Source organism: Haliotis cracherodii, unplaced genomic scaffold, assembly GCF_022045235.1.
Source record: "Haliotis cracherodii isolate W230 unplaced genomic scaffold, xgHalCrac1.p SCAF_6, whole genome shotgun sequence".
Lineage (NCBI taxonomy): Eukaryota > Metazoa > Mollusca > Gastropoda > Lepetellida > Haliotidae > Haliotis > Haliotis cracherodii.
Genome location: NW_027266319.1, coordinates 41530031 through 41656125, shown reverse-complemented (window position 1 = coordinate 41656125; position 126095 = coordinate 41530031). Strand labels below are relative to the sequence as shown.

Below are 126095 nucleotides of genomic sequence, written 5' to 3'. Positions count from 1 at the left end.
ATACATATACTATATTGTTTAGAAACGCCAAGAGAAAAACTATTGTGATCAAGTAGACCAACATGCCGCGTGCGAGACGCCTGATGCGACTTCATTTTGTGTCACGTGACTATCACTGGGTAGTATCACTGGACGCCGATCTCCTCGCCGATCTACGAATCAAGTACAGACATATAACATATCTCCATCTAATTATTCTTGCAATGTATTTAATTGAAACGATGGAATTCAAGGCTTTTTAATACAGTTGATATTTTTGTTTTATGTAAACAGACTCCTCCATCCGGCTTGGCGCCATCTAAAAAGAGCCCAATACTCATGCATGTCGTTAGAAGCTACACACAGTATATATTTGTATTATCGAACTCTATCGTCTATATTTTTTATATTTCTCGACCAGGTTGGATGTTCTTAAAGATTCGTTATCGCGGCGTATTCCCGTCTGTAATTATGTGATCTGTGCCTGTGAGTGTGAACTGATAATACACATAGCATGCAGGTTCATGATAAAATTATACCTGTCAAGCCGTCGCTGTTATGTCTGGCGTCATTTCATCATTTTGAGAAAAGAAACTGTGTGTCTGTGTGTGGCTGCTTGTACTAGTCCGGACTGAGTGCTCGCTCGCTGAGATACCATGCCGCAGTTAAACATGAGTGAGTGAGTGAGTGAATTTGGTTTTAAACCGCTGTCAGAAATATTCCATCAATATCACAGCGGGGGGTGGGGGGGGGTGGGGGGGGGGGGGGGGGGGGGGCACCAGAAATGGGCTTCACACATTGTACCCATGTCGGGAATCGAACCCGGGTCCTCGGCTTGACGAGCGAACGCCTTACCCCCCAGGCTACCCGACCGCCCCAGTTTAACATGAATATCCCACCACACAGTGTACCTATTCCGAACCGACCAGTCCTTGTTTTAGTCCCTTAATGCCGAGCGCCAGGCAGGGTAACAAGTACCATGTTTTAACGTCTTTTGGAATGACGCGGCCGGGAATCGAACCCCGGACCATCCACTCTCCGGCAGACCACGGAGGCGTTCGATAATGCATGGAGAGAATATAAGGGTGTTTAGTGGCCAGTCACTCATATTATAAAGTGAACTATTAAAACATTCGGTATGCGTTCAGCATGCAGCTGCCATAGCGAAGATGTTTGTGACACTATACAAGGTGAATCCGCGTGAACGTCCAAAATAAGGTAATGAGTCATCCATCCTATGTTATGGATCAGCTGAAATCGGCTAATTTGTTTAGAGTTGATCATCTATTTCTACACTTTTCACAGAAGGATGACCACGGTTGAATATATTTGGAGGGGTGTTCGGTGCCATGCAGCTGACGGTAGGTTACAAGCATGACGAGCATGACAGGCATGTGGTAGCATAATACAACAGGTCAATATGGCAGACGTCGTGTAATCACTTTCTTTTGTAGAGAACACGTACATTAGAAGTTTTGCAACATTTATCATTGTATCATTGTTGGATAATTGACAGAGTCTGTGACAAGTAATTGCGGCTACCTGTCTTTGGGATGACCATTATGTAATGTTTTCTAGGAGTCATGCTACTCGATCAGTCACCTTTCGTGCCAAGAGTACCCGACCCTTGTTTTAAATACAAATTGATAATAAACATTGGCCCGGTATCTCCACGCCAGTGACTTCCACCCATAAGCACACGCTGTATAACAACACGACTGTTTAAATTGTTGAATTTTAAAAAATACAGGCTTTGTCATGCACTTTGACTAAAAGGATTTTCCACTTAAACGTACTCCAAAACCATGGATTAAGTTATCGCTAGCGAGATTTTAATCAATTGGGTAGAAACGCTTGAAAAATACCAGCTCAGTCCATGAAGAGATACGTATACAGAAATTGTGATATCCATAGTAACCACGTTATGCGACAGGCAAAAAAATAGTCCAAACCACTCTTATCTGCATTAAAAGAATAGTAATGCAACGTCGCTTTATGTCGTTTTGTACACTTTTATTTAGGTACAAAAACATACATATTTGTACATTTGTAATCAACACAAAAGGACATTGCCTCGACACAGTAAAACAAATAACGATACGTCAGTCGTAAGTCAAAGAAACATAATATTGTCTTAATACTAAAATACTAATAACAACTACAAACAACTGGATTCAACGCGGATCCGTAAGATCCTGATGGAAACTTAACGTCAAATAGAAAGTATTATATGATTGAATTTATTGATTAGTATTCCCCTCTATGATAACACAGGACCACACACATTCATTGGTTAAGCCATTAAGATACAACAGTTAACAATTGATCAAGATATTCTTAAATAGTTCTCTACTTTATCAAAAATCGATATTTTTCTTCAGTTTAACCATGCTTATGTGTTAACACTTACTGAACGTCGGCTGTAGACATGCTACTCATTGGTCGCTACCAATACACGCACAACAAGTCAAAGCGAGTTCTACATCGACTGGAATATTGATAGAAGTCATAACACGAAAGGAAGTTTCGTCATTATTCTACTCTTAGAAGGGCTGCTAAAAACTATAATCTTTTCTGACAAAAACGTAATGCATTTTTACTTAACATATTGCTTACAATTATTTCGACAATAACTGAATAATATAATGTAATAATATAATGCACAGCTCGTCATGCATGCACAGTAAAGACATCTTTTGAGGTATGTTTACAGTGTACTTCATTCATCCTTTGGCCCAGTCTGACAAAATAAACTGGTGATTGTTCTTCAGGATCACCAGGAGGTTCAGGTTCCTCTGTATCACGCCCCAAGTCGGTTCTACGTACAATGTATCTTGTGCTTCAGACAGTATACAGGTTTGTTCCGTATTATGAGCCATATTGCCTAAAGTACAACTGATACTAAAACAATATATTGTCAAGTAAATATGCAGAAGTTACATCTTCTGGAATCTGATATTGAAATATGTTTTAGATATGTAGCCACTGAAAGAATAACATGTACATTTTGTTAGATGATAACATTATTATTTCAAGAGGAAAGATATGTAGGGCTTAATCTGGAATATTTGTTCCACTTAAATAAGACGTGGTCTTCATACATACTTTTTCTCTTAACAACATCTATATCTTTGGATTTGCAACACAAAATTACTTTCAAATTATTATGCAATGATAAATTATAGCGACCAAAAACATTCCAGAATCTTATGAATTATTTGGTCTGGTAAGACAGAAAAATACACGTCACGTTGAAGTTGTGACTTTAGTTTACTATAATTGCTAAGATATTATGAAGATGAAACAGTGTCAGTCCAGGTTTGTACAGACATATCTTTCACAAACTTCACAAACACTTGACTGTTACCAATACTCTGTGTAATCTACACAAAAGAAAACCACATGTAAATTATAGATTCCTTACTTCAGATACACAGTAGTGCTTATACTATCATCTAACTACCACACACATTTATAGAATTGAAGAGGATATCTATTTTCCTATTCTTAGCAACTTTCTTCAGTATTTACTACACTCACACGGTTATGTACAAACATATTGCGGCGTCCACTTTGATCAATAATTGCTTTATTTGAGGCATATTTACCAATGCCCCAATAACGTTTGAAATATGAGGTGTGTACTTTTTTCAGTGGCAGCATAATATTTTGATCTCCATATTTCCGAACGTTATGGTAATATATAGGTGCAATTGTACAGCGAAAAATGTTCACAAGCTTGAATGCTGTGCTTCGTCGATCACAGCAGCGTCATCTCTTTGACTGTTGCATGTATCTTTTACATCAGTTGTGTCACAGTAATTCATCTCTCAGTCTGTTGTAGTCGTTTTACGCCTGGTCAACTTTCTCCAGAACAAAGTACTCTGCTGAAAGGTGTGACATGCTGTCCTCAGGCACTTCAATTCCAGGACTTGAATACCTCCCAGGACCCGCATTTGTGTCAGCTATTACATCTATACTGTCCATATAGTCGCCCTGGTCACTTGGCTCAAGAACCATTTTCTTTAACCGGTTATCATCTCCCTGTTCTTGGATGATAGCTTACTCTGACGAAACTCGGTGTGCATCGGATGCTCCTGATGTCTTGATAATGTTGGGAACAGAGGATAATTTATCATCTTTTGTTGTTGAACTGTTGCCTCGTGAGTCGTTGGCATGAACCTAGGGAAAGAATGTTGCTATTGCACTGGTGTTCTGGTATTTCGGAACTTATTATTTCTTTACTTGAAAACAACGCACCTATAAGCCAACCCGTGGCATAGGCGTTATATAAACAGCAATCAATGTTCTAATAAAATTTGTGTGATTCAGCAGCATTTTTGATAGTATAACCGTTACATAACGCCAAATCAATTTGAAGTCATAATCTCCAAATAAGTGATTTCATATTTCGGAACTAGAATGACTGGTTAGGACCAATGAAGATGGCTTTTATGGTGTTGATTTTGTTTTTTCTATAACACAAATGCAATCATGTTGAATATTGTTATGTTGAAGGAAACTTATCGGTGCTAAAGAAGCAACCAAAGGGTATTTACGCACGCGCAATAGTTTATTATTTCAGGTAAAACAGCTATGATTGTTACTGCTATCAACTTAATTCCACTGTAGTGAGGAACACAACCAACCCTGAAGATACATTTTAATACATTCACCATTATATTGCTGAAATAGATCAAGTCATTTCAAGTGAGCTGGTGTGTAAAGGATCAAATTGATTAGCAAGTGAGAATATCAGAACATACAACATGAGAGAATGAACGATATGCATAAAATTTCAATTCTTCACTAACCCTTGACGCTATCAAACCAGGAAGTAAATTCATTGCCTTGGGTGTATAACTCAAGCCTCTAATAAGGTTATAGGCATACGGATATACGTTTCACCTTCTGAAGTGTGTGTGTGTGTTCAAAAGATCGAGGATTCTACATACAAGGTACAACAATTGTGTATTTACACAAGTAAAATAATATGGTTACTCAACTTACTGGTCCAAGGTGGGTATGAAAGACTCTCTTCACTTCTCTTTCCATTGCCTCTCCATTCAGGCGTTGTTGGAGGCTACAATGAGCGAATTACAGGTATAACATGAAGTCAACATAAACATATTTTGAAAACCATTCAACTTTACCTATGTGGGATAGATAGCTGACCTGATGAGCCACAACGCCGAAATCCTACCATACCAATATTCAAATCCGCAAGATGTTCAATAACAAACAACACAAAGTTTATTTTGAAAACTTCTTGGCTGCATTTCTTATCAATATCGTGATGCAATATATACATTGTTGAAAAGACGTTATCCTTTGTTCAGAACATTCCGTCATTAGATCGCTACATTTTACTTTTAGGTTTTACATAAAATTCCTTTTTTTGGCATATAATATCAGACCACTTAAAACACTAAATCTCAGATGCCGTCACCGGTTCGGGACATATATACTCTATTATAAGAAGAGCATACAAGCCAATGTTAAAAACAAAGATTCTTAAAACTGTTCATGTCTTTATATTGTAAGTATACTGGTTAACATTACCTCAAGGCTAGGTCTAGTGTAGGTTTTCAGAGAAATCATTTGGGGAAACACTTCCGAAGTCAAACCATACATTGAATATTGATGGACGACACTTGAGATCACTCCATACCTGTTTTGGGAACGACATATGCACCATAAAAGTACAACGACAGCAGTGATGACTCCGCCGCCGATGAGGCCCCCAACCACTCCTCCGACCAACGTGTGAGTCTGAGACGTGGCTTCAAGCTCGTTGTCACCTTAAAGAACACATGAAATGTACAATTGATTGAGTAATTAGTAAATAATTGTTTTCAGTATGTCATCATGCAGTTGTACTCTAAGATATTTATAACTAATTCTACTGCAGTGCTGCTGTACATGTTGGGTGTTCTGACTCACTATCTGGAGATGAATGAATGAATGAATGAATGAATGAATGCGTTTTCGCCCAGCATACATGTTAAATCACATTTTACCTAAGCCGGCGATAGCTGAATCATTTTGCATTAATATAATCATTTTTTTACATCTTGTCTATTATTGGCAAAAGCAGGATGATAAAATATGCTGGGTAATTCGTTGAGGCGAATATCATTATAGAATGGACATTGCAGAAGAAAATGCTTTTCGTCTTCGACACAATGAGTACAGAATTTACAAAATCTTTCTGTTGGAGGAGTAGTGGATTTTCTGTATCTGCCCGTTTCTATTTCTAGTTTAAGAAAACCAGAACGAAGAATACTACGTTCGTAACGTGGGAGTTGTAAATAAACTTCTGTTGATAAAACTGATTTAAAAACTGATTCTACTGCACTGACTCACTATCTGTAGACGATGCTGGGCTGGTGTCCGGAGTGGTTGTACTTGTATTTGTTGTCGTACCTAGCATGATGTTCAAGTAAAGATTTCAGTTTCAACACATGGAATACAACCAAACACGTAGATCCATATCCGATGTCACTGTCATTTGTACTATTTTAATTAATGCAATGTTAGTTTTGTTAGGTTTTCTTTTACATTCGTAGTTTCTCCTACTAAATCATGCTATAAAGACTACGCATGGCTAAACCTATGTTCTAAACAGAGGACAAGTGTATACGTGTCAAATTACATTTGGTGATTAATACCTGTAATTACTCTCCAGATATATAGTCCCCCACTCAACATGCTTCCTGGTGCAATCACTGACTGAAGCCGTTGGTTTGACAGTCATCCAATGTGACACTTTTATCATAAGGACCGCCTCCTTTATCTATTGGTAGAGCGTCTCCCCGAAGAACGGAAGGTCGGGGGTTCAATCCCCAGCCGCGTCATACCAAATGACATTACAAGATGGTACTTGTTGTTACCCTGGTCGGAGTCAGTATACTGTGTTTGAGTGGGGTATTCATGTTAAACTGCGGCATGGTATGTCAGTGGGCTAGAACTATAAAACAGCATCAGTTCGGACTAGTACAAGCAGCCACATACACGCACACAAACGTGGATGCACGTCACAAGTGCAATAATTTTGGACGCGACGTTAAACCCCATTTCGCTTCACCTTTCATCATGACGCAAAACGTGTTAACATATTAATTAAATAGGTCAATGTGTGACCTGATCATATAATATATTCATATCCATTTCTTACAATGAATATAATATAATATAATTTTTCAAATCGCGGTACCATGTTTGCTTATAACTTATGTTCCTTGAAATTGACGAAAAGCGTTCTCTGTGAATACATGAGATCACTTCTAGGTATGTGGAAGGATGATTTAATCTAACATATTTAAGACTGTGGACTGTATCTTGTTGATATGTACCATTATCATCTAATGATCCTCAGTGCACAGTTTCACTTCATTTATTTCAGAAACCATACATTAAGGACATGTTTCATAACTTCAATTAATATTATTTCTCTCAATTGGCTATCGACACCTGTACAGTAGTATTGAGTGACCAGAAATGATTCATTGTGTAAAATTAGTGAACATGTGACAATGACATGCATGTATTTAAATAAAGAATAACTGCCATATATATCCCATTGTAGCAATAGAAAAGGTTTAATTATAAAGCAAGTTATAAACATATGACACATCACTCACAATATACACACTGCATGCCCAGGATACAGCATTTGGAGGGACACCTGCAAGGTATTGGGAGATTGTATTGAATGATTCACACAACGATTGGCAGAGTGACAACCACCCTTCATGTAAACTTCCTATTTGGTTCTGAAAGTAAACGTGTTTATCGGAAACCTTGCAAACCCTGAGGAACCCGTGTAACCATAAACATGGTACGTGGCATTTGTCTCGGACACCAGCATAAGTTGACCCATTACGCATCATCACAGAGAGGTATTTTGTAAGTTGGCACACTTGTCATACCCCCGCCAACTCACCCCACCCCACCCTACAGACCCATGTCACCGTTAACAACTGCGTTCATCCCGAATAATACAAATATGTTAAGCCCCTCAACATATACAAGAGATTCTATGGTAGTATTAAGAGTATTTCAGTAAGTCATGTGGTGAACTTAGAAGTATTAATGGAAGAATGATGGAAATGAAACTCCAACCTCATTGGGTACTGCAATGGATGTTTTGTAATAGAAGGCAGAAGAGCGTGGCATTCGATCACGTAAAAATAACACACAACTTGATATTATTAGTAACATATGACGTGTGCGGGAAAACAAAGCAAGCCGTTCGTTTGAATCCATATTCGCAATTCAACTTACTGTAAGCCCCGACCTGAGTGTGAAATCTTGACTGCAACTAGCAAAATATATATGATCAATGTAATAACGGAATATGACATCAGAACATATAGGCTTCATACATTTGCTGTAAGTTTCTATATTTGGGAATCAAATCCGTGGATAAATTATTGCTAACACTTTTGATGTTTGTTCCCATCTCGGCAGCATGAGTTTGCCATGAATAGTTAGGTACATTTTCTTCTTCAAACGTAGAATAATATTGATTTTCCTGTTATTTGAACACACTTAGGATAGAAACCATTTACTAGAATATTGTTGTTTTCATTTATCACAAAGTTAAAATGTGAACCTTTGAAGTGACACCGGCGGCATGCAGTGGAGCTGCACCTACAACAACGACATGACACCGGTAAGACAGCTACACAGTAAACTTTGCCTGCAGCTTGTGTAACCAGTGCAACTCAGTATGCTATGGATATGTGATCATAACCACACTTTCCGTGTCCAATTTACATACATCATCTACAATGCTGGTGACGCATGTGACAGGATGAGCAGGAAGTAATGATATATTTTCGTGTTCCGTGTTAACGACAGACTGCACCACTACTGTCACCACGGACCAAACAAGAGTCGAGTGGTCCACGTGTTGAAGGTGAATCCTTATCATGAAGACGTTTTGACAGAACATTTACATCCTGAATCAGTATCGATTGGAGGCAGATTCTAACTTAACACTGACAAAATCCGACTTTCGGGCATGGTTTAAAAGGATCCTTCACATGCAACATTACAGTCGCTAAGGTTGTCACAGACTATTATATATATGTTACACAATATAATAGATGTGTAACACAATGTTATAGGTGTGTCACACAATGTTATAGCATGTATAACACAACTTTATAGATGTATCACACAATGCTATAGATGTATCACATGAAGTTATAGCATGTGTCACACAATGTAATTGCATGTATCTCACAATGCCATAGATGTATCACACAATGTTATAGCTTATATCACACAAAGTTATAGGTGTGTCACACAATGTTATAGCATGTATCACACAATGCTATACATGTGTCACACAATGTTATAGCATGTATCACACAATGTTATAGATGTGTCACACAATGTTATAGCATGTAAAACACAACTTTATAGATGTATCACACAATGCTATAGATGTATCACATGAAGTTATAGCATGTGTCACACAATGTAATAGCATGTATCACATAATGCTATAGATGTGTCACACAATGTAATAGCATGTATCTCACAATGCCATAGATGTATCACACAATGTTATAGCTTATATCACACAAAGTTATAGATGTGTCACACAATGTTATAGCATGTATCACACAATGCTATACATGTGTCACACAATGTTATAGCATGTATCACACAATGTTATAGATGTGTCACACAATGTTATAGCATGTATCACACAATGCTGTAGATGTATCACACAATGTTATAGATGTGTTACAGAATGTTCTAGGTGTCTCACACAATGTTATTACATGTATCACACAATTTTATAGCATGTATCACACAACGTTATAGCATGTATCACACAATGCTATAGATGTGTCAGACAATGTTACAGCATGTATCACACAATGCTATAGATGTATCAAACAATTTTATAGCATGTATCACACAAGGTTTAGATGTATGACACAATGCTTTAGATGTATCACACAATGCTATAGATGTGTCACACAGTGTTATAGCAAGTATCACACAATGCTATAGATGTATAACACAATGCTATAGGTGTGCCACCCAATGTTATAGCATGTATCACACAATGTTATAGATGTGTCACACAATGTGATAGCATGTATCACACAAAGTTATATATGTGTCACAAAATGTGATAGCATGTATCACACAAAGTTATATATGTATCACACAATGCTATAGATGTGTCACACAATGTTATAGCATGTATCACACAATGCTATAGATGTATCACACAATGCTAAAGATGTATCACACAACGTTATAGATGTATCACACAATGCTATAGATGTATCACACAATATTATAGATGTGTCACACAATGTTATAGCATGTATCACACAATTTAATAGGTGTGTCAGACAATGCTTAAGGCGTGACATACAATTCTATAGGTGTGTCACACAATGTTATAGGCGTTACTCCTGACACTGCAGTATAATGCGGAACATACAAAATATGTACCCACTTGTGTATGATGGTAGAAGCGTTACATATCTGCAGTCTACCGAGAGTACAAGTCCTCTGCTCTGAAATATAGGTAAAAATATAATGATAGGGTTAAAAAACTAACTAAACAATATCGGTACTGAATTTATCGAAAATAGGAAATCCACTTGTCAGGTTATCAATAGACCTAGATGTACAGGAATGTATCGCCGTCAAAGCAAATTGATCGTTCCTCTGTGCAGTGCAGCACAACAATACTTTGAAAAACTAAACTAAACACGGTATAAAGTCATCTTTGTTCGGCCATCCATAAAAATCACGTATAACATGTTATCTCTTAGAACTGTTACCATAGTGTTTGTAACGGTTCTTGTATACGATTTAACCCGCGACGTGAGCACCCCGTGAAAACATAAACAGTGTGTCTTGTTCAGCCCTTTTACAATGATATAAATGGCAAAACATCTTACCTGTTGTCTCTACTCTTACCTGTTACTTACTTACTTACTTACTTACTTACTTTGGAGATTTAACGTGCGCTTTCCGACTGATACGTATTTCGCACACGGGCCCGGCCAGGCCATTTAATGTGTTTCCGAAAGGGGCGAAGGTGGTCTGTGCAACCCTAAGAGGGGGCTTTAGGGGTTGCTTATATATAATTTGGGAATTTTGAGATTTGGAATAGATGCCGATGGGGTTGGGGAGGAGAACTAAGGGAGCTGGGTATGGTGGATGTTTGTTTGTTTATTTGATTTTGATTTGGTAGATTATTATTTTTTTAGATGCGTTTTATTAGTTCCGTTTTGATTAAGAATACGCCTAAGGCCTTGACGTTTTCTAGTTTATTTTGTGGGTTTAGTATTGCTTCTAGAGTGAGAGCCTTGTTTAGATTGAGGGTGGTTTGTAATGCGGTCTGATGTATGAGGTAGTGTGTGCAGTGGATGAGTGCGTGTTCTGGGGTTTCTAGTTGTTTGCAATGTGGGCAGTTACCTGTAGTGTTTTTTTTAAATTTTTTTAGGTGGTTATTTAGGTTGGTGTGTCCTGTTTGGAGTTTAGTGATTACACTGTCGATTTTTTTTGATGGATGGAGAATTTTTGGTTTGGTTAGTGGTTTGCTGAACACTTTTTTGATTTGGCTATTTGAGTTTAGATAAAGGTTATGCCATTTTTTTGTGATTTTTTGCTTGTTTACACTTTTAATTTCTGATTTTGAGATGGGTAAGTTTAAGCTTATTTCTGGGATTTTGAGGGATAGTTTAGCTGCTTTATCGGCGTTTTCATTACCGTATATTCCTACGTGGGCGGGGATCCACAAGAAGGTTATTTGTTTGCCTGCCTTAGTTAGGTCGTTGGAGCTTTTAAGTATTTGATTTATTAATTTAGGTCGGTTTTGGGTATTTTTGTTTTGGAGGGCTTGCAGTCCACTTAGGGAGTCGGTAAGTATTAGGATTTTTTTGTGGTTTTTGGATTCTTGATTATGAAGGGCTGAGGCCATGCCCATTAGTTCTGCCGTGAATATTGATTGGTTATTTGGGAGTCGGAAGGATTGTGTGGTTTTAGTTGGTTGTGTGGTATGGACTCCGAAACCTGTGTGTTTGGAGGTCGGATCTGAGGATCCGTCCGTGTAAATGTGACACCAATTTGGCCAATTTTCGTGTATGTATGCAAGTGGGGTAGTTTTAGCTATGTTTGGGTCGGTTTGTTTATTTATTTGGCTAGCTAGCGTTGTGTCTATTTTGGGTATTTTAAGTTTAGGGGTGAAGATATTTGATTGTTTGCAGTTTTGTTTAAGATTTTTAATTTGGTGTTCATTTAGGTAGTTTGTTATTCTTTTGGATATTGGGGTAAGTAAGGGGTGTCTACGAGCTAGAGCTTGGTTTTTAGGGCTGATATTTTGGTTTATTAAGTTTTGGATGAGAGGGTTTGATTGGGACGCGGCCCAGAAATTTAAGCTTAGCTGTTCCCTGCGTAGACTTAGTGGCATCTCTCCTGTTAAGGCCTGAAGTGAGGTGTAGGGATGCCTCTTACCTGTAGTCTCTACTCTTACGTGTAGTGTCTACTCTTACTTGTAGTCTCTACTCTTACCTGTAGTCTCTACTCTTACCTGTAGTCTCTACTCTTACCTGTAGTCTCTACTCTTACTTGTAGTCTCTACTCTTACCTGTAGTCTCTACTCTTACCTGTAGTCTCTACTCTTACTTGTAGTCTCTACTCTTACTTGTAGTCTCTACTCTTACCTGTAGTCTCTACTCTTACCTGTAGTCTCTACTCTTACTTGTAGTCTCTACTCTTACTTGTAGTCTCTACTCATACTTGTAGTCTCTACTCATACCTGTAGTCTCTACTCTTACCTGTAGTCTCTACTCTGATATCCATAACAATAGACGCCTTGTATTCCGTGGTTTGGAGGCCACAGTTTGTTTCAGTTAGATCTCTGTAAATAGCAAGCATATTAAACACTTTTGCCGCGCTAGGTTCACATAAGTAATCGTTATACATATACATATTACAATTAAATCCAACTAAGCACATACCCTAAAAATATCCAGTTTAACATTTGTAATATGTGGACCTCAAGGTCGTTATCATATAACACCCTCAAAGGGTGACACGTCGATATTCCAAACGATAGCTCCTAAATATGTAAGTATGTTCTTGAATAAAACAGGCTTGCAAATACCAACAAAGGAGGGGCTTTGAAGCGTTTGTAAAGAAAACAGCACATTTCCCGACGATGTGAAAAGTACCTGGTGAACGATAGAGAAGCTGCAATACACGAGCAGACATTTTCATTACAACTATCTATCTATTTTGTAGTTATCATTGTTCCCACAATACAAACAATTATTGTCAAAAGTCAGTGAAAAATGATTTCCGACATAATACTACTTATACGATCTCTGTTCACACACATACGAGTCTACAGAATTTGCCCCTTGACTGAGTTTCTCTAATGCTGGATACCATTTTCACACCTTCCTACTTAGGTGTATTGAATCTGGTTAGATTTTTACTTAGCTCTAGAATCTATAGCTAGAACAAACCAATTCAGGTAATCATTCTCTCTGCCGTTATCACTATATCTTCTCAAAGGATCTTCTCTGAGGATCACCACTGTAAAAGTTAATAATTAAATTGTGTGCATATGTTGCCTCTGTCCGTTCATCATGAAGCTGGGGTCCTACAGGGGTTACCTAACCATTGTGTACCGGATGTTTCAATCTTTATATGCTGGATGAATTTTTGACGTCATCAGTACTTGCTCCTTTGCAAAGTTTGAGTCCTATGTTAGAAATATGGCCTGGGCATCTTTTTCGTAATGAAGGATTTTTGTTGATTGCTAGAGAGTCTCCAGGAGAAAGGTATTTTGCACAATCTATGTTAGTATAATATGAAATGTGAATGCCCAACGGACATCTGGACCACTGATGTGAGAAGAAAGGAACACACCTGATCTTGACGTCTGTGTCAGGTGGGCCTCCAGAACATGCACTTGTTTCCCCGCCACAGCACTGGGACTGTCCAGTGTGACCACATCGGAAGTCTAGTCAAGCAATGAGGATGCATTTACTTGTAGTAAATTATATTTCGCTGACAACAATCATTTTACCAGTAGTATCTGATCCCGAAGATGCTATCACTGTACTGTCCCCCTACAGTTGTTTCTTCATTGAAATGCCCTCACAAAGCTCTGTACAATACAAACCACACCATCGCAATACCACACCCACGTATGTATTTACGGTGTGTCACCCATTCTGTTTTAAGTTTGGACTTGGCATATAACGGTCTTGGTACAGAGGAAAATATTTCAAGTTGTAGAAGTGTATATACCACTGACATGTACTAAAACTGATACACAGATTCAACGTAAACATTCAGTAAAACAAAACAATACGGAAAGCTAGAGGTGAACATATGTATGTAGATATAACTGGAACCAGAGAACAAGTGCACGCAATGTCCAAGAAGTTTTGTTTCCAAGGAGATAATATTGTAAAATGGAAGAATGAAGTTACCTTCTGCTGAAATATTCAATGAAGATTTGTAACAGACATTTTGACAAATTCCGCATCTCATTGTACGTTCAGACCTAGAGAAGAAAGGTAAATTACAAGCAATGTTACAAACTACACTAGTCATAATTACCTCTGATACATACACGTATGCAAACACGTCGCTTTAAAAGTTCAAAAATAAACGCAAGTTAAACCTCATTTCACCTGACCTCATAAGCTATACTTACACTCGGGCATCTCCGTGTATACGTTCTATGACCGTAAACCAGTTAATGGTAGCTGCAAATGCTGTTTAATGTAAAAACGCAATCAGTGATCATAATAATGTCATTGATAAAGATATTTGTTTTGAATTATTGCAAAAAGAATAATTAAAACATATTGATATTAAGTGTTTTAGCTTTGAGACAATAATTAAATAGCATTGTTCTTCATACACTAAACCAACCCTATTACATTAGTAGATTATTAAAGTATGGAGGTTTGCTACCTTAATCGACTTGTGTTGATATATTTAACACTCTGTTGAGTTTCTCTTTATGCCCTTCAAACAAAACGTTTTTTGATTATTGTTCGAAAGAGAAAAACAAGTCATGAAAAAGAAATTAACTCGTAATGAAAAATATCTGATGATACAACATACTTCGAATAAGTGCATTTAAACCACTATATTATTGAATTGCCTAAGAATTGCCTTCCACTTACTACAAAGACCCTATCAAACTAAAAAGATGTAGACATTTACCATACCCAGATATATGTAGAGACGATCCATTTGTTGTTCAGGAGGCTGAAATGAATAAACATATGATACAAGACATGAGATACTATAGCTTATTTGACATAGCTCGTGGTACGAGTTTAACGGTTTTCTCTCTCATTTGGGGATTTTATCGAAAAAAATATATTGTTCAAGAAAAATAACTTATGCTTAAGACTAGAAAAAAACATGTCTGCCACAAAAAATACATTCTTGCATGGTGTTTTTCTTAAAATATATTCAGGCACAAAGTTTTAACTTCAAAAGATATTTGGTTTTGCAGCTGTAATTGAAAAAGAATAAATCTTCAGACAAAATCCCAACCCCAGTCCCACCCGAATATCACATGGTCGGTCCCTTACACGATGTGTGTGACTATCGACGTTAGACAGTCCAGATGGTACATATGAGAGAGCTCTGGGAACGTCTGAAGATTTCAGAAAGAAACTCACCTGGGATTGGAACTAACCAGCTTCACTGCACACGCCATATAAAGCCTACTGCCTTCATCGAGCACGAGAGACCGGTTAAGGGACGTCCTCGGCGCTCATAATACTGATCGGTTTGCCACTTCGTGTTGACTGAAACGCTCTGATGACACAGAATGTAGACGGTGACATGCAATCTCTTCTGATGAATTGTGCAAAGGCATACCGAGGAAGATCGTGACTGGTAGATACCCCAGCCAAATGTATTTCCATTAGGCTGCCATAAAGCGCTAGAATTGATGGCTACCTTTTCCTTAAACGACACGATAAATATCCATAATTCTCTATGTCTGTAGACGACTTTGATATTCAATGTGTAGATTTGAACTGATAAAATACGATTCGATATGTTAAGATCAATAAATATTACGCCGTTTCAATGTTCCAATACTATCACGGTTAAGGGCACCAAAACATGATCTTACACATTGTAGCAATTGTGTTCGGGGTGAAAAACGACAGATTTATTTAACTAATTGGGTACCAAACTTGATGTATGTTGCATATAGACGTATTAACCTTTTCCTAAAAGGCAAATCTGTTAATAATGTGTAATTAATATTAATGGTTATTTTCCGTCCCTTGTTTGTAACGCTGAAAAAGTGCGCATATAGTAACAGTAGTTGTTCGTGAAGCTGTAATGGATTGTGTTGTCTGAGGCTGTAGTACCTGTGGTTATGTAGAAGACTGTAGTAACCGTGGATATGTCAAAGGATGTCGTAGCAGTGGTTGTGCGTAAGGCTTTAGTGGCGGTGGATAATGTAGTACCAGTGGTTTGACAAGAGACTGGCACCAGTGGCTGTGTGTGAGGCTGTAGTACCAGCAGCTGTGTGTGAGGCTGTAGTACCAGTGGCTGTGTGTGATGATGTAGTACCATTGGTTGTGCGTAAGGCTGTAGTACCAGTGGCTGTGTGTGAGGCTGTAGTACCAGTGGCTGTGCGTAAGGCTGTAGTACCAGCAGCTGTGTGTGAGGCTGTAGTACCAGTGGCTGTGTGTGAGGCTGTAGTATAAGTGGCTGTGCGTGAGGCTGTAGTACCAGTGGCTGTGTGTGAGGCTGTAGTACCAGTGGCTGTGCGTAAGGCTGTAGTACAAGTGGATATGTGTGAGGCTGTAGTACCAGTGGCTGTGTGTGAGGCTGTAGTACCAGTGGCTGTGCGTAAAGCTGTAGTACAAGTGGATATGTATGAGGCTGTAGTACCAGTGGCTGTGTGTGAGGCTGTAGTACCAGCGGCTGTGTGCGAGGCTGTAGTACCAGTGGCTGTGTGTGAGGCTGTAGTATAAGTGGATATGTGTGATGCTGTAGTACCAGTGGCTGTGTGTGAGGCTGTAGTACCAGTGGCTGTGCGTAAGGCTGTAGTACCAGCGGCTGTGTGTGAGGCTGTAGTACCAGTGGCTGTGTGTGAGGCTGTAGTATAAGTGGCTGTGTGTGAGGCTGTAGTACCAGTGGCTGTGTGTGAGGCTGTAGTACCAGTGGCTGTGCGTAGGCTGTAGTACCAGTGGCTGTGCGTAGGCTGTAGTACCAGTAGATATGTGTGATGCTGTAGTACCAGTGGCTGTGTGTGAGGCTGTAGTACCAGTGGCTGTGCGTAAGGCTGTAGTACAAGTGGATATGTGTGAGGCTGTAGTACCAGTGGCTGTGTGTGAGGCTGTAGTACCAGCGGCTGTGTGCGAGGCTGTAGTACCAGTGGCTGTGTGTGAGGCTGTAGTATAAGTGGATATGTGTGATGCTGTAGTACTAGTGGCTGTGTGTGAGGCTGTAGTACCAGTGGCTGTGCGTAAGGATGTAGTACCAGCGGCTGTGTGTGAGGCTGTAGTACCAGTGGCTGTGTGTGAGGCTGTAGTACCAGTGGCTGTGCGTAGGCTGTAGTACCAGTGGCTGTGCGTAGGCTGTAGTACCAGTAGATATGTGTGATGCTGTAGTACCAGTGGCTGTGCGTGAGGCTGTAGTACCAGTGGCTGTGCGTAGGTTGTAGTCCCAGTGGCTGTGCGTAGGCTGTAGTACAAGTGGCTGTGTGTGAGGCTGTAGTACCAGTGGCTGTGTGTGAGGCTGTAGTACCAGTGGCTGCGCGTGAGGCTGTAGTACCAGTGGCTGTGCGTAGGCTGTAGTACCAGTGGCTGTGTGTGAGGCTGTAGTGTCAGTGGCTGTGTGTGAGGCTGTAGTACCAGTGGATATGTGTGATGCTGTAGTACCAGTGGATATGTGTGATGCTGTAGTACCAGTGGTTGTGCGTGAGGCTGTAGTACCAGTGGCTGTGTGTGAGGTTGTAGTACCAGTGGCTGTGTGTGAGGCTGTAGTACAAGTGGTTGTGTGTGAGGCTGTAATACCAGTGGCTGTGTGTGAGGCTGTAATACCAGCAGCTGTGTGTGAGGCTGTAGTACCAGCGGCTGTGTGAGGCTGTAGTACCAGTGGCTGTGTGTGAGGTTGTAGTACCAGTGGCTGTGTGTGAGGCTGTAGTACCAGTGGCTGTGTGTGAGGCTGTAGTACCAGTGGCTGTGCGTAGGCTGTAGTACCAGTGGCTGTGTGTGAGGCTGTAGTACCAGTGGCTGTGTGTGAGGCTGTAGTACCAGTGGCTGTGTGTGAGGCTGTAGTACCAGTGGCTGTGCGTAGGCTGTAGTACCAGTGGCTGTGTGTGAGGCTGTAGTACCAGCGGCTGTGTGTGAGGCTGTAGTACCAGTGGCTGTGTTTGAGGCCGTAGTACAAGTGGTTGTGCGTGAGGCTGTAGTACCAGTGGATATGTGTGATGCTGTAGTACCAGTGGATATGTGTGATGCTGTAGTACCAGTGGTTGTGCGTGAGGCTGTAGTACCAGTGGCTGTGTGTGAGGTTGTAGTACCAGTGGCTGTGTGTGAGGCTGTAGTACAAGTGGTTGTGTGTGAGGCTGTAATACCAGTGGCTGTGTGTGAGGCTGTAATACCAGCAGCTGTGTGTGAGGCTGTAGTACCAGCGGCTGTGTGAGGCTGTAGTACCAGTGGCTGTGTGTGAGGTTGTAGTACCAGTGGCTGTGTGTGAGGCTGTAGTACCAGTGGCTGTGTGTGAGGCTGTAGTACCAGTGGCTGTGCGTAGGCTGTAGTACCAGTGGCTCTGTGTGAGGCTGTAGTACCAGTGGCTGTGTGTGAGGCTGTAGTACCAGTGGCTGTGTGTGAGGCTGTAGTACCAGTGGCTGTGCGTAGGCTGTAGTACCAGTGGTTCTGTGTGAGGCTGTAGTACCAGCGGCTGTGTGTGAGGCTGTAGTACCAGTGGCTGTGTTTGAGGCCGTAGTACAAGTGGTTGTGCGTGAGGCTGTAGTACCAGTGGCTGTGCGTAGGCTGTAGTACCAGTGGCTGTGTGTGAGGCTGTAGTATCAGTGGCTGTGCGTTAGGCTGTAGTACCAATGGTTGTGCAAAATTGTTGATGTTTTGAAAATACATTGATAGGGTTTAAAAAAGTTTGATTTCGGAATAGTTGCTCACGAAAGAAATGCCAATGTTGAAGTAGCAAATCCCCAAGTCAGGATACAACTGATTGCTATACAGCTGGAACTAGTTGAGCACACAAAATGAAAAAGTTGTTATTTTTAGCGTAATGTAATCAGTTGCAATCTGTCAAATACAGTGAAATATGCCATATCAGGCTCAAAAGAACCAAAGACTGAAATATGTTTTATTCACAATTCAGTATTCATTGCACATATGCCCGCAGAACAGAAGCAGTGGGTGTATATATTGCACGGTCAGGTTAGAAGTGAACAGACATAAAAATGACAAAGTAAAACATCATCCATTACCCAGTTGTAAAGATCATCTGAATGAACTGTAACAATCAAACAGAAAAGTAGTCTAAAAAGGCAGGCTATCTTGGTGGGTATGTTTCGTGTAGTCTCGTATATAGTGTCTTGTATGTTATATTATTGTGTATACCATTTCGCCAACACGTTGCCGGGCATGTGATTTTATCATCCTTTCGGAAACCAATGACTGACACACGATGCATAACAATGTATATGTTCAGGTGACAAAAGGACGCTTTCCATGGCTTGAGGTTTACCGCGCACTTTAAACGAGTTTCAATAGAATTACGATGCTTACATCATTGAGAGGGGACAGCAAACATAACGTCAACACCTTCGAAGAAACCCACATACACCGATATGGTGTTAACAAACCAAGAACGATAATCCAGAAATTGAACCAAAGCACGATGGGTCCTCACGGCATTTTCTCTGCATATCGACTTTGACAACTGAGCCTTTGTTGGCTTGTGATAACGGGGCCTTCGCGGGACCCCAAACCTATCACATTTGGTGATTCAAATTCTGAAGTGTTCAAACATTGAACGAACAATTGGGCACATTATTTACTACATGTACACGGAGTTCGAAAAACAGAAAAGCGTGTATGGTGTATGGCGGGATTCCTGTGTAACTACAATATCAAAGGGGCGTTAAAACGAAAGGTAAGTGAGTGCAAGTCGTCTTTCCAAATGTATTTTTTCCAAAAGATTCGGTAAGCCTTTCCCACAAACATTGAAGACTCTGTTGACAATTCCTGCCTAGGGCTTAGCATTCAATAACGTTGTGTCAATGGTGCTTCAAAGAGTCTTTACATCTTGTCGATCGCCTTTCCCGAGAACTCCATCGGTTCCAGGGTGAAGTACACCCTCTTCTTTATAGAGCTAGTGGAAGGTTGTTTCTTCATGATGGTTTTCTGGGGACCATCACAGTTGTTGTGCTTCTTGGCGCCACAGTCATACTCCTCCGCCGCAGGTTGGTACTCCTCATAGGGGGGGAACTGTGCTCGGTGGTACACGTGCTCGCTGGCGGTGCTCTTCCCATCTTCTCTAAGCTTGTTGTAGACGCTGCTTCGAGACGACCGCTTGGACAACGTGTCTTGGTCCGTTATGGTCGAGTATTGTTGACTGTCTACCGAAAGGGGGCGCCCCAGGTAGCCTCGTGCCCCCGGGGAGATGTTGATGTTATTAAGGGTATTGTAGGAGGCGTCGTCGGCTGCGGACTTGTTGCCAACAACGCTGATGATATCAGGCGCATGGCGAGCAAGATAGCCAGCATTGCAGAGGCCGGTGTCCGAACCCTTGAAATCAAGAATATGTCAGTGTAATAAGCCTTAAATCTTGAAATCAAACATTCATCGCAATTATATAAAAACGTATACTTTCCTTCTACAGGAGTCAATAAAACTTTTCCACTAAGATGTATAAAATTCACTCAGGTGCTGCGTTTGCTACAGTTTGTGCCATAGCACCATTTTATTCTTTATTCTTATGTTGGCGGGTTAAGGGGGTTTAGTCTTTTGGATAGAGCTTTTTAGGCCGGAATAGATTCCCAACCGCACCGTATACTGTATTTCATTTCTAGACAGGGCCCCAATCTCAACTCAATCTCAGGTCTCCGACACACTACGCTACATACATTATCATCCACTTCAGCATAAATGGCAGACTCTTGTTTACGGACTGACATCCTGGGCCGAGGTGAAGAGGATGGAGAATTTGCTCTGAAATGCAGAATGTATGTTTTATTACAAGAGTATGACTATTGTTGTCACCGTAACTAGTGTTACATGTAACAATTTAACATTGCTCCCTGAGATATTTGAGATGTATTTGAGATATCCAACAGATGAACGTTGGTTCGAAACTGTGCTGAACTGGTTGTGTACTACATTTGGTCATTCACGCTTACACATAACATATCTCTCAAGTCATCCTCGATGTAACAGGTTAAATGTCTTAACGTCGTTTATGATATTCTTCACTGTCGAATACGAGATAAGTCGTCTTTCCAAATGTATTTTTTCCAAATGATTCGGTAAGCCTTTTCCACAATCATTGTTGACAATTCCTGCCTAGGGCTTGGCATTCAACGAGAATACGAGATATTTGAGAAAGAAAATTACCTCCTCCGTTTCGAAAACCAGCAGACGATGAAGATGACAGCGGTGATGAATATGCCGGTCATGACGCCGCCAAACACGCCGCCAACAATCCGAATAATGTCTGAGGAAGACAGAAGAAATCAAGATCAACCATTATGTAAATAAAGGGGATGGGGTGGGTGGGCGAGGGTGCCCCAGTCGTCACAGGTGCCAGAATTGGCTGTGCAGAGTACTGTCCATGGGCACGATACCCGTGCTCGTGGGTTTCCTCAAAGTGGTGAACGCCTGAAACCTGCATCACTGCGGGCCCTCCTCCCACATTAAGCTGACACGTCGTGATATAGCTGTGGAATACTGCTAAAAACAGGGTTAAATGAAACTGACTCACTCACCAATAGAGTGGTGAATTAGAACTTCCTAAAGAGATGATAATGGGAAATGAGGAATTGCAGATGACATGTTTTCATGTTTCTTTTCTTGAAAATGATATCCGTGACCCTGTGGGTAATGACGTACTCACCAGGTAAGGTGGGCTCTATGACAACGTTGGCAACGTTGTATGAAACAAAGGGACATAATTCTAATAGTTCCTTTCAATAGTATTATACACGGGCTACATATTTGTTCTGGTTTTCATTGTAATTCTCTGTTTACTGTTGACCAATATTCCAAATAATCGAGTATGGGCCAGGCAAGCATGCTGTTTGTATTATGAGAAACACCCCATGACGCCATGGTTGGATGACGCAGTCAACCAAGTATGTACAAGCTGAAGGCCCATTCTAACCACTTGGTGCTTCAAATGAACTAGGTATCTGAATTGTGCGTCATAGAGCAGCATTGCATCTTTCAGCCCCGAGTATTAGTGTATCCGGGTAATCGTAGCGTTCGAATTCTAATAGGATCCACGGACAAATTCGGGTCCATTTTCGAAGTACGTTCTGCAGGATATGTGATCTTTGGCCACAAGCAGAAACTTTTGATCTTTTATCAATGGATTTTCAGGTAATTATATTAATGAATGTTTTTTAATAGTCATGCCTCGCAAATCTATTTTTTTTGCCTGTGTTTATGTATTGGTATTTAACTATCTTCAGATATGGGACTGAGACATCCTTAACGAGTCCTACCATACTTGTAGTGCTCATCGCCCAGTGATCCGTGTTCATCGTGGTCGTAATCAACGTCGTTGGCGTGGTCGGAGTCATCATGACGTAATGATGACGTCACAGCAGGTTCTTCTGTGGTGGTTGTGTGTCGTTGGGTGATGATGATAGGTGGGTGGGGTGTTCGGGGTGGTGGCCATGAGTTGACTGGGGTGTTGTTGATTGGTACGGCTATCCTCCGTGCACCTGCACAAAAGAATAATTAACACCCGTTTGAAAATCACATTCCCTTTCAGTCCAAGGATTTCTTTCCTCATTTGTACCGACGTGAATGTCAAACAGTGTTATCTAGTAGGTCTAATGGGAAATAAGTACAATAGTGTCCAAAGAGAATGTCAAACAGTGTTATATAGTAGGACTTATTGATAATATGTAACCAATACAGTGTAATAATAAAGAGAATGTCAAACAGTGTCATCTAGTAGGACTAATTGGTAATATGTAGGCAATACAGTGTTCAAAGAGAATGTCAAACATTGTTATCTAGTAGGACTAATTGGTAATATGTAAGCAGTACGGTGTTCAAAGTGAATGTCAAACAGTGTCATCTAGCATGACTAATTGGCAATATGTAACCAATACAGTGTTCAATGTGAATGTCAAACAGTGTCATCTAGTAGGACTAATTGGTAATATGTAACCAATACAGTGTTCAAAGAGAATGTCAAACAGTGTCATCTAGTAGGACTAATTGGTAATATGTAACCAATACAGTGTTCAAAGAGAATGTCAAACAGTGTCATCTAGCATGACTAATTGGTAATATGTAACCAATACAGTGTTCAATGTGAATGTCAAACAGTGTCATCTAGTAGGACTAATTGGTAATATGTAACCAATACAGTGTTCAATGTGAATGTCAAACAGTGTCATCTAGCATGACTAATTGGTAATATGTAACCAATACAGTGTTCAATGTGAATGTCAAACAGTGTCATCTAGTAGGACTAATTGGTAATATGTAACCAATACAGTGTTCAATGTGAATGTCAAACAGTGTCATCTAGTAGGACTAATAGGCAATACGTAACCATTACAGTGTACAATGTGAATGTCAAGGACTGATGCTCACAGTTGAGGAAGTCTTGCGGGGCACTCCTTGTGTCGCCGAGGACGGTGTCGATGCAAATCAGCAACTCACAGAAATAACGGGACCTGCTGAAACTACACAAAGAGAACAAGTCCTTAATGACAGACCTGTCACAAAATCTGGTAAGAATATTTCTTACACTATTCTAAAAGGGTCGATAAGTAGATTGTTAGATTATTTTACCCGAAAAGGAAACAGTCAAAATAGATTTCCAAATAAAGATTATTGTCTGACATTGTAAATTTATTAAAAACATGCCCTTATGCGCAATCGCCCTTATTAAGTTCAACACATATCCATATTCACGAAAAATTGACACTGAGTAATCTCCCTTTACAGAGAGGGCCCAGAATAATATTGTTCCGGTCCGCACTTACGAAGTATTTATATTGAAACGTATTCTATCCTCCCTGACAGATATGAACATACTTGTTTTTAAAGATTTAAAAAAGATCATGTCTAGTAAAATCTAAGTTGTTGTAAAGCAATCCTTTCCACGCTTCGTGGCAACGCATGTTGCTACCCAGGCCATCCAGCGAACGCTCACCGACAGTCTCTGGAGAAAGGGGAATTCCCGACGTCATGGTAACACGCAATGCTCAAACCACCCATCCCCATGAAGGGATTGCACTGAAAGCCTGGAATATATAGAAAAAGCCTTAATAGCATTAAATAGCCAAGCCCTGAGAGACTGTACTTTTGTAACATCATTAATATGGTTTGTTTGTTGTTTCAACTACAGTCAGCACTACTCCAGCTATAACAGAGCTAGTATTATATGACTGAGTCGGGACTGTCTGGTGTAAATCCAGTGATTGATTTACTGAGCAGCTTCTCAAGTCGTCCGGGATCGATGATTTGCAATCAACCAAGTCACAGAGCCTGACCACCCGATTAATTAATATGTCACTTACTGTCAGAAGGAATTATTAAAACATTTTATAAGCTTTTGTGAATGTTAAAAATACTCATTTCTTGCAGCTGTATATAATCAAACATTATAGTTAACATATGACCAGTAATTGACTTGAAATAGTTTTGCTGGTTTTTGTTAGAAGTTTGGATTCAGGCCAGAGTTATAATCTTTTTGTTGGTGAGGAAACTTGGATGTCATGCTGGCTTACCCTCAAATGTCCAGAGATAGAGGAAGCCGACATCAGTGCCGGTCAGTCGAGGAAGAATGGCCGGTATGACCATTCCGGAAAAGGCTCCCAGGACGTTGCTGAGTCTGAGGATACATGGCTGATGGTCCGCGCCTCCCACCTCACACAGACACTCCAGGAAGCTGGCGGAGGGAGACAACGTTAGAGGGCGAAGGACAAACCACAGACGTAACCTTAGCTCAGGGCGAGGTCATGGCGTTACCGTATCGAATGGAAACCATTTTGGGTTCAGTGTCTGGTAAAGAGTGAGTGAGTTGGGTTTAACGACGCTTTGAATAATATTCCAGTTTTATCAGGGCGTGTCAGCTTTATGTGTAAGGAAAGCCCAAAGTGATGCAGGTCTGAGACGTTAACCACTTTGGTTAATCCCACGTGCACGGGTATGGTGCTGACAAACCTAGAAATGTAATCGGGGAGAACCGGGAATGGAACTCACTATCATAGGTTTCTGACGTTCCCAAGGGACGTAACTCGAATTTCTCAAACAGCGAATTGCGGCGCCTTAAACGACTGGGCTACCCGTGACCCTCTGATAACGATCATTACTTAGAGCGTATAATACATACATGTATGTTGGTGGTTTGTTGAGTGTCTGGATGGGGAAGCTGAAACCTTACCTGGCTGTCCTGGGTCTGTTCCATCTCTCACCCGGTGGACATTGTCTAGCTGTCGTCGTTGTTGTTGGTGTCAAAGAAGTTGTAGATGCTGTTTGAATTCCAGCGGTTTGAGAAGCGGGAAGGCCAAAACTGTTTAGAAGAAACAAAATATAGTGTCGAAACGTCGTGTTCAAGATTATTTCTGAATCATTTACATTGCATACAGGTGTGTGTGTGTGTGTGTGTGTGTGTGTGTGTGTGTGTGTGTGTGTGTGTGTGTGTGTGTGTGTGTGTGTGTGTGTGTGTGTGTGTGTGTGTGTGTGTGTGTGTGTGTGTGTGTGTGTGTGTGTGTGTGTGTGTGTGTGTGTGTGTGTGTGTGTGTGTGTGGCTGTATTGGGTTGTCCAACTGATCGGATACCATGCCGCAGTGTAACACGGACACAGACACAGTATACTGACTCGGCCTAACGTATTTAGTACGACGGGCCAGTGGGTGAAAAACAACAACCTGCAAATGTTATTAATTCATCCTGCATTTACGACTGTAGTAAGTTATTAAAATAAATTGTGTGAGGAAAAAAAAGGTGAAGGCTAAGTTTTCCACCGCCACACGTTCAACTAGAAACAGCTAATTTTATTGAAAAAAAAAAAATTGTCCCGGTTAATTCTTGAAAAATATAATTATGCTCAGACTGTTGAAAAAAAGAAATTGTCTTCAATAAAATTACATTGTTGCAAATTGTTTCTGTTTAAAAAAAGAAGTCAGGATGATATTTCTTTTAGAAAAAGGCCTGTCCCTCAGTTACTGTAAACAGTCAAAATTACATACAAAAGCATTGTACGGGGCGATAGTTGATGGCAGCCATGTGTGACATAACTTCAGTTGATAGACACAGTCAACTCGTAGAATGAATCCCTCTCTTTAAAGTCGTATACACGATGAATACTTATACATACAGTATAGAATTAATGTGTTTGCTGTTGATAGATATATAACCCGTAGTAATTGTAGCTGCACGCCTCGTATAACATTACGACAAAGAGGAAGTTTGCAGTATATGGCATGATAAGTTGCGTCGGCAACAGGAAGAGAGACGGAGGTAGACTAAAACCCCCGCTGATCCTTCCTCCAGGGTATACGGATTAAGAGCAGTGCGTAATACATGCCCTCGGCTATACATTGGCTTATGCAAAGATTCAGCCGTCTTCAATTCTTTGTCTAAGAAGTGTGTATCAAAAGTCTTTGTCGCTATCTTATATTTTCCTCTGACACCAACACATCCGCATTCCTATCATCGCTCATGACGTAGACGTGGATTTTATTCATGGTTGATTGAATTGATTGCTCATCTCATAAGTATTAGTAATACTTCTTATGTTAATGAACTATATTGCACAACAGTATCTCGACACGACGTTGTGTTAGAAAACTCTTCAAGCTAATTTTTCATGTGCAGACATGTTTTCACTTTCATATTTCCGTTGCTCTTTTACTCTTTTAGTGACATCAGTGATTGTCTATACTTGGTAACTTACAATAAACGAATACGTCAAAGATTATGCTCAGATTCGATGCAGTGATGTAGTATTTTCTGCATTATGTATCATACTCGTATAGTTTGGAGAAATATACAAATACATTTCCCCAGGTAAATATAGGCATTGTTATAATGCATAAGAGATTATCAAGATTGTACCGAATGATTTTGCAGTTTTTTTAATCACGCCAGCTGTTAAAAAGGGGGTATCATATGTCACTAATGTTAATGTTATTTATAACCCAAAATAAAACGATAAATTACTTACGACACTGGGCGAACTTCTCTATGTATCGATACAGTTGACACCGTCTCTGTCCCCTCTGTGGTGACATTTTGTGCAGAGATGTCCCTGTAGGTGGTCACGACGACTGACAGGACTGTGAGGAAAAAATTACGTAATAAATCACAACCAGATAGACGCATGGCAACAGTTTCTTAACTTTTGATGCATGTACTTCTTAGAACGCATTAGGTACATTTTAATGTTTGAAATGTATATATTATAAGATTCATATATACTATAAGATGTATGATACTAGTGTAATACTGGTTTTGAATTTTTATAATGGTTGATGCTGTAGTCAGCAAAATTGTAAATAGTGGCCTGTAAATAGTATAGTTTGGTTCAGACAAGCCAGTGATTGATAACAGAGCAACAATCCACGCCAATCTGGCTACACATTGAAACCTCTGATCTTATATTTAATCGGCTCAATTATCAAACGTCGTTAGGCGTCATAAAAGGTTCTTTGTTGGTCTTGTCAGCCTTTTAACGAACAGTTTTGCTTTTCTATAGATGACCAGCGAACTTTGTGTGTAAACTGATTAGATGTTTGTATTACAACACAAGGTACTAGAGTGAAAGTAAATAGCATAAATGATGAATTGATTTACTTGTACTTCAAAATGAGCAGATTAATTTTTTAAAGAAAAAAAAACAATTCTTTCATATAAATATAAATATAAACAAGCATCACCATGCAATGATAATTTTCTACTTACATAAAAGTTGTGTCCAGTACTTCATCTTGACCCACGGTCAAGTATACCATTCCTCAAGGATACGACTGGGGAAGGCCGTGGTCACATATGACTGATGTCCACTGTTGAATTTTCTGATGCACATTTCCTTAATCAACACGTTCATCAATGACTATTTGTCTATGTCGGACACGCTCGGGTGACTACTCATGACGTCACGTTAATTTAACGCATACTTATTCAGCTTAAATAATGCAATGTAAAATTGACCATTTGTAAAACCAACCATTAGTTAAAGGGAGATAACCATTGTCGGTGTGAATGCAAAACTATTTCTCAAAACATGCTACTCCTGTTTGGTGTCAGCCTCGCTATAGCCCCAGGTAATGGGCTATTACGGATGTTTTGATTCATCAGGTAGTCACTCATAATTATATTCCGTATTAATTTAGACGTCACCTTAAAATATACCGCTCGAGAAATGACTTGGGGATGCAGAGTAGTTGAAATAAATGAAGCGTTCATAGCAGAAAGTGGGCTTTTTATACCCCTGTTATTCACTATCATTTAAAATTTAATTTTAGGCATATCACACGATATGACAATGACATGACAACGCGAATACTTACTCCCCAGCGTCACCTATCATGCCACGCTACAACCACACCAAATCACATCACAAACTACACAATCACACCGCACCGCACCGCACCGCACCGCACCGCACCGCACCGCACCGCACCGCACCGCACCGCACCGCACCGCACCGCACCGCACCGCACCGCACCGCACCGCACCGCACCGCACAGTATCGCATCGCATCGCATCGCATCGCATCGCATCGCATCGCATCGAACTACACAACCAGACATCATACCGGATGAGATCCGTGAAGATCCGGGGTAGAATAGGTCTTCAGCAACCCATGCTTGCCGTAAAAGGCGACTATGTTTGTCGTAAGAAGCGACTAACGGGATCGGGTGGTCAGGCTCGCTGACATGGTTGATGCATGTTATCCTATCCAAATTGCGTAGAACGATGCACATGATGTCAATAACTGGATTGTCTGATCTAGACCCGTCGTATAGCTGGAATATTTCTGAGTGCGGAGTTTTCATTTGCATGTAGGCGATTGTTTCGTTTCAAACAACGCAGGTCGGCATTTATGTCTTATCTATAAAACGCATTCCGCTGATATCAGCACACTTGCGTGAAACAAGAGTTCAATTGGGTTTCAATAAGTCAAAGTCCTGAAAACACCAAAAATACATTACGATGTAAACCTATTTATTAAAGTAGATATTACGCTCCGTGTGCGTCAAGAGGATAAAGGCGTAGCTCAAACAAAGAGCGTGCACCTGTGCTATTATCCTTCACACATTTAAATATAAATGTTTACAATATTTTGCGACCAATATTTCTATTCTGATGAATACATTTACTAATTGTGCCACAACCTCGGATAAAGAGACAGGGACTGTGTTGTGTGTGTGTGTGTGTGTGTGAGAGAGAGAGAGAGAGAGAGAGAGAGAGAGAGAGAGAGAGAGAGAGAGAGAGAGAGAGAGAGAATGGGGTCAGGGTATGGGTGGAGGGCGTGGTCTGGGAAAATTGAAACGGTTTTGAAAAATAGGTAGGATAATTACTCACTTAATGTCCTAAATAAACTGTGCTGTGAATCCAATACCTATTTAACTATTCACCCCCAAAACCCCACTCCGCCCCATGATTATTAAATACTTGTTCCCCTATGAAGCCACAGGCTTTCATATTTGCATGGCTGTATTTAACTTAATCTCTATACGAAGTAGGAAAATGAAGTCTGTCGATAAGACCTAATAGGATCAAGGCGGTACAGGAATTACACAGTTTATCAATTAGAATAAATTTACTGTGCTGCTATATATTATGGCAGCCGTGTACGAACCCTGTAGACGCAGCCGACGTCTCAATCTTTACAGTCGACATGGACTTGAAAGCGTTCCTGGTTTTCCTGTTGATGGTGGCTTGTGTGGCCGCATACTCTAAGAGGTAAGTGTAGTCCTTTACTGAATATAGCTAGGTTACTGATAAATTCATCTGTGAGAAGATGAGAATTGTATGTCGATTTCTTTGAATTTGACAGTAACTGTTGCAAGACGTATAAATCAATGCAAAAATATGGTTATGTTCTTAGATTGCTGACGTAGTTTGATATGGTCCCATTTGATGGATGTGACAATGAGGTGCCGTCAACCTCAATGGCGAGTACCACACATCTCAGGGTAAAGATGTGACAATCACTGCAATGGAGATAAACTTTTCAATCAGTCAAACAGCATCGAGGCTTCTAAATTTTCGGTACGAGCAAGCAAAGCTTTCAAAGTTGCATGTGTGTTTTTTGTATCTCGAAAACAAACATATACGAGCAGTTCCGAATGTAAAATATTAAATGCCGCGTTGTATAATTTGTGAACATTTGAAACACCCTGACGTTTATGAGCGTCATGGCATCTACTTCGAGACATCTAGTCTCAAGTGAATGCTTGTATTCTGTTATATCTGTAAATATCCAAGTCGAGTTGGAAGAGAAATGAATTCGAAAGTTGACATCTGATTGGCTCAAGAACCCACGCATCTGTTATTTAATTTGGGCGATCAAAGGGTTCAACTTAAGCGACGTCCTGTGAGGGGGAAATGGACTAACGACGTGTTCAAGATTACTGGCACTGAGTCACCATGCCGCAGTTTAACATGAATACCCCACTCAGACACAGTATACTGACTCCAAGCCGACCAATCATTGTTTTTCCCTCTTAATGCCGAGCGCCAGGCAGGGTAACAATAAGTACCATCTTTTAATATCTTTTGGTATTTCGCGGCCGGGGATCGAACCAACGACCTTCCGCTCTCCGGGCAGACGCTCTATCCACTAGACCACAGAGGCGGCCACGTCTTGTCAGATCATCACGCAGATTGGTATATGGTATCAGAGCAGATGATCAAATGTTAATGAGAAGGAAGAATACTTTAACTCACTGATCTCCTTATTTTGGTAGCTGTCTAATACATGCCGACTACTAACGGGATGATCCACATAGGCAAATAATACACCCCTGTCTCGGGACAACGTATGTTGTGTAACATATGCTTGTATGTCGATGCATATGTTGTCTGCATGTGGCCAACTATTTCATATGTGTTGTGTGTGCTTCAGATGCCGCAAGACCTGTTACAGCAGGACGAGGTACACAACCAACTGCAGCAGCAGGTGGAGCTGGAGTAGGAGCAGATGCACCAGATACAGGTGGGTACAGAAGAAGGTGTACAGGTAAAGGTATGTACAGGTACATATCTGTGCAGGTGCAGGTGGTACAGAAGCAGGTACCCAGGTGCAGGTGTGTACAGGTGCAGGTGTGTACAGGTGTAGGTGGTACAGAAGCAGGTACACAGGTACAGGTTGGTACAGAAGCAGTACCCAGGTACAGGTCAGGTGCATGTGCACAGATACAGGTGCACCAGATACAGGTGCCCAGATAGAGGTGTGTACAGGTGGAGGTGCACAAATACAGGTGTGTCAGGTGCATGTGCACAGATACAGGTGCCCAGATACAGGTGTGTACAGGTGCAGGTGCACAGATACAGGTGTGTACAGGTGCAGGTGCCCAGATACAGGTGTATACAGGAGCAGGTGCCCAGATACAGGTGTGTACAGGTGCAGGTGCCCAGATACAGGTGTGTACAGGTGCAGGTGCACAGGTACAGGTGTGTACAGGTGGGTGTGCGGATATACAGGTGGGTTATCACTCTACCCTATGAATGGGTATATAAGATAAACTGTTATATATTGAAATCTGTGTCAAGCCATCTGTATGTCAGAGCTCATATGACGAAACAGGACGACACTGCATTCTTCATGGTTTAATTCGTTTTTTCGTTGTGTTATCCAGGACCTCTTCCTACACATGCTTCGGACCGTGTCCCAAAGGTGAGCTGTGCTACCTTGCAATTTACCTTTGATTGTTAGATATCATGGTTGTACGATCTTTAAATTTCTATGTCAGTCCGTCAGTTGATGCGCTATAAAACATACTAACTACAGTTGACTGTGACTCCATTACACACTGCAGTGAATGGCGGCTGGTCCTCGTGGTCCAACTCCCAGATGATGGGCTCCTGCTCGGCCACGTGCGGCACTGGGCGACAGCACTACAAGAGGACCAGATCCTGCACCAACCCAGCACCAGCTAATGGTGGAGCTCGCTGCTGGGGCACAGGGGAGTACACATATTCCTCCAACTGCAACAGCAATCCATGCCCAGGTAAAACTCTGACGCTTATTTGGGTCGTTTTTGGGTGTTCTGTCCTTGAGTGAGCGGGCGACACATTATTCGTGGTCAATATATTCCATATGTTAGTTTTAAAACTGTAATACATTAGTTTGATCTCAATCAATAATCATTATAATTCAATATCATTTTTATTCAGAATATAGGCCTCTCAGCACATAATTCTCAGTAGGAGCAGTTTATTTGATGAATTAAAATACATTATCGTAATTGCCATTAGAAATGAGTATAAACAAAATACACCATACTGCTAACCTTTCGGCACTTACCTGTTCCGAGTGATTGAAATACATAATGTTAAAAATCCTTTAGAAATTAAAGTGGCTTAAAGTGATAGGCTCTTTTTGAAACAGTATTTATAAATATGAAACAAATTCACCGTCAGTAAATGCATAGAGAGAGGGGGCGGTCGAGTACCCTAGTGGTTACAGCGTTCGCTCGTCACGTCGAAGACCCGGGTTCGATTCCCGACATGGGTACAATGTGTGAAGCCCATTTCTGGTGTCCCCCGCCGTGATATTGCTGGAATATTGCTAAAAGCGGCGTAAAACCATACTCACTCAAATAGAGAGAGAGAGATGGTTTTCTCTATGTAGAGATGGTTCAGCTTGATTTTCAAGAATATTAAATTTGAATTAGATTGATCTACATATACAAGACTCGGACAAGACATGAAGCCATGAATACAATATTTATCAATCGTAAAATATACTGAACAACAAAGGTTCCTGTGACATTGAATAAGTTTTAATGCAAAGTTATGTTTTTTTTGCCAAATCTGAAACAATTTCGGTTTGCAACAGATAAATGGTTCCTGTAAGTGTTCAAATGGTTAAATTTGCCATACTGACTTCAGAAAATGCGCCATTTCATAAAAAAATAACAACATGAAAATGCCAAAATGTCAATTTACAAATCTATAGCGTGTGTGTCTCACGAAATGGACCAGCTGCAGGCGTCGCACAAAGTCCTGTGGGATATCTGTCCATATCTGCTGGAGCATGTTTCGAAGTTCCTGGAGTGTCTGTGGAACACGTGGTTGATGTCGATCCATCTTATCCCACAGGTGCTCGATTGGTTTAGAGATCAGGGGAGCGAGCCGGCCAGGGGATGACATTCACGTTGTTTTGTTGAAGAGAATCCTGAACAAGTCGAGCAATATGAGACCGGGTGTTGTCATGTTGAAAGGTAATGCCTGGGCTATGACGACGCAAAAACGGTAGAACAACAGGGCCGCTGATCTCGTTACGGTAGCGCTGTCCATTGACACATCCTCTACCACTATCAAACGGGTCCTCTGTCTTGCTGTAATTCCATCCCATACCATAACGCTGCCGCCTCTGAACCGATCTTCTTCCATGACACAATGATTGACGTAACGTTCACCTCGACGACGGTACACTCGAATTCGTCCATCGCTGTGGCTGAGGTGAAAACGAGACTCGACAGTGAATAGAACTTGTCCCCACTGCATGGCCGTCCAGCGTAGACGCGGCCTGCACCACTGTAGACGTGCTTGACGGTGGTTTCCTGTCAAAATGGGACGTCTGGCGGGTCTTCTGGCGACAATCCCTGCACATCTGGGCGACGACGTACGGTTTGTGAAGATATTCGTCAAAGGCCAGGGATGCTTCTTGCAGTCACTGTTGCTGGCTGGAATCGATTTCGTAGGTGTATTGTTCGAATCCTGTTGTCTTGTCGATTATTGGTTACACGTGGCCTGTCACTCCGAGGATGGTCTTTAACTGCATTTGTCTGTTGCCAACGTTGCCATAAACACCAAATGGTGTTTCTGTGGACGTTAAATTGTCTTGCAACATCACGTTGACTCGATCTTGCTTCAAGCATACCCATGGTTCACAGACGCTCATTTTCGGACAGGCGTGGCATTTCGTAAAGTTGAATAATGTCGTAATTTTGTTGTTTTTCTGAGTGGGTGTCAGCACGATGCTAAACAATGCATATGGAATCCCGTTAACTCACATGTTTCTATACCCATTCTTGGGTAGTGAAATGCATGTGGCTCAACTTTTGCATGTAATGCATGCTTTTATGTAGCATTTGCTTTTTTGTGACTTGATTCCATACATGTACTGAAATATTGAAAACCAAAAACTTTACTTGTTTGAAAAATACACTAAAATATTGGTGACACAGGAACTTTTGATGTTGTGTATATGTTGATCCAAGTGTGTAGATTATTTCAATCTCAGATTTTGTGATTATTTAGTGACTCGTTAGACTTGGGATATTTGGTTTGATTAACTGACAGAGGAAACGTTGATGTAAATACATGCTACTGTCAGTGAAGGTTTTTTTATAACGATATTTTAGTCGACGGTCAGTGGTCTGGCTGGGAGGACTGGACACCAGTGACCGAGTGCCCCGTCCTGTGCGGTGGAGGCCAGACCGACTTCACCCGCTCTCGCTCCTGCTCCAACCCAATGCACGGGGGCAGGGACTGTGAGGGCGAGGCCACACAGAACAGGGAGATGCACGAATGCAACACGGATCCCTGCGGGGGTAAGGCAGAAATCTCCTAGTGTAATCTGGACACATTCATTACATGTACGACTACCACATAGCACAATGGAGTGAGTGGGTTGGCTTTGGTGCTGCTTTGAACTGTATTTCAATGTCAGCTTGATATAGGAGGGAATTCCGAAGTGATGCAGGTTCTCAGACCGGTTTACCGCTTTTGGTGAAACCCACGAGCACGGTATGGTGCTGACAAACCTAGAAACATGATTAGGGTAAACTGGAAATATTGACAGTGTATGTCGTTAAACGCAACAGTCTGTACGCTGACAGGGCCTGCTGTCAGTGAGCCTGACCACTCAATCCTCACCACCAGCCTCTTACAACACTCTCTGGATTCTGGGTACCTGGGATCCGTTGCACAAAGCGTTCTTAGCACTAAGGTGGTCGTAAAGACCAAACTTTAATAACGGCTTACGATCATCGTAGCGCCAAGATCGCTTTGTGGAACGGTGCCCTGCCCATGCAGTCTGCACGTGCCCTATGGAAATATTGTCATGGATATTTATCAATTGAAGGTCGTTATATGCCTTCATATACTTGGGAATCTATTGCTGAGATTGCAGGTTGAAATTGTTAATAGCATATCTATCACTGTAATACTATTAAATTGCCACCGCCTCCATGGTCTAGTGGTAGAAAGTTCGCCCGGAGAGCCCGCGGAAGGTCCGGAATTCGATCCCAAGCCGCGTCATACCAAAAGACGTTAAAAGACGGTAATTCTTGTTACCCTACCTGACGCTCGGCGTTGAGGGTCTAAAACATGGACTGATCGGCTCTGTATACTGTGTCTGAGTGGGCTGTTCATGTTAAACCGCTGCATGGTATCTCACTGGACTAGCACTATAAAATTGGCATCTGTCCGGACTAGTTAAAGCACACACACACACACACGTGCATGCACGTCGCTACATAAGTGCAATAATCTTGGACGCGACGTTAAACCCAATTTCACCTCACCTATTTAATTGCCAGTTCCCATGGATGAGTAATATATCTGATCAATGTTTAAACTATTTCAATGTATGTGTCATACAGACAGGTGCCGTGAGGATAGCCCAACGTCTATCGCCCACAGTGACCCCCTCAAGTACTACGAGTGCACTGACAGTGTAGCCTACCTCAAGAAATGTCCAGACCATTCCACCTTCTCCTCTTCCGGCGAGGCATGTGTCCCCAACCCATGCATGAATGAGGGCCTTCTCCGCCGCCACCCCAGCGACAGCAGGAAGTACCTGTTGTGTCTGTCAGGTGCAAGGATCATCGACCTGGTCTGTGCACCCGGCAGCTTCTTCAATGAGGAAACCAAGGTGTGCCAGTAAGCCTCGGAATCGAACGCTAGCAGTCAATAAACTTTCCAAATATTTTCAATTTCGTTTTCTTTTGTAAAACATCACATCTATTCGTGGTTTGGTGCGATATCTTACAGTTATACTCATAAATACATTCCCTTGCCACTTATCGATTCGGTGGTTCTTCCACGTTCAACATGTTTTACTTCTGTAGATTAGTGTAGGGTCAATACTGAATAGTGAATGGGCGAGTGAGTGAATGTTGTGTGAAGCCGAAGTCAGCAGAAGGTATCTAATTCCTCGCCAGATAAAACAAGGGTTGCCACATCGACAATGCCTGGATAAATCAGGGGTTGGTAGTTCCACAGTGCCCGGGGACAACAAGTATTGATAGTTCGACAATCCCGGGGTAAAACAGGGTTTGATAGTTCGACAGTGCCGGGCTAAAACAGGGTTTGATAGTTCGACAATGCCTGGGTACAACAGGGGTTGATAATACGAGTGTGCCTCGGGTACAACAGGGTTAGTAGTTTGACAGTGCCGGAGGTAAAACAGGATTTGATAGTTCGACAAAGCCTGGGTACAACAGGGGTTGATAGTTCGACAGTACCGGTGTAAAACATGTGTTGATAGTTCGAAAGTGCCAGAGTACAACAGGGGTTGATAGTTCGACAATGTTTGTGGTATCGGAATTCGCTGTGTGTTAATTGTCCGAGTCCGATGACACGCCCCAGATGGACACATTAGTATTGTGAGCGTCAGGCCTGCGAGCAGCTTGTAACGGCACAGATCTCTCATCTATGACTTGGTATTGGAATACGCCAACACTGACTGCTGTATGACACGAGTCAGTATTCCAACATCCAATGTCAGACTTTTCTACAAAGCTAAACGTAAATCAACACGAAATATGCTTAACTACAGACAGACATCACAAGAATATCAGAACTGATAAGCAATGTGCCTTGTGAACTATTGAAAATAAAGTAGAAGAAAGAATGAATAGTAACAAAAGCCTAAAGTCTCATATACCTGATAAAAGTGAAATGTACGACCCATTTCAGAATATTAATTGTGAACAGTTTCTTGAGATTCTAGATGCGGAAAATGAAAATATATGAATTTCCAGAATGTGAGTAGGTGGGTTTGAATAATGTTAGAAGAAATAAATGAATCTATCAAGACCCCAAACCGTAGCAAGTCATCGGAGCCTGACAAAATGGAAAATGACTAACATTGATTTATTTGATATTTTGGACAGTTGCATGTTCATTGCTGTAGTGGGATATTGTCTACCCTGACACATGGCTATCTGGCCGTTCACATATTGACACGATAAAGGTAACAAATTAGATCCAGACGCTTAGCGACCAATTACGTTACTTAGCTGCTTCGGAAAATGTTCACCTACATACACAATAGATTAAATACATTTATGGACAAAGCAGACACAAGTTATGGATAACAACTTCTTTAATACTGTAAAGGCGACGTTTCGGTATAGATCCTTATACTGTTGTCAAGCAAGACTGAATGACGGACATAGTACAGCACATACGTAGTAGGTAATCCGATGTTGTAACCATCGGCATATGAAAATATAAATTTCCCGGAAAAGAGTCATACATTTCTTAATCTGGTCTGCATCCTAACAAAACTGCTAAATCCAAAAAGAATGATCACATCCACAGAACATTTCTTTCTCTAACAGTAACTGGTCTGTTGTTTGTCATACTGATCAAAGTATGTCCAATGTATACATGTGTTTATTATGAAGTTGGCTTGCTGCACTAGGGCGACTGTCTCACCTCGTGCCTGCACAGTCGTTGTTCCTCTACACTGCCAACACCTGACACACTTCTTCTCGGGCAAAAGTTCATATTTCATGCACCAAAACTACAGACAGTTTATTATTTCTCTGTGTGACATACCCACATGAGGTAGGGCATTTGCTGACGAGAAGTATTCTAACGGCGTTATAGTTTCAAGTAAGTTCTAGGGCATCTTCTCACCCCGGTCGTAAGGACACATAACAGAGCCACCCGTGCCCCGTTTTGCCATTTGCCAGATAGTCAACATCAGGACAAAAATGGATATAAAAAACAGACTTTATTCATGAATCCATAAAAGCAGATCATGCTAGATTGCAGACATAAGCTTTGGTGAAATGCAAAACGCAATTAAACATAAATAATCAAATAAACTGAACATGTGTAGTGGGAAAGCATTCTTTCCGAGACCAAAAACACGATAGCATACAAATAGCATACAAATAGCACACAGGTATCAAAAACATTTTGATTTCCCGCACATCCCTGATCTCATGTATTTGTTATAGCATCCACTGCTGAACGACTGTTTTATATTTACACACGAAAATACAATGATCCTGTACAATTCTATACACATCACAATTTGGTACTCCCCGCACACATCCATCGTCCACAAAATACACACACACAAGTAACTGTCAAGAATGCCTGGATCAAACATATATCTTGAAGTTGGTGTGAAGGTGAGAAGGTGAGATGAGAAGGTGAGAATTAAAGCAACAACAAGGAGGAAACGGACACGTGGGAATTGGGCTATACGCCGCAATAGCCAGTATTATCGCGTCAGGTAACACCAGAAATAGGCTTATGGCTTTGATGTAATGAACGAAGAGTAATCACGAGGCCACCTTGACGCCCAATTGATGCGAGGCATCAGTGTATCAGACATCAACAACATCGTCCTTGTTCTTATCGTGCACACCTTCACTTTTTGGCCCCTTCCTAATAAAGGAAGAGGCAATGTCAAAAGCTGGTGCCTCCTCAGACACCGGTATTTCATATCCGTCTGAATCAGTTTCACTTTCAGGCGATTTTGACGAATCATGAGTTGGTTCCTCTATCAAATTTGACCGTTCCTTCACGTAACCACTGTCATTTGGACTGGTCTCAACACGTCCTTTCTCCTCGATCGTTTGTGGGAATGTTTCCTCATGTGTATCAGGAGTTCCCCCCTCCTTGATTTCGAGAGTTGTGTCCTCCTGATTCTTACTGGCGCTGCGAGTATGTCCGCCGGGAGGCTCCAGGATATAGTACTCTGGTTTTGCTTCCGAGGGTTTATCATCGTGGCCTTCTACGATCTTAGGCGTTGTAACAGATGCATCCCCTGCTTCAGTTTCCATGAATGACTCATCCGGTGTGTCGTAGGGATGAAATCGTTTGACTGGCTCCGTTTCAGGTATTTCTCGACTGTCTCTGTCTGGTAACAAGGGCAGATAATCACCACCGTAACTGTCCTCAGTTTGGAGGGTGGTTTTAGGTGACGTGTGGTCACTATTTTGCGATGTGCTGTGACCTCTTAACAAAGGTTCGTAGAATTCACTATGGTTGGAATTCCTGTTGTAAGCAGCCTTGTCTTTGTCGACCTCAACTTGAGGTCCCAATGGTGGTCTAGGTGTGATGGGCGGGAGAGATGGAACTCGACTCAGCAGGTCAGGTACCGGGTGGGTGGTAGGCGACTCATCCTGCACATAAAAAATAATTAACCTTGTGTTTTGTTTGTTTGTTGATTATTGCCGCACTCAGTAATAGTCCAGCTATATGACGTCAGTCTGTAACAGACGATCCAGTGATTAACGTCATCCGCATCTACGTAATTTTTATACAATGACACGCATCAAGAAAATCACCGAGCCTGACCACCCGATCCCGTTAGTCGCCTCTTACAACAAGCATAGTCACCTTTTACGGCAAGCATGGGTTGGTGAAGACCTATTCTCTACCTGGATCTTCACGAGTCCGCACCATAGAGCGCCTCCGCCTTCGTGGAGTAGTTTATATTTTGCAAGACAGACTGTCAGTCAGTCAGATTTTACTGTAGTAAAGACCTAAGACCAATTGTACATAAAATCTTCAATAGGCTATTGTTGAGATGTATACTAATTTAAATTCCTCACGCAGTTTGAATACATTAATTAATAATTTAGCAAATTTGACACTTTTTCTGGTTGAGATAAAACATAGAGAAGCACTGCTGTACTACTTGTCACTGTTTCGTGTAGGCAATTGGTCCCTTTTGCCAGTTATACAGAATATGATATCTACCCACAAGCACCTTACATCATATACATATATCAAATACATAAGGAACCGACCATTTGATATTAACCGGGCGTAAGCTCGGATTTTGTATTGAGACCAAATATGTTTTGCAGCTACAGATGCAAACCTGATATTTTTTAAATTAAAACTACAACAAGATACATTGCAAATATGTAATGTTCGTCGCTGACAAGTTTTTTCCCGACAATATGAAACATAATGCGGTTTTTTTCAAGAATTTTCGGGGGTAATATTTTTCGATAAAATACCAGCCCTAAATAGTCTAAACAGTTTTAGTATACTGCAGCTTTAGTATCAGTAGTCATAGCAAGGGGCGATGTGGACACTCTGAGCCTGTGGAAGGTCCAAGAGTTGCTTCCCTTTAGCCTACTGAGCGTCATGTGCACTGTGGATCATAACTTTCCGAACGTAATAACATTCAGATCTGAATAATTCATGTCAATATGATCGTTTGGTGGTGACCTTGGCCACGTCGTGTCTCACCACAGCTTTGACGACATCGTATATGTTTTCCTCAGTGTAGTCCTCGTCGTACAGGTTGGGCAGGCTGGAGTGTTCAGGGCGGGGCATCAGGGGCGGCAGCGGTCTGCAATATACACATACATAGTGTACACAGTGAACTCCCACTGTGGCGGCTGCCGTGTTTAACTCCAAACAGGAATGGGTAAATACGTGACTTGCATCGTGTGACGTTATAGTCATAATCCGAGATTTTGGTGTGGCCAAAACGTGGAGTTCTAGAAGAACTAAGTATTAGAGTCCCACATAATGTAAGAATGGGTCAAGCTAAGTACCATCGTACAATAATTATACTTCACCTGGCATGGTAAGACTGGGTCAAGATAATACATTTATATTCACAAGGCTGCAAGTCGTAAGAACCGTAACCTATGATTTATCTGCTTAGGTCGCTTTGTGTTGCACAGCCCAGTAGTAGTTGTGGCAGTCTCTAAACTTTACAAACTTTTCGCTTCATCCTGGGATGCCGTGTTTGTGATTGTTCAACATATCCTCCTCACCTGTTGGTGCGTCTCCTCTTGCTCCTCTTCCTCCAGCAGAAGATGCCGAGCCACGTGCCCAGCACGCCCAGCAGGAGGCTGATGAGGAGGGCCATCACCAGCAAGGCGATCCGCGACTCTGGCGGGGCCGCCGTCGTCACACCAGGAGGGGCCGCCGTTGTGATGGGGCCTGACATGGAGAAGAAAGGATGTTATGTGCAACAAAATCAACTTGATATTTCAGAAGATCAACTTGATATTTCAGAAGATCGCCTTCAGAAGTACGTATTGTACACACACAGCATCTTTACTGGTAGCACATGCCAAATAGATAGATAGATAGATAGATAGATAGATAGATAGATAGATGTCACAATCACCCCCCTTACATTTACCAGATTCCATCACCATCTCTATTACTTACAGCTGAAGTCGGGCAGGCTTTCTCCCAAGCAGTCTAACACATACTGAAATCTGAATAGAAAGTCAAACTCAGTACATATCTACAACGTATTTGCAGAGTGAGTGAATGAGTATGAGGTTTTACGCCGATTTTAGCAATATTCCAGCAATACCAGATGGGGAAACCAGAAATGGGCTTCACACATTTTACCTAGGTGGGGAATCGAACCCAGGTCTTCCGCGTGACGAGCGAACGTTTTTATAGTCTTTTATGTATAGAACGTGCTCATCAAATTGATACTGATCGTTTAAGATTTGACCAATATTATACGTTAAATTGTTTTTTGTATAACCAGTACTATATTACAAAATACGTGCATCGTATGTACGGCTAAAATGCGGATTAAAATGTAGTGAAAATTTCGTGCACATCACTAGTTTCTACTCATAAGAACTACAGGTCACCTTGGCTTGTTTCATTTAACATTTAATCTTCATGTTTATTGATTGATTGAGTGAGTGAGTGAGTTAACACTTGCAGTCACATCTGCATTATTCCAGCCATATAGCGACGAGAACAAGATGACATATATGCAAGTGAGTCATGAATACAAAGTTGTATTTAAAAACAAATTAGTCAAACATATTTGGCATAACAAAATTACGCATTTTTATTGGCACATGCAACATTTTGTTGAGTGAGTGAGTTGGCTTTAACACCGCTTTTAACAGTTTTCTAATTATATCACGGCGTGTCAGCTTAATGTGTGAGGAAAGCCCGAAGTGATGCATGTCTCAGACGTTTACCACGGGTATGGTGCTGACAAACCTAGAAACATAATCGGGGCGAACCGAGATTTGAACCCACAATCATTGGTTTCTGGCGTGCCCAAGGGACGCAACTCTGCACAGGGAATCGCGGCGCCTTAGACGACTGGGCCCCCAGTGCCCCCAACATTTTGTTGAAACCAACGAACAGGGTGTACGGAGTGCGGTGCTGACAAGCCAAGAAACAATTAGGGCGGATCCGGCTTTCGAACCTAAGCCTTGCGAGTCTTAGCATGGTAAAGGGATGCCAATTGCGAAAGCCAGCATTGGAAGTAGACATAGATAGGTTGTGAAAGTGAAGCCTGCAGTACCTGGTCTCCCTCGGTGGGACTGGGACGTCATTCGGCCTACATGCGATTCTGCGTCCGGATCTCTTCACGTCACAGGTAAAGTCTACGGGAAGGGAATCAGCGAAAGATTACTGTCTGACCTGTGCCATTTAATGAGAAACTAACATTTTTTTTATGGAAATCAATAACCAAATCAAGTTATAAGAGAGCAATTCATTAACCAGGCCACGAATGATAAATCATCCATATGATAATGGGTACAAAACAGTATTCCAAAAGATTAAATGTCCTTTTGTGAATATCCTGGGAACAAGGTTCTGTGATGTGCCATTTTCCCACTCACTTGCGTCTAGGGATGTGTGGTGCAGGTGAACGTTGAACTCCCGCTCCCCCAGACACGTCTCCAGCACCGTCTCGTTCTGCTGCACGATGAGGAGGTTGAAGTTACAGTAGTTGAACGGGGAGTGGATGTCACACAGACAGTTGTTGAACCTGCACATGTCAAACAGAGTGAGTGAGTGAGTGAGTGGGTGAGTGAGTGAGTGAGTGAGTGAGTGAGTGAGTGAGTGAGTGAGTGAGTGAGTGAGTGAGTGAGTGAGTGAGTGAGTGAGTGAGTGAGTGAGTGAGTGGGTGGGTGGGTGGGTGGGTGGGTGGGTGAGTGAGTGAGTGAGTGAGTGAGTGAGTGAGAGTGTTGTTTTACGCCACATTTAGCAATAGTCCAGCAATATCACGGCGGGGGACACCAGAAATGGGCTTCACACATTGTACCCCTCCGCGTGAAGAGCGAACGCTTTACCCACAAGGTTACCCCCCACCCATAAACACAATGACAAGTCAGGGGTCTAATTAGATCTGATTAGAGGGCGGTATTCGGTCCCAAGTCTGGAGCATAATGTCAGTGAAAGAAATCCCAAAATGGAATTAAATAAATCCAAATTTATGCTGTTATGGCTTTGTAGTAGTGTCTTCAATTTCCCTGATTACGTGACCAAAATAGAGTGAAAGGATCTAATGCTTATTTTAATATCATTGCATTGAATGTAATGTTATAAATTAAGGTTAAGATACCTCTCAGTTTAGGAAAATAATAACTTCTAAAAAATCTGAAATTGGAACAAAATAACGATTTTTCCAAATATGCCTGCCACGGGCAGTTAGTATAGAATGCTAGATAATTCCCGGCAAGTACACTGTCACATTCGTGATCCTGACACCTATGGGATCAGACTGAACTACTTTGATTGACGGTGTGTAAAGTGACGACACTGTATATTTTGTGTAACCGCATTTCCACAACCTAAACGTATAGCGCCTTCAACCTTATCCAGACAACCAGATCAGTATACATTTGATTTGTATTCTGATTTACCCTGAATCGTTTCATGGATCTATTACCTGATTACAAACCAGAATCAAAATACTTACGTTTCCATCTCAATAAAGATGTTTTCCCTTCGAAGGAGTTTATCCCGTGTTGTGACCGGGACGCGGACTCTCTCCTCACTGATGCAGGTTTGCGTCTCACTACAAATACAGCGTCTTGCTTGTAGTAGGTAGAGGAATGTATTATAACATATAACTAATTTCTCAATACATACCGTAAATGTTCACAGGTGATGCATGACTTCATGGCGACATATATATACATCGAAAACTACGTCATATCTATCTGTACAAAGGGATTGCAAACTCCAGTCACGGATTAAACAGATTGCAACAGATGACAGACCGGCCATAGTTAATAATTTTATTGTGCGCTAAAAGTGAGTAGAGTGCAGGTTGTTCTTTTGTCATGGCCAGGTTACCACGACCGCGAACCATGTCTCAAGAGACGACCAAAGAGTAACCCGAGCCGTGGAACATTGCTCATACTTTCAAGCACTGGTTTTGCCTGACACAGACTCGAATATTTACTGGTCGTAAAAGCTTACGTGGGGTATTGCTTCGGGCCACAGTTATAGAGAATATTGCTAACTGCCGCATACAGAAGCCTTCAACATATTCAGTAGCATGTACTTACTTTGTGCCTTCTACTGGCAGAGGTGTTGCTAAGGCGTTGTAGATACATTTTCGGAGTTGTCGTGGTCGGAACCTGTACTCAGCTTCGCTCCTGGAATAGTGTCAGATGGGCATAGAGACTTAGGTGTACGGAGTCGGGTGTAAGGAGTCGGGTGTAAGGAGTCGGGTGTAAGGAGTCGGATGTAAGGAGTCGGGTGTAAGGAGTCGGGGGTAAGGAGTCGGATGTAAGGAGTCGGTGGTAAGGAGTCGGGTGTTAGGAGTCGGGTGTTAGGAGTCGGGGGTAAGGAGTCGGGTGTTAGGAGTCGGGTGTAAGGAGTCGGGTGTAAGGAGTCGGGGGTAAGGAGTCGGGGGTAAGGAGTCGGATGTAAGGAGTCGGTGGTAAGGAGTCGGGTGTTAGGAGTCGGGTGTTAGGAGTCGGGTGTTAGGAGTCGGGTGTTAGGAGTCGGGTGTAAGGAGTCGGGTGTTAGGAGTCGGGTGTTAGGAGTCGGGTGTTAGGAGTCGGAGGTAAGGAGTCGGGGGTAAGGAGTCGGGGGTAAGGAGTCGGGTGTTAGGAGTCGGGTGTTAGGAGTCGGGTGTTAGGAGTCGGGTGTTAGGAGTCGGGTGTTAGGAGTCGGGTGTAAGGAGTCGGGTGTAAGGACATGAGGTAATGTTAGACGTAACAGAACCAAAACTGTCACTAGACTTTCACTACTTTTGATGAGACCCTTTGGGATAGGTCTCCAGCCACCCATGCTTGTCGTGAAAAGCGACTATGCTTGTCGTAAGAGGCGACTAATGTGATCGGGTGGTCGACTTGGTTGAAGCACGTCATAGTCTCCCAGTTGCGTGGATCGATGCTCATGATGTCAATCACTGGATTGGCTGGTCCAGACCGCCGTAATGTAGCTAGAATATTCCGGCAACCGTTCCCATTCAACATGTTGAATACTGAATATTTCATGACATGAGCAATTATGGCATTTTCCAAATCACCAGCGTTGAGATATTGACACTTCTCATCATAATCAAGCATATCATATTCAATATTTCTGATGAAGAACACGAACGCCAGAAAGGTAACACTTTCACAGTAGCTTCATTGCGGAAAGATATGTCAGATGTTATTGAAATTATTCATCACCACATACCTGGCATCGCTTTCCTTATGATCGTGGTCACGTCGGACACGGGGAGACATCGTTAACGGATGCTGGAACGAAAGAAAAACAAACTATCGTCAAGTCATTAATACTACATGAGCGGCAGAACTGACGACGAACACCTGCAAAGGAGCACGTTGCACGAACCAGGTCGACAGGTATCTGAAGTTCTCGTGAGAGAAGAGTGCGCATTGTTTGTTTGTTGTTTAACGCCGCACTCAGCAATATTCCAGCTATATGACGGCGCTCTGTAAATAATCGAGTCCGGACCAGACAATCCAGTAATTGACATCGTGATCATCGATCTACGCAATTGGGATACGCTGACATGCATCAACCAAGTCAGCGAGCCTGACCATCCGATGCCGTTAGTCGCCCCTTACGACAAGCATGGGTTGCTATAGGTCAAATATTCACGGTGTATGTGCGCATTGGTGAGTAGTAGTAGTAGTAGTAGTAGTAGTAGTAGTAGGGGAATGAAATGGAGTTGCGTTCAAGATTAATGCACTTACATATAGCGACGACGTGCATGCACACGTGTGTGTGTGTGTGTGTGTGTGTGTGTGTGTGTGTGTGTGTGTGTGTGTGTGTGTGTGTGTGTGTGTGCCGACAAATGTTGATTTCATCGTGCTAGCCCACTGAGATACCATGCCGCAGTTTAACATGAGTACCCCACTCAGACACAGAAAACTCCGGGCCGACCACTCCTTATTTTTGCCCCTTCATGCCGAGCGCCAGGCAGGGTAACAACAAGTACCATTCTTTAACGTTTTTTGAAATGACGCGGCCGGGGATCGAATCTCCGACCTTCCGCTCTGTGCTCGAGAGTGAGAAGATGTATAGATTGGCGATGAGTGAATGAATATTGTTCTTTCTGGTAAATCAGCAGGTTCGAGTAAATATGCTAACAGTCCATTGTCTTTGTCGGGGCGACTCTTGAGCTGCGACCCACGGATAGCGGTTCCTGGCATGACTAAGGGACACAAGTGTGCACAGTAAGATGTGCAGTATTAAAGTACTCACGGAAATGAAAAAAAACTGTTTTCACGATCTCAGATTTTAAATAAATGCAGTTAATATACAAAATATATAAATATTCAAACAACTCAATTAGTACTAATTGGGCCTTGGCACAAATACAGCGTATCAAAGGTTTTATGTCTTTTTACACGTAAAAGTGTGTAAAAATATTAACAAAACAGACTATTGTGAAACTGAGCATAACCAGGTGTTAGTAGATCAAGGTGAATGTCCATGACCTATGACACCTTGACGACAGGTGAAAACAGGTGCTTGAAACCCACTTGCATGTGATTTGTCAATGGTTAGTGATTTGTGAGTGGCATTGTGGGATAGTGAATCATCGTCAAAATATCAGAACGTAAAAGTAACATATTCCCTTCTCAAACAACAACTTACATGTCATTATTATTATGTGCATAAACATTCCTGTTATTTTTATTGTTGTTTTGATAACTTTTTTTCCAAGGCTAATTCGCATAATGCCTATAGCCTGTTTCTGCCATGTCAATTTGGACTTAGTTTTATTTTTGAAGTTTGAAAGTGCCTACAAATTACCTCCTGTAAAGTACATTTTGTATTGAGCACTGAGATAAAACTAGCAAATCCAGACTAGTACTTTTCCAGTTGTTTTGTTATTTCGTACTTACATCTACGTAATGCTTTGTGTCGATTATTAAATCCAGCAAAACAGTTTTTTTTTACATTTCCATGAGTACTTTTTAGATCACTGGGCCACCCGTGTCAGTCTACATTAAGTGTCGGCGTTGTAACGTGATACCAAAATGTCCAGCATATCATAATCCAAACAAAGAAAAGCAAACATTCATGACTCATGTGAACCATAACTGAAACAGATTTCAAGGAAACTAACTTCACCACACAAGAAAATAAAACAATTCTACACTCTCGTCTGAAAGTACAAAACAATTGTTGCACTAAGAACGTGGCGCAGGCCTATTCCAACAATGATTTTGTTTTCAAACAACAAACAGATCTTTGAGAACTAAAACCTTTCTTTGGGCCACTGTCACCGGCCCAGCTGTACAGATATATCCCCCGGAAATGACACAGGAGGGAGGGGGAATAGTACTCCAGTCGAGCCTGTTGAGAAAGTACTTGTAGTTTCAATGACGACGATTCAGAACAGCCGAATGCCATTTTTCAGATTTTTGTTTCCGGGTTAAGTTTCTGAAAACGAAACATGTACTCACTACTGACGTCATCACCGTCGTGCGGTGTATCGACGCTGGCCTCACTACTGACGTCATCGCCGTCGTGCGGTGTATCGACGCTGGCCTCACTACTGACGTCATCGCCGTCGTGCGATGTATCGACGCTGGCCTCACTACTGACGTCATCGCCGTCGTGCGGTGTATCGACACTGGCCTCACTACTGGCGTCATCACCGTCGTGCGGTGTATCGACGCTGGCCTCACTGCTGACGTCATCGCCGTCGTGCGGTGTATCGACGCTGGCCTCACTACTGACGTCATCACCGTCGTGCGGTGTATCGACGCTGGCCTCACTACTGACGTCATCGCCGTCGTGCAGTGTATCGACGCTGGCCTCACTACTGACGTCATCGCCGTCGTGCGATCTATCGACGCTGGCCTCACTACTGACGTCATCGCCGTCGTGCGGTGTATCGACACTGGCCTCACTACTGGCGTCATCACCGTCGTGCGGTGTATCGACGCTGGCCTCACTGCTGACGTCATCGCCGTCGTGCGGTGTATCGACGCTGGCCTCACTACTGACGTCATCGCCGTCGTGCGGTGTATCGACGCTCACCTCACTACTGACGTCATCGCCGTCGTGCGGTGTATCGACGCTGGCCTCACTACTGACGTCATCGCCGTCGTGCGGTGTATCGCCGCTGGCCTAACTACTGACGTCATCGCCGTCGTGCGGTGTATCGACGCTGGCCTCACTACTGACGTCATCGCCGTCGTGCGGTGTATCGACGCTGGAGGAAGGAAGTTGGCAGCACTTATCTACCATTGTGAAAACAGCCCTACATCCTGAGTATTTATCTACATCGACAATTATCCCCGGTACTCTAGTTAATGACAGTTTGTGTCCGGTGCACGTCTCGTGCGTAACAGTATGTAGATTTAGTCACATACCATTCATGCGGTATCTAGAACTAAAGCAGCTATTCGTACATGTTACTACAGTAAACTACTTTGTCATCACCTCTATTTAAGATGTCTTCTAGACACATTCACTTGCATTCATTTAGAGCGTCCCAAAGTTTTCTGCACGATGCTAATAATATTCTTTTCTTCAGACTGTTTCTGACCCGTGAAAATCGGGGTTAGGATTAGTCTTCAGCAACCCATCAAAAAATAAAAAAGTACCGGGTATCATACAGAAAGACAACGAGGTGACTATCCTGCGGTGGAAAAGGTTTTACACATTATTTAAATACATGGTATATCCATGACATATCCATGGCATATCCATGAAAATCAGGTGAAATAGCAGAGTGTATAACGCTGCAGCGTCAACGCCTCCGATACATTAGCCGTACACAGTACAGTTGCGAATTATTCAGTCATAAAACTGTTGACTTAACAGCTGAACCATTAATCCTGTCTGCAAATACCCAGTCGCTCAGGCATAGACAGTTTTAGGGTGAGAATGGGGCTATGAAATATGACTTAGTTTGTCGGTCAACAGGGATCATTTACGGGGGATGTGCCTCCTCACCAAAGTCACCATGCACTCTATCTCGATATGTACATTCAGCCTGGTCTCATTAAAATCAGATGTTAGTTCTCGCCACCACTAAAAGATCTGAGGACACCCAGTTACGGGTTACGTTAGAACGACCTTTAGCAAACTTTGACGACCATTTAAATTACTCACAAGAAGTTGACATTAGCCAGTGTGAACACAGCTGTCTCGAACTTTACCACACAAGCTTCAAACTGGCGATTTTCATTCCAGGCAACGCTTTGAAAATTATCGATTTCATACTTGAAAACTGAACAAACAAAAATTCTGGAATGTCTGATAGATGACCGAGATTGTATGGCAGAATTTTCCATGGGATATGCAAAGTCTCTTCCGTTTCAAATGTTTTGTTTCCCCAATTGAAGCGAGAGATAGATTTTGACGGAATCAGTCGTACAGTCCGTAACTGACGTTCAGAATACCACGTGTTAACCATTCCGAGGTTGCTAGATAAGAAAACACATCCCGACAGACACGTTCCTGTTCTGGTAAGCGACGCTCTGATTGGTCGGATGAAAGGTCGTCCTGACGTGACCCGTGATGTGATGTTCTCAGATCCTTGTTCAACGATAGGTAGAGCTAAGATCTGATTTTAATGAGGTTGCATTTAGCCGATATACCATGGGGTGGGGGTGGGGTGTGTGTGTGTGTGTGTGTGTGTGTGGGGGGGGGGGGGGGGGGGGGGGGGGTTGTGGGCGAGGTTAAACGGGGATGAACGTCGCGTCCAAGATTATCTCACTAATATAGCGACGTGCATGCATGCCTGCACGTTCTGGTCTAAACGAGCCTTGCCCTTGCCGCAGTTGACACGGATATCCCAATCAGACATATTATACTGAGCCGACCATGTTTTATCTCCTTAATGCCGAGCGTCAGGCAGTGAAACAACAAGTAGCGTATTTTATGTGACACGGCCAGGGAATCGAACCATCCACACGGCAACGACAGCCAACAGCGACTACATAGCATGGCAACATGCATGAATTGCCGTCATTCACATACAAAATCTAAACAATCCTTGAGTAGCTAATCATGACTAACTGACATGTACTAGGAGACACATGACCCGGAAATGCCTGCTCTGTGTACATAAAGTGCGGGACTTTATGTTAAAATTTACATCTAAAGCTAAGATTTGTAATAGACTTCTATATCTTTAGTCGTGTGGAACGAACGACAAACCCTGGACGCAATGCGTGTTTGTCGTCAAGGATCCAGATATACCAGGGCTTGTCGGGTAGCCTAGTGGTTAAAGCGTTCGCTCGTCACGCCGAAGACCCGGGTTCGATTACCCACATGAGTACAATGTGTGAAGCCCATTTCTGGTGTCCCCCGCCGTGATATTGTAGGAATACTGCTAAGAGCGACGTAAAAGCATACTCACCAGGGCTTGAAACAATCGAATCTGGACCGAAGAAGCCAGTGATTGATATGATGATCAACACCTCAGACTGTCACGGCACTATGACACGTGTCGATATATGGCGGATATAATGCCGATGCGACGTTAGATTTAAATTCACTCTCTATGACAGGCGGTTCACTACGTCACCGACCATGACCACACTAGATATACATGTTAAGTGTGTAGGTATGTGGAAAGTAATTATGCATGTGTGCTTTTAAAAACAATATTGTGGTTTCATGAAGCACATACATGTAAAGTGATCCTTTAAGTTGTTTTTACATTTAGTTCGAATGAAGATAAGATTCATATTATAAAGATTTTTTTTCATAAACTCTTATTGTCAATTCCACACGTTTCCTCTAAATTGTGGCGTTCTGTGCGGTTTAAACATATGTATTTGTAGAAAAACAACAATGTTGATACTAGTAAGTCATTTGGATGTGATTTATGTTACCATAATACACGTACCAACGACCTGAAGCCACGAATATAGCACGAACGTGACCACCTGTTATTTAGTTCGGCTATCTTAACGTCACATGACCACAGTTACTACCCTCCTTAGGTGTTATTTAAAACCCCACCATACGATAATTGCTGAAGTTATAAACTAATACTTTGATAAATGTAAACTATTCAATTGATAATTAACTAACGGATCATAAACTAAGAATACGGGTACGTATATTACATAAACAGGGAGTGTTGAATGTTGCAGGTCCCTGCTCTTACTAATGACCCGTCTTACCTAACATTGTATCATAGTAGCCCTTCACGACTCTTCTATAACTGTTGTAACATCGCATAGACCCCGTGTGCAAAATACGCATCAGTCTGAAAGCGCACGTTAAATCTCCAAAGTAAGTAAGTAAGTAAGTAAGTAAGCATAGACCATTTCAAAAGAATGCATAAATCTTTACGCTGTACATGTATAATGATATTGATAAGAACATTTGGTTTGTTTATTTGTTCCATTCGCCATGATGTCCGTAGAATACATACCACACCTCTTTTGGTATTTTTACCCTTCCACTATACACTAAACTGATTCTCATAATATGCTAAGTTTATAATTAAATATATTTAACATAACTGTTTATCCCTATCACATTGTGAGATGAAATAGATACATCCCTTGGTATTCATGGTAACATATCTTCCTGAAGCAGTACTACTAATCAGCCATCTGTTCAAACAACATCCCTATTTATGGTAATAAATTGTCCCAGCTCTGAGGACATAATAGCCACGAGGACGCAAGTATTAATTATTTCTTAGCAATTCAAATGTCTGAACAGTATATTGCTGAATGACTGTCTGAAGTGTGTGTACTGGTTCTGGGAAAACGCCACACCTGGTCTCACTGTTATGGTCCAGTGGTTACATTGACCAATTACGTAACCTGACCTCTTGTCTGCATGACCGACCAAGCACACAAGCAAAACACATATTGTGGCATAAACTATCGCAACATTGTTCAGCACTTAAAAGGGGATTATCTGACTGGTGACTTCGATTAGATAACCTTATTCACCGAGGGTGACTCACACACGCGGGGGTGGACTGGTATTTCCTAGTTGCGCGATTGTATATGTGCATCAATAGACTATTCCCGAGGTGTATTGGTTTTCAACACAATACCACTTTTTACTGACTGTACAGGTTAATACAATAAACATATGTAGGTCGGAGAAACATTGTATACGTATGAAAACATTTTGATAAACATCTGTTGCGAGAATCGTGAACATGACCCAGCTGCATAGCACAGACTACAGAGTGGTATGTATGCTCATTCAAGGTTGGGGCATTGATCAAGATGCGATTGATATTACAAATCTCAACATCAGTCATAAGTGTGTATATTGCCCCACAAGACAATGTACATATTTTTATCAACCTTGGCCTATGTAAATATATTCACACAACAAAAAAAGCCAACAGAATGAGATTTGAACATCATGTTACTGTTAGCATCATTGAGACAATAACATATATAGTTTGTACATTATTTTGGTACAAAGACAGGAAAAATATACTGGGACAATATTATCGAAAAAAAAATATCATAACAACGATTTATGACGATTATATTATTGAGAAAGACAATGGCATTTTTTTAAAATGATACCACTAAAAGACTTACCTCAAAGTAACTTTACTGTTCCAAGTTTTCTCTGTTGAAAATAACTACAGTAATCCGCTACACAGTAGAAGATCAGTGGCACTCAATGGCGGATAGAGGAATAGGGTTGACAGTGTGACCGGCGACCTCACCTCGTCTCAACCTATTTCCGTTGTCTCTGACTGTCCTGTGCCCTTCGCTGTATGGGAACAAAGTCGCCCCTGCACCGTTCTGTATAAATCTACCGCCACTACGACCACCACGTAAGGAAATGGGACGGGACGCTGAGGCACATCGGTCACTTGGGTTCAGTAGTTACATGAACGCTCAACAAACCGCCATTGCCACTTTGTCACCTATCCTGAGTCAACTGGCGGCCATGTGTTTACGCGACATCTTACCTGACATGGGCAGGTAACTCTGTTGATTACCATTTACCTGTACGTGGGAAAATTTGCGTTGCAATGCATCATGTGTGGTTCCATTCTCTGATTTACCTGGAAAGCGATAATTTTAAGTGGAACCGTTTCTAGTGTGTAAGAAGAATGCTATTTATCGCTGTTAAAAGGCTATCAATGTTACTGACACTATATTAGAAACGAGTAATGAAATTTGAGGGCCGACAAAGCCAAGTCAATTTCGTATGTTTTATGTTAAATGTTTTGCCTCAAAGCCAGTGGCGGATCAAGGGGGTGACCACCACACCTAACACCCCAAAGTGTTACCATGACAAATTTGGTTCTTAAAGTCAAATTTATAACGGTTTATATATCGTGTTTGTAATCCCTAATTGAAGATACACATGGTCCAAGTGTCAAGGGATGCAGTTGTCTGGTGTGGTAGTGATGCAGTTGTCTGGTGTGGTAGTGGTGCAGTTGTCTGGTGTGGTAGTGATGCAGTTGTCTGGTGTGGTAGTGATGCAAAATTTATAACGGTTTATATATCGTGTTTGCTATCCCTAATTGAAGATACACATGGTCCAAGTGCCAAGGGATGCAGTTGTCTGGTGTGGTAGTGATGCAGTTGTCTGGCGTGGTAGCGATGCAGTTGTCCTTTGTGGTAGTAGTGCAGTTGCCCGGTGTGGTAGTGATTCAGTCGTCTGGTGTGGCAGTGATGCAGTTGTCTGGTGTGGTAGTGATGCAGTTGTCTGGTGTGGTAGTGGTGCAGTTGTCTGGTGTGGTAGTGGTGCAGTTGCCCGGTGTGGTAGTGATGCAGTTGTCCGGTGTGGTAGTGATGGATTTGTCTGGTGTGGAAGTGGTGCAGTTGTCCTTTGTGGTAGTGATGCAGTTGTCCTTTGTGGTAGTGATGTAGTTGTCCTTTGTGGTAGTGATGCAGTTGTCCTTTGTGGTAGTGATGCAGTTGTCCTTTGTGGTAGTGATGCAGTTGTCCTGTGTGGTAGCGATGCAGTTGTCTGGTGTGGTAGTGATGCAATTGTCTGGTGTGGTAGTGATGCAGTTGTCCTTTGTGGTAGTGATGCACTTGTCTGGTGTGGTAGTGATGCAATTGTCCTTTGTGGTAGTGATGCAATTGTCTGGTGTAGTAGTGATGCAGTTGTCTGGTGTGGTATTGATGCAATTGTCCTGTGTGATAGTGATGCAGTTGTCTGGTGTGGTAGTGATGCAATTGTCTGGTGAAGTAGTGATGCAGTTGTCTGGTGTGGTAGTGATTCAGTTGTCTGGTGTGGTAGCGATGCAGTAGCCTGGTGTTAGAGTGATGCAGTTGTCTGGTGTGGTAGTGATGCAGTTGTCTGGTGTGGTAGTGATGCAGTTGTCTGGTGTGGTAGCGATGCAGTAGCCTGGTGTTAGAGTGATGCAGTTGTCTGGTGTGGTAGTGATGCAGTTGTCCTTTGTGGTAGTGATGCATTTGTCTGGTGTGGTAGTGATGCAGTTGTCCTTTGTGGTAGTGATGCAGTTGTCTGGTGTGATAGCGATGCAGTTGTCCTGTGTGATAGTGATGCAGTTGTCTGGTGTGGTAGCGATGCAGTTGTCTGGCGTGGTAGTGATGCAGTTGTCTGGTGTGGTAGTGATGCAGTTGTTTGGTGTGGTAGTGATGCAGTTGTCCTGTGTGATAGTGATGCAGTTGTCTGGTGTAGTAGAGATGCAGTTGTCTGGCGTGGTAGTGATGCAGTTGTCTAGTGTGGTAGCGATGCAGTTGTCCTTTGTGGTAGTGATGCAATTGTCTGGTGTGGTAGTGATGCCCTTGTCTGGTGTGGTAGTGATGCCCTTGTCTGGTGTGGTAGTGATGCAGTTGTCTGGTGTGGTAGCGATGCAGTTGTCCTGTGTGGTATTGATTCAGTTGTCCTTTGTGGTAGTGATGCAATTGTCTGGTGTAGTAGTGATGCAGTTGTATGGTGTTGTAGTGATGCAGTTGTCTGGTGTGGTAGTGATGCAATTGTCCTGTGTGATAGTGATGCAGTTGTCCTTTGTGGTAGTGATGCATTTGTCTGGTGTGGTAGTGATGCAGTTGTCTGGTGTGGTAGTGATGCAGTTGTCTGGTGTGATAGCGATGCAGTTGTCCTGTGTGATAGTGATGCAGTTGTCTGGTGTGGTAGCGATGCAGTTGTCTGGCGTGGTAGTGATGCAGTTGTCTGGTGTAGTAGTGATGCAGTTGTCTGGTGTGGTAGTGATGCAGTTGTCCTTTGTGATAGTGATGCAGTTGTCTGGTGTAGTAGAGATGCAGTTGTCTGGCGTGGTAGTGATGCAGTTGTCTGGTGTGGTAGCGATGCAGTTGTCCTTTGTGGTAGTGATGCAATTGTCTGGTGGGGTAGTGATGCCCTTGTCTGGTGTTGTAGTGATGCAGTTGTCTGGTGTGGTAGCGATGCAGTTGTCCTGTGTGGTATTGATTCAGTTGTCCTTTGTGGTAGTGATGCAATTGTCTGGTGTAGTAGTGATGCAGTTGTATGGTGTTGTAGTGATGCAGTTGTCTGGTGTGGTAGTGATGCAATTGTCCTGTGTGATAGTGATGCAGTTGTCCTTTGTGGTAGTGATGCAGTTGTCTGGTGTGGTAGTGATGCAGTTGTCCTTTGTGGTAGTGATGCAGTTGTCCTGTGTGGTAGCGATGCAGTTGTCTGGTGTGGTAGTGATGCAATTGTCCTTTGTGGTAGTGATGCAGTTGTCCTTTGTGGTAGTGATGCAGTTGTCTGGTATGGTAGTGATGCAGTTGTCCTATGTGGTAGTGATGCAGTTGTCGTTTGTGGTAGTGATGCACTTGTCTGGTGTGGTAGTGATGCAGTTGTGTGGTGTGGTAGTGATGCAGTTGTCTGGTTTGAGAGTGATGCAGTTTTCCTGTGTGGTAGTGATGCAGTTGTCTGGTATGGTAGCGATGCAGTTGTCCTGTGTGGTATTGATGCAGTTGTCCTTTGTGGTAGTGATGCACTTGTCTGGTGTAGTAGTGATGCAGTTGTATGGTGTTGTAGTGATGCAGTTGTCTGGTGTGGTAGTGATGCAATTGTCCTGTGTGATAGTGATGCAGTAGCCTGGTGTTAGAGTGATGCAGTTGTCTGGTGTGGTAGTGATGCAGTTGTCTGGTGTGGTAGTGATGCAGTTGTCCTATGTGGTAGTGATGCAGTTGTCGTTTGTGGTAGTGATGCACTTGTCTGGTGTGGTAGTGATGCAGTTGTCTGGTGTTGTAGTGATGCAATTGTCCGTTTGAGAGTGATGCAGTAGCCCAGTGTGAGAGTGATGCAGTTGTCCTTTGTGGTAGTGATGCAGTTGTCCTTTGTGGTAGTGATGCATTTGTCTGGTGTGGTAGTGATGCAGTTGTTTGTTGTAGTGATGCAGTTGTCTGGTGTGGTAGCGACGCAGTTGTCTGGCGTGAGAGTGATGCAGTGGTCTGGTGTGGTAGTGATGCAGTTGTCCTTTGTGGTAGTGGTGCAGTTGTCTGGTGTGGTAGTGATGCAGTTGTCCTTTGTGGTAGTGGTGCAGTTGTCTGGTGTGGTAGTGATGTAATTGTCTGGTGTCGTAGCGATGCAGTTCTCTGGTGCTGTAGTGATGCAGTTGTCTGGTGTGGTAGTGATGCAGTTGTGTGACGTGAGAGTGATGCGATTGTCTGGTATGGTAGTGATGCAGTTGTCTGGTGTGGTAGTGATGTAATTGTCTGGTGTCGTAGTGATGCAGTTGTCTGGTGTGGTAGTGATGCAGTTGGTGATGCGTTGATAAGTTCTGAGCGTCACATGAAATGAATAAAGTCATAGTGAAGTATGTTGTTGTGACATTGTGTCATTGGGGTATTATAACAAAAAAACTTGATTTTTGTGGAGAAATCTTTTCGCCGTGTTAAGTTAGTGAAATATGCATGGATCTGTTACCATTGACAAACTTGGGGAATGTAAAGGGGGTTAAGCACTTGCAGATATCTACGTTCTCACACGAGTCCAGTACTCACGATCAACGCTTTTCTTTAATCATCGTAATCAAATGTTCCTTTAACTCATTTATTTCTCAAACTGCTCGATTTCTGCTGATTAATTTACCGCAGATAGGTATCACACTCGTGGGAGGTCTGTGTTGATAAACCTGTCTGAAAGTATTTCCCTTACTAAATAATACATAATGTTATGTTTGAAACAGTTAGAAATTGAAGACTGGGAAACAGTTACGAAATTAAAAAACGCGAGAAAACTTTTATTTGTTTATCATACTAGAGTGTTGTTTAAATTTCTCGACAAGTGTCACTCAGCTGTTCCCACTCGCTGTCACGTTACTGCTCAACCTGTCAATAGTTCAATTATTGCTAAACTGCTACCCCCTTTGTTTGCGTTGATAATGAAGGTAAATGCACGATAGTAATTTGTTTTGAACAATGTGTCGATCAAACTTTATTTTCTATAAAACGCAGCAATGCATATTTACAAATGTTTACCAGTATATGATATACAATGGTGTTTAATATGTGATGTTCATCAATATTTACATACTTTTTGTAAGAATGAAGAATGTTAATCACTTTGTCACGTCTGATAAAGTAGACAAACCATTTCTGGATAACAACTTCTCTATAATACTGTGATAGCGACGTTTCGTATAGATCTATCAAACAATTTAAGTCCCGTCTGTCAATATCCCTTCATTCCCTCCACTAATCAGGAACTGCTGAAACTACCGACAACGCATAACATGAAAAATACGTTGTCATTTATTGCACTGACGCTGATTCCGAATATCTTGACGGTCATGTCACTGTATGCTAACAGTAGTGATGGTTTCAGATACTGGAATCTATTGATAGCTCTGAAATTGGCAGCATCTCCAGCAGGCGTGTACACAGTGCCCGAATATGGCGAGAGATCATGTGGACATTTCCGAAAGTCTAACTTCAGAGTGATTATATCTGTCTTTTCTACAAATCAAAGGTTATTCTCTGGTTCAAGTATAACAGTAGCCCGTGATCAACATGACTGCTCGGGTGCTACCCGATGTGCAGTGGTATGTATGTTGGTGGCGGAATACGTCTAGTGGACCTGACAGTGTGATGAGTGATATACACACACAACAATGGCGGACAGTAGAATGTGAAATGTAGTAATTTAATCTATACGATATTTGTGGGCAGTATGATATATATACAGGGACAATATGATGAAAAATATATTAATTTGATATCTATACGATATTTGTGGGCAGTATGATATATACTTAAACACAAAACAAACATCACCCTGGATAGATATATGAGAAACCTTATTTGTCTAAACACTCTAAACATACTTTGAGACATATAAAAAAGATGAAACTTAGAAAAAGTGATAATCAAGGTTGAAATTAAAGTGTCAACTGTTCTTAAATTGAAACACAACACAAGTCTGTGAGGAAATGGCATCACAAGTCAGTATCTCGTGAGTCCGCCATGTGCATTGATGACTGCCGTGCAACGTTGATACATGGAATGGATGAGACGGTTGATGAAGGCCATAGGCACTTGAGCCCACACTCTGAGGAACGCTTGACGCAGTTCAGCTGCAGTTGTCGGCCTTGGTCGGACGTCATTCAGCCGTCTTTGAATCTCGTCCCACGGGTGCTCAATGGGATTTAAATCAGGACTGAAGGCAGGCCACTCCTGCCCTGCATTGTTCTGAGGCCATTCTGTTGGAGGAAGTCTCTTGTTGCTCTCGCAGTTTGGGCACCGGCGTTATCATATTGAAACCCATGGTTGCGTCGACATGCCAAATGAGGTATGGCGTGTGGTCTCAATACTTGATCAATGTACCGAGCTGCTGTGACACCATTGCCTCTCCCTTGACCGATGTTCTGGAAGACCATAGGGCCGACCCTCTGTGCAACACCAATGCCATCCCACACCATGATGCTCGGACCACTCCACGAGTCGCTCTCAACAACACAAGCATCCGAATAACGTTCTCCACGGTGTTGCCAGACTCTCCCTCTGCCATCTGCTGTTGAGATACAGTAACGGCTTGACTGAGAAGATGACTCTTCTCCACTGCTGGTGGCGCCAATGCTGGTGCTGTGTTGCCCACTTTTGATGGTCCCGGCGATGACATGGTGTCAGAATGGGTCCTCGGTGTGGCCTGTGACAGTGGAGGTGTCTGTTCGTCAATCGTCGACGCACGATGTCCACACTAATGTGTCGCCTGTGTGTCCCCATGGTCTGTCGAGCAGTTTCCGCAGCAGTAACAAAGCGATCTTGAAGATGCTGTCGCACAATCTGACGATCCTGACGTCCGGCGGTGACAGTGGTCGGTCTTCTGTAGTTTTGGTGGTCTGGTACCGTTGCTGGAGCCTGTATATGGTACTTACGTGGACTTGAAATGCATTGGCTACTTGCCGGGCGGTTTGTCCAGCTTGCAATCGTCCAAGGGCTTGGTGTCGCTGATTTCTTGTCAATCTTTGTATATGGTAGCAATTCAATAACGAATGAATGTTATCCGATCTGGTCGGATTTTTATAGGGCATGAAATGGGGGAACGCATGTGCATTTCAATTTGCACGGAACTCACGTGCATCGGGTTACCATGGCCGTTGCTGTGATGCGTTTGGACGATCGGTTTTATTATTGTCTGCTTTGTTTTTTACCATCAAATTTCATTTTTCCGGACAAGGTAATGTTAAATTTTAGAAACTTTGTCAAAAAGTACCCAGATATTTAAATGACAACTTTCCATGCAATGTTACTTTTGCGGTTCAGTATACATATGTCCGTTATTCAGTTATGGCCTCATGAGACTTGTACGTGGTACGATTTGAAAGCGCTAGCCAATTAAAACTGTGTTCAATCTTACTCCACTTATTTAATTATTTCTTGGGACAATATGATGAGAAATCACACACACACACACACACCCGTACGCACGCACGCACGCACGCACACACACATACACACGCACATCGCGGACAGTATCATAATCAATTCATATCCACACGATGACGGCGGACAGTATGAACAACACATTCACTCACGCGCTCACAGACACACAAACAGCGGAATATATGACACAATAATAACAGACAAAATAATGACTGTATATTTACATCAACCACACAATATGATGGTGGGAACTAAATTTATACACAAACATTGATAATGGACAAATGATGAGATTTATAAATAAATATACAATATGTTCCAGAAACAAAAAGATTAGCTTACTTACTTCCACAAAATACCATATTTAGATGTGTTTGAACGGCGCTTGAATACGTGCACTCAGGCCGCTGTCGGCGGCATTAGAGGCACATCATTGTTACATCAATATATACCGCACTATATACAAATATACAACATATGTCAACATGTACCGAGGAGTGGCTTCAGTCAATAAAGATACAGGACAGTGTTCAGTCACGAGACATTGCATAAAATTGCATAACACATATTTCGCAGTTCATAAATGGACAAGCAATTAGTCCTGATGAAAATAGATATTTTGTTGTTGATTTCAAACAATTTCTTTCAAGTCGCCGCGGCAAAAGACTATGAGCGGTAACCTTCAGTGCGAACTTCGTGGGTTCGAATTCCGCTGGCGACAAACGTTTTTCATGAAATTGTTCTATCATCAAGATAAATGATGAGGAGAAAAGCCAAGTGGTGTTTAATCAGACCACGGTCAAAGACAAAGGAGCAATGGTTTAACTATGACTAATACATTGATATGGAAACAATGGCATAAGGATAACCAGTGACGACAACCACAGACAATAGCTGATGAAAACCTCACGACCATGTACAGTGAAACACTATCAATCCGTACGTAGCTATTCCACTGAAGTCGGTCGGATTAACACATTTGCGGATAAGGTATCGGATTAAAATCACTTTATATACATGTAAGTGTTCCTGGTCGTAATCGTCTGGAAGGTTGAGATTCCAGATTAACAGGTGTCCGGACTAAGGAGGTTTAACTGTATATGTTAGATTTAGAGGCTCTGGGTACATACGCAACCGCGGCAGATGGGCACAGATGCCCCTCGAATATCACATATCATCATGTCAGGTTCCATGTATGCACACTGCAACTGATAGGCTGCAATGACACGCCCTACTTCTCCAGCACGAAGTAGTCATTTTTTATCTCAGGCTCCCCTGTGTCTGGTTGATGCTGCTGAATAGCAGGTCCTGTTAATCTCTGATAGTCTGGTGAACAAGTACTTCTCCTGTCTTCCTCGCTCTGTTTGTAGGTCGTGGCCAAGTCAAACCCTGCGTCTGGTGACAAGGGAAACTCATAGTCATCCCCACGGTGACTCACAGAGTCCATCTGGCCCAGGCTGGGCTTGTTGAGTTTTTGGTAATCATGAACTTCATTGCCTCCCAGCGGGGGTGTTTTGCTACAGCATCCATCATTCCCCACATCTCTTTTCCCAGTCGTTGCACTATTCTGACCGTTCTCGTCATCTAACTTCATATATTCCCCATCTACACCAACACTTGATGCCTCTGGTAACACGGGGCTTGTCTCTGCGCTGGGTTCAAGGACGAAGTATGGATTGCTAACACTGGGTTGTGTTCCATCGGTCTGTTGGGAATCCTCCTCCAAATCAAGGTAGTCGTTGTTCCCCGACGACAGCCGCCTCGGAGACTGAATAGTTGTTCTCGGTGCGGGCACTGGCTTGGTTGCTCCTGATGGAGCACGTTCCCCACCATCAGTGCGCCGTGCGAGAGCCTCGTAATAACCTTGACCTCCGGAGTTGTAAGTAACGCTCCGTAGGTTGGAGTGGACAAACACGGACTCGGACAGGTCACCTTCGAACTTGGAGTGGACAACGGATGTGGGTCCCTGTTGCAACAGGTCGGGAACGCCCTGAAACAATACCGGCATACCATTTGAGATACTCACGATCATTGGATAGAGATTGGTTTCCTAACCTGCCTTTGCGGAGGCGGTTGTGACGCCTTGTGGTTAAAATGTTCGATTGTCAAGCCAAAAGCCCGGGTTCGATTATCTACATGGGTACAACGCGTGGAGCCCATTTCTGGTGTCCCCCGCCGTGATATTGCTGGAGTATTGCTAAAAGCGGGACCGCCTCCGTGGCCTAGTGGTAGAGCATCCGCACGGAGGGCGGAAGATCGGAGGTTCAAGCCCCGGCCGCGTCATACCATAAGACGTTAAAAGATGGTACTTGTTGTTACCCTCGCTATACACGTTGCTATATAGTGCAATAATCTTGAATGCGGCGTTAAACCCCAATGCAACTCGCCTCATCTAAAAGCGGCGTAAAACCATACTCACTCATGCCTTTGTGGAGCGAACTTACATTCAAACCTTTAGCGACGCTAGGTGAGGTGCTATGCGGTTCAAGATGGTTTTACTTATATAGTGACGTGCATGCACGTCTGCATGTGACTCTTTGAACTAGTCCAGACAGATGTCTGTTGTTTTGTGCTAGTTCACTGAGATACAATGATACAGTTTAACATGGCTTACTAGCCCAGACACAATATACTGACTCCGAGCAGACTTGTTTTATAAAGTACTACATTTTAACGTCTTTTGGTAAGACGCGATAGACACAAATTACATTAACATTATCATGTGATCTTCTGAGGACTTGTGATTGGTTGTAATGATTTATGATATATTTTCTCTTTCAAAATCAGCGTATATCACTGTGCCATCAACATTAGACATTATGACTTATATTCATATATATCGAAGATATAATATACGTTGCTTGCAGATCTTAGACAGTTATATGAGGTACTACATTATGTATTATGACTGAAATTTCACTTAGGCAATGTACAAAACGCCAAAATTTATCAGTATATTTTACAAATATTTTCCCCTCAGATTTACTAAAAGTTATTAGTAAAACACCACAATATACTAATTATGCTAGGATTAAAGGCAAAAATGTAAAAAATAAACATTGACTTTCGTTTTCTATTAATCCTATCATTTTTAGTCACTGGGTGATGAAATAAAGTGAAGCAATTTTTTGCAATTCATAATTATGATATAAAGAATGGAAAAATAATTGTAAGATGACTGAAATATTTCGGCGTTTTGTAAATTGCCTAAGGGAAAGTCATTTTACAGATTTTACACATTGACTGTAGTATGAAATACTATTTGACATATTTGCCTTCAAATAGTCTTCTCTAGGTTTAAGGAGGAACTGGATAACCCAGTAGTTAATCATAAGGTGTTCGGTTATCGAAAGGTGATATTTATGCACGGTGTGAGTTTGTTCTTGGAGTTTCCCGTTGTCTTGTTCGATTATTGCTAGAAGTTGGAACGTTCTGACAAATACTGTATACGCTATTTGTAAAAGTAGCATTTTAGACTGACACCTATTATAACAAAAAAAACCCCACAAAAACCGTGCAGTAAATGAATGTATGTGCTCACTGTGTCGGGCAGCTCTTCATATATGACGATGTCTTGGGGTCTGTGTTCATAAGTGTTCAGAGTAACACGCGGGCCCGTCCTCTTCACTATCGACGTAGTAGGAACACTGTGATAAGACAATAAGACATCAACTCGTTATTGAATTAATTCAATAAATATGCAGGGATACATACAGTAACACATGTATACAAGACGCATAACTCAATAACTCAATGATGTATCGCGCCCTCATAAAAACAGAATCAAAATTTCAAAGTATCAACGTGGTTCGCCCTGCATCCTTTGTGATGTGACAATTTAATATTCTGGGATGAGATTTTATATCCAGATTAGATATATGACATATCTAATATCAAAAGAACCGTCCTTACAGCAAATTCCCATACCCCCTCCCCCCTCCCGCAGCTGGCTGTTCGATTGCAGGGTTCCGTGGCAGAGACGGTCAAAAATGGCTGCTTACTTGGGCCATCCACATGGGTGAGACTTAGTTCATTTAGTCTCTTAGTTCAGCTGTATGTGAAACATCCAAAGTGACACAGGTCCTGAACATTTACCCTTTGGGTAACTCTGTGAGGACGGTATATGGTTCTGACAGACCAAGTAAGGAACACAATAAGGGTGTGTGATGGAGTTTACGCACGCATGAACGAACGAACGCACGCAGACATTCAATGACGCTGAAGGAGAATCCGCCTTATTGTAGTATATGTATGTAGGATAAAACCTGGAGGAGGATTAGGAAGCTGCTCTAATTATATAAGTAATCAAGGGGTGAATCTGACCAGTACCTTCTCTTCTGTCTCCTTCTCCAGCAGAAGACGCCACAGACAGTCCCTAATATGCCGAGCAGTAGACCCAGCACCACAACCATGACAAGAAACACTAATCTGAACTTATCAGACATCCCCACGGGGTAGCTGGTGGTCACGCTGTGTCTGTTGGTTGTCCGTCCTGACATGTCACCTGCAGGAGAGGAGAGCAATGTGGACACACTAACATCCTCCAAATGTGTATTTTTACAACGCGTAATTATAATATAACCCCTTGAATAGGAATATAGATAAACGTCGGTCGCTTTTTAGATGCATAAAGAAGACCAGGCCCAAGATATGGTATATTAATTTTATGTGGGCATTGGTAGCAGACTATTACTTTTCGACTAATATACTTACATTCAATACTGTTTAGAGCACTTGATAAACACACCAATATTGACAGGAATCTGAAATAATAGTTTGGTTTAGGACGTCAGTGTGTGTTGTTTGTTTGTTTGTTTAACGCCGCACTCAGCAATATTCGAACAGTATGACGGCGGTCTGTAAATAATCCAATCTCATTAAAATCAGATCTTAGTTTCGCTATCGCTAAACAAAGATCTGAGGAGATCCCCTTACGGGACACGTCAGAACGACCTTTCGCGAATTTTGACCGACCACTGAAACGAATAACAAGAAGCCGATATCAGCCAATGAGAAAGCAGCTTTCTCGAGCTTTACGGCACTCGTTTCAACCTGGCGACTTCCATTTCAGGCTACACTTGAAAAATATGTTGACACAGTTCTCGATTAAAATTTTGAAAACTGAACAAACGAACATTCCAGAATGTCTAATATATGGTTACGATTGTATGGCAGTGCTTCCCACGTCCTGTGCAACGCCTCCTCCGTTCAAATCTTTTTATCCCACGGAAGCGAGAGACACTTGACGGAATCAGTCGTACGGGCCGTAACTGTCGTTCGGGATACCCCGTGTTAACGCTTTCGAGGTTGCATGTTCGGAAAACACATTCCGACTGTCACTTTCATGATCTGGTAAGCGACGCTTTGATTGGTCGGATGAAAGGTCGTTCTGACGTGACCCGTAATGGGATGTCCTCAGACCTTTGTTTAGCGATTACGAGAAGTAAGATCTGATTTTAATGAGATTGTAAATAATCGAGTCTGGACCAGACAATCCAGTGATTGACATCATGGGCATCGATCCACGCAGTTAGGTTTCGATGACATACATCGATCAGGTCAGCGAGCCTGACCAACCAATCCTGTTAGTCGCCTCTTACGACAAGCATAGTTACCATTTACGGCAAGTATGGGTTGCTGAAGACCTATTCTACCCCGGATCTTCACGGGTCTCAGTGATTAAAGTGGAGCAAGTAAGATGTAGGACTGGTAATAAAAGCAATAGATATGTAGATAATTATTAAAGTGTTTGCACATACGTACTTGGTGTCTCTAGCTTCCAACGAACTCTGTTTAGGATAGCATCTGACAGTGAAATTATTTCTCAAGTGACAGTGAAACTCTGAAACAGATGAACAATAATCCAGTTGAAACATCGACTATACCAGTCGGTGTTTGATAGATTCAGAAACGATTATTGTACTTAATATAAAACAGTGTACTAGAATCAGTGCGGGTGCACGGGTGGCGATGTCAAAGGCCGCGCAAGTCGCTGCGTAGAATTGCGTCCCTTATGCCTTTCATATGATCGGGGGATCGAATCCCAGATTCCCCTGATTGTAAGCACCATACTCGTGGTTGTGGGTTTCGAAGACATGCATCACTTTGTGTCCCGATCACCTTAACCCAGTCTACTCCTCCGTCCACTGTTGTATGAATATATTTGGTATGACTACAGTAGTGTACCTTTCGATCTGTAGGTGAGTGTGGCCTTCTCTGAGATGTTGTTGTTGCCAAGACAACTCTCTAGGACAGTCCGATTGTAGTCTGTTTCTAGCATGTTGAAGTCGCAATGATGAGGGTGGTCCACAAGCGAAGTACGACAGATACAGTTATGAAATCTGAAATAGCAGGGGGTTTATAATGTTTCTATGAATAATATTACAAATTGTATTAAATTTTTATATGATAAAATATTTTTTAATAATTTTTATTTTCAATTCTAATCCAGTGGATGATCTAGAATATGCTAATATGAAAATATTTCTCCCAAAATAAACTGGTTCTTAAAATATATATCACGCTGAAATCTCCTGACTGGATGCCTGAAGTTACTATTCGGACAGGTACAATACCTACAAAATATGTTTTGTAAAACGATGCAATTCACGGAAATTGTCAAATCGTTCACTTCGTTTTAATGTAACATGTAAGGTAGAAACCTACTTTTTAATTTCTTTCTTAAGCTGTTGAGATCGTCGTTGTCGCTGTGCCGCTGTTTGAATGATAACGTTTCCACTCCGGTCGCCGTAAACACATCGTGCCGGGGTTCTGTGGATTGAACACACATGTTGGGTGAAGTGAGGAACATATTACGTGTAAGAAGTTCTTAAACTACGTCATCACTACATTCGAAGATGCTACGTGTATTTTATTCTAGTGGAGTTAGTGAGGTTTTACTCCACTTTTAGCAATATTCCAGCAATATCACGGCGGGGGACACCACAAATGGGCTTCACATATTGTACCCATGTCGGGAATGGAACCCGGGTCTTCTGTGTGACGAGCGAACGCTTTAACCTCTAGGCTACCCGACCGTCCATTATTCTAGTGGAAGAAACACGACATTGTTTAATACACGATGCTAATTTCCAATTTCAGTTCGTAATATGCGTGTTCATTATAAACGTAGTTTACTGTATGTTCAAATGCTGCACAAGAGGCAATGCAATACAATATCCAAACTCTTGTTCATTGATGCAGTCAAATATACATAATGATTAACTGCAAACGTTCCTACCGTTGAACGTTTCTTAAATAAGGTCAGATTTCAGGTTTTAGCTTTGGAAAACTAAACCACGAATAATTGCCAATAACTTCTAGTTTCTCATACATCATCATGTTACCGTGACGCATGAATCTTTCCTAACGAGCATAGCTTATCTTCTGTTTTTTGCTGACGATGAACCTTAAAAAGATATCATTCCTCGGAATTGTACTCTTGTTTCTTACCGGTTTGTTTAATGAGTGTAGTTCGAACCGCAGAGGCTTGCTGACACTATGTGAACAAGTGGGTCTGTTTACGTGGCTTATACAAAAAAAACTGCGGGATTACACTGCAGTTTTCCAGGAGTATGACGGCTGTCTGTAAATAATCGAGTCTGAACCAGACAATCCAGTGATTGACATCAACTTCATCGATCCACGCAATTGGGATACGATGACATGCATCAATCAAGTCTGCGAGCCAGACCACCCGATCCCGTGAGTCTCCTCTTACGACAAGCATAGTCACCTTTTGTGGCAAGCTTGAGTTGCTGAAGACCAATTCTACCCCGGATCTTCACGTGTGCATGTCACTGACAAGGTAACAGAAGTATTGTAAAATCTGCCACACACTTCCTTGCTGACACAACATGAAAGACAGTTATGATACCAGATGTGTTAATGTATACAGTGTACATTGGTGAATGATGTGGACGTGATGAAGCTGCCTATACGACCTGCTGTGATGGCCAGAACAACCTTTCCCACAAGGTCGGAAGTACGGAAGGAACACGACACACAACCTAGTCATAGCACAATAGTAGAGCTATTGTTGTTGCAATGATACAGCACAATCACATGCTATCAGTCGTGAGAAAACTATAACCACGAGAGTGAGAGAAAGAGAGATACACAGAAAGTGAGAGAGACACAGAGAGAGACACACAGAAAGAGAGGGAGAGAGAGACACACGGAGAGAGAGAGAGAGAGAGAGAGAGAGAGAGAGAGAGAGAGAGAGAGAGAGAGAGAGAGAGAGAGAGAGAGAGAGAGACTACTTTTGAAACTACTGAACGTCTAACATATATATAAACTTTGATGGGGTCTATATAACAAATGGCAAGTTGATGCATGTATCATGGTGTCAAACCTGCTCGTCCTTTGGGGACGATTACCTAGTTACATGGTGTCAATCCAGCTCGTCCTGTGGGGACGATTACCTAGTTCCATGGTGTCAATCCTGCTCGTCCTTTGGGGATGGTTACCTAGCTACATGGTGTCATTCCTGCTCGTCCTTTGGGGGTGATTACCAAGTTACATGGTGTCACTCCTGCTCGTCCCGTGGGGATGATTACCTAGTTACATGGTGTCATTCCTGCTCGTCCTGTGAGTAGGATTACCTAGTTACATCGTGTCATTCCTGCTCGTCCCGCGGGGATGATTACCTAGTTACATGATGTCAATCCTGCTCGTCCTGTGGGGATAATTACCTAGTTACATGGAGATGATAATTATATAGCCGGTTTGCCTGACCTAGTTCGATTATTAACATGGTGCCATGGTGGCAGACTATTGCGACGTAAAACGTTGCACCCTCTCTTTTTCTTTCTCTCTATATCTGTCTCTCTGTGTCTCACCTTTTCTCTCTCTCGATCTCTCTGTTTATGTGGGTATATGTGAGTAACATCGGGAACAAAGTGTGTTCAGAGAAGCATGTATTATACATGTGACTTGATAGTAACACCATCATACCTGAAGGTATAAAGGGGTTGGGAAGGGGATCATGCCACGGGCTAGATGTTGTCTTCAGGCTGTATAGGAACAGACCCGTGTGTATTTTGGATTAAAATAGACCCTCAGTAACCCGTGGATGACGCAAGAGTCGACTAAGTGAATCCGGTGGTCAGCCTCTGTGACTTACTTTGGTGTATTGAGTGTCATCGAACCTCGACGGCGTGGTTGTTGGCGTTTGTATGCCTGGGTGCGTGCGTTCGTGCGTGCGTGCGTGCGTGTGTGCATGTGTGTATTGGTTATACAGTCAGTTAATTGGTTATTTGATACAGCTGGAATACTGCTGGTTGTGGCGTAAACAATAAACAATGTTCATACACATACTTTTGAGAAATGTCGAGGATGAGGGAGATTTTGCATGTACTTACGTGGTTGGGACGTCAGTGGTCGGTGGTCGAGCAGTCACCTGCAGCTGGGGCACTGGTGATGTGAATACCTCCCGCAGACACATTGTCAGTTCATTGACAAACCTCATGGTTTGGTCACCAGTCGGACCTCTTGACGGCTTCTCGTCATACATCTCCTCAGCCCTTGGGAGGAAACACATACATGTGAAATGGCTCACGTTTTGGAAAAGGATGTAAATTCAACCACATGAACATACAAAGCAACATAGAAACGGCAGTCAACAGCGGGTAGTATGAGACAGCACTTTTACATATATATATTGAACGGGTTTAGTAGTTTTTCAGATAGCTACGATGACTTTAAAGAAGTGAAAAAATAATTATTACCTTTCCGCTATGTCTGTGCCGACTTTCATTGCGCCGGATGCTCCAGACAGAAACACGAACAGGCAGCAACCTAGGGAACAAATGCAGTGGACTATATATATAACACTGTAGAGAGTGGGCCATATATCTTACACTGTAGAGGGTGGAGCATATATCTTACACTGTAGAGAGTGGATCATCTATCTTACACTGCAGAGAGCTGGCCATATATCTTACACTCAAGAGAGTGGACTATATATCTTACACTGTAGAGAGTGGAGCATATATCTTACACTGTAGAGAGTGTTACATATATCTTACACTGTAGAGAGTGGACCATATATCTTACACTGTAGAGAGTGTGGAGCATCTATCTAACATTGTAGAGAGTGGACCATACATCTTACACTGTAGAGAGTGGACAATATATCTTACACTGTAGAGAGTGGAGCATATATCTTACACTGTAGAGAGTGGAGCATATATCTTACACTGCAGGGAGTGGAACATCTATCTTACACTGTAGAGAGTGGACCATATATCTTACACTCAAGAGAGTGGACCATATATCTTACATTGTAGAGAGTGGACCATATATTTTACACTGTAGAGAGTGGACCATATATCTTACACTGTATAGAGACGCACATATCTTACACTGTAGAGAGTGGACTATATATCTTACACTGTAGAGAGTGGAGCATATATCTTACACTGTAGAGAGTGGAGCATTAACTTGCACTGTAGAGAGAGGACCATATCTAACGCTGTAGAGGGTGGAGCATATATCTTACACTGTAGAGGGTGGAGCATATATCTTACACTGTAGAGAGTGGAGCATATATCTTACACTGTAGAGAGTGGACCATATATCTTACACTGTAGAGAGTGGACCATATATCTTACACTGTAGAGAGTGGAGCATTAACTTGCACTGTAGAGAGCGGCACATATCTAACGCTGTAGAGGGTGGAGCATATATATTACACTGTAGAGGGTGGAGCATATATCTTACATTGTAGAGAGTGGAGCATATATCTTACACTGTAGAGAGTGGACCATATATCTTACACTGTAGAGAGTGGACAATATATCTTACACTGTAAAGGGTCGAGCATATATCTTACACTGTAGAGGGTGGAGCATATATCTTACACTGTAGAGAGTGGACCATATATCTTACACTGTAGAGAGAGGCATATATCTTGCACTGTAGAGAGAGGCACATATCTTACACTGTAGAGAGCGGACCATATATCTTACACTGTAGACAGTTGAGCATATATCTTACACTGTAGAGAGAGGAGCATATATCTTACACTATAGAGAGTGGAGCATATATCTTACACTGTAGAGAGTGGGCCATATATCTTACACTGTAGAGAGTTGAGCATATATCTTACACTGTAGAGAGAGGAGCATATATCTTACACTATAGAGAGTGGAGCATATATCTTACACTGTAGAGAGTGGGCCATATATCTTACACTGTTGAGAGTGGACGATATGTCTTACACATATGGGTTGGCAATGGGTCATACACTGTTGTCAGTGGAGCATATATCTTACAATGTTGTCAGTGGAGCATATATCTTACACTGTTGTCAGGGCACCATGTATTTTACAATGTTGGTAATGGGTCATATATCTAACACTGTTGGCAATGGGTCATATATCTAACACTGTTGGCAGTGGAGCATATATCTTACAATGTTGTCAGTGGAGTATAGATCTTACAAAGTAGACAGTGAACCATATATCTTACAATGTTGTCAGTGGAGTATAGATTTTACAATGTAGACAGTGAACCATACATCATATAACATTTATTGTAGTGAATGAATGGTATATCGCACAATGTGGACATTGAACCGCATATCTCACACTGATCTGTCTGAAGCAGACTGGGTGGTCAGTATTTATCTTACAATACATACATTGAACCGTATAACTCAGACTGGCCTCTCCGAAGCTAAATGAGTGGTCAGTGAATGATATATGTCACAATGTAGACACTGAACCAAATATCTCACACTGATCTGTATGAAGCAGACTGGGTGGTCAGTATTTATCTTACAATACATACATTGAACCGTATATCTCACACTGGCCTCTATGGGTGGTCAGTGAATGACCACACAAGTAGCCAACATGGACAGGACGCACATAGATGTTTTGTTCTTGGTTACGTATCTACCGGTATCAGATTCCTGTGGTTACTTCAACACCAGAGTTGAAGGTGTAATCTAGCTAAAAGCTATTCACAGTTCATATAACGGAATGCACTTCCAGTCAACATATACATATACACGAATTCAGTGATATTTAAATACAGCTGTTTGAAACATGTTGCGGTTTTTCATATTGCTCTGTACTTGGCAATATTAATACCCTATTTATGTATACATAAGAAGACATTTGGACATGTCAGTGAGTTTATTTCACTGCCTGTTACATTTTGTATGCAGTACAGTTTCCGCGTTTCCAGTCTCTGAGTCACACATGCCTATTAAACGTGTTTCAGATTCCGGATACGAACTGCATCATGTACCGGGTTTCACTTATTGATAGTGATTTGCAAACACATGCTTATGATTTTGGTATGTAGGTATGTTGTGTTGGTCAGGGAAGTTTAATTACAATATTCATCATCATGCGTTGAATGAAAAAGAAATATCAACATGTCCTTTGGCTCAGTATAAATCTCAATGGATCATGCGTTGGTGTGGTGAGGAAGTCGGGTGCGTTGTAGGTGTGGTGTGATGGTGTGGTGTGATGATGTGGTGTGATGATGTGGTGTGATGATGTGGTGTGATGGTGTGGTGTGATGATGTGGTGTGATGATGTGGTGTGATGATGTGGTGTGATGGTGTGGTGTGATGATGTGGTGTGATGATGTGGTGTGATGATGTGGTGTGATGGTGTGGTGTGATGATGTGGTGTGATGATGTGGTGTGATGGTGTGGTGTGATGATGTGGTGTGATGATGTGGTGTATGGGTGTGGTGTGTTGGTGTGATGTGTTGGTGTGGTGTATGGGTGTGTTGTGTTGGTGTGATGTGTTGGGGTGATGTATGGGCGGGTGTATGGGCGGGTGTATTGGTGGTGTGTGTTGGTGTGGTGTGTGGTGTATGGGTGTGGTGTGTTGTGTTGTTGTGGTGTAAGGGTGTGGTGTTGGTGTGGTGTGTTGGTGTGGTGTGTTGGTGTAGTGTATGGGTGTGGTGTGTTGGAGTGGTGTATGGATGTGTTGTGCTTGTGTGATGTGTTGGGGTGGTGTATGGGTCTGGTGTGTTGGTGTGGTGTGTTAGTGTGGTGTATGGGTGTGGTGTATGGGTGTGTTGTGTTGGTGTGATGTGTTGGTGTGGTGTATGGATGTGTTGTGCTGGTGTGATGTGTTGGGGTGGTGTATGGGTGTGGTGTGTTGGGGTGGTGTATGGCTGTGGTGTATGGGTGTGTTGTGTTGGGGTGGTGTATGGGTGTGTTGTGTTGGTGTCGTGTATGGCTGTGGTGTATGGGTGTGTTGTGTTGGGGTGGTGTATGGGTGTGTTTTGTTGGTGTGATGTGTTGGTGTGGTGTATGGCTGTGGTGTATAGGTGTGTTGTGTTGGTGTGGTGTGTTGTTTGTTTGCGATGATCTGGAGTGGTGCTCTTGTTTGTTTGTCTGGTGTGTAGGGCTGGTGTTTAAGTCTGATGTTTGGACCTGGTGTGTAGGTCTGGAGTGTTGACCTGGTGTGTTGGTAAAGTGTGTTGATCTGGTGTATTGGACTGGTGTGTTGGTCTGGCGTGTAGGTTAGGTGTGTTAGTCTTTAGTGTAGGTCTGGTGTGTTGATCAGGCGCGTAGGTCTGGTGTGTGGGTCTGTAGTTATGGTCTGGTAAACATGTGCTGGCCTGGGGTGTTGGTCTAGTGTGTCAGTCTGGTGTGTAGGTGTGGTGTGTAGGCCAGGTGTGTCGGTCTGTTGTGTCAGTCTGTTGTGTATATCTCTTGTGATGGTCTTGTGTGTTGGTTTTGATTGTTGGTCATGTGTGTAGGTATGGTATGTTCATCTGGTGTGTTGGTCTGGTGTGAAGGCCAGGTGTGTAGGTCTGGTGTGTCAGTCTGGTGTGTATTTGTCTTGTGATGGTCCTGTTTGTTGGACTGGATTGTTGGTCTTGTGTGTAGGCCTGGAATGTTCATCTGGTGTGTTGGTCTGGAGTGTTAGTGTGGTGTGTAGGTCAGGTGTGTTGGTATAGTGTGTTGGTCTTGTGTGTTTGCCTGGTATGTTGATCCGGTGTGTTGGTCTGGTGCGTTGGTCTGGTGTGTTGGTCTTGTGTTGAGGTCTGGTGTGTAGGTCTGGTTCTGTATGTCTGTTGTGTTGGTCTTATGTGGGTCTTATATGTAGGTCTGGTGCGTAGGTCTGGTGTGTTTGTCTGGTGTGTAGGTCTGTGTGTTGGGGTGATGTATGGGCGGGTGTATGGGCGGGTGTATGGGTGTGGTGTGTTGGTGTGGTGTGTGGTGTATGGGTGTGGTGTGTTGTGTTGGTGTGGTGTAAGGGTGTGGTGTTGGGGTGGTGTGTTGGTGTGGTGTGTTGGTGTGGTGTATGGGTGTGGTGTGTTGGTGTGGTGTATGGATGTGTTGTGCTTGTGTGATGTGTTGGGGTGGTGTATGGGTCTGGTGTGTTGGTGTGGTGTGTTAGTGTGGTGTATGGGTGTGGTGTATGGGTGTGTTGTGTTGGTGTGATGTGTTGGTGTGGTGTATGGATGTGTTGTGCTGGTGTGATGTGTTGGGGTGGTGTATGGGTGTGGTGTGTTGGGGTGGTGTATGGCTGTGGTGTATGGGTGTGTTGTGTTGGGGTGGTGTATGGGTGTGTTGTGTTGGTGTCGTGTATGGCTGTGGTGTATGGGTGTGTTGTGTTGGGGTGGTGTATGGGTGTGTTTTGTTGGTGTGATGTGTTGGTGTGGTGTATGGCTGTGGTGTATGGGTGTGGTGTGTTGGGGTGGTGTATGGGTGTGTTGTGTTGGTGTGGTGTGTTGGTGTGGTGTATGGGTGTGTTGTGTTGGTGTGATGTATTGGGGTGATGTATGGGCGGGTGTATGGGCGTGGTGTATGGGCGTGGTCTGCTGGTGTGATTTGTTGGTGTGGTGTTCGTGTGATGTGTTGGTGGATATATTGGTGTGGTGTGTTGGTGTGATGTATGGATGTGTTATGTTTGTTGTGTTGTGTTGTGTTGTGTTATGGTGTGGTGTGGTGTGGTGTATTGATCTGGTGTGTTAGTCTGGTGTGTAAGTCTGGTGTGTAGGTCTGGTGTATTGGTTTGTTGTATTGGCCTGTTGCGTGGTTCTGATGTGTAGGTCTTGTTGGTCTGGTGTGTAGGTCTTGTTGGTCTGGTGTGTAGGTCTTCTTTTGTTGGTCTGGTGTGTAGGTCTGGAGAGTAGGTCTGGTGTGTTGGTCTGGTGTTTAGGTCTGTGTGTGGGTCTGGTGTGTTGGTCTGGTGTTTAGGTCTGGTGTGTAGGTCTGGTGTGTTGGTCTGGTGTGTAGGTCTGGTACTTAGGCCAGGTGTGTAGGTCTGTTGTGTCAGTCTGTTGTGTATATCTCTTGTGATAGTCTTGTGTGTTGGTCTTGGTTGTTGGTCATGTGGGTAGGTCTGGTGTGTTGGTCTGGTGTGTAGGTCTGGTGTGTAGGCCAGGTGTGTCGGTCTGTTGTGTCAGTCTGTTGTGTATATCTCTTGTGACGGTCTTGTGTGTTGGTCTTGATTGTTGGTCATGTGTGTAGGTATGGTATGTTCATCTGGTGTGTTGGTCTGGAGTATTAGTGTGGTGTGTAAGTCAGGTGTGTTGGTATGGTGTGTTGGCCTTGTGTGTTGGCCTGATATGTTCATCTGGTTTGTTGGTCTGGTAAGTAGGTCTGGTGTGTTGGTCTGGTGTGTTGGTCTTGCGAGTAGGTCTGGTGAGTTGGTCTGGAGTGTAGGTCAGATGAGTAGGTCTGGTGAGAATGTCTGATGAGTAGGTCTGGTGAGTAGGGTTGGTGAGTTGGTCTGGAGTGTAGGTCAGATGAGTAGGTCTGGTGAGTATGTCTGGTGTGTTGATCTGGTGTGTTGGTCTGGTGTGTGGGTCTGGTAAGTAGGTCTGGTGTGTTGATCTGGTGTAGTGGTCTAGTGTATTGGACTGGTGTGTTGGTCTGGCATGTAGGTTAGGTGTGTTAGTCCTTAGTGTAGGTCTGGTGTGTTGTGTCGGTGTGTCGGTCCGGTGTGTGGAACTACCTTGTGAATCTAGTGTGTGGTAAGGTGCGTATGTCTGGTGCGCGTGTTGGTCTTATGTGGATCTAGTGTTTAGGTCTGGTGTGTAGGTCTTGTTCTGTAGGTCTGGTATGTTGGTCTTGTGTGGGTCTGGTATGTAGGTCTGGTACGTAGGTCTGGTTCTGTAGGTCTGGTGTGTTGATCTGGTGTATTGGTCTCGTGTATTGGACTGGTGTGTTAGTCTGGCGTGTAGGTTAGGTGTGTTAGTCCTTAGTGTAGGTCTAGTGTGTTGTGTCGGTGTGTTGGTCCGGTGTGTGGATCTAGCTTGTTAATCTAGTGTGTTAAAGTTCGTATGTCTGGTGCGCGTGTTGGTCTTATGTAGGTCTGGTATGTAGGTCTGGTACGTAGGTTTGGTCTGTAGGTCTGGTGTGTAGGTCTGGTGTGTTGGTCTGGTGTGTTGGTCTTGTGTGTGGGTCTTCAGTGTAGGTCTGGTATGTTGGGTCGGTATGTTGGTCCGGTGTGTGGATCTCGGTTCTGAATCTAGTGTGTGGTGAGGTGCGTATGTTTGGTGAGTATGGCTGGTGTGTTTGGCTGGTGTGTGGGTTTTCAGTGTAGGCCTGGTGTGAAGGGTCGGTGTGTTGGTCCCGTGTGTGCATCCAGCTAGTTAATCTGGTGTGTGGTAAGGTGAGTAGGTCGGGAGTGTATATCTGATGAGTAGGTCTTTTGAGTAGGTCTGGTTTGTTGCTCTGGTGTGTAGGTCTGGTTCTGTAGGTCTGATGTGTTTGTCTGGTGTGTGGGTCTGGTGTGTTGGTCTTCAGTATAGTTCTGGTGTGTTTGGTCGGTGTGTTGGTCCGGTGTGTGGATCTAGCTTGTGAATCTGGTGTATGTTAAGGTGCGTAGGTCTGGAGTGTAGGTCTGATGAGAAGGTCTTTTGAGTAGGTCTGGTGTGTAGGTCTGGTTCTGTAGGTCTGATGTGTTGGTCTGATGTGTGGGTCTGGTGTGTGGGTCTTCAGTATAGTTCTGGTGTGTTTGGTCGGTGTGTTGGACTGGTGTGTGGATTTTAGCTTGTGAATCTGGTGTATGTTAAGGTGCGTAGGTCTGGAGTGTAGGTCTGATGAGTAGTTCTAGAGTGTAGGTCTGATGAGTAGGTTTTGTGGGTAGGTCTAATGTGCAGGTCTGATGTGTAGGTCTGATGTGTAGGTCTGTAGTGTAGGTCTGATGAGTAGGTCTGGGGTGTAGGTCTGATGAGTAGGTCTGGTGTGTAGGTCTAATGAGTAGGTCTAGAGTGTTGGTTTGATGAGTAGGCCTGATTTGTTGGTCTCGAGTGTAGGTCTGATGAGTAGGTCTGATGAGTAGGTTTTGTGTGTAGGTCTGATGTGTAGGTTTTGTGTATAGGTCTAATGACTAGGGCTGGAGTGTAGGTCTGATGAGTAGGTGTGGAGTGTAGGTCTGATGAGTAGGTTTGGGGTTTAGGTCTGATGAATAGGCTTTATGTGTAGGTCTGATGTGTAGGTCTGATGTGTAGGTCTGATGTGTAGGTTTTGTGTATAGGTCAAATGGGTAGGGGTGTAGTGTAGGTCTGGTGAGTAGGTGTGGAGTGTAGGTGTGGAGTTTAGGTCTGATGAGTAGGTCTGATGTGTAGGTCTGATGTATAGGTCTTATTAGTAGGTCTGGTGAGTAGGTCTGGTGAGAAGGCCTGGTGTGTAGGTCAGATGAGTAGGTCTGGTGAGAATGTCTGATGAGTAGGTCTGGTGTGTGGGTCCGGTAAGTAGGTCTGGTTTGTTGATCTGGTGTATTGGTCTCGTGTATTGGACTGGTGTGTTAGTTTGGCATGTAAGTTTGGTGTGTTAGTCCTTAGTGTAGGTCTAGTGTGTTGTGTCGGTGTGTTGGTCCGGTGTGTGGATCTAGCTTGTTAATCTAGTGTGTGGTAAGGTGCGTATGTCTGGTGCGCGTGTTGGTCTTATGTGGGTCTGGTATGTAGGTCTGGTACGTAGGTCTGGTTCTGTAGGTCTGGTGTGTTGGTCTGGTGTGTAGGTCTGGTGTGTTGGTCTTGTGTGTGGGTCTTGTGTGTGGGTCTTCAGTGTAGGTCTGGTTTGTTGGGTCGGTGTGTTGGTCCGGTGTGTGGATCCAGCTAGTTAATCTGGTGTGTGGTGAGGCGCTTATGTCTGGTGAGTATGTCTGGTGTGTTTGGCTGGTGTGTGGGTTTTCAGTGTAGGTCTGATGTGTTGGGTCGTTATGTTGGTCCCGTGTGTGCATACAGCTAGTTAATCTGGTGTGTAGTAAGGTGCGTAGGTCGGGAGTGTAGATCTGATGAGTAGGTCTTTTGAGTAGGTCTGGTGTGTAGGTCCAGTGTTGGTCTGGTGTGTTCTTCTGGTGTGTTTGTCTGGTGTGTTTGTCTGGTGTGTAGGTCTGGTTCTGTAGGTCTGATGTGTTGGTATGGTGTGTGGGTCTGGTGTGTGGGTCTTCAGTATAGTTCTGGTGTGTTGGGTCGGTGTGTTGGTCTGGTGTGTGGATTTTAGCTTGTGAATCTGGTGTATGTTAAGGTGCGTAGGTCTGAAGTGTAGGTCTGATGAGTAGGTCTGGAGTGTAGGTCTGATGAGTAGGTCTTGTGTGTAGTTCTGATGTGTAGGTCTGATGAGTAGGTCTGTAGTTTAGGTCTGATGAATAGGTCCGGAGTGTAGGTCTGTTGAGTAGGTCTTGTGTGTAGGTCTGATGTGTCCAGTGGGTTTAGTGTGTTGATCCGGTGTATTTGTCTGGTGTGTAGATCTGGTATGTTGGTGTGGTGTGTGGGTCTAGCTTGTGAGTCTTGTGTGTAGGTCTGGTGTGTAGATTTAGTTTGTAGTGCTGGTTGGTAGGCCTTGTGTGTGGTTTTTTCATCCGGTGTGTTGCTCTAATGAGTAGATCTGGTGTGTAAGTCTGATGTGTAGGTCTGAAGTGTTGGTCTGTTGAGTAGGTTTTGTGTGTTTTTCTAGATTGTCGGTCTGATGTGTTGGTCTGATGAATAGGTCTGGTGTGTTGGTCTTATTTGCATGTCTGATGTGTTAGTCTGGAATGTCTTTCGCATGTGTTGTTCTGGTTGATACGTCTGGTGCTTAGGTCGTTTCCGTATAGGCCCTTGTTAAATTGATGTAGCATTGAGAGAGAACAATACAAACCCAAGCTATTCATCTGACGAAAGGATACGATACGAATATAATTAACACAGTTCATTACAAGTGAGAGAGTAACTGCATTCAGTATCTCGGCGTATATAACGGCACATCAGCTGAAAGTGAGGGGGATTCCGAAGTGATTCAGGTCTGGGGCGTTTATTACGTTTACATTGGTATGGTACTGACTAAATTTCGGCTACGTGTTGGTGTTTGTATATAAAGACCTATAATGAAGATAACACTAAAATTACGACCTTCAAGAAACCCCATAGTCCAAAGGTTTGAAATAGTTATTGCCTATAACATGTTTTAAAGTAACACACATATAAGTGCGGAAACATGCAAGACTTATATACAAGGTAATGAACTCACCCTTGATGACCCCAAGCGACCCCATATCAGGCCTGGTCGTGAAATGTTGTGTTGTTGAATGTATGATGTAGATGGGACAGGGGAAGGAAGTAAGTACAAGCTCGACTGATGACACATCGGAACACAGGGGATTGTGCGGGCAAGTGGAGCCTGAGCGTGGAGATGTCAGCACCACCTGCTATCAGTTGTAGGATTCACAACGTCCATTGCCCACTGCATAATTATACTGATACCCATAGCTGTCGGCAGCTTCAGATCCGTACGTCGATCGTCACGTATGAATTTTATTAGCTTTACGCATAAAAGTATCGGTTTCGTTGACGAACTTAAACTGCCTTATATTTAACACTTCGCCATTGTTTCCGCGTGTGTATTAATTTTATATTAACTGGTAGTTTGTTAAAGGGAAGGGTTCGGTACGATATGATCCATCGTTCAGTGCAGTAACACACATGGCCCAAATGTTTAAAGCGTCGCAATTAGCCTTGCAGAGTTGCGGCCCTTTGGCGTGACAGAAACATAGGATGCCAGATGCAACTGAATATGTTTCTAAGTTCCAGCACTATATGCACATACTCGTGGGTTTTTCAAACCTTTAGACCCGCGTCGGCTGACACATCGTGGTACAACTGAAATACAGCTAATCAAATCATACTCACTCACTCATTCAAAATTTAATATTATATTGTATTTTAGTTTGTGCGTCTCTACATTTGTATTTTGCGGAGAATTGCCCCCTCCCCCACCTTAGTAGTGCAAGGATCAGCTGAAACAGGATTCAATACAAAATTAGTCCTAATTATGAACCATGGTTTCCAAGCGCAAAACCCACGGTACATGTTTAAGCGATACGACGTAATATAACTGTTAGCGGCGTTAAACCCAGCTCACTCTTTGTCACTCTTATTCTAATTATTCATTTTAGCATCAAATAGTGTTTATCCATGTTATGTAACAAAAATAATCGGGAATTAATTGTACCCTCCGAACAAACATATTATAATACTTATGTGAGATATATTTCGGTTACACTCACTAAACAATATAGGATTTGCTTCGAGCTGATTGATTAGTTGACGCCAGTTTGTACTGATTGTGACTTCATGTCTGCGCATTGTCAAAACAAATTGAAGATGACGTCATCCATCGAAAAAGACTGTGACGTCGTTCCAAATAAAGATTGACTTAGCTGTAACAGAGATGGGGTTCTCATGGCCTCTGTTGACATGAACAAAGGTTGCACCCGTCGATACTCAAACCACCCCTTAACTGTTCAGCATGTGTGTCTTGCCCAACAAAGTACCCTTATTAATACGACTACCTTTTCTTTTCATAACATTTTGGAACGGAGACTCGTTTAATCTTGTATATATGACACTTGTTTTATTGATAACTTCTCTCATTCTTCGTCACGACGATTCAGAGCTACGTCTTGCTCCTCCGGCAGCGAATTCCTGTGAAGTGTATGACATGCAGTTCTTCCATCAGGATAAACAGCGTCTGACATCCCTGGCTCTCTCATTGTAACATTTCTGTAGCTGCGATTATCTTCAATATGATGAGACAAGCACCGCGCCTACTTCCTATGAAACTGGTAGAGACATGTCTTCATTACTAGCAATAAATATTTCAAACAACAACATGCCAAAAACTTACATATGTTGATGTTGATGTTGAGATATAAAATATATATTTGAGGGCGGATTCCATTACATTTCAAATAGATATTTTGAAACCGTACTTGTTTCAGTGAGATAAGCTATTTATTCGTGAAACATATCAAACATAAAAGCCTTTTGCGATAACGATTATCACAGTTTGTGTGTGAGATGAAAGTTTTACTCTATTATGAAAAAACCCCGCTCACTTGCCCTTCATATGCGTCCTCAATGACGCGATTGTGTTACACTTCCGGGTGCGAGATAACAAAAGCCATAGATGGTGTATTTCCGGTGTAAGATTTCACGTGTCTGCTTGTACTGATGCTGTCATATCTGGTCCTGGTATTCACACAATGAAGTGGTCCCATATCGTTCTCATCCTCACAGTCTTGGTCGTGGGTAAGTTAATACAGTATGTTCAGATAGACGGACACTTACAAACAGTTACAATGCTCATCAGTTGCGCGTCGACTTGGTTTCATGATTAGTGTCGGTTTAAGACATATCTCCTTGACATACAGTTCCGCGTTGCTTATTGCTCATATTGTTTCAGTTTTAATGAACAGCGTACTCACTCACTGGCATACTGGGACAGGTGGTTTAGCCGAGTGGTTACATCGCCCGTTCGTCACATCAAAGGCTTGGGTTTCATTCTCATATTGGTATAACGCGTGAAGCCCATTTTATGTGTTCTCCGGTCTTGACATTATTTTTTCATGATTCCAGCTTTTTTTTATTATTCAAGCTATATTGTAGGTGGAATAATAAAAAAGAGCGTTAAACCATACACATTGACTCACTGACTGACTCACGAACTCACCAAGCACCAGCTGTGTATTTCTACTCAGTGTATGAACTCGTCTCGTATGTTGTTTATAATAATGTTGTAGTTACTTATCACGAGTAGGGGCACGCCGCAATTCGATATGCAGAGTTGCATCCCTTGGGCACGCCGAAAACCTATGATTGTGAGTTTGAATCCCGCTCCGCCCCTATTATGTTTCTAGCTTTGTCAGCATCATGTCCGTGCTCGTGGGTTTCACCGAAGTGGTAAACGTCTGAGACCTGCATCGCTTCGGGCTTTCCTCCCAGACCAAGCTGAAACGCTGTGGTATAACTGGAATACTGACAAAGCTTCGGGTGAATAAAGGGACACGAAGCATCCCCAAAACGTGGTTACAAACAGTAAAGATGATGCTACCCAAGTACACCATGTCTTCATTAACCATTGAATTATGTTCAGATTTTTTATTTCGTTCGCAAATGTAACGTATGCAGTTTGTTCGGAACCAATCTTGCATCAAACATTTGTGTTTCAATGCAGAGACATATTGTCATGGATAAGGCAAGTGTGCATTCACCAGATGGGTGTTGTTGTAGGGCTGAGGAGCAGTTCTCTGCCAGCAGACGATGAGGATAGCCCGGATGACCTTCAGGGTTCCGGATCAGGAGAAAGTGAAACTCCAGGTAATACAGGAATTAAAACGCCAAAGCCTTAAGAATATTACTATTTGTATCTCTGTCAAAATAATCGTACTTAAACTCCAGGTACCAGTTTTCCTTGGTGACGATCACTTCGTGCACCTGGGCCAGGTTATACCAAACACGTTATATGGATACAGGGCTCGGACAGTCCAGGCAAAGCTGATTCAAGTTGATCAAAACCCCTGGCTATATCTTAATTGCTGACGTACATCTGGTTTTTGACCTATCTAACCTCCTTATACACAGTCTCAAGGTCACGTATGACAATAATTGCGCCTTCTTGATTTCGAGAGGATCCAGGCCGTGGACATTACCCCGTATCAAAGCCTAGTAGTAAATCCCGATATATCTAAGATGAGAAGGAGAAGGAGTTCAAGTGAATCCAACAAGTCTCACCACGGTCATGTTTAGGTACAGATACTCGGCATCTCTACATATACCATCTTCCCTAGGCCAGGGTGTCCAGTAGCCTATACCAAAGCCTAGTTTTCAAGCTTTGGTATAGGCTTGGAGACATTCTTGCCTCGGGAGGATGACATTAAACTATCGTCGTTGATTCCTACCCTGACATAGTTAGTTATACCAGTGGGACTGCTGTACGTGCTGCTTTACCGAAGACGAATACCATTTCTTATTTTCTAAGCGACAGATACAACAATAACTATTACCAGACCATGCTCTACCTTTGTCTTAGGGGGTGGGGTGGGGTAGGGTAGGGATATACCCATGCCAGTCTTTTACAATCGTATCTGATATTGGAAATCCCGTATTACTTACAAATTACGCTGCAAACTAACCACGCTCTGGTATCAAGGCGACACCACTTACTCTCAGACTACGTCACTCTGTACTATGACCCTCAGGCCTCTCAGAGCACAAACTGACGAATTCGTTTGTTCCTCCGCAAATAACTTTCTACTGTAAGGGTTGCGCAACAATTAACGCGTAATTAACGTAAATGCACCAAGTTACCCCAGGAGTAATTATGTACACCATGAGAAATTAGTTATGTATACCGTGAGGAGTTCCTTATGTACACCATGAGGAGTTCCTTGTGTACACTATGAGGAGCTCCTTATGCACACCATGAGGAGTTCCTTATGTACACAATGAGGAGTTCCTTATTTACCCCATGAGGAGTTCCTTATGTACACCAAGAGGAGTTGTTTATGTACACTATGAGGAGTTAGTTATGTACACCATGAGAGGCTCGTTATGTACACCATGAGGAGTTCCTAATGTACACTATTAGGAGTTAGTTATGTACGCTATGAGGAGTTAGTTATGCACACTATGAGGAGTTAGTTATGTACACCATGAGAGGCTCGTTATGTACACCATGAGGAGTTCCTAATGTACACTATTAGGAGTTAGTTATGTACGCTATGAGGAGTTAGTTATGTACACTATGAACAGTTAGTTATGTACACTATGAGGAGTTACTTATGTACACTATGAGGAGTTAGTTATGTACACTATGAGGAGTTACTTATGTATACTATGAGGAGTTAGTTATGTATACTATGAGGAGTTAATTATGTATACCATGAGGAGTTGTTGGTACCCAGATAAGCCCTGTTTCTAGGTTTGTCAGCACCATATCCTCGCACGTGGGTTTCACCTAAGTGGTAAACGGCTGAGGCCTGCATCACTTCCGACTTTTCTCCCACATCAATCTGACACCCTGTCATGCAAATGGAATACTGTTTAAAGCGACGTTAAACCATACTCACTCACTGTTTAATTTTAGTGACATGCATCATTTCCAGTATCCTGCTGTTCATTGGGCTGTGAGTTTAAACATTCCTCAATTAAACAATCACAACTCGCCTTGATAACCGAGTTTTGCAACATTCAAATATGAAGTATCCCAGAGTACTTAGCCTGGCCCAGATGCAAGGCGGGCATGAGAGTTAGGTTTCCGGAGAAACTTGCCCAGACAAGCGGGGCTTTTCAGTTGAATAAGAGGTATGGGAACTGTCACCAGTCACCACACTCACTCAATCCACATAACAAAGTGCTCACAAGTGGCCGGCGCTGTCTTGTTCAGATCTCTCTCTCCAATTTACATCAGTACACATCTTCAACTAGAGTAATACTAGTATTTAGTCCCAGAAATAAAGTTGTCTCATCTAAATATATATATTCACAAGATACAAAATATATGTAATTCAAATGGTGCCCACTACAATGCCTGGAGCCGAGGCAATCTAGACTTGCCAAATCAAACTTAACTTCAAGTTGCATATATACTGTTGTGTCGAGGAGTCTTATCGTTGTCATAGGGGTTGTGCTAATTATCTTAATTTAGAAAGTGCTGTTAGATTATATATGCTGTTATATATCAATGATTATCAGATTTATCCCTGCTAAGTTTGTTTATAAGAACAATTATACATTCACAAGTTTAATACGTACAGGGTTACAGATCTGTAAATGTTTTTGTTTGGGGAAAACCAATTTAATTTGATGACCCTATATATTTGTTTCAACGTTGTTCACGTAGGTGAAAGTGAAGGTGTTGGTTGGCTGTTCTACTTAATGATAGGCTCTGGGAGTGCAGCCGGTTTCATCATTGTGGTTGCTATTGTTGTCTTCATCCACAGATTAAGAAAACCGTGAGTCTCATTATTTTTTATGTGTCTTTATCATCTAAATAACATACAATCACAGACATAATGTCGCAAAAACAATTTCTTCAAAATTTCAACAAAGTGTAGCGTGAATCAAGTATTCACGACGGTAGAAGATGATATTAAAGTGGGGAGTTATAATTTTGTTATCGGCTAAACAAGTTACAGTTTACATGTAACGTTTAATTTCAATATACCCTATCCATGTTCAAGTTGCAGTGTAACCTTAATTTTACTCCAGACTTTGCTACTTTCTAGAATGGCGTTCAGAGTTTAGTCAAGTGTGGCGCTATGGTTGTATATCGCGGATACAAGTTTAGTCAAGTGTGGCGCTATGGTTATATATCGTGGATACAAGTTTAGTCGAGTGTGGCGCTATGGTTATATATCGCGGATACAAGTTTAGTCAAGTGTGGCGCTATGGTTATATATCGTGGATACAAGTTTAGTCGAGTGTGGCGCTATGGTTATATAAAGGTGGATACAAGTTTAGTCAAGTGTTGCGCCATGGTTATATATCGAGGATACAAGTTTAGTCGAGTCTGGCGCTATGGTTATATATCGCGGATACAAGTTTAGTAAAGTATGGCGTACTGATAATATATATAATCAAGTTAAATCACGGGAGGTGAACTGATTATATATCGTGGATTTGTTTTCGCTTTTCAGACAGGAAGCACCCCCAGAGAAACCTCTGGTTAAAAGTCCAAAGAGTAACAAGGTGCACGTGTAATTACAAACGGCCAGATTTCATGGGACATGCATCGACGGTACGTGAGTTTCAGTCGACTTCATCTTTCATTAAATCACATCACATATACGGACACATTATGTATTCTATTGCGCAGTAACTGGGATTATCTATTGAACATGGTAAGTGTTTAGATGAATGGTTATTAACACTTTTCTAAATTGTCCAATATACCCAAAACGAGCGAGGGCTTTGTTGCTATAATGTCTCCACGTGTGATGACATGTGTTTGAACACTTTCTGTATTTACAATGAAGCAGGACTAACTAATAATAGTTTTGACATTGATTGCTAAGTATATCCGTTAATCCTTCTTGTTAACTGTGTATCAATCTTTGAGATAATAGTGTATGTATGTATATGTGTTCGTTGTCAACATCTGTGATAACCCAGAAGTACCCCGAATGCAAACATTTTCCATATCTACAAACGGGACATATGAGTGTGAGGGCTGCCTGTCGTCTACCACATACATACCATTAAGCACCTCTTCATCTGTGGGTGAGTGAGTTCTGGGTTAACTCAGATTTGAACAGTATTTCAGTTATATCAATGCACAATGTGATTATATATACAGATATAGATTATTATGTAACAGGATAATATGGCAGTTCCATACGCGTGTATTAATGTCATGTCGTGACGCTGTGATGCTGCGACACCCGTATCATTAGCATAGGTTTTGGAGGTTTCTCCAATGCATCCCCAACAAACAGTGTTTTCGTGTTTGGAGGGCTGGTCACGACTTGCAAAGGCAAGCTCCGATGTTCATACAGTTTGGCCCTGACTCTATAACGGTTCATACTCCAATGAACTCCAATTCTTAAATCGTGGTCGATTCATACCAGCTAATTGCACTTTTTCCGTGTCACATTTAGGTTTTGGTACATACCTAATATCCCTGCTACTGTAATGATGATGCAAACCCTTGGTTTGTCAACAATATACACGCTCTCGCCGGTTTCACCAATGTCATAACTGCTCACGAATGAGTCACAGTTTTTCTCTCACACTGAAAACATTTTAAAACACTGTTGAAAGTGACGTTAAACTAAAATCAAATCATAAATATGGCTACTCGTTTGTTTAAATTTTTTTAAAACAATCATAGGTGCGCCATTCTTTACTGCAGAGAACAACCCTGTCTACATATATTATTACACAAATCGATTGATCAGTAACAAGGGAACAAAGAAAACTAAATCACTACGCTGATCATATCTTGAAATATATTACTCAGAACACATCTGATGAGATGGTAATGTGGCTGTTGAGCTTCTAGCGCCTCACTTACTTACTTACTTACTTAAGTTGGAGATTTTACGTGCGCTTTCCGACTGATGCGCATTTCGCACACGGTGCGCCTCACAGGCAGCTTGGGTTTTTATACTCCCCGGGGAGCTGAAAAAATTGTTAAGTGTACACTGATCCATTGACCGGGGGTAATAATGCGCTTTGAGCATGATTTTGAGCAGGGAGAAACGCCATATAAATTGACTACTGTTACTATTACTATAAATACAAAATGTGAACATAAGCGCATCATCAGGAATTCAGAGTTCTTTCCTTTCAATCACACAACTAAGGCTGATCTCTCGGACTGATCTACATTAGACTTTAAGTCGATATTAGACGGACAGAGTTACAATGATGTTACCGGGGCGACGGGGTTCTGTCATTCAACATTCAACATTCAACGCTATTAAATAAACTTTCTTTCTCTTCTGGTTATGAACTAAAAGAACGTGTAAAGGCTCATTTTTCAGACACAATACAATAAAAAAACACAACCATGTACCTGTAGACATGTCGGGGTGAATGGGTGGTGGTGGTGCATGGGCAATGTGGACATTTTTCGGTCGATAGAGACTTGTTTGGTGATGGAGTAGAATGTGATAGGGTTGAATGGTATGGGTGCCACGTCAGAGTGAAGAGAACAGTGGCATAGCGGAGGGGGTGCCAGGAGCAGTGAGGGTAGAGATGAGTTGCTGGGAGCAGAGCACTACGGATGGGGTGCTTTCGCATAAATTTAGTGGTGTGGTTTAATTATACGTTTTATACGCTTTACCTTAGTCCGAAATTGGCAGTTTTGTCGTTTTGTTTGTTTCAGATCGTAATCATGAATTCGACCCAAGGAATATTCCATAATTGTTTACCAGACACAGAATGAAGACATTGTTCAGAAATTAACACTTGGTTACATAAAAGAAAGAACACTCTTTGAATTTTATGCAAAAACTAGTCTTGTGATGCAACACAACTCTTACGTCAAATAGTGTTCTTTGGGTGCAACACCGTGACAGGACGACGGGTACAGTGTTTCTAAGGAACATCATAGACCTTAGTATTGTTCTTTAGGCACATCGCTGCCCCTGTTTTAAATAGTGAGTAAGTTGGGTTTAACGCCGCTTTGAACAGTGTTCCAGTTATATCGCGGCGTGTCAGCTTCATGTGGCAAGGAAAGCCCGAAGTGATGCAGGTCTCAGACGTTTACCACTTCGGTGAAACCCACGAGCACGGGTATGGTGCTGACAAAGCTAGAAACATAGTCGTGGCGAACCGGAATTCGAACCCACAAAAAAATAATATTCTTGACATCCACTCTTCTCGAAGTACAAATCTCTTCTTAAGGTCCAACAATGCATTGGTATTGGCGGACACCACTTCCCTTGAAGTACAACACTCTTACGGAGCCACAACAATGGTATTGGCGGACATCACTTCCCTTGAAGTACAACACTCTAACGGAGCCACAACAATGGTATTGGCGGACATCACTTCCCTTGAAGTACAACACTCTTACTGAGCCACAACAATGGTATTGGCGGACATCACTTCCCTTGAAGTACAACACTCTTACTGAGCCACAACAATGGTATTGGCGGACACCACTTCCCTTGAAGTACAACACTCTTACGGAGCCACAACAATGGTATTGGCGGACATCACTTCCCTTGAAGTACAACACTCTAACGGAGCCACAACAATGGTATTGGCGGACATCACTTCCCTTGAAGTACAACACTCTTACTGAGCCACAACAATGGTATTGGCGGACATCACTTCCCTTGAAGTACAACACTCTTACTGAGCCACAACAATGGTATTGGCGGACACCACTTCCCTTGAAGTACAACACTCTTACGGAGCCACAACAATGGTATTGGCGGACATCACTTCCCTTGAAGTACAACACTCTAACGGAGCCACAACAATGGTATTGGCGGACATCACTTCCCTTGAAGTACAACACTCTTACTGAGCCACAACAATGGTATTGGCGGACATCACTTCCCTTGAAGTACAACACTCTTACTGAGCCACAACAATGGTATTGGCGGACATCACTTCCCTTGAAGTACAACACTCTTACTGAGCCACAACAATGGTATTGGCGGACATCACTTCCCTTGAAGTACAACACTCTTACTGAGCAACAACAATGGTATTGGCGGACATCACTTCCCTTGAAGTACATGGCCATTCTTGGTTTACCCGTGTTCTTGAGATATAACCCAGATAAGAGTTAAACGCTTTCAGCAAGGCTCAATACTATGTCATAGACACAGGGGTACATCTCTATTCTTGAAAAAAACCCAATACAGTCTTTAGTGTACACTACTGTCGTTGATCATGATGAAGTACGAAATCGTTATATAAGTACATGCATAATACTGTCCTTAACGTACACAGCTTTCAGGGGTAAGTGAGGCACACTTGTTCATAAAAGAATACAAATATTGCTCTCACTTTCATGTGAATCTCTGCCAATAAACAAAATAAGAGAACCCTATGTTGTTGCTTATTTAAAGGAATAATATAAATATTTGTTATATAAAATGCAACTGGTGAGTATCAAGTTTACTATCTGTTAATTGTATCAAAAGGATATAGAGTTGTGGTATTCCGCCCGAAAGGCAATGCCACTGTAGCTGAAAAACACCCCATCATTCCTCGACGCTGCTGGATTCCAAACGTCAGAATATCTGCCTCAATAAATTCCAAAGGACGTAAAAGGCAGAATGATGAAAATGTTATGAATGGTTCACTGAAAATGTGTGTGTGCCAATTAGTCCCTGAAAAGGTCATATAATGGGGTAGAAGCATGCTTCATGTTGACAAGTGACGTGTCATAATTAGGGAATTCCCATGAAGTGAAGCAGGAAGACCAGCAACTCATGTGTTGGGGTATCTGCATATTTCAGAGAAAATCTATTTTCATCACATCCATCAAATGTTATAGCATTATATTTCTTAAACCCTTTCTTGGAAGCAAAGAACCTTATTGATTAGAGAGTGTCATGAGGTAGAGTTGTACAAAGGGTGGAAAAATCAAAATGGTAAAATTCAAAATGTTTTTCCTTGTCTGATATTGTGTGAGTTCAAGTAAATCTTATTCAGTTTTCCAGATCCACATGTCGTTAACTCCACTTGTCTCATATATTCTCTAACACTATTTAATAAAGCTTTCCTTGGTTGCCTTCAGAATTATTATAGAAGATTGACAGTTTGATTATAACTTTTGGTCCCGACCATTTGATGTGTATCATATAAAATTGATGGATATAACGAACACGCTTGTAACGAAATTATGGCTATAGAGAACTCCCTTTGTGGTCCCGTTCGTTCTCATGGTTCACCCAAAAATTTCTACAATCTGCCTCACAGTTCACCATCATAACCACCAACCTGTCTCACGGTTCACCATCATAACCTACAACTTGTCTCACAATTCAACATCATAACGTACAACCTGTCTCACAGTTCCATCATAACCTACAACCTGTCTCACAATTCACAATTATAACCTACAACCTGTCTCACAGTTCACCATCATAACCTACAACCTGTCTCAAAGTTCACTATCATAACCTACAGCCTGTCTCACGGTTCACCATCATAACCTACAACCTGTCTCCCAGTTCACCATCATAACCTACAACCTGTCTCACAGTTCACCATCATAACCTACAGCCTGTCTCACAGTTCACTATCATAAACTTCAACCTGTCTCACACATCACCATCATAACCTACAGCCTGTCTCACAGTTCACTATCATAAACTACAACCTGTCTCACACATCACCATCATAACCTACAACCTGTCGCACACATCACCATCATAACCTACAACCTGTCTCACAGTTCACTATCATAACCTACAACCTGTCTCAAAGTTCACCATCATAACCTACAACCTGTCTCACAGTTCAACATCATAACCTCCAACCTGTCTCACAGTTCACCATCATAACCTACAACCTGTCTCACGGTTCACCATCATAACCTACAACCTGTCTCACAGTTCAACATCATAACCTACAACCTGTCTCACAGTTCACCATCATAACCTACAACCTGTCTCACAGTTCACCATCATAACCTACAACCTGTCTCACAGTTCACCATCATAAGTTACAGCCTGTCTCACAGTTCACCATCATAACCTACAACCTGTCTCACAGTTCATCATCATAACCTACAACCTATCTCACAGTTCACCATCATAACCTACAACCTGTCTCACAGTTCACCATCATAACGTACAGCCTGTCTCACGGTTCACTATCATAACCTACAACCTGTCTCCCAGTTCACCATCATAACGTACAACCTGTCTCACAGTTCACCATCATAACCTACAACCTGTCTCACAGTTCACCGTCATAACGTACAACCTGTCTCACGGTTCCATCATAACCTACAACCTGTCTCAAAGTTCACCATCATAAGTTACAGCCTGTCTCACAGTTCACTATCATAACCTACAACCTGTCTCACAGTTCACCATCATAACCTACAACCTGTCTTACTGTTCACTATCATAACCTCCAACCTGTCTCACAGTTCACCATCATGACCTACAACCTGTCTCACGGTTCACCATCATAACTTACAACCTGTCTCACAGTTCACCATCATAACCTACAACCTGTCTCACAGTTCACCTTCATCAACTACAACCTGTCTCACGGTTCACCACCATAACCTCCAACCTGTCTCACAGTTCACGATCATAACCTACAACCTGTCTCACAGTTCACCATCCTAACCTACAACCTGTCTCACAGTTCACTATCAAAACCTACAACCTGTCTCACAGTTCCATCATAACCTACAACCTGTCTCACTGTTCACCATCCTAACCTACAACCTGTCTCACAGTTCACGATCATAACCTACAACCTGTCTCACAGTTCCATCATAACCTACAACCTGTCTCACAGTTCACCATCATAACCTACATCCTGTCTCAAAGTTCACCATCATAACCTACAACCTGTCTCACAGTTCACCATCATAACCTACAATCTGTCTCACAGTTCACCATCATAACCTACAACCTGTCTCACAGTTCACCATCATAACCTACAACCTGTCTCACAGTTCACCATCATAACGTACAACCTGTCTCACAGTTCCATCATAACCTACAATCTGTCTCACAGTTCACCATCATAACCTACAACCTGTCTCACAGTTCACCATCATAACCTACAACCTGTCTCACAGTTCACCATCATAACCTACAATCTGTCTCACAGTTCACCATCATAACCTACAACCTGTCTCACAGTTCACCATCATAACCTACAACCTGTCTCACAGTTCAACATCATAACCTACAACCTGTCTCACGGTTCCATCATAACCTACAACCTGTCTCAAAGTTCACCATCATAACCTACAACTTGTCTTACAGTGCACCATCAAAACCTACAACCTGTCTCACGGTTCAACATCATAACCACCAACCTGTCTCACGGTTCCATCATAACCTACAACCTGTCTCACAGTTCACCATCATAACCTTCAATCTGTCTCACAGTTCACCATCATAACCTACAACCTGTCTCACAGTTCACCATCATAACCTACAATCTGTCTCACAGTTCACCATCATAACCTACAACCTGTCTCCCAGTTCACCATCATAACCTACAATCTGTCTCACAGTTCACCATCATAACCTACAACTTGTCTTACAGTTCACTATCATAACCTACAACTTGTCTTACAGTTCACTATCATAACCTACAACCTGTCTCACAGTTCAACATCATAACCTACAACCTGTCTCACGGTTCCATCATAACCTACAACCTGTCTCAAAGTTCACCATCATAACCTACAACTTGTCTTACAGTGCACCATCATAACCTACAACCTGTCTCAAGGTTCAACATCATAACCACCAACCTGTCTCACGGTTCCATCCTAACCTACAACCTGTCTCAAAGTTCACCATCATAACCTACAACTTGTCTTACAGTGCACCATCATAACCTACAATCTGTCTCATGGTTCACGAACGTAATCTTCACATTTGTCTGACGGTTCTACATCATAACCTACAATCGGTCTAACGGTTCACCATCATAACCTACAATCTGGCGGATAGTTCACCATCATAAACAACAATGTCTAACGGTTCACTAACATTATTTACAATTTGTCTCCCATTTTACCATAATAAATTACAATCTGTCTTACAGATCCATAATCTAAATTTTCTCACGGTTCATCATCTACATTTTATCACATAAATCTACAAGTATGTGCTGGCAAGGAAATGAGCAAACACTTTCATGACAATCAACAGGATAGTGGTTTCGTCATAAGTGGTAATCCGTGCATCTGGTGAAATGTATCGACCCACATCCGCATAATGAGAGCAGCGAGCTGCACATACCACTAACAACTCATGCTAACAAGTGGAACTGGTAAAAACTCGCAACCTTTTTTGAGTAAAGTAGTTAACACAGATAGGGTAGCTACAATCTTTAAATTTCATTTACATAGTTTCTTTTTACGTACTAATAATATTACTGGAGAGCACATCGTGTTTCTCCTGCTGTGATGTGATAGCGATTGTTTATAAAGGAAAGTAAAATATGACAACAGTGCATATTGAATAAATCATTTTTTAAATCATATTGAACATTGCAATAAAGTTTGAATGGTTAACTTGACCAATCAACCCTCTCCATATATTGGGACAAAATAACTTTTAGAATAAAAAAAAATAATTCTTGATCTGTCAGTACTGTACTGTGCGCAGTGGTTTTACCACAGTGGTAAAGGACGTTAACACCCTCAGCAGTCTGCATGTAGGACGTACATCACTAAGAGATCTAGAATAACCGAAATACGGACTAACTGTCCCATGGGAATGAATGGTGTTCATCCCAAGCCTTTGGCGAGGACTTACAGGACTCATTCACGAAGACAAATAATTCGTAATTCCGAGTTTCGAGTGGGTTATTCTATACATCACTCATGGACATTTTTTAGAGAAAGTTCGCTGAAGTAATGTAATCAAACGTATTTTATCTCAACAATGGAGCATTGTCGGGTCATATGGTTTCAGTTGTCAAATCAGCACCGAGAATTGCTGTAATGCACATGTGCCAATATTGGAAAGTTATTACACACGTGATGGGTAATATTGTCCACACTTACAGGCTGCTTTTGAGACAACCACACACAACCAGGCAGCATATTTCTGCAGGCAGTGAAGTGAGTAGGTATTATCTGTTGATTAAAATGGACAAAATTGGCTACCCCATAGTCATCAAGTATCCCCAACTGAAAGCTCTAACTTCAACAACCATGCATGTTGACAACATCACGGTGTAGTGTCACTGTAGCGGGTGGTGCTCCTTTCTCTGTCGCTGTCAAGAGGGGTGGACAGTGGAGTTCAAGAGGGAAAGGCGGAGCCTCGAAGATGACCCAAGATCAAGACCTTCCACTGCCACTGCTTCAATTGAAATGTTCATAAAATACATGGTACTTGTGCACTCCAGTATCGCTAGCTAAAGTGTGTGAATCTCGCAAGGGATGATGTTGATAAATAATTAACAGCCAACTCTATCAACGCAGTCAATGTGTTCGACTTAGAACTGTTCAGATATCCCTGGTACTATAACTTTAATAATAAAAACAACGGAATTCACAGGTAACATTGGCTACATGTTTTGGTTAAGAAGATCGAGAGACTGACACTGTTTAAAAAACCCCGTAAAGTATACCCACGAAGAAGGTGTAAGCTTAAACATTGATAGTATTTTCTTTTTTAGATATACAATAATAATTCCGATGAAGGCATGTCAATTATTATGGACAGACAAAGTAACGGTCAATTATTATGGACAAACAAAGTAGCGATTAATTATTATGGATAGAAAAAGCACCGGTCAGGTACAGTGTATTATATGTATAAAATCCAACATTTATTGATGTGACCCGTCACGGTTTGTAAAGGGATGATTCAGGCTGCTGATTGGTGTGTTTGTGTGAGAGAGTTAAACTCATAGTCATCTTTATATCAGTCAAAATTTGAATAATCTGTTTCTTTCGCATTTGCGAAGATATAAATGTAGGTTTAAAGTGTAGTGGGGACACAGTATATTCCTCTAATAGGTAGAAATTCCCTCTACGGTTGTTAATATGCAGCAGAAGTTCTCAGGTTAAATGGAAGTTGCATTTTTGTATTTTAATTGGTAGTACTCGGTGAATTTACACATTTCTGTCCTTTAGTCCTGTAAAAAACACATTTCAACGAACAATCAAAGCCTTTTTGGAATGAATGTCTGAAAGAACCTTCTGCGATGTAGAACGTAAACAAGTTCACCTTTCATCTCAATGCGCGCGTTTATTTGGTGTTTTACGTATACAGTATGAGTTAAGTGAAACTTCTGGCCAAAACATTGTCATTTCCCACATTCTGTTATAGATGACAACGTATCTGATTGCTCGCCCTGTGGAAAGTAAGTTATTGACGTCCCCAAGCGAGGGAAGACTGGACAACCCATGCCAAGGGAGGAATACCACTTCTTGACTAAGTATCCCCTTGTTTCCATGGATGGAGTTGACAAAGTGACGAGGAAGGACGGCAAGTACTTGGTCACCAAGCAAACAGTAGTAGAGTTTATCAGACATGCACACACAGAAACTCTCCATGGTGGTGAGAAGAAGACGCACAAGAAACTGTTAGACAAGTATGCCAATATCTCCAGAAGTTTGATTTCATCATACATCAGTCGCTGTGGGCGGTGTGTTGATAAATGTAGTAGGAAGGAGACAGCTTCAGGTGTGGTTGTAAACCTCTATCTGCCAGGGATTTGAACTAGAGAGGTCAAGTCGACTTAATTGACATGATAACCGTCAATGATGGCGCTTACCGATTCTTCTACATTACCAAGAATACCTCACCAATGTTATTCGACCTTTGAAAACCAAGGCTGTAGCTGAAGTCGCTCGTGAACTTTTATTCATATTTCTGGACATTGGAGCACCCCACATTCTGCAATGAGACAACGGAAGAGAGTTTACTGCTCAGATTATTCTCGAACTTGGATGAATGTGTTGGTGAATGGACGTCCCCGACATCCTCGGGGCCAGGGATCTGTGGAGAGGAGCAGCGGCGACTTGAAACTCAGGCTGAGGGCATAGATATGGCATACGCTTCGTCCAACGTTCAATGGATACATCATATCATGAAACCATTAAGATGTCTTCTTAGCAAGTAGGCTGAAGTCTTCTTTACCAGACGAGTTCCCCAACCGCATATCTCAAGCCACGAACGAAGAAGACCTATAAAGACTTCTTGAACCCTTTGCTGATGATAGTATGCCAGATGCTGTTGACGGCACTCTTGATGTGCCTGATGATGTTCACACTACCGATGTCGTACCTGATGGTGAAGCTCCTGTTCATTCCAGATGTTGTTGACGCCACTGTTGTTGTATCTGCTGATGTTCATGCTGCAGATATCGTGCCTGATATTGACACTCCTGTTGAGGTTATGCCAGATACTGTTGACGCCACTGTTGTTGATGTTAATGCTATAAATGTTGATACTTCAGATGTACCAGAATACACAGAATAGGAACTCATAAGGGAACAATAAGTGGGCGACTAGCAAGAAATCAATTTGAGTTTGTGGGATATTCTGGACTGAAACCTGCAGATGTCCCTGAAACAACATTATATGTTCGTGAAATCGTGAGAACACATAGTGGTTGTGGCGGACAGGTGCCAATACAGGAGCAACTGTTTGACAAACAGGTGCCCCTGTTGGTAATCGGGGTTGCGATGCAATAGTGCATGAATTCACACAATTCGTATAAAAAAAATAGGTGTTGGTGTGTTACATAACGCCGGGCCCAGCCATACTTCAATACTCTGTAGGCCTGTACACAATGGAGTCTGGTCCAGACAATCTGGTGACACGAGAGCGCGTTTACTGATTTTGGCAGTGATTCACTATTTGATAGTGATTCATAAACACATGCTCATGGTATTGTCGGAATGCTACAATAGGCTCCGCTTTTAGCAGAGAATTCTATTGTATGGAAAGGGATTGTCGCTTTTGTTTTGTTTAAGCTAAAAACAATATGTTAACTTTGAATTACTGTTAATGTTATTTATGTTAACTCTGCAGAGATTCAGCTGCTTACATGCAAAGAGAACACTTAAAAAACATGTTTTCGAAGAAGCTTGCAAAAATTCTGATTTCGGGGATACAAAATAATGCATATGGTGTTAAACGAAACATCAACAAGGAGTCCTAGCGATGTTTTGTATGTCGTGAAACACATATTGTAATCGAGAAACAGGATTCCAACTGACAATATGTGAATTCGATAGGCATAGTTGTGAAAACATACCCTATATTCATAATTATGTGTCTATCAATGTTTCGTAGGTTTCCTCCATCTTTCCATGAATATTGCAAATTAACTTATAATCACTTATAGCATACTCACATACATGACATAGTTCACCAAGATGACATGCGTTGTGCATGCATGGGCAAGTAGGTCAATACGCCATATAACTACGGGTTGGCCGCATCAATTCCCACAATATATGAAACCGTGGCCCGGCTAAGTTTGTGCGAGGTAAATCCACATTCTCTCACTAACAATGTTCCCTTCTTTATTTCAAGGATGAAAAAGGCTCTTAGCACTATATGTCTATCATACGAGGCGATGAGAATGGATCGGATGGTCCGGTTGATAGCTTGTCATTTGTACCCCGACGGCGTGGGACGTTGCTCATTATATTAACCACTGTTTTGATATTTACAGGCCACCGTTATATACTAGGATTATTGTTGATTGTGGCATTTATCTACATGCACTCACACACTTGTGCCGAATGGTATCACAGTTGCGTCTCGTGTGTCAATAGTTTGTGTTAAAATATCACGAGCGAATATGTCACAATCTAGGCATATTTTAGACATTTACCACTGAAGATCCGGGTTAGAATAAGTCTTCAGTAACCAATGCTTGTCGTAAGGGGCGTGTTACGACGTAAATTGTAATAACGCGGTAAATTGTAATAAACTGCGGTAAAATGTAATAACACTGCGGTAAAATGTAATTCTGAGGTAAATTGTAATACATACTGCGGTAAATTGTAATAACTTCACTGCGGTAAATTGTAATAAAAACTGCGGCAAATTGTAATAACTTAAACTGCGGTAAATTGTAATAAAACTGCGGTAAATTGTAATAACCACTGCGGTAAATTGTAATAACTTCACTGCGGTAAATTGTAATAAAAACTGCGGCAAATTGTAATAACCACTGCGGTAAATTGTAATAAAGATTATTGATTTGCAAATATACAAAGAAACTTGCATGAAGTATAAAATGTGCGACCAAGCTGTTTGGAAATCCCGTGCGCGAAATACGCATCAGTCGGAAAGCGCACGTTAAATCTCCAAATTAAGTAAGTAAGTAAGTAATGTTTGGAAATCACATTCCTGACTTTGAAATGATTGATTGATAAACACTAATGAACATTAAATTCTGGATATTTGCGTTTACTATGAACCAAATTCAAATTCCATGAACAATTCCAACCTCCAGCATGTTCAAGAAGGAAATTAAAAAAAAGCGATTTTGTTTCAATTTGTATCATGTTTATTGAAACACAGGTTCGTCAAATTGTAACAAACTGCGGCAAATTGTAATACCAAGTGCGGTAAATTGTAATAACATCTCCTAATCCTTCCTATTTCAAACTGAATTCAAGTTCCAGTGTTTGTTGGAACTTAACAAGATCAATTCCAACCTCCAGCATGTTTAAGAAAATATAAAAAAAGCGATTTTGTTTCAATTTCTATCATTTCTATTGAAACACAGGTGCGGCAAATTATAACAAACTGCGGCAAATTGTAATACCAAATGCGGTAAATTGTAATAACATCTCCTAATCCTTCCTATTTCAAACTGAATTCAAGTTCCACTGTTTGTTGGACCTTAACAAGATCAATTCCAATTTCCAGCATGTTTAAGAAAATAAAAAAAAGCGATTTTGTTTCAATTTCTATCATTTCTATTGAAACACAGGTGTGGCAAATTGTAACAAACTGCGGCAAATTGTAATACCAAGTGCGGTAAATTGTAATAACATCTCCTAATCCTTCCTTTTTCAAACTGAATTCAAGTTCCAGTGTTTGTTGGACCTTAACATGATCAATTCCAACCTCCAGCATGTTTAAATAAATAAAAAAAAGCGATTTTGTTTCAATTTCTATTATGTTTATTGAAACACAGGTTCGGCAAATTGTAACAAACTGCGGCAAATTGTAATACCAAGTGCGGTAAATTGTAATAACATCTCCTATTCCTTTCTTTTTCAAACTGAATTCAAGTTCCAGTGTTTGTTGGACCTTAACATGATCAATTCCAACCTCCAGCATGTTTAAATAAATTAAAAAAAGCGATTTTGTTTCAATTTGTATCATGTTTATTGAAACACAGGTTCGTCAAATTGTAACAAACTGCGGCAAATTGTAATACCAAGTGCGGTAAATTGTAATAACATCTCCTAATCCTTCCGATTTCAAACTGAATTCAAGTTCCAGTGTTTGTTGGAACTTAACAAGATCAATTCCAACCTCCAGCATGTTTAAATAAATAAAAAAAGCGATTTTGTTTCAATTTCTATTATGTTTATTGAAACACAGGTGCGGCAAATTGTAACAAACTGCGGCAAATTGTAATACCAAGTGCGGTAAATTGTAATAACATCTCCTAATCCTTCCTATTTCAAACTGAATTCAAGTTCCAGTGTTTGTTGGAACTTAACAGGATCAATTCCAACCTCCAGCATGTTTAAGAAAATAAAAAAAAGCGATTTTGTTTCAATTTCTATCATTTCTATTGAGCACAGGTGCGGCAAATTATAACAAACCACGGCAAATTGTAATACCAAGTGCGGTAAATTGTAATAACATCTCCTAATCCTTCCTATTTTAAAGTGAATTCAAGTTCCAGTGTTTGTTGGACCTTAACATGATCAATTCCAACCTCCAGCATGTTTAAATAAATAAAAAAAAGCGATTTTGTTTCAATTTGTATCATGTTTATTGAAACACAGGTTCGTCAAATTGTAACAAACTGCGGCAAATTGTAATACCAAGTGCGGTAAATTGTAATAACATCTCCTAATCCTTCCGATTTCAAACTGAATTCAAGTTCCAGTGTTTGTTGGAACTTAACAAGATCAATTCCAACCTCCAGCATGTTTAAATAAATAAAAAAAGCGATTTTGTTTCAATTTCTATTATGTTTATTGAAACACAGGTGCGGCAAATTGTAACAAACTGCGGCAAATTGTAATACCAAGTGCGGTAAATTGTAATAACATCTCCTAATCCTTCCAATTTCAAACTGAATTCAAGTTCCAGTGTTTGTTGGAACTTAACAAGATCAATTCCAACCTCCAGCATGTTTAAATAAATAAAAAAAGCGATTTTGTTTCAATTTCTATTATGTTTATTGAAACACAGGTTCGGCAAATTGTAACAAACTGCGGCAAATTGTAATACCAAGTGCGGTAAATTGTAATAACATCTCCTAATCCTTCCTTTTTCAAACTGAATTCAAGTTCCAGTGTTTGTTGGACCTTAACATGATCAATTCCAACCTCCAGCATGTTTAAATAAATAAAAAAAGCGATTTTGTTTCAATTTCTATTATGTTTATTGAAACACAGGTTCGGCAAATTGTAACAAACTGCGGCAAATTGTAATACCAAGTGCGGTAAATTGTAATAACATCTCCTAATCCTTCCAATTTCAAACTGAATTCAAGTTCCAGTGTTTGTTGGAACTTAACAAGATCAATTCCAACCTCCAGCATGTTTAAATAAATAAAAAAAGCGATTTTGTTTCAATTTCTATTATGTTTATTGAAACACAGGTTCGTCAAATTGTAACAAACTGCGGCAAATTGTAATACCAAGTGCGGTAAATTGTAATAACATCTCCTAATCCTTCCGATTTCAAACTGAATTCAAGTTCAAGTGTTTGTTGGAACTTAACAAGATCAATTCCAACCTCCAGCATGTTTAAGAAAATAAAAAAAAGCCATTTTGTTTCAATTTCTATCATTTCTATTGAAACACAGGTGCGACAAATAATAACAAACTGCGGCAAATTGTAATACCAAGTGCGGTAAATTGTAATAACATCTCCTAATCCTTCTGATTTCAAACTGAATTCAAGTTCCAGTGTTTGTTGGACCTTAACATGATCAATTCCAACCTCCAGCATGTTTAAGAAAATATAAAAAAAGCGATTTTGTTTCAATTTCTATCATTTCTATAGAAACACAGGTGCGGCAAATTGTAACAAACTGCGGCAAATTGTAATACCAAGTGCGGTAAATTGTAATAACATCTCCTAATCCTTCCTTTTTCAAACTGAATTCAAGTTCCAGTGTTTGTTGGACCTTAACATGATCAATTCCAACCTCCAGCATGTTTAAATAAATAAAAAAAGCGATTTTGTTTCAATTTCTATTATGTTTATTGAAACACAGGTTCGGCAAATTGTAACAAACTGCGGCAAATTGTAATACCAAGTGCGGTAAATTGTAATAACATCTCCTAATCCTTCCTTTTTCAAACTGAATTCAAGTTCCAGTGTTTGTTGGACCTTAACATGATCAATTCCAACCTCCAGCATGTTTAAATAAATAAAAAAAGCGATTTTGTTTCAATTTCTATTATGTTTATTGAAACACAGGTTCGTCAAATTGTAACAAACTGCGGCAAATTGTAATACCAAGTGCGGTAAATTGTAATAACATCTCCTAATCCTTCCGATTTCAAACTGAATTCAAGTTCCAGTGTTTGTTGGAACTTAACAAGATCAATTCCAACCTCCAGCATGTTTAAATAAATAAAAAAAGCGATTTTGTTTCAATTTCTATTATGTTTATTGAAACACAGGTGCGGCAAATTGTAACAAACTGCGGCAAATTGTAATACCAAGTGCGGTAAATTGTAATAACATCTCCTAATCCTTCCAATTTCAAACTGAATTCAAGTTCCAGTGTTTGTTGGAACTTAACAAGATCAATTCCAACCTCCAGCATGTTTAAATAAATAAAAAAAGCGATTTTGTTTCAATTTCTATTATGTTTATTGAAACACAGGTGCGTCAAATTGTAACAAACTGCGGCAAATTGTAATACCAAGTGCGGTAAATTGTAATAACATCTCCTAATCCTTCCTTTTTCAAACTGAATTCAAGTTCCAGTGTTTGTTGGACCTTAACATGATCAATTCCAACCTCCAGCATGTTTAAATAAATAAAAAAAGCGATTTTGTTTCAATTTCTATTATGTTTATTGAAACACAGGTTCGGCAAATTGTAACAAACTGCGGCAAATTGTAATACCAAGTGCGGTAAATTGTAATAACATCTCCTAATCCTTCCAATTTCAAACTGAATTCAAGTTCCAGTGTTTGTTGGAACTTAACAAGATCAATTCCAACCTCCAGCATGTTTAAATAAATAAAAAAAGCGATTTTGTTTCAATTTCTATTATGTTTATTGAAACACAGGTTCGGCAAATTGTAACAAACTGCGGCAAATTGTAATACCAAGTGCGGTAAATTGTAATAACATCTCCTAATCCTTCCGATTTCAAACTGAATTCAAGTTCAAGTGTTTGTTGGAACTTAACAAGATCAATTCCAACCTCCAGCATGTTTAAGAAAATAAAAAAAAAGCCATTTTGTTTCAATTTCTATCATTTCTATTGAAACACAGGTGCGACAAATAATAACAAACTGCGGCAAATTGTAATACCAAGTGCGGTAAATTGTAATAACATCTCCTAATCCTTCCGATTTCAAACTGAATTCAAGTTCCAGTGTTTGTTGGACCTTAACATGATCAATTCCAACCTCCAGCATGTTTAAGAAAATATAAAAAAAGCGATTTTGTTTCAATTTCTATCATTTCTATAGAAACACAGGTGCGGCAAATTGTAACAAACTGCGGCAAATTGTAATACCAAGTGCGGTAAATTGTAATAACATCTCCTAATCCTTCCTTTTTCAAACTGAATTCAAGTTCCAGTGTTTGTTGGACCTTAACATGATCAATGACAACATCCAGCATGTTTTAGAAAAAGAAGACAAAGCGATTTTGCTTCAATTTCTATTATTCTAATCAGATGCGGCAAAAGTTTACAAACTGCAAAAAACTGCTGCGAATTGAACGGAAGGAATATATGTGCGTTGAAAATGTACAAGTATTCTACATGGAAGTCGAACCCTGATATTCCTATACTTCACACTGGTACCACCATCGAAAATATATAAGATTACATGTTTTGACATGAAACACGATCCTTCAAATATCCCATACATTTATAATGTCCCCATTTAATTTAATTTTGAACAGCCCTCCCTGAAAAGACTAAAATGACACATGTCCAGACATTAAACTCACATATGAACTGTTCAAAAAGAGGCAATGAAATTGTTGATATCCAAATATTCGATAACGGAAAAGAGAGAGATACAGAATGATGGACAAAATGAACGATGAACCAACCATGTGACAACGATGCCAGAGATGTCAATTCGACGAACCCTGGTGTTTCAAAATCGTCAGTCTCGCTCAATATATGATGGCAATGTCTTTTTAAAACTACTTTTTCCAAAATATGTCTATTATTGCATACCATTCGAACGCATTCTCTTCTAGAAGTAGCCATGCGTTGATCCACTTTCTATGGCTAATTATTCTTTTGAGTTCTATTGCAACACCGCTACTTTTTCCATAGTGCATTATGATTCTACGCACACTAACGGTTCTTGAAATAGTAATGTGTGGGCAATAAATGCGTGGTCGCAGATGGAGAAATGATCTTGTGTGTTGATGGAACTGATGGGACACTTGCAGGAAAGATGTAACAGTCTTGCACAATAATCTGTCAGACGACTGCTGGGCTAGCTGTAAAGATACTTCAATGATTAGAAGCACCACCTCGTTTGGCAGATCAGTGAATGCAACCTGCGTATCATATTGTGGCATCTTGTCTTTTCGACATGAGAGGAATACTTCTTCATCGCTGCTGTTGGTACTGTAAAAGCCTTCATTTAGGTCCCCCTGCATGTCCAATGGCTCTCGATCCTTACTCGGAGAATGACCTTGTTCTTCATCGCTGCTGTTGGTTCTGTTGAAGCCTTCATTTATGTTCCCTTGCATGTCTAAAAACTCATCATCATCACATTGCGAATGATGCTGTCGAGATAAGTTGTGTTCTTCGTCGCCGCTATTTGCGCTGTCAAAGACTTGTCTTGGCAAGTTTCTGTTTCCTTCCCCGTCTCGTGGCTGATCTTCACTTTGGGTTTCATGTAGTTGTAGAGCAACATAGTGTTCCCCTTCTTCTTCAGCAAAATGGCCAAGACTGATTGTTTGGGTTGCTACACTGTATGCAGGAACGATGTTTACAGTAGCATCACCGCCAAGCGATGAGTGCACGATAATATCAACATTAAACATATCTGAGACTGCTTGCAGTGTTATGTGATCTCCGTAGGTACCTTCCTCTAACATACCGGATATGTATGTATCCCAGTCTTCGCCCACGAAAAGTTCCAAGGGGGATCCATCTGAAGTGTAGGGATGTTCAAGGAGGTAACTGACAACCTGTTCTCGAAGTGTCCTGGGCGATCTGAATATACCAATTTTAGATAAAAGATGGCACAAGGCTGCAAACTGACAGTTACCGTTTCCCGGAGTGTCATACACGATGTCACCTTGTAATGCAAATGGCCTGTCTGTGTCCAATAATGGTATTTGATACTTTGCTCGATGATGTCTGCGCTGTAGTCTCGAGGAAGCCCTCTGTTTTCGTTTTACCTCTTCATCAATTGTGGTACTTGACAACCTATCAACTGAAATCCATTCAGGCGTGTCCTCTTTTCCTGTAATAGGATTTGTGAATGAAATCTTATACATAGACGATTTCAACCTGCGTGCAAGAATCCTTCCTTTTACAACGTACTGTTTTTTAGGGGCGAGTTTTCCCTTCTTGGAACCATATTTGCATAAAACATCATCGCCTACATTGTACACCGAGGGCGGATGCAGTCTTCGTTGTCTTTGTATACTGAGTCTGTCGGTTTTCTTTGTAGCAACTTCAGCCCGATGTCTAGTCCGAGTAACATACTTACTCTGCTTCAACCTGTCCTTTGCGTTAGGCTCATGAATATTTTCAATCATCATATCAGCATTGAAATCATCTGAATCAACGTCTAAAGCCGTGTTAGATTTTCTTCCGAAATACACTTCAAAGGAACTCTGCCATCCTAAACATTCTTTCTTTTCGTTATTCAGTATTGAGGCATATCTTCGCAAATGTGACGCCCAGTTGACGCCCTTGGCGCCCATAGTTACAAAATCATACATTATTTTCTTTTTCAATTGTCTATGGGATCTCTCCACCTTTCCTTGAGATTGAGGGTGGTAAGGTCTACTGCGTATGGGTTTGATTTTTAGGGTTTTACAAAGTTCATTTACATGTCCTTTAAATTCGACACCCTGGTCCATTTGTAACTTGTTAGGTGGTCCATGTTCTTCGTAGATCACCCGCAGAGCACTGGCTACACATTTGCTTTTCTTTGTTTGCAATGCCACAAGCCATATATATCTACTGAACACATCTACAAGAGACAGGACGAATTTATATGTTTTCCCTTTCCACCGAACAGCACTTTTGCTAAAATCTACGAGGTCAACTTGGTGGTGTGATTGGACACACTTTGCTCTCACTGGTCTGATGATAGCTTTATTTGTAAACTTGGCAGAGTGAATGGAATATTTCTCTTTCGTGCGTAGTTCGTTCCGTACTGCGGTCTCTGTAAGCCCTGACAAAGAATCAGCTGCCAAATGCCATAACTTTCTGTAGCCTGCTGATTTCTGGTTGTGAAATACATTTTCGACAAGCTTTGCAACTTCCTTTCGTTTTAAGACTGGTTTTCCTCTAAAGTACAATATGTTGCTTGGCTCGGGTCCTGTAGAGAAGTCGTGTTTTCTTCTCCAGTATCTAACAATGGCATTTCGCTGCACTCTTGTCCTTTCGGCGACCGGTGTTTCAAAATTACCTTGCACGAGTAACACAATAGTATCATATGTTTCTTCATCAAAGCTATGCGTATATTTGCGTTTCGTTTCTGCCGCGTTACAGTTAATCAAAGTCAAACAGCACAGAACTGCTACAACGAGTGCATGCATGGTTGAAAATGTACGTGAACGTCCTTTGAACAAAACCGGGGTCAGTTGGACATCCTTCGCGCACCAATGAGCAACTTTGGCAACACTGGAAGAAAGTAGCAACTTACTTGTGAATTCAAATGGACGCAAATGTATGTAAAAGTAAAGTCATGTTAAATTAGAAGTAAACGTCGAATATTTAATTTAATGTCTAAATTTTACATAAAAAAGCATCAACTTAACAATTTATTGAAACGGAGAAGACAGCGCGTGATTTAGATATTATGTAGGGAATATAATTTATGGGGGAAATAACATGAAAAAACAGGGTGTAAAAATCATCGTCGATTCTGATTTAAAAAGTAACAAAAATAACTTCACAATCTGCTTATTTAATCGTAAACACAAAAACACTTTAGACAACGATACGAAATCAGTGTTTCAGGGCAATGTGACACACGCGTCTAAAGCTCCCCGCTAGAAGGCGTGGTCTGTGTGTTTGTGGATAAATTAATGCAAAAGAAACTGAATGTGTAGCCACTAAAATGACAGAACCTCTCTATATATTGTAAGATGCGTTGCTTTAAATGCAATGTGTAACCTCAGCAACTTTAAGTACATTAAGGTTTTATGGATGGGGGGATGTTTGCAGATTGTAAATTATTGAAAAGCATTTCGATAGAAAATCGGATATATAAGTTTAAGTACATAAGAATTGAGTAAAACAAGACGCTGTAATTCGGATCAGAACCTTGTAGAATTATATAAAACAAGATGGAAACTATGTACAAGAAGTTACTATACTAATAATAGAAGAGATGTAGGCAATATTGTCGTAATGACGTTTACAGATTCCATCATGTGTTCTCTGCCTGCTGTGATGTCTCGCCTACACTCGCTCACCCCAGACAATCCAGTCAATGCCTACCATTGCATCCTGTATTCAATATTTGCTGTCCACTTCTACTTCTAAGTTAATAACTTTACCTTCTGTAATACAATGCAGTAAATGCTTGTTTTCTATATTGGTTGGTGAAGCAGGTTTGGTGACCAATTATTTGGTGACCAAGCTATTTGCTAACACATTTGTTCCATCGGATGTCTATCAACAACTAGTGCCTCACGCCTTGCCCTCTGCTGGGAGCCTAACGATTAAATCAGGTTATATCTGGTCGGATATATTTCAACTGAATTACTTGATTAATATACTACCAACTTCATTCATCTAATAATTATTACATTGATTTCCTTCTGTAGAGAGGTTGAAAGAGAAACAAGTGTATAAATATACACACAATGAAAATTGCAATTCATCATAGTGAATATATAGTGACTGAAGAACTAAAGTAAAGAATAAGTTAATAAAACAGGGGATCAATAGGCAATAATACACAGACTACTTTTGATTGTATTTCAAGAAAGTGTCAGCCTGACAAGCGTGGAAATATTGCGATAGGACAATTCTAGATAATTTCCGATCAGTAAAGTGGATGGGACAGACATTGATATAAATGAAATTTACATTTATCAACTGAGTAAAGTTCAGTAAGTTACAAACACGAAGACATGTCAGCATTGATCTGATTCTATTCTAAATATTTACTGAGTGTTTTCAGAGTCAGACAAAAGCATATACTTTCCAAAATACAGACGGGCGTCTATGCAGAGTACTGTATATATTTCGTTATACATCGGTTCATTGGCATATTCCAATTGGTCAAAACCCCATTTGTTGTCAGATACCCCAGTTGTTAAACAGTGGAGTAGAAATTGCTTTCAAAACTTTTACTTGCTATGGTAATGGACAAGTTCTAGGAGACTTAATAGACTTTAACGCCGTCATATAACTGAAATATTGTTAAAAGTGGCGTTGGGTCTGTATAGACTGACTGTATAAATAATATCAAAGAAAGACGTTCGTTTGATGAAAATAACTTCTCTACTCCGACACAATAGTGTTATATACTGGTATATTTTTTTCTAATAACTAATCAAACATTTTCAATCATAGCATGTTTGCGGAAAGTTGACTTTGTTCTATCACAGAGAACGAAGGCACAGGTTCACTTTCAACATCACCTCATACACCAACATACATCCAGAACAAGATTTGGTGATTCTAAAAAGTGGCAATATTGACACATACTTTAATCACAAATTAAGTAAATCATCTCATTGTTTTTATAACCTTTGTTATTGAACCTTCATATGAAAATACAAGCCGCGAAAATTGCACGATTTTAATTAATAACAAATACTATAAGAAATCAACATTTAATGTCTTGACCAAATACATCTAGCTAATTGTAATTAGTTAGAAATACTCAGAATTAGGCTACAGAAAAAGATATAAATTAAATAAAACCTGTGTTTCAAGCAAAATAAGCTTTGAACTATACTAAACTAGCGGATGTGTTGTATTAGCTACTTTATTTTTCAGTGACATTATTCCCTCAGATAATATCAGAAGACCAATTGTTATGATGTATGGTTATGTGAAATGATTGCAACGTTCGGTTTCATTAAAACATCAATATGAAAAACAAACGTCACATCATTCATATAGCAAAAGGCTGCCGCTGTGCTTGAGGTTAGAGTGAGTGAGTTGGGTATAACGCCGCTTTCAACATTATTACAGTTATAACACGGCGTTTCAGCTCAATGTGGGAGGAAACATTCGAACCCACAATCATAGGTTTCTGATGTGCCCAAGGGACGCAACTCTGCAAAGCGAATCGCGGCGCCTTGGACGACTGGGCCACCCGTGCCCCCGCTAAAGGTTAGAAAGGATTAAAAGCTGAATATTATCCTGATATCATCAGTGATTTGAAGACTTCTATAGCATCATTAAACACAGATATTAGAAAAGCACTATTTCTATAGCGGAAGGCTGCCGCTTAGTTAAAGGTTAGAAACTATCAATATGATTAAACACTGATATTAGAAAAAGCACTATTTCTATAGCGGAAGGCTGCCGCTTTGCTAAAGGTTAGAAACTATCAATATGATTAAACACAGATATTAGAAAAATCACTATTTCTATAGCGGAAGGCTGCCGCTTTGCGAAAGGTTGCAACCTATCAATATCATTAAACATAGATATTAGAAAACTTTTTCTATAGAGGAAGGCTGCCGCGGATATTTGAAAAGCCTTATATTTAGAGCGGAGATCGGCCACTTTGTTATTAAAGGTTTGAAACAGTATCATCAACATTCAAAGTGCCAGATTATAATCAATCTCCATCCATTTTTCCGAAACAGATTTTTATGTGGCTCACAAAAAGATATTATAAAGATTAGAAACTAGCAGTCAGATTCCACATTAATATTAGAAAAGCATTACTATTAACATTAAGAAAGCTATATTTCTCAAGATACCGAATTATTTGTTTTAAAGTACACTGAAAAGCAAAGTTCGTTACATAGCAATATAATATATATTAAAACTCCATTACATATACAGAAAGATGGCCGACTTACTGCGTGGTGTTGTGCGATGAAGAACTGTTCTGCTAATTGGTAATCCTTTTCTGAAAGTTGCTCACACCTTATGAGGAACTGTTCTGCAAACGGGTAATCTCTTACTGAAAATCCTCACATCCGATGAAGAATGATATCACTGGAGATCAAATTTTCGGCTGACTGGTTGCTGGGTTGTATGCTATGGGAATTGTAAAATCTTCGGCTGACACAATAATGGTGTAGCGAAAGGTGCCCCAAAGAGTTTTACATGTTGCTCTATCCAATCAGCAACAGATTTATGGGATATTGTCACTAATCAGTGTCACTGATCATTGTTTATTCAGGGTTGTCCTTCCAAGTGTATTTAGTGAAGTAATTATGCAGGTGGACTGGGCAAAGGTAAAGGAATGAGACGCAAATTTACCCCAAGCGCACGATCGCACCCCGACGGATTCTTTGATTGTAATTACGATCAAAGGATAAATAATTATCCGACACGACAACCGTCAGACGACATGTGTTTCATGATCTGTTTTTTTTGGCACTTTGGTTTATTTCGTCGATCACATGACAACGACCGTAATGATCCCGCTAATATTACGTTGCAAACAACCAAGTTTGATTTCATTCCAGGTGTCATTTTTCTGACTTTAATTGAAAATTACAGACGTTATCTGTTTTGGAAGAATTAATGAGAGGATGATACCGCTAATAATAAGGTTGTATTGTAAATGAATGTAGACTGCCATGTTGTCAGAATGTAAATAGGATTTGTGTTCTTAACAATCACCAGTCCGGGTGTGACCATGTAGATAGGATCTCATTAGGGTTTTTGACTTTGACAATTGCAACGAGCATATTAAAAATCGATGGCAAAGTGATACAAAATGTAACAGTTTATTATTAACCGCATAAAAATCAGATCTTATTTATCGGTAACGCTCATCAAAGATCTAAGGACATCACATTACGGGTGTCGTCAGAAGGTCCTTTCGCCAACTTTGACCGACCAATGAAACCAATAACAAGAAATCGCCATTTCTCACTCGAGTTTTGTTCAAACTGGTGACTTTCATTTCAGACTACGCTTAAAAAATATTAAACACATTAAAACATTATAAACATTCTGGAATGTTTTAATATGTCGTCGAGACTGAGTCTTTCAATAGAAATGATAGAAATTGAAACAAAATCGCTTTTTTTAATTTTCTTAAACATGCTGGAGGTTGGAATTGATCTTGTTAAGTTCCAACAAACACTGGAACTTGAATTCAGTTTGAAATAGGAAGGATTAGGAGATGTTATTACAATTTACCGCACTTGGTATTACAATTTGCCGCAGTTTGTTACAATTTGCCACACCTGTGTTTCAATAGAAATGATAGAAATTGAAACAAAATCGCTTTTTTTATTTTCTTAAACATGCTGGAGGTTGGAATTGATCTTGTTAAGGTCCAACAAACACTGGAACTTGAATTCAGTTTGAAATCGGAAGGATTAGGAGATGTTATTACAATTTACCGCACTTGGTATTACAATTTGCCACAGCTGTGTTTCAATAGAAATGATAGAATAGACAAAAAATCGCTTTTATTATTTTCTTAAACATGCTGGAGGTTGGAATTGATCTTGTTAAGGTCCAAGAAACACTGGAACTTGAATTCAGTTTGAAATCGGAAGGATTAGGAGATGTTATTACAATTTACCGCACTTGGTATTACAATTTGCCGCAGTTTGTTACAATTTGCCGAACCAGTGTTTCAATAGAAATGAAAGAAATTGAAACAAAATGGCTTTTTTGAATTTTCTTAAACATGCTGGAGCTTGGAATTGATCTTGTTAAGGTCCAACAAACACTGGAACTTGAATTCAGTTTGAAATCGGAAGGATTAGGAGATGTTATTACAATTTACCGCACTTTGTATTACAATTTGCCGCAGTTTGTTACAATTTGCCGCACCATTGTTTCAATAGAAATGATAGAAATTGAAACAAAATCGGATTTTTTTATTTTCTTAAACATGCTGGAGGTTGGAATTGATCTCTGTTAAGGTCCAACAAACACTGGAACTTGAATTCAGTTTGAAATCGGAAGGATTAGGAGATGTTATTACAATTTACCGCACTTGGTATTACAATTTGCCGCAGTTTGTTACAATTTGCCGCACCTGTGTTTCAATAGAAATGATAAAAATTGAAACAAAATCGGATTTTTTTATTTTCTTAAACATGCTGGAGGTTGGAATTGATCATGTGAAGGTCCAACAAACACTGGAACTTGAATTCAGCTTGAAATCAGAAGGATTAGGAGATGTTATTACAATTTACCGCACTTGGTATTACAATTTGCCGCAGTTTGTTACAATTTGCCGAACCAGTGTTTCAATAGAAATGATAGAAATTGAAACAAAATTGCTTTTTTTTATTTTCTTAAACATGCTGGAGGTTGGAATTGATCTCTGTTAAGGTCCAACAAACACTGGAACTTGAATTCAGTTTGAAATCGGAAGGATTAGGAGATGTTATTACAATTTACCGCACTTGGTATTACAATTTGCCGCAGTTTGTTACAATTTGCCGAACCAGTGTTTCAATAGAAATGATAGAAATTGAACCAAAATCGCTTTTTTGAATTTTCTTAAACATGCTGGAGGTTGGAATTGATCTTGTTAAGGTCCAACAAACACTGGAACTTGAATTCAGTTTGAAATCGGAAGGATTAGGAGATGTTATTACAATTTACCGCACTTGGTATTACAATTTGCCACAGTTTGTTACAATTTGCCGCACCTGTGTTTCAATAGAAATGATAGAAATTGAAACAAAATCGCTTTTTTATATTTTCTTAAACATGCTGGAGGTTGGAATTGATCATGTTAAGGTCCAACAAACACTGGAACTTGAATTCAGTTTGAAATCGGAAGGATTAGGAGATGTTATTACAATTTACCGCAATGGTTATTACAATTTACCGCAGTTTTATTACAATTTACCGCAGTTTAAGTTATTACAATTTGCCGCAGTTTTTATTACAATTTACCGCAGTGAAGTTATTACAATTTACCGCAGTATGTATTACAATTTACCGCAGAATTACATTTTACCGCAGTGTTATTACATTTTACCGCAGTTTATTACAATTTACCGCGTTATTACAATTTACGTCGTAACAGGGCGACTGACGGGATCGGGTCGTCAGGCTCGCTGACTTGGTTGATGCATGTCATCGTATCCCAATTGCGCGGATCGATACTCATGATGTCAATCACTGGATTGTCTGGTCCAGACTCAATTATTTACAGACTGCCGCCATATAGCTGAAATATTGCTGGGTGCGGCGCCAAACGGGTATTGGAATGCCTTACCATGAAGCATAATTATATAATGTTGGTTTTGGTATTAAACTTCGGTTATCAAGGTGACGAGTTTGAATGTTTATTTATGTCCTGTTCAAGGCCACAAAACGATCCTGGTGGAAATGTTTCATACCACCAACATTAACTAGAGAATGAGAGTGAGTATGGTCTAACGTAGCTGGGGGCGGGGGGGGGGGGGGGGGGGGGGGGGAATCTCTTAGACGTTTGCTTAGACGTTTACTACTTTGTTGAGAGCCGCATGTTTATTATTGACAAACCATAAAACATAATGTTGAATTTGCCCCTCCAATCATAGGTTTCTGGCTCATCTAAGGGACGCCACTCTGCACAGCGAATTGTGGCGCACCAAATATCCTACGACAAATGATTCACTGATTCGTTTCAACGACATATGAATTGACTGAATATTCAGTGGGCGTCTATAATATTTGAAGTGAAGGAATAACTGGCGAAGAGATATGAAGTTGATTGTAGTAGATTACTCGTCGGCTTTGCGTCAGAGCAATATCCGCATCGGGCGGCGCTTGACATCTGATGACACGGAAACCAACTACGTCATCTTATGTTATACAGGTATATAAGAAATACGAATACCGCATTTGAGTGTGCTCTGTTTCTCTAGCCAACATGCAGTCCGCTGTGCTACTGTTGTTTTGCTCTGTTATGTCAGTGGGTAAGTTCTAGGCAGAATATTATATACATTTTTTACAATCGCCTTGTCTGATATTAGACAAGATATTTACAAAGCTTGCTTTGAAATTGAGCAACTTATCATTTATCTATATTGTTTTCTTTGATGTTTAAAAATCTACGGGTTCATATTTAAAACCAAACACACCTTTCTTGAGATAGAGTTACTTTAAATTTAATAACTAGCGGGTAAACAGTTATCTATGCGGGTAGATATGTCCACACAGTTGTCTCCTGTACACCAGGCCGTGAGATGCCATACATCACGAGAAGCCTACTGCTTAGGTTTTGGTTTGGTTTCTTTTGTTGTTTAACGCCGCACTCTGCATGACGGCGGTCAGTAAATAATTGAGTCTAGACCAGACAATTCAGAGATTGACATCATGAGCATCGATCCACGCAATTGGGATCGATGACATGCATCAACCAAGTCAGCGAGTCTGACCACCCGTTCCCGTTAGTCGCCTTTTACGACAAGTATTGTCGCCTTTTACGGCAAACAAGGGTTGCTGAAGACCTATGCTACCCCGGGTCTTCACGGGTCCATACCGCTTAGGCTTTGAAAAGTCATGTAAATTTTATCATGTTTCTTAACAAAATTTCAGCTGATCATACGTATGACAGTCAAAACCCTTAAGATGAACAAGGATATATCTAGATAAGTTTTAATTTAATCTGTTGTGCGTTGCTGTGGCCAAGTGTACAACTGAAGGATCTGCCATTTTAGAAAATATGTCACATTCATTTCATAATTTCTCCCCCCTCATACTTCAGCTTAAATATCAAAACAATTCGGAGTTGTGATGGTAAATCGCGACTTGCTACATGATAGTAACTTTCTTTTAAATCCTGGTATCACTCACCACGCAAACTTTATGTTTGTGAGATCTAACCTATATCCTGGACAATTGCTGTAACATTCCTAGAGACTGACCAGCCAATAATACCTTCATAACATAACGTGTTTGCACAGAAGACATTTGATTGGCTGTGACCAATCAACTCATGCATAAGGATTTCCTTTTCCTGAAGAAAGAAATAGCTGACAGGCATTATTTCGTGTTGCGGGAACTGCTACCTACTGAGTGAATACACTTTGTCAGCAGTTTTTACTTCACAGATAGTCTGGTTGAGAGAAACAATAGAAACATTGAACGGTTTAAATATTATTCACGACCTCACTCTCGACCTTATACATTTTAATGAGATTGGACCTCATAACATTTAGACAGAGTTAAAGTGGCTTGGACTCCTAAATGATGAAGGATCCGCACGTCTTTGCTTATATGTAGCCAACTTCAATCTGTACCAAACTGCCTGTCAAAAGCAAGTATACATTTGAAAATTGGATTTGACAAAAAACATATTTTCAAAACGTTACTTGGCTTAAAACACTCGCCGGAACATTGCAAAGGTCGAAAACACAGTTATGATATCCGTATCAAATACATCACCATCGAAGAACCATTTCTTGTTTAATTCATTTTATTGCCCCCGCCAAACATACGAAGGCCTAATTATGCCACTTTGGTACCATAATTTTATTTTTTTTCAAATCGAAATTTCTCGTTATTTCAATTATTTTCGCGTTACTTCGAGTTTTTTCTTGTTTCTTCGAGTTTAGTTGAAAAACTTGGAATTTCGATTTTGTCTCGTCCCTTCTATTATTTTCTCATGATGGATATTATTTAATTTTATTTGATATATAATTTCCAATCATTGGTTTGGAGGCTTACATGTTGATACTGAAGGTTGTACGATGCATCATTTCGTTAATGTTCTGGAGAATTTCGCATTTATCAATTGCCACTATATTTCCAGTTCTTGGGTCCAACGGTTACTATTTCTGGGACCATACAGAAACTGGCATCAATCTAGGTGAGTCATACTACGTTAGATAGATGGGGGACCGCCTCTGTTGTCTAATGGTACAGCGTCAGTTCTGAAATTACGTAAATTTAGGGTCCCTTGATACTCGAGGGTTTCGCCATAGAACTGTAGTTGTTTATCCTTACACACAATTACATTTCGATTAGTATATGTCTTGGTGTTGGCGATCATAGACTGACTATTATTGCTAGATATGGTTGGGATGTCTCAAGACGTAAAGGCACAAGATTGTTTTCCTGGGTGTCAAATTGCTATTCATAACCTGATCTTCGTGTAGCATGTGAAAAGGAGTATGTGAACTTTCGTGGTATGCTATACAATTACCATTACTATTACTGGAGGTAACATTAAATGTATAACCAATATAAAACTAATTATTTTTAAATAATCAAAACATAGGCATGACATTACATATTCCTATATCGACTGTTGTAGAAGAAGACATACAGTTTGATGATGAGGACCTTCTATCTGGATCGGGCTCTTCTGATTATTCAGGTGAGTGATCAAGAGCAATATAGTCTCACAGAAACTCGGTGTAATTCCCATGCTCATCACTGAGCCCTCTCCTATGTCGGGAACGTGTTGTCATGGTGGTGAAAGTTAGTCTCGGCGGACTAGCTCTAACCTGGGCTGTGTTTTATTTGACACCGCCATGCAATCTGCGCCTTTATAACGAGAAGATATGGACACTTGTCCACTTATCTGGGGCTACTCCTGTGCGTGTTCACTCCTAGAAATGCTGCTTTATTCTTGTAACATCAGCAGAAAGCAGCACAAATGAAACACGCTGCGATATATAGAAGTTCAACGTTGATAAACACCCCTGATGATCTGTGATCTCACAAATTTACAAACCTCTTTTTTGTGAAAACTATCGTTACCTATTGGTCCAAAAGAATGCTTCGAAGCAACATATTAATTTAGAATGCTTTTATAATAATTAACCAATAGGGATTCTTGGGTAGAATAAGTTTCTTGTTTCACAACATGCGTTGGATCTATTTGTCTTCCGACATTTAAATATGTCTGAGGGAGAATTGGAAGACGAGATAAAGAGGATGTATTGTATTAATTGAGCTGCATCCGAAAACATATCCGACTCTGACTACAGGTTCACGTGTGCGTTCCATGTATACATGTTCAGTGTTGTTCACAGGTTCCGGATCTGGGACACATGAAGTGTCTGTAACTACCACCTCCTCATCACCACAAACACCAGGTGGGTAAAGCTTTTGTAGAACGTTATATTTCAAGAACAAACTGTAGCAATTTATCGAAAACAGTAGCTATAACATATATACATTATTGTACTTGTTCTGAGGCTAATTGTAACTCTATCTCCGCAGGTTCCAGTACAGCTGAGCCTTCACAGATGCGCATTTCACAGTCAACAGGTAGGTCGCATAAACAGGCATAGGATTTGATCAGATTACACGAGATTACTTTCAGTATTCTTTCTTATACACAGACAAAACTGACTTAACGTATAGATTAATAAAGATAAAAAACCCCAATATCATTACCCGTTCTGTGATTAAATCTAACTTCGTAACCACAGGCTCAACTACAACTGAATCTCGACAGACAACCACTGCACCAGCAAAGACAAAGTCGACAGGTAAGTCACACGAGGTTTATCAGCTTGTTTTCAACAACTACTGTAAAAGTTCTTGGGTCCAACGGTTACTATTTCTGGGACCGTACAGAAACTGGCATCAATCTAGGTGAGTCATACTACGTTAGATAGATGGGGGACCGCCTCTGTGGTCTAATGGTACAGCGTCAGTTCTGAAATTACGTAAATTTAGGGTCCCTTGATACTCGAGGGTTTCGCCATAGAACTGTAGTTGTTTATCCTTACACACAATTACATTTCGATTAGTATATGTCTTGGTGTTGGCGATCATAGACTGACTATTATTGCTAGATATGGTTGGGATGTCTCAAGACGTAAAGGCACAAGATTGTTTTCCTGGGTGTCAAATTGCTATTCATAACCCGATCTTCGTGTAGCATGTGAAAAGGAGTATGTGAACATTCGTGGTATGCTATACAATTACCATTACTATTACTGGAGGTAACATTAAATGTATAACCAATATAAAACTAATTATTTTTAAATAATCAAAACATAGGCATGACATTACATATAAATTCCTATATCGACTGTTGTAGAAGAAGACATACAGTTTGATGATGAGGACCTTCTATCTGGATCGGGCTCTTCTGATTATTCAGGTGAGTGATCAAGAGCAATATAGTCTCACAGAAACTCGGTGTAATTCCCATGCTCATCACTGAGCCCTCTCCTTTGTCGGGAACGTGTTGTCATGGTGGTGAAAGTTAGTCTCGGCGGACTAGCTCTAACCTGGGCTGTGTTTTATTTGACACCGCCATGCAATCTGCGCCTTTATAACGAGAAGATATGGACACTTGTCCACTTATCTGGGGCTACTCCTGTGCGTGTTCACTCCTAGAAATGCTGCTTTATTCTTGTAACATCAGCAGAAAGCAGCACAAATGAAACACGCTGCGATATATAGAAGTTCAACGTTGATAAACACCCCTGATGATCTGTGATCTCACAAATTTACAAACCTCTTTTTTGTGAAAACTATCGTTACCTATTGGTCCAAAAGAATGCTTCGAAGCAACATATTAATTTAGAATGCTTTTATAATAATTAACCAATAGGGATTCTTGGGTAGAATAAGTTTCTTGTTTCACAACATGCGTTGGATCTATTTGTCTTCCGACATTTAAATATGTCTGAGGGAGAATTGGAAGACGAGATAAAGAGGATGTATTGTATTAATTGAGCTGCATCCGAAAACATATTCGACTCTGACTACAGGTTCACGTGTGCGTTCCATGTATACATGTTCAGTGTTGTTCACAGGTTCCGGATCTGGGACACATGAAGTGTCTGTAACTACCACCTCCTCATCACCACAAACACCAGGTGGGTAAAGCTTTTGTAGAACGTTATATTTCAAGAACAAACTGTAGCAATTTATCGAAAACAGTAGCTATAACATATATACATTATTGTACTTGTTCTGAGGCTAATTGTAACTCTATCTCCGCAGGTTCCAGTACAGCTGAGCCTTCACAGATGCGCATTTCACAGTCAACAGGTAGGTCGCATAAACAGGCATAGGATTTGATCAGATTACACGAGATTACTTTCAGTATCCTTTCTTATACACAGACAAAACTGACTTAACGTATAGATTAATAAAGATAAAAAAAAACCAATACCATTACCCGTTCTGTGATTAAATCTAACTTCGTAACCACAGGCTCAACTACAACTGAATCTCGACAGACAACCACTGCACCAGCAAAGACAAAGTCGACAGGTAAGTCGCAGGGGTTGATCAGCTTGTTTTCAACAACTACTTTAAAAAGATATTCTTTTTGAAATGATTTAAATAATTTTAGTGAAATATGACACATGCATGAAATTGTACGCTAACCAAATGTCACTTTTAAACCACAGGTTCAACTACAACTGAATCTCGACAGACAACCACTGCACCAGCAAAGACAAAGTCGACAGGTAAGTCACACGAGGTTTATCAGTTTGTTTTCAACAACTACTGTAAAAGGTTTTCTTTCTGAAGAAAAATTGAATAATTTTCAATGAAATATGACACATGTATGAAATTGTACGCTAACCAAATGTCACTTTTAAACCACAGGTTCAACTACAACTGAATCTCGACAGACAACCACTGCACGTCCAAAAGCAAAGTCAAGACCAACATCACCAGGTAGGTCACAAATAGATTTACTCTTTACATTTTTTGACAGATTAATACTAAGAAAATAACGAATAAGACAAATTAAATTTTAACAGAGAACTAATGCTGATTCTGACTTTAAAACTTTCACAACAGAGATTCGATGATTCCGGTTAACATCATCGATACATGCAACTCTAATTTGTAACCACAGATTCAACCAAAGCAGACCAGAAGGTATCCACGTCAAGGTCAACAGGTAGGTCACGTCGATGGTACTGTCCAAGCTATGACTGACATGAAAGATGTACATTTCAGTGATGAAACCAGTTGCTGTGAGATACAAAAACATCATATGGCGTAGTCATACTGATGTGATTAATTAATGCGTCTCCAAATTAATACGACTGCTGACCCCTAGCCAAAACTGCGACTCCCCCCTCCCCAGTGGAATGATACATAACCTTACCTCAATCCAGTCAAACAGCAAACAACACCGCTTTTTAGCTCTGAGTAGAGCACTTCCGTAAAAAACAATAAACACTGTTTTATTAAAAAGAACACACATTTTATATGTATACTCTGTTCACTGGCATTAGTGAAGTTCAAAGGCAATAAAAATCAATAAGCTCACAACAGTTCACAGTGGGTAGAACTCTTGACCCCAGCAGTGATAACTCACCGGATGCCCATTGTGTAATTCCTATTCTTTACATGACATTGTTATAATCTTGTTACAACTGCTGCTCAGTAAACCGTGTTTGTGTTTATATTCAAGTTGGTATTTCCGCTATCCTAAGTTTGCAGTGAGGCCGTCTTATTGTTGATAGTATTTTGGAGACATAAATGCGAAGTTAATTAATGCGAGCAAAGACCACGCGTATTTTTCGCATTTAATTCACGCTCGCGTTAATTCCAAGATTAACAGTGTATGGAAATAAAACTATGCACACTTGCACAATATTAAGAATCACGATCGTTCATCCACCTTTGGTATCAATAAGTACATTGTTTTTGTGCTCATTTCAGGCACAGTCGGAGACAAGACGGATATTACCGATGAGACAAGACCTTATCTCATAGGTGGCCTCATGGGCTCCGGCTTGGCAATTCTACTGATTGCCATCGCCCTTGGTGTCGTCATCAAACGCAGAGCATCACGCAGGTGAGTGAGGATAACGGGTCAAGAATTACGTTTATTTTATCTCGTTCTGGACTTTGTTCTTGTGACTAGCGGATCCTGGCACAACCCAACTGCGGACATCTCGTGCCCTTTAGTGTCATTCTTCCACCCTCCGATGGGTGTCGCTTCGCGTAGCGCAGCGAGAATAGCGCCGACCACAAGTCAAACCAGTCGATATTATAGTCCATAATAACCAAATTTTGAATGTGCGAAGAAAAATTCCGATCCATATTTCAATACTTTCAAACTTGAAGAGTTGTTTCCCTTTAAGCATCTTCAACATTCTCCTTTCTGAAACTCATGTTCTCCCTTTCACAGGAAGGAACATTTACTCGATGACGACGTGTGCGATGCAAACCACCAGATACAACATATACAGCGTCTGATCAGCTAACCCAGCAAGGCAGTTACATTCCATGCAAGTCTCAATGAAACGTCCTCATGTAGAGATTGTGTTTGCAATAACGTACATACGACATATCGGGGTTACACACGGTTGAACATGAGAATGTGTCTACCCTATGTTTGCACACACTAGGAAAACGTAACTGTGATCATGTTAATGTATTTATCAATTATTTTGTGTTCTTTTAGAAACACGAAACTCAAACCGTCTTTATCTTATATTCAATGTGTTCTGGTGTTTCATTGGGTTAACCTGTACTTTAGACAATTCTTTATAGCCTGACTACCAATCGTTGTGCCTTACAAAAAATACATCGAAATAATGTTGGTTTCTTTGAATCACCAGTAGAAATAAACATCAATTTAAAGAGGAAAGTAATTAGAAATCCTTTTGCAAACAACAAAAGATCTGGGATTCGAACCCACGATCATTGGGTTCCGGCACCATTAAGGGACGCAACTCTGTAGAAACTCTGAACAGCACACAGCGTTAAACATTTTTATTTATCAGAAGAATACATCCGTGTTTAAACCACTTCCGTCAAAAAACATCCGCAGCAGAAATATACTACCATGTTTTCAGACAGCTAACGGAAACGTTGGTACTGGATACCGTAGTTTCCATCCATGTCCATTTGTTTGAAATAAAGAGAAATTGTAAACAGAGATTGTGTCCAGTTTGTTTTTAATGTTGTTCAGTGTTCACGATGTCCGGTGTATTTATGTGATGAGGACATTGCATTATCAGAATTTCACAATGCATTGTCGTTGGTTTTAATGACTTAAAAGTAAGTACTTAGAGTTGTTCAACAGAGTGAATTTAAAGAAATTGGGATTGACATGGTAATATTCAGGTATATACTTAGCCCTTAATGTTGCACCAATTTTGTAAATATATATCTCTTAGTCTTTGTGTTAATGATCTAATGAAATAAGAATGACATTGTAGATTTTGTTCACACCATACATAGCCATAACCAACAGAAAACAGCAAGTCTCTTACGTCTGTTACCCAATTTCGTTTTCCATTTTTATCAAAGCGTATAACATGTTTTCGGGAACCTATAAGATGGCATATTCAATAATCTTAACCAATATTTGATAACCTTTAGATATGAATATATATAGATTGGAAATCTGCCACAATCACCATATACCATAACACTTGGTGTATTAACCTTAACACCAAGGAATTTCTTGCAGGCATATAAATGTATTTTTTCTATTTGTTCAAGCTTACTGAGTCCCCATGTCTCTGTTCAATATAGTAATATCGGACTTATCTTTAAATCAAATATCTTGAAGAACGACTTGTAAGTAATATTTACAAGAGTAAAGATTTGTTTTAACACACCAATTAATATCTTTTGAGCTAGCATCGGTGCTTACTTTGCATGCATAGACCGACTAGGATGATTTGTAAAGCATACACCTAAATACTCGTAGAAAGAGGTAGTATCGTCCGCAAATAATTGTAAAAATAATTGTGTCATGTCAGGTTGTAGTTGAATTCCATTTGTACACTTATCTTGAATTTGTGTTGCTAATTCATTTATAAAAAAATGAGAACAATAAAGGACTTAGTATGCAGCCTTGTCTCACTCCAAGTTCACTATCAAACATTTCCGTCAGTTCTCGGTTATTTCTGACACATACTTTTACATTTTCATAAATTTACAAAGAAGTTTGCTCATTTTACATCTAAGACCATGGGAATACAGAAGTGACCATAACTTATGTCGTTGTACAGAGTCAAATGCCTTTGCAAAGTCAACGAATAGAGCATAGAACTTTCCACCTTTTGTACTTAGACACTTTTGTACGATTGTTTGTTGTATAAACATATTATCAATAGTTGTATAATCTTTTTCTAAATCCTGCTTGGGCGTCACTTATTTTATCCATAACATTAACCAAAAACATTAATCTCTTGTTAATGATAGATGTAAATATCTTACTGAACATGCTTTAAAGGGTAATACCTCTGTAATTATTTACGTTATTTATATCACCTTGTTTATGGATTGGGACGATAATACCAATCGACCATGAATTTGGAAAATGTCAATTTTTACAATATCAAATTAAATATTAATTCTAAGTATGGAAGTAGTAAATCTGAAGAATGTTTAAAGAATTCACGAATAGTATCATCTATACCAGCCGCCTTGTTACTTTTAAGATTATATATGCTGTCTAAAATCTCATACCTCGTTATTGGAGAATCAAGAATATCCTCGGTAACATTTTTGTTTGTATCATATCGAGCGGATCTATCTGGTACTGTAGGCTCTGCGTCAGACTGGTCTTCAATGGTGGGGGATGACAAAAGATTTGTAAAGTGTTGGTACCAATCATTGGTGGTAATATTATTTCTAGATGCATGCTTTTTATTTACACGTTTGAGATTAGACAAGAATATTTTAGAATTATATATGCTTTTTTCCAAACACTGTTGTTTTTGTTTATAAAATGTATCTCTCTTTTGTCTACACACAGCATTATACCTTTTTCTAATGCAATTGTACTCATCTTTCTAAACCTATTTAGAAGTTTGCATCTTACCCTTTTCAGTCTCTCACACTCAGCGTCAAACCATTTATTAACAATAACATCTGATTTTATATTACGGATTTGTCGTTTCATATCGGCACCAGCCAAACATATCGCTTCTACGATACATTCTACGCTGCTATCAGTATTGTTAAACGCTATTTCGACAGATTTATTGAGTAAGTTTTGGACACTATCTGTTAAAAAGTTTTGTCGTAAGAGCTCTTGTTTGTCGTAATCCCACACAAACTTAAACGACCTATCACATTTACTTCCATCGGATAATTGTTGGCCCACGTGAGGCGAGCGTGCCGATTCAGTACGTGACGGTATCGTAAAATCACTCGTGTACTCAAAAAGCGATGATGAGGCAATAACATAATCAATTACACATATAAACACATTTGCACATATAAACATATAATCTCCCACTTGGGAATCTGTGCCACATCGTCCGTTCATAATATGAACATTTAACACTGTACATAGATCTAACAGACATTTACCGAAATTATTTACAGTTTTGTCAGCTGAGAATCGCTGGACGTTAAAATAATCAAGAAGGAAACCCCAAAAGGAGTGATTTTGACTTTCAGTGCGGTCAATTATGTCGTCCTCAACAAAATCGGGTTTGGTGCCTGTACGAGCATTAAAATCTCCGCGACACAAAATATAAACATTCGGGATATTAGATAGTATGTCTATAAGTCTATCTTGGAATATTGTTATACCATTTTTGCAATACAAGCCAAGTTTGTTTAATTGAGGCCGGGCTCTCACTGGTTGGTTAACTCTTCGGTCCATTTTCGAAATGAAAATAACATCACTCTCAATTTTATGTTAGTAATTTTCAAATTCTTTACTTTTCTTTCACACGACTTTGTTTTTTATTCACTCACCAGATGATCAGACTCGGAGTTAATAAAATCAATCTTTAAACTAGATTATTTTTCCACATTCCTGATATCTGAGTCGGCGGATCCGTAAACCAACCCAGATAGCATTCAGACCCTGGCCCAAAGTCGGCAACGGTTGGCAGTGTCGCTTTCGGATTTCATACGTTGACCCAACGTTGTTACAACGTTTGGTCGCAACTCGGAAATTATTTCCAAGGGGCGCTACTCTTAATTGACAGCTTCTCATAGAGGGCGCTGTGTTTTTTTGCGCCTATCTACGAGCAGACGACGCGACACAAGCTCGATCATCGGAATACTGTTTTCCTCGAATATATAAAGGTAAGTGTTATTCATGTCTTGTTATAATGTTGAAACAGTACCTGATAAAAAACAACCATTGTTCATTCAGAAATATCAACACGAGTAATTATTTCCCAGAAATTAAAAACACCACGGTCACCAACTGCATGACCGAAGCCGAATAGGAATATGTCACTCTGATTGTTTACAAATATAGCATACTATTACTAGCATACCCAAAATAATCGAGCTTGTCTGTATCATAAAGTTTGTCGTGAACGTTGGCCCAACATCTGACTACTATCTGGGAACATGGCATCAGTACCTAGAAGTTTGAATTTAAATATCTTTATTTACAGTCCGATACATAAAGTATGTCGACTAAAGGGCGATAACTCCAATAAATGTGATAATTACATTCAACATTTTGGTTCATTACGAAAGAAAG

The 126095-nt window shown here is 41.0% G+C and overlaps 8 protein-coding genes across 9 annotated transcripts; 4 read left to right on the top strand and 4 right to left on the bottom strand.

The window, feature by feature from the left end:
- Positions 1-20297: 20297 nt before the first annotated feature.
- LOC139445146 (uncharacterized) lies at positions 20298-28173 on the bottom strand. The gene is made up of 10 exons (XM_071226248.1): positions 28149-28173; positions 27412-27523; positions 25627-25755; positions 24971-25131; positions 24394-24484; positions 23829-23920; positions 22721-22942; positions 21612-21711; positions 21125-21209; positions 20298-20786 (listed from the first exon to the last, which is right to left on the bottom strand). The coding sequence occupies exons 1-10, from the start codon at positions 28171-28173 to the stop codon at positions 20298-20300; spliced, it is 1506 nt and encodes a 501-aa protein (XP_071082349.1).
- A 1903-nt stretch (positions 28174-30076) lies between these two features.
- LOC139446694 (thrombospondin-2-like) lies at positions 30077-36321 on the top strand. Its single transcript, XM_071227967.1, has 6 exons — positions 30077-30155; positions 31321-31410; positions 32054-32091; positions 32234-32425; positions 34787-34975; positions 36029-36321. The coding sequence occupies exons 1-6, from the start codon at positions 30091-30093 to the stop codon at positions 36310-36312; spliced, it is 858 nt and encodes a 285-aa protein (XP_071084068.1). The 5' UTR covers positions 30077-30090; the 3' UTR covers positions 36313-36321.
- A 2074-nt stretch (positions 36322-38395) lies between these two features.
- LOC139445063 (uncharacterized) lies at positions 38396-53753 on the bottom strand. Its single transcript, XM_071226140.1, has 10 exons — positions 53387-53753; positions 46059-46120; positions 44933-45022; positions 44338-44436; positions 43256-43404; positions 42934-43015; positions 41817-41866; positions 41414-41582; positions 40878-40980; positions 38396-39796 (listed from the first exon to the last, which is right to left on the bottom strand). The coding sequence occupies exons 2-10, from the start codon at positions 46106-46108 to the stop codon at positions 38996-38998; spliced, it is 1593 nt and encodes a 530-aa protein (XP_071082241.1). The 5' UTR covers positions 46109-46120; positions 53387-53753; the 3' UTR covers positions 38396-38995.
- Positions 53754-60874: 7121 nt separating this feature from the next.
- LOC139445308 (uncharacterized) lies at positions 60875-80259 on the bottom strand. Its single transcript, XM_071226431.1, has 10 exons — positions 80070-80259; positions 70357-70426; positions 69991-70152; positions 67295-67399; positions 66815-66969; positions 66392-66470; positions 65342-65391; positions 64958-65132; positions 64170-64275; positions 60875-62618 (listed from the first exon to the last, which is right to left on the bottom strand). Exons 1-10 carry the CDS (start codon positions 80092-80094, stop codon positions 61860-61862), a joined length of 1686 nt encoding a protein of 561 aa, XP_071082532.1. The 5' UTR covers positions 80095-80259; the 3' UTR covers positions 60875-61859.
- On the top strand, positions 75236-79543 carry LOC139445271 (uncharacterized). The gene is given in 3 exon segments (XM_071226407.1): positions 75236-75326; positions 75565-75657; positions 79518-79543. Coding segments are annotated over 3 exon segments (210 nt in total).
- A 1775-nt stretch (positions 80260-82034) lies between the features above and the next one.
- LOC139445712 (uncharacterized) lies at positions 82035-90388 on the top strand. Its single transcript, XM_071226914.1, has 5 exons — positions 82035-82129; positions 83111-83197; positions 85722-85833; positions 86518-86618; positions 88710-90388. Exons 1-4 carry the CDS (start codon positions 82084-82086, stop codon positions 86579-86581), a joined length of 309 nt encoding a protein of 102 aa, XP_071083015.1. The 5' UTR covers positions 82035-82083; the 3' UTR covers positions 86582-86618; positions 88710-90388.
- A 6482-nt stretch (positions 90389-96870) lies between these two features.
- On the bottom strand, positions 96871-106320 carry LOC139446437 (uncharacterized). The gene is made up of 4 exons (XM_071227760.1): positions 106104-106320; positions 104864-105854; positions 97297-97462; positions 96871-97008 (listed from the first exon to the last, which is right to left on the bottom strand). Exons 1-4 carry the CDS (start codon positions 106318-106320, stop codon positions 96871-96873), a joined length of 1512 nt encoding a protein of 503 aa, XP_071083861.1.
- Positions 106321-114595: 8275 nt separating this feature from the next.
- LOC139445543 (salivary glue protein Sgs-3-like) lies at positions 114596-122722 on the top strand. Of its 2 annotated transcripts, XM_071226686.1 has the most exons (15): positions 114596-114654; positions 116493-116549; positions 116997-117059; positions 117721-117783; positions 117911-117958; positions 118123-118182; positions 118740-118802; positions 119464-119526; positions 119654-119701; positions 119867-119926; positions 120067-120126; positions 120269-120340; positions 120525-120569; positions 121340-121475; positions 121812-122722. In XM_071226686.1, the coding sequence occupies exons 1-15, from the start codon at positions 114609-114611 to the stop codon at positions 121885-121887; spliced, it is 960 nt and encodes a 319-aa protein (XP_071082787.1). In that variant the 5' UTR covers positions 114596-114608; the 3' UTR covers positions 121888-122722. The 2 variants fall into 2 exon arrangements, with proteins under 2 accessions (XP_071082787.1, XP_071082788.1); XM_071226687.1 differs by lacking the exons at positions 118740-118802; positions 119464-119526; positions 119654-119701.
- Positions 122723-126095: the final 3373 nt, after the last annotated feature.

Bases quoted from the DNA above. Each gene is read 5' to 3' on its own strand.
- LOC139445146 (XM_071226248.1), bottom strand. From the start codon at position 28,173: ATGAAGTACTGGACACAACTTTTAT. The intron at 27,524-28,148 runs GTAAGTAGAAAA...TTTTCCTCACAG, and splicing joins GTACTGGACACAACTTTTAT to TCCTGTCAGTCGTCGTGACC. The intron at 22,943-23,828 runs GTGAGCATCAGT...TCTTTTGTGCAG, and splicing joins CCCGCAAGACTTCCTCAACT to GTGCACGGAGGATAGCCGTA.
- LOC139446694 (XM_071227967.1), top strand. From the start codon at position 30,091: ATGGACTTGAAAGCGTTCCTGGTTTTCCTGTTGATGGTGGCTTGTGTG. The intron at 31,411-32,053 runs GTGGGTACAGAA...TGTGTTATCCAG, and splicing joins AGCAGATGCACCAGATACAG to GACCTCTTCCTACACATGCT. The intron at 34,976-36,028 runs GTAAGGCAGAAA...TGTGTCATACAG, and splicing joins CAACACGGATCCCTGCGGGG to ACAGGTGCCGTGAGGATAGC.
- LOC139445063 (XM_071226140.1), bottom strand. From the start codon at position 46,108: ATGTCTCCCCGTGTCCGACGTGACCACGATCATAAGGAAAGCGATGCC. The intron at 44,437-44,932 runs GTAAGTACATGC...CTGTATTTGTAG, and splicing joins CTGCCAGTAGAAGGCACAAA to TGAGACGCAAACCTGCATCA. The intron at 43,405-44,337 runs GTAAGTATTTTG...TGACATGTGCAG, and splicing joins ATCTTTATTGAGATGGAAAC to GTTCAACAACTGTCTGTGTG.
- LOC139445308 (XM_071226431.1), bottom strand. From the start codon at position 80,094: ATGGGGTCGCTTGGGGTCATCAAGG. The intron at 70,427-80,069 runs GTGAGTTCATTA...TTTGTTCCCTAG, and splicing joins GTCGCTTGGGGTCATCAAGG to GTTGCTGCCTGTTCGTGTTT. The intron at 66,970-67,294 runs GTAGGTTTCTAC...CTGCTATTTCAG, and splicing joins CTTAAGAAAGAAATTAAAAA to ATTTCATAACTGTATCTGTC.
- LOC139445712 (XM_071226914.1), top strand. From the start codon at position 82,084: ATGAAGTGGTCCCATATCGTTCTCATCCTCACAGTCTTGGTCGTGG. The intron at 82,130-83,110 runs GTAAGTTAATAC...GTGTTGTTGTAG, and splicing joins CCTCACAGTCTTGGTCGTGG to GGCTGAGGAGCAGTTCTCTG. The intron at 85,834-86,517 runs GTGAGTCTCATT...TTCGCTTTTCAG, and splicing joins ATCCACAGATTAAGAAAACC to ACAGGAAGCACCCCCAGAGA.
- LOC139446437 (XM_071227760.1), bottom strand. From the start codon at position 106,320: ATGGGCGCCAAGGGCGTCAACTGGGCGTCACATTTGCGAAGATATGCC. The intron at 105,855-106,103 runs GTAAGTATGTTA...ATCCTATTACAG, and splicing joins AAAGGACAGGTTGAAGCAGA to GAAAAGAGGACACGCCTGAA. The intron at 97,463-104,863 runs GTCTGACAGATT...GTACATCTGAAG, and splicing joins TTACAGCTAGCCCAGCAGTC to TATCAACATTTATAGCATTA.
- LOC139445543 (XM_071226686.1), top strand. From the start codon at position 114,609: ATGCAGTCCGCTGTGCTACTGTTGTTTTGCTCTGTTATGTCAGTGG. The intron at 118,183-118,739 runs GTAAGTCACACG...CGACTGTTGTAG, and splicing joins AGCAAAGACAAAGTCGACAG to AAGAAGACATACAGTTTGAT. The intron at 119,527-119,653 runs GTGGGTAAAGCT...CTATCTCCGCAG, and splicing joins CTCATCACCACAAACACCAG to GTTCCAGTACAGCTGAGCCT.